Source organism: Hyperoodon ampullatus, assembly GCF_949752795.1.
Source record: "Hyperoodon ampullatus genome assembly, chromosome: 5".
Lineage (NCBI taxonomy): Eukaryota > Metazoa > Chordata > Mammalia > Artiodactyla > Ziphiidae > Hyperoodon > Hyperoodon ampullatus.
This window is the reverse complement of record NC_136918.1, coordinates 15,561,652-15,705,830: the sequence shown is the minus strand read 5'-3', so window position 1 is coordinate 15,705,830 and position 144,179 is coordinate 15,561,652. Positions and strand designations below refer to the sequence as shown.

General features: G+C 42.2%; 2 protein-coding genes across 2 annotated transcripts; one reads left to right on the top strand and one right to left on the bottom strand.

The window, feature by feature from the left end:
- The first annotated feature begins 47,704 nt into the window (after window positions 1-47,704).
- Window positions 47,705-97,270, top strand: WWTR1 (WW domain containing transcription regulator 1). Its single transcript, XM_079704452.1, has 5 exons — window positions 47,705-47,835; window positions 75,132-75,334; window positions 89,664-89,797; window positions 91,481-91,593; window positions 96,887-97,270. The coding sequence occupies exons 1-5, from the start codon at window positions 47,742-47,744 to the stop codon at window positions 97,069-97,071; spliced, it is 729 nt and encodes a 242-aa protein (XP_079560578.1). The 5' UTR covers window positions 47,705-47,741; the 3' UTR covers window positions 97,072-97,270.
- A 17,143-nt stretch (window positions 97,271-114,413) lies between these two features.
- On the bottom strand, window positions 114,414-138,452 carry TM4SF4 (transmembrane 4 L six family member 4; the record flags this gene model as incomplete). The annotated part of the gene is made up of 5 exons (XM_079704287.1): window positions 114,414-114,431; window positions 115,689-115,878; window positions 124,911-125,050; window positions 137,423-137,512; window positions 138,279-138,452. 5 exons carry the CDS (start codon window positions 138,450-138,452, stop codon window positions 114,414-114,416), a joined length of 612 nt encoding a protein of 203 aa, XP_079560413.1.
- Window positions 138,453-144,179: the final 5,727 nt, after the last annotated feature.

Below are 144,179 nucleotides of genomic sequence, written 5' to 3'. Positions count from 1 at the left end.
TAGGTAAAGGCTGTGGTCTCCGCAGCCTGGAGATATGGTTCAATCCTGGATGCGTGTGGGGCAGAGGTAGTTGTAACTTTTAACAACGGAAATGCTGTTAATGGAATTGGACAGATTGGATTTGAGCTGGATCTTGAGGTGTAGACAGATGCGATCTAGATAAAAATGATCTAGACATTCGTTTCAGCTCCTATAGAAACATTCTCTGTCTTGAGTAGATAAGTTACTCTGTGTTGTTGAAATGAAGTCTTTTACAAAGGTAGATGTTAGTGGGGGGGTGTGCAGGAGGGGTGAAGGAGAACATGAAATTCAGTTGTGTGAGATTTAGCTCCTCAAAGGGTCTTCCTTAAGGCACTTGGAACTGAACTTCAAGGCAACCGATCCCTGAATACTGTCCTTCATCCAGACTTGTCAGCCCAGCTGGGTTCTGCGGTCAGACTTACTATCATCTTGGAAGGTGAATTCTGTTGCTTCAGTGTGAGGACTGACCAAACAGGTTCAAAGGAGATCCAGTTACATCCTTGGGTCTCATACCACTGAGGTTAGGATGTCCACACATGACCTTGAGCCTGTTTATGTTCCACGTGCCCTGCTTCCATTTGTGAGTACCTCATCTAAAGCAGAAAGAAACCAAGGTACCCTAAACCCTCTTTAGAGGAGGTGGTCTAGGGTAGGGATTGAGAATACAGGTTCTGCAGTCAAAGTGTTGGAGTTCGGGGCTTCCCTGGTGGTGCAGTGGTTGAGAGTCCGCCTGCCAATGCGGGGACGTGGGTTCGTGCCCCGGTCCGGGAAGGTCCCACATGCCGCGGAGCGGCTGGGCCCGTGAGCCATGGCCGCTGAGCCTGCGCGTCCGGAGCCTGTGCTCCGCAACGGGAGAGGCCACAGCAGTGAGAGGCCCGCGTACCGCCAAAAAAAAAAAAGTGTTGGAGTTGAATTCTCAATTCTGCCTCTCTCTGCCACATTACATAATTTCTCTGTGTCTCAGTTTCTTCATCTCTAAACAGGGATGATAACAAAAGCACCTATTAAACAAGGCTGTTTCCAGGATTAAGAGAGTCAGTCTATATAAAGTACTTAGGTAAGTGCTTAAGAGTGTTGTATGCTAGAACCCAGGACCAAAAATAAATTTAAAAATCAAAGTGTGTAGATGTTAAGGGGAACCAAGTCTATAATGGGGCACCTAAAGGAAGGTGCAATGGTGGAATTCTAGGTGCTTCCAAAGGACCACCATTTGGAAAACAAAATTTAGAAACCGGTTCCCTGAGATCTTGAGAGAACCAGGCCATTGGTGTAATAAGATCCCCAGATTCAGCCTGTTTTTAGGATTAACTGGCAACCCAAGTGGGCAGTATTGCTGGGCCATCCCATCTTTGGGCAATAAAGGTATATTTGTGAGCCTCCTCTTGGCAGTCAATTAAAGCCTAAAGTAAGAAGCTTGAACAAAAATACCTTTGTTGTGCTCCAGTGAAAAGAGCGTGGAGATGGAAGAAATTGTCAACTGTATACCTGATTTCTCTTTCAATAATACAGCTGACAAACACCGACTCATAGGAACTCCTGTCAGGTAGTGTGAAGAGTTTGAGGGGAGGCCGTGCTATTTTTCATCTCTTGAGAAGTTGCGGGGGCCCATTGGATTGCCTTCAGGAGAGTCCCGGCTCCCTGCCTCAGCACGTGGTACAGCCTCAGTTGGGTGGGACTGATGGTGAGTTTCATCTCTTCCTGAAAGGTGCCATGAAAACATAGCAGGGCTGTTCCTCTTTGCCATTGTCTCTGCCTGTCTGGCAGCAGGATGAGGTCATGACAGAATGGCAGGTTTATCTTGGATTTCCTTGTTTGGCCAGCAGCCTAAACATTAAACATCTCTGGGTTGAACGTCTCTGGGTATCATACAGATGTCAATGGCTTGGAGGTGGCGTTGGCTCCCGCATTGCCTCTTTCTGGAGCCCAGGTGGTACCTGGGGAGGCGGGAGAAGGAGAGGGGACAGGTTTGCACTTGTGATGTCGCTGTCTTCTCAGTGGGCACCTCCTCTGCCTTCCCAGCCTCCTGAAGCTTGGAGAGGCAGCCTACTGCAGTGCAGAGCCCAAAGACTTTAGGTCTAGACAGAACTGGGTTCAAATTTCACCTCTAGGGCTTCCCTGGTGGCGCAGTGGTTGAGAGTCCACCTGCCGATGCAGGGGACACGGGTTCGTGCCCCGGTCCGGGAGGATCCTGCATGCCGCGGAGCGGCTGGGCCCGTGAGCCATGGCCGTTGAGCCTGTGCGTCCAGAGCCTGTGCTCTGCAACGGGAGAGGCCACAACAGTGAGAGGCCCGCGTACAGCAAAAAAAAACAAAAACAAAAACAAAACAACAAAACAAATTTCACCTCTACCCTTTATAAGGTTTCCCCGCTCTGCATTCCCTGCCCCTAACCCTTCACTGGTATTTCTCACACCTGACATTGCGTAGCGCTCACTTTTTTCTCCATCAGTCTGCAAGCTCCAGGTGCGTGGGGACCCCATCTTTGTATTCCATTGGTTCAGAGCACTTTCTGGAACCTGACTGACCCGGCTTCCCACTCTGGCTCTGCCACCTTCTGTCTGTGTAACCTTGGGTAAGTTGGCTAGCTGCTTGCCTGCCTTGGGTGTCGTTATGAGGATTAGAGATAAACACAGGTGGGGCATCCGGCACCGAGGCCGGCACAGATGGATGATCAGAGATGTTGGTCCACCCACCCCCAGCTTGGTACTAGCGCCTCGGTGTCTGCCTACACCCCCCAGCCGCCCGGACATATCTGTTAGCTGCCTGACATTGTAGCACCGGCTTGTGGCCAACTTGGGCAGGCAGCCTGTTGGCTCAGGGAGCCCCTCATACCATTCTTCAGTGTCCAAAAGAACATGCCTGCAGAGGGCACAGACTTATCTTTGGCATCTCTTGTTTCAGTCCATCCCTGAGAACTTGAGAGTAGCCTTGAAAAAGTAATTCTTAAAAATTATTTCAAAAGTAGATTTTTTGCTGATGGCCCTTGTGACTGGTGTGAGATGATACCTCATTGTAGTTTTGATTTGCATTTCTCTAATGATTAGTAATGTTGTATCCATAATTCTTTGTTAAATAAAAGGGAGGGGGAATCTCCCATAATTCACCATTTGAATACCCAGTGTCCACTGTGGTATCTATCTTTCCAGGTTTCTCTGTGTGTGTGTGTACTTGAACAGTTATTTTCTTTTATCCAGTGGTAGAATATTCTACGTTTTAATTTTGTATTCGTGGGAGAGATTTTTAGAGTTCATGAGTAATATTGATATGCTATATGGGATTTTAAAGGGCTCCAAATAAACCCTTTGTTAGAGTGAGGTCAGCTAGAGATAATGAAAGCAGCTAATCCTTGGAAACCCATACGCCTCCAGTAGTCGTGAACTTGAGGATGCACAGTGGAGTTACATTGGGTGTGATTGGATGCACCCATGTGAGCTCGGAGAGAGCGGGGGCCAGAGAGAAAGTGAAGATGGATTACATAATGCTCTAGCCCTCGGAGGGTATGCCCTGCAGGGAGTGTGAAATGAGAGGTGAGTCTGTTTTTCCTTCTGTGCCTCTGGTTCCAAGGAGACCCTCAGGGTATGACTACAGTATGACACCTAAGTGAAAACCAGTATCTCCCCAGCTGTCTGTCCTGAAGCTGGAGGGAAAACTGGGTATGCTGGTTTTATTAAGAGAGAGGATGTCTACAAATGGTACAGCAAGTTTAATGTTCCGTTAGATTTTCAAGAGCAATTTTCCTGAATCAGTTTTGTCTTCACTTGATGACTTTAGATCCTAACTCCCTTATTAGACTTATCTCTGGCCTGTTCATATAAAGCAGCATTTTCCTTTCTCCCTCCTTCTTTCTTCTCCTTCCACACTGAGCTTCTACTATGTGCTGGGACTGTGGGTTGTAATAATGAATGAATGGCCTTTGTGCTAAATAATCGCAATGAGTTTTCGAGAGAAATATGAAAATGGCTTATCATAATACACAGCGATGCAAGGAAATTTATTAAAGGAGACCACAGCCATTCTATTAGGAAAGTACAGAGAAAGAAACACTTAGTTCCAGCCGGGGGTGGGGGTTACATGGGGTCACAGAGGAGACTGCTCCCTGAGCTGGGTTTTTAAGGATAGGGTAGTTTCGAGAGGCAGAAAAGAGGGTGGGAGAGGCCTTCTCAGTTAAGGGGAAAAATAAGACACATGAAAGTTTAAAGCTGGAGGCGTTTGAGGGAATAGGGTTCATGGAATGCATCCGAGATGAGACGGGAAAAGCCTCCACAAAGCAGTCAAAATTCCGGTTGGTGAGTACAGTGTAGCTTCCACTGAACGGTGTGGATGTTTATGCTTATTTGAGCCCCGTTGGAATATTCCTGGTTTGTTTTATGAAGGGATGTCTCTCACTGAGGATATTGACTCAGGGACGTTTCCTTTTACAGTCAGGATGAACTCCATCAGACCAATATTGTTCTCGGGGCTTTTTTGTTTTGTTTTGTTATCTTGGATAAACAGAGAGGGGCTGATTCATTTTTCTAGAAAAACAGGATGCACTAAAATACTGCAAGTGACAATGAAACAGACATGCTCACGTACAATAATATTTAGAAAGGGACCAAACAATATGTGTAGCAGACACCTCCATGGTGTGGCTGTTCTCCTTCCCCCATCTCCATCGCCTTGAGTCCTTGGCCAAGTTGTTTGTTTCTTTGGCTCTCAGTTTCTTCACATACCAAATCGGGACCAGTAACACCCACCCAGCAGGCAGGTCGTGAGGAATGGATGAATACAACATGCTGGGGCCAGCCCTGGGCATACCCCATACTGAAGCCACTCCAGTGAAGCTTAGTAATCTTTACCCTGGGTGTGAAGGATTTGTTCACAACAGGAGCAATATACTCACAGTGATTAAAAACAAAACTAAACTAAACTTCATATTATGGAAATGTTCAGATATACATAAAAGCAGAGAGCATAGTATAATAAATTCCCATGTGCCCATCATTACCCAGTTCAACATTCATCATTGATCCATTCTCTCTTTTAAAAATGTCTTAAGGGAATTCCCTGGTGGTCCAGTGGTTAGGACTTCATGCTTTCACTGCTGAGGGCATGGGTTCAATCCCTGGTCAGGGAACTGAGATCCCGCAAGCCACGTGATGTGGCCAAAAGACCCAGAAAACCTGGGGCTAAAAAATGTTTTAAAATTTGTAATGATTAATTGCTAGCTAAATTATTTTAAAGCAGATTCCACATGGCATGGAATTTTGTACACAGTTTTTCAGTCTGAAAAATCAGTTGGCCAAAGGAGAAACTCTCTTAAAAATGGCAGAAACCAATATTTTGAGCCCAATTTTCACAGCTGAGTTTTAGCTGTTTCTGCATTAAATCAGAAGATGTTTGCAAATATTTTATTCAAGAGTAGCACTTTGAAAGTACAAAGTATTGTTTATTTTATTTAGTGAGTACTTCACATGTTGGTTTGCACGTAAATTAATACTGAGGTGCATGTGCAAAGCATTTTTTATAATGGCAGATTTCAAACATATCCCAATACTAGTAGAGTAGTATGATGATCCCCCACTGTACTCATGACCTGAGCTGTCACTCCAAAGTCACTTTTTGAAAGGTGTTCATGTTGTTCATAAAAGACTTCCTGGGTTCAAATGGCATTAATACTTTGGAAAAAGATATAGGATCAAACATTTATACTAGATGGAAAGAAATCCTTAATCATCATGCCTTTGAGAAGTGTGTCAGTAATAGCTTCCCAGAGGAACTGATTTTTTTCCAGATGGAATAAAAGTAAAATCTGTTTGTTTGAAAGCAGTTCAGGAAAAGACCCCCTCAAAAGACATGTAAGCAAGAACAAGTTTGGAAGGCAATACCAAAATGTTAGCAATAGATTCTCTGGGTGGAGAAATTATGGATTTTCTTCTTTTCTTTTTTCCACCCATGCATCTTTATGTTTCATTTTTGTTTATATGTATTTTATATTTTTTCCTCACCATGAACCTAGATTATTTGCTTGTTAAAAAAGTAATAAAAGAATGTAAGTCACCAAAATAAAAGAGGGCATGAGGGAGTAGAGATTGGCTATATTGAGGTGACCATGGCAGTGCAAGGCAGATACCTTTTCTTAACTACCAAGTTTTTACCTTTACTCTTGCTGCTTCTCTTCAGCCCTGTACTTGGTCCCTGGCTCTTGCCTCTGTTTCCTCGGTGCTGATGCTGGGGAGTGATGCTCACCTTCATGACATCATTTCATTAGGCCAGGTTGGGCGACCCATTGACCATACTTCCTAGGCCAGGCCCGTAAGCTGTATTTAGGTTTCATACTTGATTCTGTTCTGTCCTCTGCCTTTACATGTCCTGATTTACCTTCTGAGGATGCCCTGGCTTCAAGAGGTGGGTATTGGGGAAAAGCTAGGAGATGATAGATGCTGGGAGATGATAGATGCTGGGAGACAGGACATTGGCAGGATGACTGGGACAGGGACCTCAGAGAGCAGGTGTAGTCTCTCCTCTGATCCTGAAAACATAGAAATGCCTCTGTGCTCTGCTGCCAGCCTGCCCACCTCTACTTTGAAAGAAGACTTATTCTATTTTTCAAAATGGTTTTCAGACCTGCTTTGGAACCATTGTCTGTTCTGAAGTTAACTATAATGAAAATAGCTTAGTTATACAGGCCTCTAGATGGGCTTATGTTAAAGGAACACAAATTAAAAATTGTGCAGGGGGACTTCCCTGGTGGTGCAGTGGTTAAGACTCCACGCTCCTAATGCAGGGGGCCTGGGTTCGATCCCTGGTCAGGGAACTAGATCCCACATGCATGGCACAACTAAGAGTTCGCATGCCACAACTAAGGAGCCCGCCTGCCGCAACAAAGACCCAGCACAACCAAATAAATAAATAAATAAATAAATAAATAAATAAATAAATAGAAGATATCACAATAAAGCAAGTCAGACAAATCTTTTAAAAAAATAAATAAAATAAAAAATAAAAATTGTGCAGGAAGAGATGTTTTGAGGGATTAGTGGAGGTGAGTTGTGAGTGGAGAGACAAGGGGAAGGGGTTGAGAAGAAACAGCTTCCATGATTAAAGAAGCCATTTATGCCAACTTGGTGCTTATGGAAAGTCTGACCTATGGAATGACAAATGCTGAGAGCAACTCCTGTTTTCCTTGCTAATTTGCTCATCATGCGAATATCCTGCTGGTGGAGAAATTCAGCGCTGAAGCCTCATGTCCTGTTGCATAGGAAATACTTAGCGACCCAAGGTTTTAGAATCTCTTTCATGGCCCTTCCCTGAAAAGAAGATATTACTCAGTCGGCAGGCAACTGGGGTTTCTAAGGGACTCATTCAAATCCTGTTTATTGTGTACTTGGCAGTACAGAGGGACAGGGGAATTACTTATTAATGATGCCTTTCTTTTAAGGACTGTGAGTTTTCCAATGCAGAATAAAGTGATCCAACTGCCAAGATATATATTAGTAGGTGAGTTTTGTTTTCATCTCTAATGGATTCAAGTTAATCCATGTGAAGTTTGATGTAGTGCCCGTTGTAACAAAATGTGCATGTTGACCAGAGATGTTGAAGCACAGAATGAACTTACCTCCAGCTCTTGGTCTTTGGTCTAGATTTTAAGTAGCACCAAGCTCTAGCTAATGCAGGCCACAGTTCAAGTTTGGCAAGGATGTGTCCGCAAAAATCATTTCCCTTTGATTATTTGGTATTTGATTATTGGAATTTCCAGTCTTGAATGTAGTCCATGTGGCAAGCCTTCCAACAGGAGTGTTTTCCTAAAGTAAGACGTGGGATGGAATGGGGAATCCAGGGTTCCAGGCCAGTCTCTTGGCCCCTGACTCCATATGGGACATGCAGTAAGTCCAAGTTTTCCTCAGTTGCCAAATGGAAGTAATAATGTCTGCCATGATTGAGGTTTAAGCACAAATCTAAAATTCTGTAGTAACCTATATGGGAAAAGAATCTAAAAAGGAATGGATATATGTATATGTATAACTAATTCACTTTGCTGTACGCCTGAAACTAACACAACACTGGAAATCAACTATACACCAATAAAAAAAATACAAAAAAGGTATGAAGTCTTAAATAAAATAAAATAATCAGAAAGGCAAAAATGTATACAAGTGTTTTTGAAATTAAACTCACATGCAAATGTATGATTGGATAAAATAATAATTCAGCAAACAAACATTTTTTGGAACTTTCGTAATGCACTTTGGCTTCTACTAGGTTCTGATGAGGGTTGCCATAAAAGTCAAGGAAGCTAGAGGAAAGGGGAAAAACATTGCCAGTGAGTTAGCAAACCTGACGGAACTGCATTGTTAAAGGTTACACCGTGTAGTCTAGGTGAGTACAGTTGGCCATGGTGACACAACGCCCGGCTCATATTCTGTACCACGTTCAGGTTGGGTCCTTTGCTTGCTCAAGACTCGTCTCATCTTGGCTGTTCTGTCCCTCACTCTATTCCTTTCCCATTTCTTTGGAAACTCTCCGTATTCTTCAAGGCTCAGACCAAATACCAGCTCTTTCGTGTGGTCTCCTCTGATTACCCTCACTGGATGCCAGCTCTCAGGGGCTGGCAAACTTTTTCTGAAAAGGATCAGATAGGAAGTATTTCGACTTTGTGGGCTACATGGTCTCTGTTGCATTCACTCAGCCCTGCCGTTATAGCATCAGAACAGCCGTGGATAATAAATGAGTGGGTGTAGCCATATGCCAATAAAATTTTATTTACGAAAACAGACTGTCAGCTGGATTGGGCCTGCAGGCTGCATTTAGCCAACGCCTGGCATATGTCACTGTCCTCCGGGTAGCTTTATTGGTTCTAGGCTATTCTCTCTTACCTGCATGTCAGTAGGCTCTCAAGGGCAGAGTACTAGGCCTTTTTTGCCTTTGAATCCCCTGGATTTTGGATAAGTAGGAGGCTCTTCAGTTGATGTTCAGCCAATGAGTGAACAGTGACTGAATGGCAGCTGGTTTCAGGTGTTGACAACTTCAGTGCCCCTCTGGGTGGCCAAGCTCTCCCAGCGTCTGATGTCCTGTGCTCACTCCTTGCCCTGCTGGAAAGGGGGTTGAGGGGAGGCCCTGTGAACTTTGTGTCCATCTCTTGTTTCTATATTTCTCAGCTTGCTTTCCACTACTTTGAGCAACTACTATTTACATCTCAAAGAATTCTTTATTTATACAGTGTCGGAGACTGTTTACCCGTGTTGAACTAACATTAGGTTTCTTTAAATGTGCTCTTAAAATGAAGAGTGGCCATTTGTAACTTTAGGAACATAACAGCTGGGATCATGATGTAAGTGAACACAGACACCTTTAAAGTTATTTCCAAAGGCCCCAGGAATGGGATTTTCCTAGTTGATGTGTTTGTTACAAGGCAGTACTTTGTACACTGGTAGAGGAAAGTAACATGGAACAAAATCAAACAAAAAACTTCTTGACATCTTAAAAGTCATTTTGCAACACTGAGCAGGTATGAATTCGGTACTGTTTTCATCTGGAAAACCGGCAAATTAAAAATTTTAGTGTGGATATTATAATTTTCAATTTTTAGAAGATGGATAGTACATAAGGCTAGTTTGCACATTTTGATATTAAAATAATAGCATATCAAAGGAAGAGAAAACTGCTTTCAGTTCCAGATGATAAATGTTCTTTTTTTTCCCCTGTGGGATAAATAAGTTCATTTTCACTAACCTGGCTATTGTTTTTTCTGCCTGAGCTCTTCATTTTAAAAGTGAATTGTTGGGGGTCTTCTGAATTCACTTGGGGAAAATGACACAGACCAACTTGTGAGTGAAGCATTGCTTTTTAATTTCACTGCAAGTGAGGCAGATGAGGACCTTGGAAAAGGAAGGTTATTATTTCCTCTGTGGAAACTTTTATCTTTGTTTTCTGAGTGACTGGTAAAAACAATAGTTTGCTGTGGAGTTTCAATAATCAAAGAAGAGGAAATAGCATGTGAGTGACTACAGCTGGTTGGCGGGGACAGGGCTGGCTCTTTCTGAAGGTGAAATTTACTGAAGTCCTGTTAACTGTCTCCTGGTGCAAGGGTCGCAGACATTTTCTGTTAACAGGCCAGATGATAAATATTTTAGACTCTGTGGGCCCTGTGGTCTCTGACGCAACTATTCAGCTCAGCCACAGACAATACCTAGGCAAATGAGTGTGGCTGTGTTCCAATAAAACTTTGTTTGTGGACACAGAAATCTGAATTTTCATGTGTCACCAATATTATCATACTTTTAGTTTGTTAAAATTGAATATTTAAAAATGTAAAAACCATGCCTAGCTTGCTGGCTGTAGCAAAACAGGTGGTGGGTGGGATTTGGCTGCAGGGCATCATTTGCCGTCCCCTATCTATCCTAATGAATTGGCATGACAATTTCTTGAAGAGGGGAAGGGTGTGGTGGTCTTTGGTATTCAGTACCTTTTAGTAGATAATCTGATTATGATTAGTTAATACGAATTTGAGGAAGAAAATCCCTAGTGGAATTTGGATGACTCTTTAGGATCTGGTGCTTTTGTCCTTGCCCCATTAATACGACGTTGAGTGGCGCTTTGGATCTTTTTACCCATCTGGTGTATGATAGGGTCAGACTAGATGACTTCTAAGGCTTCATGTAGCTCTTCATGTTTTAGACCCTTTATCACTTATGCTTCCGTTCTTTTTCTGATGATCATTCTTGCAATTTACCTTCCTAAAAATTATTTCGATATTTATTGGGAAACAAATATACCCTAACTGTACAGGGCTTGGTGGTGCGGTTGTGTGTGAATGTGATGGTGGGGTAGTCATAATACAGAAAGGTACCTTTCAGTATTCCAAATGAAATTGTTCTCCACATTGTGAAAAACAGTCTTTCTTTTATAAAAACAGTATGGTAATTATACATCTAAAATATATTTGTTAAAAAAATTATATGAATAATTCAAAATTTTCAATATCAGATTTCAATATTTGCATTGTTACTGTGGTTCCTCATTTGTTTATTTTTGTGTTCATCCAACACATCCAACACCTGCTATGTGCCAAGCACTTGTCTAGACACTGAAGACCAAACTGTTTGCCCTTATAAAGCTTGTATTCGAAATGGGAATCTTTTGTTGAAGGTGATGGGTGGGTAGTTTTATTTGTACTTTTCAGAAGAGGTCTGCTTACTCACTACTTGTTTTTCACACATGTATTTTTTGTTTCAGTTATCTTTTGGCAAATCTCTGAGTAATGTGTTTGAATTATTAGAGGAAATTTTATAGTCACACAGTTCTTTGTTGACTTTCCCAGTCTCCTAAAGTTGTTAATCATTGAAGATGACTCTGATTCTTCCCTGATGGAGAATGAATTCACTCTTTTTAATTATATCGGCTAATTTGGAACGCATTTGATTCAGAGCTTTAGAGAAGGTCAGTCAAATAGGTCCTTTAGAAAATTACTATGTCAAGTTCTCAAAGGACATTTAAGTTAATTTGTACTATCAGCCTTCTAAGCAATAATAGTGGATTTATATTTGCATTACACAGTACTTCCTTTTTTTTTTTTTTAAAGAAGATGTTGGGGGTAGGAGTTTATTAATTAATTTATTTATTTTTGCTGTGTTGGGTCTTCGTTTCTGTGTGAGGGCTTCCCCTAGTTGTGGCAAGCGGGGACCACTCTTCAACGCGGTGCGTGGGCCTCTCACTATCGCAGCCTCTCTTGTTGCGGAGCACAAGCTCCAGACGCGCAGGCTCAGTAGTTGTGGCTCACGGGCCTAGTTGCTCCGCGGCATGTGGGATCTTCCCAGACCAGGGCTCGAACCCGTGTCGCCTTCATTGGCAGGCAGATTCTCAACCACTGCGCCACCAGGGAAGCCCTACACAGTACTTCTTATAAAAATATTCCACAGGCATTTATAAACGAGTACTAAAAAAAAATCATAGGCAAAATAAAAGGAACTGAAATACTTAACAATACCTATTAAAGCTGTCACATAGCTTTGCCTTGATGTCACAAATTTTATTTTTGTAAAAGGGTGGCGTTCTTGGCCTTTACAGCTAGAAAAATACCATGATGATAATAGTTTTATAACAATGACAGTAATAAATAATCCGACACTAGTGAAAGCTGTTGTTCTTTATCACTCCCCTCCAACCAATCCCACCTCCGCTCCACTTTTATTCAGAGTGGTCACCTCACAGTTTTTCTGAGAAAATAAAGTTATATCTGGCCTCAGACACTTTTTTAAAATTTTTATTTATTTATTTATGGTTGCGTTGGGTCTTCATTGCTGCGCGCGGGCTTTCTCTAGTTGCGGCGAGCGGGGGCTACTCTTCGTTGCAGCGCATGGGCTTCTCATTGCGGTGGCTTCTCTTGTTGTGGAGCACGGGCTCTAGACACACAGGCTTCAGTAATTGTGGCTCGCAGGCTCAGTAGTTGTGGCTCACGGGCTTAGTTGCTCCGCGGCATGTGGGATCTTCCCGGACCAGGGCTCGAACCCGTGTCCCCTGCATTGGCAGGCAGATTCTTAAACTGCGCCACCAGGGAAGTCCCTGGCCTCAGACATTTTTGTTTTTTATTTTTTTGTTCTTTTTAAAAAAATTTCATTTATTTTGGCCACAGACTTTTCACTCTTGCATTTGCCGCTCCTTGGGATTCCCCTTACTTTAACCCTATCATCTAGTTAATTCCTCTTGTCTTGCTTTAAAAGGTCCCCCTCTTCATTGAAGCTTTCCCTGACCTTCCTGGGAACAGAAGATTCCCCTTGTTATAAGCCCTATAGCATCTTCTACTTCTTCAGAGCAGCTGTAATTAATTATTTCTGTCATTATCTGACAGTAAGCTGGATGAACGTGGAGTCCGTGTTGGCCTGTCTATACCCAGCTTGGTATGAATGAACCTATTAGTTATGTATTTCCATCTTTCCTTCACAAAGGAGGCTTTTAAGGCACAGAGAGGTTAAGTAATTTGCCCAAGGTTACATCCCTATCCGCGGTGGAGCTTCAGTGCTAACCCAGGTTTGTGTGACCCCAGAGTCGGCCTCTCACGGGCACTTCAGAATTATCAGTATTAGCTATTAACGCAATTTAGTGAGAAATCTTACTGTTTCCTCATCCTGTGGGTCTGTGTGTCTTTTTGTGGTCCTCAATCTTTCATGACCTATATATTTAATTATAACGTTTGCTGAAAAATTTGTTCATTTACTGTTTGAGGAAATGTTGGAGTTTTAAAAGAAAATTTAATGCCACAGGAATGCATAGGGCCAGGCCATTTGGAACCAAGACTACGTTGGAAAACCCAGAGCCTATACCAGACACATCTTTGTCTTTAAAGAGCTTAAAGTTGGGTGGGGCAGGAAAATACATATGCATAAATTATTAGTGGACTTTCCTGGCTGTCCAGTGGTTAGGACTCCTCGCTTTCACTGCAGGCGGCACGGGTTCAGTCCCTGGTCAGGGAACTAAGATCCCGTAAAGATGTGTGGCATGGCCCCCTGCCAAAAAAAAAAAAATTAAACTATAAATAAATAAATAAATAGTATGCAACCAGTGACAACGGCTGTCTGTCTGTACACGTGTCTAGTCTTTTTCTGCCAGTATCTCAGTGATATTGTACAAGCTATTAAGTTCAGGACAGGAGTTCAGAACATGAACGGGTGATAAGAAAGCAGCTTCATGGAGTGGTTGTGGCTTGAGGGGGTCTGTAAGGCATGGCCACTTTTCGGTAACTAGAGAAAAGGTTCCAGCACCTGTACTTGGCAAGTCCCTAGTCTAAACCTGCAGCTTAAATCTCTCTTTTGAGTTCCAGACCCTTGTGTCCACTTGTCCATTAGACACATCCATTTGTGTGTACCACAGTCACCTCAAAGACAACATGTCCAAAGTGAATTCATGATCTCACTCCCAGACTTGCTTCTCCTCCATTGTTTGGAACTCAGTAAATGTTGCTCAGGCTGGCACCTCACCCATCATTTCGTCCTCACCTATCACATCCAATCTTTGTCACAGTCCCACCTCATCAGTGTCCCCATAGCCTCCCTTCTCTATGTTCCCCGGTCTAGGTCACCATCACCTCTTGCTTGGGCATCTGCAGTAGTCTTCTAACTGATCTCCCTCCTTGAGATGGTCTTACTCTCCTCTGATTGGTTGCCATGCTGTGGCCAGAGTGATTTTCTGAAAAGACAAAAGTATTAGTGTCATAGCATCTGTTTTAAACCTCCTCATTTGGCTTTAGGGTAAAGTTCAAGTGTGTTAACTGAGCTTACAAGGCCCTTGTGACCCAACCCCTACTCTCTGGCCATATGAACTTCTTATAGTTCCTCCTAAATATTGCATTCTTGGGCTTCCCTGGTGGTGCAGTGGTTAGGAATCCACCTGCCAATGCAGGGGACACGGGTTTGAGCCCTGGTCCGGGAAGATCCCACATGCCACAGAGCAACTAAGCCCGTGTGCCACAACTACTGAGCCTGCGCTCTAGAGCCCGCGAACCACAACTACTGAAGCCCGCGCGCCTAGAGCCCATGCTCTGCAACAAGAGAAGCCACCGCAGTGAGAAGCCTGCGCACCACAGCAAAGAGTAGCCCCTGCTCGCCGCAACTAGAGAAAGCCCGTGCTCAGCAATGAAGACCCAACGCAGCCAAAAATAAATAAATAAAATAAATTAAAAAAATATATAGAAATATCTCATAAACAGTCACAACAAATAAACTTAAAAAAATATATATTGCATTTCTGCTAGCCTCTGGACCTTCACAGTGCTCTTCCCTTTGTCTGAATTGCTTGTCCCTTCAATTAGTGATCATTCCTTCCTGCAGGGGCACCGGCCTGAAAGCCTTGCCATGAACATTGACACCCTGAAATCCAGGGGGATAAGGTGACTATTGCACTTCAGTAACTCAAGCCTTCCATTGACACTTCCCCCTCTTTGCCTAGTGGGGGAAGAATGCAGAACTTATGGCTTCAGTTTCTGTGTGAGCTTTTCTCTGTGCCTGGTTTCTCCAGGCACCTGTCATCGCACCTGCTTCCTGGCCTGCCCTCAAGTCTGATCTGGGGGCCTGGAGGAGGGTGTGAGGGTGGGTCAGGAGGAAGGGTAGTGCTTGGAGGGCCAGGAGCCTTGGACTTGCCTGACATTTGCCCCCCACGCTCCCCGCACAGAAGCACTGAGCAGCTGGTCAGCATGTGGGCTGGGAGGAATGGGGCTGGGCGAGGCACCAGGGATTAAGGCAGCCCTTGTAGCAGCAACTGTGACACAGGGAGCACCTGGCCCTCCCGGAAGTCCCCGGAGCTCTTTCTTTGACCTCCTTGCTTCACTTCCTGCATTTTCTGAATTACAGCTAGAAGAGGAGGAGCCAGAGCCCTAGGAGTAAACCAGACCCTGCTAGCATTGATTTCCCAAGATTGGCTTCTCTTCCAGCTCCTCTTTTGGATGATGAATAGATGTCAAAGCCAACTCGGTTGCTCGGGTGCTCTTGCAAAAAAGCCTGTGGTGACCCCTTCTCGGGTGCCCTGGGACTTGCACACTGTGAGCTGTGATGAGGGCGTTCATCCCAGGGGACTGAGTCTCAGCCATTCTTCTAGCAGCATGACTTCAGGCAAATTATTTAGCTTTCTGTTTCTTCACCTATAAAGTAGGGATGATAATACTTCTCTTCCAGGGTTAGAGAATGAAATAAATATCGGGAGAATCAAAAGCAAAAATGCTTTGCATATTATGAAATGTGAAAATACTGTGCATAAACTACTTATTTATAGTGTATTACTGCTAGTAATATTATTATTGCTGCTTATAAAGTTAAAAAATTTCCCGTCCTTTGAATAGATTTCATGAATTCACTGTCTTTCTAATTATCTCCGTGTGTCTTGATTGCAATGTAAAATCCATGACTGTGGCAAAATACCATCGCTGACCTTGGATGTGGGAAATGTGCTCCTTATGAGATCTGCATGGCTTCACATGCTGCTTTTTTGTGTGACATTTACATAGCACCAGTTAAGCATTTTACGGTGACAGCATTTTTCTTTTCCATTGACATTCTCTCATAATCCAATCATTATTAGGAGAAAATGTCAGTTGACTTTCTGCATTACTAAGAACATGAACAAAGAAAACTGTGTAACAAAACTTTCTGTGTGGAGTAGAGAAATCTAATCACTCTCATGATTTCATCAGTGGGGCAGTTCACAGCTTTAGGGCAAGCTGATGAGCTATCCCACTTCAGAGTTAACCAAAGAAGAAAGAAGGAACAGACAAGTGTAATGGGGGTGGGGGAGTGTGATTAGAGAACAGGAAAAAAAAAACCCTTGCGGTTCAATTACTAGGATTATTATGAAGGAACTGTCTTTTGGATTGTTTTTAAGCTAAAGAAATCATAAACCCGTATTTTTATGTGACCACTTCTCCTTGCATTGGAGGTTTATTTGCCAAAAATTCTTCATAAATCTTCATTAAGATATCAGAATTCCTTGCGAAGCCTGACTTCATTTGCATTCCCTTGTACAGTGATTAACAAAAGACCCTTTATGTCTCCACCCAGCTTGATTTCAGTCATGAACTCCATTTTCCTTTTATTATTTCATAGAATCTGGTTACTCGACTGAACTTAGAAAATCATCTCTTGAGGACTTGGTGGGAAGCCAGAGAGCAGTAGAGATGAAGGCAGTTTGTGGGCCCAGGGTGGGTGGGGACAGAGAGGGGCAACTCAGCAGTGACACTGGCCCCTCACAGTAAGAGGAACGAAACTATTACCTCAGAGTCTCTTCTTGTCAGATTAAAAAATTGTTACCCTAAGTTAATATTTTTTGCAGTTTGAAAATAGATTTCTACAGTTGAAGCCTAGAGTTGGATGAAGCCTGGTTATTATTATTATTTGGCTTTAAAATTAGGCTTTTATCGTAAGTTATTTGAACATCAGCATGGTCAATTTAAACAATGATGAAAAGATGAGCTATTTAAGGGGTTTACTGAACACTTAAAAGTTGGGTCACAGTAATGATCAACCACTGGAGTTTAAGCTCCTGAGATCTTGTGCTTTGAACCTTTGACGTCTGCGAGATTGAGTCAGGTTGTTCCCAAGCGTCGAGGATCCTGTGACTGCTGGGATTTCAGGGCTGTTCAGGGCTCAGGGTGAAATGGAGGGAGGATCGTTGCTACCAGAAACGTCTTCTCATCTCGGGTGGCCTCCATTCACATCCTTTCCTTCTTCTTTAATCCAAATCCTCAGCTCATTCCAAAATAGCTGTTGGCAAAAATAGATGCAAATTCCCATTCAAGAATATAAAAGATTTTCAAATACCCTTTTACACTGTGACTTCGAGAATGAAAAATTCAAACTGAACTTTGCCTTGAGTTTTCTTAACATTTCTTCTGAACCCTACATAGATACATTTCTCTCCTGTGGGAAAACTTCTTTATTGTTTACCCATTTCCCCCCAGCACTATTCAGTGCCTACAAAATGCATATTGATAGTTTTTCTAGTGGGGTCTGGTTTGTGGTCATTAGTGGTGAATATGAAGATTAGAAGTGGTCCAAGCTCAAAAGGAGTTTAAAATCTGTTAGAAATAAGACCTACCACAACTGCTAGTGTAAATCTCTTTGAATAAATGTAACTGAAGTCTAGTGCACCTCAACTCTCGTATCTTGCTTACATTGAATTTCTTTCTGTATTGAGGCAGTCATTGCATACCATATGATTACAAGGCTGATTACTTGCTCTATGACCTTTAGGATTGTTTGCTAGGTGTTATAAACATGAACAAATTTCTCAAGTAGTTTAGAGGATTCTTACAAGGTATGCAAGGAACAGGACCTTGTTTAAAAAAAGATCGACAAAAAGTTTGTTTTCATATCCTAGTTCATACTGCTTTGTTTAAATGATAGTATAGGGGCTTCCCTGGTGGCGCACTGGTTGAGTCCGCCTGCCGATGCAGGGGACACGGGTTCGTGCCCTGGTCCGGGAAGATCCCACGTGCCGCGGAGCGGCTGGGCCCATGAGCCATGGCCGCTGAGCCTGCGCCAGTGAGAGGCCCGCATACAGCAAAAAAAAAAAAAAGATAGTATAGAATGAGGAATCGGGGCATATATTGGTTTGCGGGTATTTGGGCTGGTTGTTAACTGGAAAAGTATTAGATATGAACTAAGGAAATTTCTCAGGGGAGAACTGACCTTATGGTTTCAAGAAAAGGAGAAGTAGTCATGCCTGGTGATTTTTTGGTTGCTTGTTTTAAAATATGCACCCATCTCTTAAAATTTATATATTTTTGAGTTCAGGAATGTTGATTAATTAGAACCTGAGCATAGCTCTATGTTTTACTGAGATAATGTGGTTTTTGGGGGGTGGTGGGGAAGGGGAGGCTTAAAACATCAGTCATTAATTTTGCTCCCAAATCTGCAATTTGAACAGATGTGGCAGGAACAGCTTATCTTTGCTCCACAGAGTGTCCACTAGAGTGGCTTGAGGGTTAGGAATCCTCTGCAAGGCAGCTCACCCTAGCAAGTTGGTTTTGGCCGTCAGCTGGGTGCATCAGTTTCTCTCCATGAGGGACTCTCTATTGACTGCTTGAGCTTCCTTATGACATGGAGCCTGGGTGCTAAGCATGAGCATTTCAAGAGACAGAAAGTGGAAGTTGCGAGTTTTCGAAGACTTGAGCCTGGAAACTGACACTATATTCTATTGGTCAAGCAGTTGGTAATGTGAATTTTAAATAGGCAATTTCATGACTTATGGAAACATTTTATTTGAACTTCATTTAACATATCAAATGGGTATCCCCAGGTTGATTCTTTTTTTTTTTTTTTTTTGCTGTATGTGGGCCTCTCACTGTTGTGGCCTCTCCCGTTGCGGAGCACGGGCTCCGGACGCGCAGGCTCAGCGGCCATGGCTCACGGGCCCAGCCGCTCTGCGGCATGTGGGATCCTCCCGGACCTGGGCACGAACCCGTGTCCCCTGCATCGGCAGGCGGACTCTCAACCACTGCACCACCAGGGAAGCCCCAGGTTGATTCTTATCTTGGGGAGGTGGCCTCCTTCCTACCAAGGGTAAAGGAAGGTACGTGAGGTATGGTTAGTGCTTGTCTTGACGTCTGTTTTCCTATTTCCGTCCAGGTGAACAGTGTGTCAGGAACAGAGGACTGGATATCAGCTTGAGTTTCTTGGAGGGGTGAGGAAGGCACACTGTGTTAGGATTGGATGAGGAAGTGGTCAGGCTTCTCTTTCCCCTTTTGGCCCTGTGACTTTATTAGCTCAGCTAATACTTACATAATGCTTCCGATGTACCAGGTACTTTACATCTGTTAACTCAATTATATTTCCATAGGAGATTATGTTACAGGAAGAATGTTAGAGTACTGCTATGGACTCTGAATAATGACATTACTTTTTGAAAAGATTATTATTAAGAATCCCTTGCCCTGTTTAATTACTCTGTATAATATATACCTTGTTGCTCTTTAAAGAGAGCGTAGAGGTATTTGGAAAATTCTTGGAATTTCGATGTTTTTGAACACATATCTAAATCCTTTCTCGTGTTATTGTAGTTTCTCTTAACACTAGAGTGTAGATATTATCTTGGTATAGTTTACTTTTAAGTTTAAAAAAGATGTGATGTAATGAGAACCTGCGTATTTTAGTTGGGGATATTACCGCGCTGTCAGAGCTGGCAGGGTCTTCCCTTGATTGAGTCTTATTTCCACTCAACACCATTTAACAGTATTGAGGGTGAGTATAATGAACACCAGTGCGGGACCGTCCCTTCTTTTCAGCCGAGGTCAGTTGGCAGCCAGCATACACTGTTTCTTTATTTTGGAAAGGTTTTGCTTGGGCAAAGACTCACTCTTTTAACCAAATCCTGCTTTTCATCTGTTTTTGATGGCAGTGGACCATATTTCCCAGCCATTTGCAAACAGTGCCTGTCTGGCGGGATTTCCTGGACCCAGAGCCCTTGATGACCATGACTGGCCAACTTTTTTTGAACTTCAGTGATTAACCTGGTTATTTGTTCTGCATTTTCTGCCATGGGAACCAATAAGCTTATCCTTTTGAAATGAGCACAGGGCCTAAGAATAATCTATTTGCTAATTAGACCCATTGTTTTCCCCAGCCTACTACCTTTGATGAATCAAATCTTCCTTCCAGTATCCAGCTGTTCCATCTACAAATCAGTACTCTGCAGAGTGATGTCAATTACTGAACAAGGTTCCCATGATAGACCTCGGTCATTGCAGTTTTAGAATCCTCACTTTATAGGCTGACATAATTCAAACATGGCGGGAATGGAACATCAGTGGCATATGATTAAAAATGGGTTGGTCAATCAAAGATAATTTTGTAGTGTAAATATCATTAAACTGCTCTTGTACACAAATAATAATTTTAAAAGTCCACATGTAATGAGTGGACTTTCAAACAATCATTGGGGCTCCCCTGGTGGCGCGGTGGTTAAGAATCCACCTGCCAATGCAGGGGACACGGGTTCGAGTCCTGGTCCTGGGAGATTTCCACATGCCTCGAGCAACTAAGCCCGTGCACCGCAACTACCGAGCCTGCGCTCTAGAGCCCGTGAGCTACAACTGCTGAGGCCGCAAACCACAACTACTGAAGCCAGTGCGCCTAGAGCCCGTGCTCCGCAACAAGAGAAGCCACCACAGTGAGAAGCCCGCGCACCGCAACGAAGGTAGCCCCCGCTCGTTGCAACTAGAGAAAGCCCGCGCACAGCAACAAAGACCCAACGCAGCCCAAAATAAATAAATCAAATAAAACAATCATTTTTTCACTCTGTAAAACAATCATTTTTTCACTCTGTAAAAATAAGCAGATGATAAAACTTGGTTGCTGCCACTGGTCAACTGTTGATCGTTCCAGTCTTCAGAGTGGGGAACAAAGCCCTCTAATAATGGAAGACTGGGGAGGTCCCCTGGGCTTGCACCAAGAGAAAAGTAATACTCATGTCTAAGTCACATTCTCTCTCCTCTGTGAAGTGGGTTGAGATGGTCTGGGAGATGTGTGTGACTCTAGTGCTTTTTGCTGTCACTTACGAATGTGGCACAGTGAAGAAAAGACAGATTAACAAGGAAGTTAGATTCCATGGTCTCTAAGGTTTTTTCCATTTCTTAACATCTGAGGTGTGCATGGAACTATGTGTACATTTTTGTCTCCTAGGAGTAAGCTCTGATCATATGCAAGTGAAAGAAAAAAGGGACTCTGATTTAAAAAGATCTATTTGATCACAGCTTTTCAGAAGCACAGCCCTTCCCATAAGCGATGAATGTATACATGTTGCTGGATACTATTAGTAATAAGACCATTTATTTAGTGGGGTGAGCTTGACTTGAAGATATCTGCCTATCTGATCTTCTCTGTAGGCTACTTGTGGGCTTTATGTAACACAAAGAGCTCGAGGAACAAAAGAGTTCTGTTGGGAAAAGTTACACATTGTGGTAGATGCTGTATGATTTATGGTGCTGTAATAAGTGACTAGACCATTGCTAGAGATGTCTGGGGTGGATTCTGGATGAGTATTAAAGAATCCTGGTATTTTAATTATCAGTCTACTTACTCAGGTACACAGAGTTTGATGGGAATGGGGCCTGGTGATCTATATTTGGAACATCTTTGCAAGGCTCTTTTTTGAAAACGATAACCCTGTGATCTGCATTTGGAAGTATAACTGTTAGTCCTTATAGAAAAGTCTGTTTAAATGTGCTTTTCTCCTAAGGGCTCAAACATAAAATATAATTTTAAGTATAAAAATGCTAAGACCCCAGGCTTTGATGCTTGTGTCACCAGAATAGCAAGAAACATCAAAATTTATTCATTTTTGTTTAATTTGGAAAAAACCTAAACAAGTTAGCCAACTTTTTTAAAATTGAAGTATAGTTGATTTACAATGTTGTGTTAGTTTCAGGTGTAAAGTGATTCAGTTATATATATATATATAGATTCTTTTCCATTATAGGTTATTACAAAATATTGATTTTCAGTTCCCTGTGCTATACAGTAGGACCCTGTTGTTTACCTATTTTATATATAGTAGTGTGTATATGTTAATCCCAAACTCCTAATTGACCCCCTCTGCCTTTCCCTTTTGGTAAGGTAAGCTTGTTTTCTACGTCTGTGAGTCTGTTTCTGTTTTGTAAATAAGTTCATTTTTATCATTTTTTAAATTAGACATTTAAGTGATATCATATGATATTTGTGTTTCTCTGACTGACTTCACTTAGTATGATCATCTCTAGGTCCATCCATGTTGCTGCAAATGAATAAGCTACCTTCTTTTTTTAAAAATTAATTAATTTATTTATTTTTGGCTGTGTTGGGTCTTCGTTTCTGTGCGAGGGCTTTCTCTAGTTGCGGCGAGTGGGGGCCACTCTTCATCGCGGTGCGCGGGCCTCTCACTGTTGTGGCCTCTCCCGTTGCGGAGCACAGGCTCCAGACACGCAGGCTCAGTAGTGGCTCACGGGCCCAGTTGTTCCGCGGCATGTGGGATCTTCCTGGACCAGGGCTCAAACCCGTGTCCCCTGCATTGGCAGGCAGATTCTCAACCACTGCGCCACCAGGGAAGCCCTAAGCTACCTTCTTGAATGTAGAAAACACGGGGACAGTGTAGGCAAAAAGTGTCATGAAGCTTCACCCCTTTCACCGCCTCACTGAGAGGTTGGACCTACCACTGCAGGTTACAGTGATTAAAAACACCACCTATATTTATTTTGCTCAAAAAAAAAATCCTGAAATATGCTGCTCTTAGCAGTTTTCCCCTTTCAGTTGAGTTTTATATCTCCTTGAAGAGGTTTGGGAAGAAAGCCTGCCAACTGGAAGGGAAAAAAGAGTAAAAATGTGGAAAACATAAAATTTATCTAAATGTAGCTCTGTAGCACAGAGGCAGTAGCTAAAAGCAAGTGTTACTTTTCTTGAACTGAAGCCCAATTGCAGATGCTAGAATGGCTGTCAACTGCTTTTCTCCCCCTTGTTGCTCAGCAACGGACTCACATTCTTTAGCGAGAAGGGAGTGCTAGTTCTTACCCGCTTTCTATTTTTCTTCTCCCCCACCTTCTCTGTGCCTCTCTGTCTCTGTTTCTCTTTTAATACCTCATCAACTTCCCCAGCTGTGATTGGACCTGTAAAAGTTAATCTCTGAGCTGTGTGCTGGCCCAGGACAGCTAGTAGAAGACCAGGGACCCTGGTCAGCGTTGTGGCCACTTTGAACCAAGCAGGGGGCGACACGCTCTGGGTGGGACACCTAGCAGGCTGCGTTTGTTTGGAAAGTGATGCCTTGCTCTGCCCAGAGCCCATGGGGGAATTCTTGGACTCGACTGGGCTTAATTCTTTAAAATATTTATTTTCTTTTAATTTTGGATTCAGATTCTTAAGATTCTGAGTATCTTCTTTTTTTCTTCCAAAGGACACTAACAAGATTACAGAAAATTTCAGGAGTGCTTGGCTTTGGTGCCAAGCAGACCTGGGTTTAAATTCCTACACTATTTATGAGCTGTGGAGCTTCAGGCAAGTCTCATATCTTACACGTTTTGAACCTCAGTTTCCTCATTCATAATATGGGGATAATAATTTATCTTTGTTGTATTAAATGAGATAATGATGCAAGGAAAATTCTTGAGATTCTGTAGGAGACCAACAGCTGGGTGGTAGCTAGTACTAATAGCTTCAAGAGGGTACTCTCGGTTGTATTCTTGACTTTGGCATTGTGCTGTGATTTTTGCGTTGTTAGTGCTAACCTAACATGCTGCTGAGAAGCAGATGATGCAAGGCATCTATTGGGAGAATTTGCCTTTATAGTTGGCTTTTTCTAGTCCACTATAGATCAGGTAGGGACCATCACTCTCTACCTAAGATGGACCAACACCCACCTGAAGGCATGCACTCTCTTGAATACAGATGCTGATTACAGAAAAATCTGTATCTATAATAACTTGATAAAGGGGGCGGGAGCTTAATTCTTCAGGAAAAATAATCACTCACTTTCCAGAAAGGTTTGTAACAAAATTATTTTTCAGAAGGAGCTCTCTCTGCATTTCAAATGTGATTAAAATAAACCAAACGAAAAAGGATTTTAGCAGGAGCTTTCAGTGGCACAAAGTAAAGTACAGTTGTGTCCAGGGTTGCCTTGATTCCAAGCATCTTTCTCAGGGCAGTCCACAATTGTTCCCATCACTTACTATTTTATCTTTTAAACTTAGCTTCAGAATACTTATGCTGACGTTCATGAGTACATCTTCAAATGCTATTTTAGTTTTTCTGTCTCCTTCCTAGTGGATCCTTGAGGCGTGGAGAATTTTAGAAAGTGGCATGGATAGTAGTCATTGTTGTCAGCATGCAAGGGAAGGTCATTGAGTCTTTTTGATCCTTTGTTTCCTCATCAGCAAAATGCTAATATTGCTGTTGCTTACCTAACAGAGCTATTGTGAAGTCCAATAATAATAGCAAACTTAGGGCTTCCCTGGTGGCGCAGTGGTTGAGAGTCCGCCTGCTGATGCAGGGGACACGGGTTCGTGCCCCGGTCCGGGAAGATCCCACATGCCGCGGAGCGGCTGGGCCCGTGAGCCATGGCCGCTGAGCCTGCGCGTCCGGAGCCTGTGCTCCGCAACGGGAGAGGCCACAACAGTGAGAGGCCCGCGTACCGCAAAGAATAAATAAATAAATAAATTAATTTTAAAAAAAATAGCAAACTTTTTTTTCTTTCTCCAATCCGTGAATCCCCCCCAAACACCTTTCCTGCCATTTATGCCTCCAGACATATAGCAAACATTTATAAACAATTATGATGTGCTGGGCGCTATGCTAAGAGCTTTAGGTATCCTAGTAACTTTAATTTCAAGATAATGGGGTGGGTCCTTTAGTCCTGATAATAATAATGGTAGCTAATGCTTACTGATGGCTTTCTACCTGCCAGGCTTTGTTTTAAGGTCTTTTTGTGTCATAGATATTGGTGGGAAACTGAGGTGCAGAGTGATTAAGTCATTTGCCCAAGTTTATACAAGTAATAATTGTAGGAGCTAGAAATGGAATACAGCCTGACTCCAGACCTCTTTTTTCTGTAACACTGAAAAATGTTGGGGCTTCCCTGGTGGCACAGTGGTTAAGAATCCGCCTGCCAATGCGAGGGACACGGGTTCAAGCCTTGGTCCAGGAAGATCCCACATGCCGTGGAGCAACTAAGCCCATGCGCCACAACTACTGAGCCCACGAGCCACAACTACTGAGCCCACAAGCCACAACTACTGAAGTCTGCGTGCCTAGAGCCCATGCTCTGCAACAAGAGAAGCCACCACAATGAGAAGCCCGCGCACCGCAATGAAGAGTAGCTCTGGCTCACTGCAACTGGAGAAAGCCCACACACAGCAGCAGAGACCCAACACAGCCAAAAATAAAAAATAAAATAAAATAAATAAAAAAATAAAATGAAAAAAAATGTTATTGCCATGGACAATATATGAATGAATGGGTGTGGCTGGATTTAGCCAGTAGGTTGTAGTTTCTATTCTCACAATGATATCAGTCTGCGGCTTTCTTTTCTTATAATGTCTTTGTCATGATTATGTAAGAGGGATATATTGCCTCATGAAACTGGAAAATATTTCCTCTTCCTCATTTTTCTGAAGAATGTTGTTCATTAGGTAATGTCTTCTTTAAAGTTTGAATACGTTCAAAAGTGAAATTATCTGGGACTAGAATGTTCTTTATGAGAAAGTTTTATAATTAGAAATTTAATTACTTTAATCAATAAAAAGATTAGCAAAAAAAAAAAAAATTGGGGGGTGGGTGGATGGAATTCCCTGGTGGTCCGGTGGTTAGAACTCTGCACTATCACTGCTGTGGCCGGGGTTCAATCCCTGGTCAGGGAACTAAGATCCCACAAAGTTTGCGGTGCAGCCAAACACAATTTAATTAAACATTTTTTCCCCAGTTTCATAGAGATATATTATAACTGACATATACCATTGTATAAGTCTAACATAATGATTTGCTATATGTGTATATTTCGAAATGATTAGATGACATCCATCGCCCCACATAGTTACAGATGTTTTTCTGGTGATGAGAACGTTTAAGATCTACTCTCAGCAACTTTCAGATACACAATACGGTTCTTGTTAACTATAGTCCTCCTGTACGTCACATCACTAGAACTTAATTATCTTATAACTGGAGGTCATACGTTTTGACCCTCCTCACCCGTTCCCCACCTCCCCTTCCCCCAACCTGGTGGCTACTATTTGCGATATCTCCACTGTACAGAGAAAGAGACCAAGAAATGGAGGCTGGGGAACTCCTCCAAGGTCACACAGCTAGTAAGTGGCAGATGTGGACCTCAAACCATGTTTCTTCGGACTCCACCGCCCACACCCTTGCGTGTTGTGCAATATGGTCTCCGGAGTCCGAGGCTAGGGGATTAGGTGCTGCTCTGAGGGCTTTTGGCCCTCTGCTGTCCTTACAGCAGAGAAAATGCACATCCGGGGCCCCGCCAAAGGCCCACTGCAGCAGAGCTGTTGCCTTGTGGATTAAAAGCTACAGTTTCTTGCTCCCTGAGGTCAGAGGGCCACAGAGAAGTGGGCTCTCCTTTTCTAAGTTAATCGGTGCACGGACTTGGTGGCAGGTTACAGAGGGGTTTTGCCGGGAGAGCTGTGGTGCCAGGGCTGGCTTGGGGTCCAGCAAGGGCTTTAGAAGTGCCAGAGCTAATTCCCCAATGGAGAATGGCCCAGAAGAAAAAGATGAATTCCTGAAGGCCGTTGTGTTATCAGTGGCAGCGTCTGAGAGAGCAGGACAGGAATATGATGGCTTGTCTTTGGAAGATGGCCAGACAACATTTAAGTTTCAGAACAGACTGAAGTATTTCTCTTAGGACCTTTACCATCCCTTCTCCTCATTATTGTTATAACTGGACTTGAGAGGGAAGTGTGTCGTCTGACTTTATTTACAAAGAGTCAGAATTCTAGCTACAGTGAACTCATGGTGTCTCTCCAAGCTCTACCAATTTATGGAGAACTTTGAAAATTAATTGGGGAAGACTGCTACTGAAATTTATTTTGGTAACTTGAGACCAAAAAAACTTGGGAAGGATTTTATTGGTATATATATATATATGTGTGTGTATATATATATATATATATATATTCCTTACCTAGATTTAAGAATGGTTAACATTTGCCATATTTGTTTCATATTTTTTAATGAAAGTATAATATTTTCAAGCAAATAATAGATATGATATTTTAACCCTAAATACTTGAATAGTTATCTCTAAAAATTAAAGACATTTTCCTACATAACGAAATTGCCATTTTCAGACCTAACAAAATTAACCATGATTTTAAAAAAAATTTTTGAATATTTTCAAACCCAAAGAGGCACTGAAGAAGAGCGTATTCTTCCTTCATTTGGATTCAGCAATTCTTAACGTTTCACCACGTCTCTCTGTGTGTATACTTTTCTTCTTTCACGAAACTATTTGAAAGCAAAACTATTTGAAGGCAACATGAGATTTCACTGCTGCATACTTCAGCATGCAGCTCCTAAGAACATCCTTTTACACAATAGTAAGTAGCATGACTACCCAAGAAAATTAGCCTTAGTTAAATAATGTAACTTAATATACAGGCCTTATTCTCCCAGTTGTAAAATATCTTTAGCAGCCGTGTGTGTGTGTGTGTGTGTGTGTGTGTGTGTGTGTGTGTGTGTGTATGTGTGTTCACATATTGCATTTAGTTTTATGCCTCTGTTTTGATTCAGAAATGTGTCCCTCTCTTATCATTTTGTTTCTTTTTCCAAACATTAACTTAAAAAAAAAAACATTTTAGACCAATATTCCACATGTGTTTCTTATAATTAAATTAGGTCAAACATTTTGACAAAAATAAAACATAGGTCATTCTGTGAATTTCTTATTGCGTGACATCAAGATACAAACAGTACTTTCTTTTTTTTTTTATTCTTTTTTTTTTTAAGACCATACTTCATTCAGATTTCTTTTGCTTTTTTTAAAAATTTTTATTTATTTATTTATGGCTGTGTTGGGTCTTCGTTTCTGTGCGAGGGCTTTCTCTAGTTGCGGCAAGTGGGGGCCACTCCTCATCGCGGTGCGCGGGCCTCTCATTATCGCGGCCTCTCCTGTTGCGGAGCACAGGCTCCAGACGCGCAGGCTCAGTAATTGTGGCTCACGGGGCTAGCCGCTCCGCGGCATGTGGGATCCTCCCAGACCAGGGCTCGAACCCATGTCCCCTGCATTGGCAGGTAGATTCTCAACCACTGCACCACCAGGGAAGCCCAGTACTTTCTTAATATCACCTAATATCCAGTGCATATTCAGACTTTCCCAATTGCCTCAGATTTTTTTTAACATCGATTTGTCAAAGTATATATTGTGCATCATTTTTAAAAAATTTATTTAATTAATTTATTTTATTTTTGGCTGCGTTGGGTCTTTGTTGCTGTGCGTGGGCTTTCTCTAGTTGCGGCGAGTGGGGGCTACTCTTCTTTGCAGTACGTGGGCTTATTGCGGTGGCTTCTCTTATTGCAGAGCACGGGCTCTAGGTGCGCGGGGTTCGGTAGTTGTGGCATGTGGGCTCAGTTATTGTGGCGCAAGGGCTTAGTTGCTCCACGGCATGTGGGCTCTTCCCAGAGCAGGGCTCGAACCCGTGTCCCCTGCATTGGCAGGCAGATTCTTAACCACTGCACCACCAGGGAAGCCCTGTGTATCATTTTTTTTTAAAACAAAGTAGAAAAAGAGACCAGTCTTAATTCTGTTCCTCGTAAACACTTTAGGATAATGCTTATGTTTCTGCTAGATGGCAACTACATCCTTTTTCTTTTATAGAAATTACTTTTAATACTGAAATAATTAAAAAATTGAAATAACTTCTCTTAATTACTTTAAAAATGAACTATAATTTTTGTAGAAAAGTAGACAAATCTTAAGTATGTTGCTTGATGAATTTTCACAAATTGGACACACCCACCTAAGCAGCTTTCAAGAAACAGGACCTTCCTAGCTCCAATAAGTACCCCAATCTACCCCTTCTAGACCCCCACATTCTCCAGGGTTTCCACTATGTCCGGTGTCATGGGATCATTTGCCTGCTCAAAATTACTTCTATTTCCCTAAAACAGGGAGCACAAATTAGAGAAGCCATAAAAGATATGTATATTGTAGTTAGGAATTATGAAAACCCACCGTCAATCAAAGACATTTTAGATGATACACTGTATATATTTTCACACAAAATAATTCCCACAACAATGTGTTACATAATGGTTTCATTCAGTGGCTCCCCCTGCTCCCCGAGAAATGGGATTTAATCCAAAACGCTAAAGGTTAAGTTATCAATAGAACTCAAAGGGCATTTTGTTTCCATTTGTGTAAGTCGCTTAATGTTTTTTAAGCCCGCGCATATGTTAACAATGGAAGCCGTCAGTTACAGGGGAGCTTAGCAAGGCATTCCTGGAGTTTTCCTCAGGGGTGAGCATCCCGAAGCGAGTTCAGGAAAAGAGCAACTCTTTTCACTGAAGGAAAGTATTTTAATTAGTAACTCTCAAAGGATAATAAACAGTCAAATAATTCTGAAATCACTTGGCTTTGGGACAAGTCATTACAATGAGCGTGCAGTTAAAAAAAGAAAGAAAACAAGGCTGGGGGCACGTATAATCAATTAAATGCAAGTAATTACATTATGAGGTCTTCATGACAATTTTATGGTACATTAACAATGTGGAAAGGCATGCACCCTGCATTCTAGTAGGAAAGCCGATAGACAGCACAGTGTATGTGCAAGTATCTTGACCCAAGGTTCGTTTTCATGGACTTCTAGGCTGTTGGGCTCTGCAGCTGCTAACAGGTATCCTTCTAATGGGCTGAACTGGGTAGAGAGGTGTCCAGTGAAGCCTTCTTAGATGACCCACATAAATCAGGTCAGGTGGGTCCTGTATTTGCATCTGGGTAGTATTGCTGTAGGTACCTGAGTGTGACTTTGATCCGTGTGCCTGTTTTTTTTTTCTGGGGGGCAGGGGGAAGAATCTACCTTCTCTGGTGTGGTTTTCAATGTGGCATGCCCTAATGACATTAGTTCTGAAGTGACTTGCTAAAGTTAGAAAGTGAGATTGAACAGCTGGGTTGATGGCCTAGTGCTGGGTTCCCACCAGTTGTTTCAAGGGGATGGAGAGGAGCCACCCAGAGTGCTTTGCAGCAGCTGTGACCCCAGCCAAGGGAAGCTACATTTTGAAAGCACACTAAGAATAGACAGATACTTATAGGCTCCCGATTTTAAAGTAAGGAAGAAGGTTAAAAGCTTCTGGGTGCTACCATTGTAAAGCAATTATACTCCAATAAGGATGTTTAAAAAAAAGAAAAAAAAGCTTCTGGGTGCAAACACTTCAGTTCACTTTTTTAAACACACACACACACACACACACACGCTTATATATGCCCCTCTCTGTCTCTCTCTCTCTAATCTACATGAACTCTACTTTGAATAAACTCTGTCATTAGGATGCTTTGGAATCATGGCTTCATAGCATCACACCCACATTTGCCCACCGACTCTGGATGGGAACTGCCTATAGTTTTTTAGTTCTGGTCAGTTGGTAGCCAACAAGAAAAATATTACCACAGCAATAAAAATATTGCTATAATATCTGAAGTATATTGTGTGTTCAGACAATGCTGCTGGATTTAATCTGAAGCTATGCTTGGCATAAATACCACAAATGGTATATTCTAATTCCTAAAATGTATTCTACAGCATATTAATAAAGTGAAAAAAAGATTACACCTAAAATAAATTAGAGAAATGTTAGGTAAGCTAATTTAAACACAGAGCCTTTTATAATAATGCATATATACTGTATAAATTTTAGGGGGGAAATATAACATTCAGTGTTTCCCAAACTAACTTGATAACAAAACTTTTTTGGGTGCAATCTTGGGGGATTATCTTCTAGGGCTAATATCCCATAGAACATACTTGAGGTTACCCTGCCCATAACTGCCTCTCCTCACAAGCAGTGTGACTGAGCCCAAAAGCTTTTGTCACCTGAGAAGTTGATTTTAGGTTGAAATGTCAGATGAGGTCCACCCACGCAGTGATGCTGTTGGCAGACTCAGAAGTGTCTTTCCCCCTAATTACCTCACAGTGACTTAGTATTAATTACCGCCCCCCGGTCCCCCCCCACCATGCTCCCACCTTAGGGCACACTTTCATTTTCATCTTTTTGTCAAAATAGTTGTTATCAGGATTGCAGCAATTTTCCAGACCAAAGCTCGATTGCATGGCTTATCTTCACCTCTTTTTGTATGAACATGTTGACAAAAATTTGTTCAAGGAACATTTTGGAGCAAAATAAGAAAATACAGAGAGTTTATCTAGATAGACATGTAAAGTCGTGTTTCTGTCATTTGCCTCTTGATTTCATTTCCATGCAATAATAGACGTTTCTTTTCTCATGTTAGAGAACATATGATAATATGTCTACATATTCCTGCACTTTGTATTAAAATCATATTTATTATGTGTGAGTATGCAAACGTGAACGTTTTCTCAAAAAGTCACTTAAAATGAACACAAATCATCACAGTTCTGGGCTGTTTCTTCTAATATTTTCATTTCAGAGCACATTACAAAAACGTACTTTGTGTAAGTGTTAAAAATGTAAAATATTATGAAAAGCTAAAAGGGAGTAGCTTAGGAAAATGAGAATTATCTCCAATATTTCTTTTTTCCCCCATATAAAGATTAAGTAGGAAAGATTCATCTACATGTTGAATTTCACTTAAGTAATTATAGTCAGTTATAAAAGCCAGTAACCTAAAGTATTCTAGAATGAACACATTTATGGAACATCAACCCTATTTGAATATTTTCCCTAGTAATCGACATTAATGAAGACCAAAGACAAATCAGGCTGAAGCTGTTCTTGTCAGAGTTTCTGAAGGAACAAACCTTACAGGACGCGGGACCTTTAACAGCCCCAGCTCTGGCTTGGAGCCCTGCTCAAGGCAGGCGTGCTCGGTTGCTACCTTTGCGTCTCCAAATCCATCTTCAGAGTCCTTTTACCTCTTCCTTTTAAGTGATAGCAGGGAGTCTGGCTTTGTGTTTGGTTTACATTTCTAAAGTAGTACTTGTATTTCTTCCTCTCCTTCCTCCCTAGCACCAGCTACAGGATCACATGGAGCTAATTCGTTTTACTGTCACGGGAGTCCCTTTTCTTGACAGGGTGGGCCTGATTAAAACCAGGCCAGTTAGGGCTTCCCTGGTGGCGCAGTGGTTGAGGGTCCGCCTGCCGATGCAGGGGACGCGGGTTCATCCTCCGGTCCGGGAAGATCCCACATGCCGCGGAGCGGCTGGGCCCGTGAGCCATGGCCTCTGAGCCTGTGTGTCCGGAGCCTGTGCTCTGCAGCAGGAGAGGCCACAACAGTGAGAGGCCCGCGTACCGCAAAAACAACAACAACAACAACAAAACCCAGGCCAGTTAAAAGGTCAACCTTGCAGGCAAGTGTACACGCTCCATGACTCAAGGGCTTCAGGAGGGATGAGGAGGGATGGTGGTGTGTTATTGAAGCAGGATGGGGGGCGGGGTGGGGTATCAATGTTGTGGGGTCCTTTCCTCCGAAGGATTGAGCTTGTAGGGAGCTGTTGTTCCAGGACTAAGGCAGAGTATCAGCAGCACCGATTGTCCATACCCTCTTTTCCTTCCTTCCTAAGGGTCCAGGTTATTTGCGTCACCTCTTTGGGTTCACAGGGCAGTATCATGTCATGGAAAAATGTCCCAGATGTGACTCTGAGAGCAAGACTGGGCTCTCTGCTGGGTCACATAGAACCTCAGGAAATTTTCTAAGCCATTTAAGTTTTCCCAACTCAGTTTCTGGATCTTAAAAGTGGAAGTTAGTAAATCTGCTGTGTGAGGATCAAATTAAGATAATTTTTTTTTTTTTTTTTTTTTTTGCGGTACGCGGGCCTCTCACTGCTGTGGCCTCTCCCGTTGCGGAGCACAAGCTCCGGACGTGCAGCCTCAGCGGCCATGGCTCACGGGCCCAGCAGCTCCGCAGCATGTGGGATCTTCCTAGACCGGGGCACGAACCCGTGTCCCCTGCATCGGCAGGCGGACTCTCAACCACTGCGCCAACAGGGAAGCCCAAATTAAGATAATTTTTGAAGCTATAAAATGCTATATACATGCCAGCTGTTGCTCTCAGACATTATTATTACCATCATTATTGTGAATATTATGATGTATGACTAATAATGAATCATTATTATCATGACTGTCATTACTAATGAATATTAGTGCCACTTCATTCATTCGTTTGTTCACTTATTCATTCATTTGACAAACATTTATTTATTGGGAATTCCCTGGTGGTCTAGTGGTTAGGATTCAGCGCTTTCACTGCTGTAGCCCAGGTTCAATCCCTGGCTGGGGAGCTGAGATCCCACAAGCCACATGGCACGGCCAAATAACAACAACAACAAAAAGCATTTATTTATTAAGTGTCTGCTATATGCCCGAGGCGGTGCACTTTCAGGGTCCATGGTGGGTGGCACTCAGTGGTGGTTCAGTTGACTACCTTGCTGAATCAAACAAGAATGAACTGAGAGTGATTTCATTTGTTTTAGAGGATGCTGCAGCATCCTCTAGATTTCATCTCCTTCCAGGGACCAGTAAAGAACACATATTCCTGGCTGAGTTTTCTGAGCACTTGATACGTAAGGATATATAAGATACGCGTAAGATTCATTTGATACAGACAGTGAGAAGCAAAACGATTTGTTAAAGGAAACTCATTAAATGCTTTCCTTCCTTCCTTTTTTTAGTCATTTATTCCATGAGTAGTTTTTGATTATCTGCTGTGGGTCTTCCATACTCAATCCAATATTGGAACTACTGAGAACTTGAAAGCTTATTTAAAGTCTCCTTCAATTTCAACACCCTTTAAAAAAAAGTCTCATGGGAAGGAAAAATCTAAACACATCCTGTAGAGAAAATATTCCATACCATTTCCTCTGACCATTATTACGATCTTTATCCTGCTTCATTCTTTACACACAGTTCCTCTGCAAGTCAGTGGGAACTGCGTAGCAGGGCTGAAGGCAGGATGTGCCTCAGAGCGGGAGGAGAAAGAGCCCTGTGGTTGGTCATCAGACTAAATTTAAACCGTTATTTGGAGCGACTATATAATTAACGTGGGGTTAAAAAATGAAAAATACAGCTGCAAGCATAGGTTTATTCCTTTAATAAGAAAAGAAAAAAGTCAGGAGGGATGAGAAGAAAACAAACACAGTGACATGAGGCATGCATTCTCTTTCATAAGAAGAATCAAAGATAGTTTCAACCTAATCTTTTGAGAGACAGTAAATGCCTCTCCCTTCTGGATTAGGCAGATGACAGGAGTAACAGCACCGCAGCTGGGAGTCTCCAAAGCTGACAGGTGCTGGATATAAGATGCCCCAGATTGTCCCGTGAAGTGTAGACAGTGCTCGGGATGACAGGCCCCGCTTGATCTGTCCGAGGACAGAGCTGCTCCGTCTGTTGACGCCTCGTTCAGGGTCCCCCCACCTCGCTCAAACAGTTGCCAGAGGCAGCCATGAAATATTGCTTAATTATAGAATTTCCCTTGATCCTCTTTATCCCTTCCTTCTACTGCTCCCCCCACCCCCCGGCCCCCTTGTGCCCCTCCGTGGTTCACAGCACCTTTAGGCTAAGCACTCAGAGGGGTATTATGGTGGTGCCTTTTCCAGCTCACAGTTGAGGGACTCACAGATGTTCAACCCTACACTCTAGCTGTGGAATTATTCTCGGAGGCTGTAATTAGCAGTTTTAGGTTCAAAAGTGGAATGCAACATTATTTTTTAAGCAGGAAGTGAGTTTACTTGGAGTGAGGGAGGATAGCTTTTCTCATTCTTTCTCTCCTTTTTTCTGATTGAGAAATAATGCTTATTGTACAAAATGGAGGAAGTATCAAAAAATCTAAAGATATGAATGAAACCTGCTTTCCCCTTATTCATATGTATGTATATTAACCAAAATAGGATCATGTTCACTTAGCAATATATTGTGAACATCTTTCCAGTTTAACAAATATAGATCTGTGTCATTTATAATGTCTGTTCAGTCTTCCATTGTCTGGCTGGACCATAATTTATTTAACCATTTGACACATTTAAGATATAAACAAAACTGCAATGGACATCCCTGCACATACATTTTGCATACTTGTTGTATTGGTTTGGAATTATGTTTATGATTAACAGGGATGTGAAATGAGATTATTTATTTATCTCTAATGTTAAGGTAAGGTGATCAAGGGCTGATGTGATGGCTGCACAGGTACTTGTCTTTTTCTACTTTGTTGTTCTTAATGAGCGGCTTTCATTCCTCATGATTTAAGAGGGCTGCTGTAGCTCTGGCCATCACGTCCACATTCCAAGCTGGAAGAAAGAAGGGTGGAAAGCAGAAAAGCTTATGTATCCCTTCCATTTAAAGAACTTCCCCAGAATTTCACACAGCACTCTGTTTAGCGTCTAGAACTTAGTCTCTTGGCCACACTTAGCACTTAGGGAGAGCAGATATTCAGAAGCAGCTGGCCATCTCTGCCGTATCTCTCTGACCGTGTCCTTGGTATAAGCTTTGTGGAAGTGGAGTTTCTGGTTCAAAGCTTTTTAAAGGGTTTTCTAATGTGCTGACAAACTACTCTCCAGAAAGAGGTTACCGAGTTAAGTTTAGTAATATGAAAGTGTGACCCTTAGTGAGGCTGTGGGTTCTTGGGTGAGCATTTTTAAAGCTATTTTCCTGAAGCTGTGTTCTTTATTTTGTTTAAATCACACATTCTGCAGAGGGTTGATGTGGCGGGTGTTGATATATTTACAGCTTTTTCTTCAAAATTGATGTCTGTACAAGTAGAACATTCCTTCCAGATATTGGAAGGACATTTGGCTGAGAATTCAAACGCTGTTCACACATGTTTCCTCCACTTCTAAGAAAACTTATTTGGAGATTGAATTAATAAACGAACCGAAGTAAGGTGGCTCCCTCCCAGTCTGAAAGATTTCCCTGCCAGTTAAGTAAAAAGGCACAGTGAAGAAGCTGTTCAGCCCTCGTCTGTTCAGATATATAGATGTTTGATTTCTGTCACACTGTGGCATGGCCATCAGTAGCTCCAAAAATAAAGGAATCTTCTGCTTGGGGTTCCCTCCTCTTGGGTGGGGTCTGTTTTCCCCTTCCGTGAAAGGATATTAAGGGTCATCATTATTGCCAAATTTTTATTGCTTTTGTTTACATATTAACAAACTTGGTGTCACTCTGTTTCTTAATTTGGTTATTCAGATATCTTAGCCTTTTTCCCCCTATCTTTCTATAACTTGCATAGGTTATATAATAAAATTCACCTCTTTTCAAAGTTAGAAAAGTGACCCGCCAAAGTATTACTAAGGGATCATATCAAAACAGGTGATCATTCTAGTGCTACTTTTCAGTCAGAACTAACTTTGAAAAAAATATGATAGTTGGTCAATCAGTAGGTGACAGTACCTTGTATATTCTTACAAGTTTCCTATAAGCTTAAAGTCTTATCAAAATTAAAATTACATACACAGAAATAGATGTTTTTTAATATAAGAATTAATACCAGCCACTTTAGTGAAGAACAGTGGGGTTTGGATGGGGAAATAAGTCATAAAAAATGGAAACAGATCCATATTTCTGTTCTTTGTTAAATACAAAAGATTAAAGCCATAGTATATTTTTGATTAACATCCACCTGTGGGTACAAAGCTAACTCTCTCTGGAGTTTGCATTAACATGCTTTGTATAAAACTATAGTACTTTTTAGGCTAAATTTGTTTTCCATTTTGTTGAGTCACAGAAACTTCAAGTCTTCATGCGTTTCTGTACCTAATCTGTACCCCTACATTTTGGGGTGAGCTATGGGGGTGAACTCTTGTCACCCTGTAAGTGATTAAAAAACTAAATTAGTGTAAAACTTCGTGAACATTTCTGTTAGGAAGGATGGAAAGCCATTAGATACTCTTTTTCTAGTATTCAGTCTTTTGCTTTTCACTTCAAGCTGAAATCCTTTCTACTTTATACATGAGGCTGAAAGCCTCGTGCTGACATGGGATGCTCATCACCGCTAAAAGTGCCTAATGAGGGCACTAGAAGAATCTCAGCTTTGGCCTTTTCTTACACTGGATCTGAGAGTTGTTATTATTAGAATGCAGGGTGGGAGGAGGGGTGGTAGTGAAGGAGCCACTGAGGCTGGTGGTTTGCTAGTTCTTTTGTGTTTTGAGAATGTTTTTGTCTCTAGATCAATTATTAACTAGCTACTCTATGTGAAATCAAATAAATCTGTAGGTTTTGCAGTGAATGGATGTCCACTCTTATTTTCCCCCATTTTCTTGGGTTCATTGTACCCTAGGGTGTTTGCTGATTTTTTTTTTGCATTTGAATTCCCCAGATCTTTGTAAAAAGTTGGGATACATTTTCATGGGAGAAAGAAGAAGAATTAATATTTATAGAGTGTCATGTGTGTCTGGCACTCACGGGTGGGTGTTTTACTTTTGTTATTGGATGAAATATTCAAAACAACCTCATGAAAGGCTGCCTGTTTTACAGTGGAGGAAACTGAGGCTTGGAGATGCTAAGTAAAGTTTCAGTGGTCTCTTAACTGGTTAATTGCAGAGGCAAAGTTCAAAGCTACTGCAGTACTGCCTCATTTGGGTGATGCTTTCAACCAGAGATGCCAAGAAATACATGTAAAGAGACATTGTGGGCTGAGTTGACAGGAAACATAAGCAGTGTTGCCCGGTGATTATCTTCAGGGCCTGCAGTGTCCCTCTCCCCTCTCTGCCTGGGAAGCCTAACTCAACCCCCCTTCTTTTGTCTTCCATCCTCCAAATCGTTTCTTGCGAAATGAGATGCGGGCTGTGAAAAGCACCTCCAGGCTTTCTCCAGACTGGGGTTGGGGTTCGTGCCAGTCTTTTCTCTAGTTCCATGTGTCCTGTCTTTCAAACATGTGCAGAAAGTGACTGACAGCCAGAGCCCAGGGTGGTTCACCCTCTTCCCAGAATTAAAAAAAACCCACAAACTAACAAAAAGGAATTGACTCCCCCCACATGAATAGAGGAGAAACTAGACTAACCCAAAAGAATTTTTGGTTTTTAGGACGTTTTGCCCTGTTTCTTTGGGCAAGTGACATTTAGTTCATTTGGCCCCATTAGAACAAGCTGTGTGTCAATGTGCCATTTAAAACAACTGGAAAAACAGCACGTTGAAACACGTGTTGGGCACAGAAAGCCTGGAAAAACAACTTTCAAAGTATTTGAGCACTTAAAGTAGCTCGGTGGTTTAAAAAAAATTCTTTAAAATACTGATCGCGAGATTAAAGCTGCTTCCCAGATGTCAGATGCAGCTGATATGGGGAGCGTATCTAACATGCAGCTATCAAGACAGAATGTCAGGCTCTGGACCATTTATAATAACAATAAAAATAGAGGCTGTGCTCTGTTAACCTCCACACCACCCTTTATTTCATTGCCACTACCCACCTGATTGCCAGCTCCTAGGGCCCACGCTAGATCATCTTCTGTTCCGTCCATCCCAGAGGAAAGGACACTGCAGGCATTCAGGACCATATGCCTATTTAAGTGGCATGAATTCAACTCTCCATACCTACCAAATCCCAACATAAGTATTTGGGGACAGCATCACTTCATCTGGAGCTTGGCTGTAGAAACAGTACCATGTCCTAACTCTGGAAGGATCCATCTGTGTTGGACTTATTGAAAGACCTTATAATATACACAAAGCTTAGCAGACTGTACATTATGGGCCATTTAAAGGATTTTCAGTGGTAATTTTCACCACACTCCACATTTGCCAAAACTGATTTTGGAACTGAATCCTCATGGAAGATACAGTGCCAGTGTAAATGCATCTTGTCGAACGAACTGAATGAACGGATGAGTGCCTTTCACTTCCTTTGATAATTCTAGAATTTGCCATTCACTAGGAACCTCATCTTTTCTTCACTTCTCCTCATTCCCATCCCATATTTTTGTTTGTGAAAAAGGAAAAAGTGGGAAAAGAGGTACCAAGTACATATTTTATACTTGATACCTGGAAATAATAAAATAATAAAGAGCGGTAAAATAAACTCTTACATTGTTGTTCGGTTTCAACACAAGAAACAACGTGATTTATAAATCTTTTAATATCATTATTGATCCTCACATGAAAAGCGAAAAAATAGGCTAAGCGTTGATGATACAATTGCAATACAGCCGAAGTTCTTTAATCGGGTGCTTGGCCAAAGGCAAACCAGCAAACAGAAACGCAGTCCTTTTTCTTCTTGCTCTTTTTGGGAATAGGAAAAATGAGGTGAAGCAAGAGCTGGCCCAGTTTGCAGAGACCAAGTCAGCTTTGACCCGGTCGGGTGGCGTCGGAGACCTCCGCGGGGATGACGGGGTGCCTCACACAATAGCTCAACCTCCGAGGCGAGGTCAGTGAGTCACACCTTGGGGCTGTGTCCATGAGTCACCCGCTTCCCAAAGAGGCTTTCTCCAGAAGTGGTGTATTCATAGTGTCCCCTACTTTCCCGCCCCAGGGACAAAACGCTGGTAAATAAACCCCTGCAGGAAGGAACTACGTATATTACAGCGTCACGTGGGCTCACTCTGCACTTCGGGGCTGACAGCAGCTCTGCCTGACTCAGCTTCTGCCCGGACGGAGCAGGTTCAGGAATGAACTTGCAGAAAAGCTGGTGATGCTCTGTGGAAAGGATTCACGTAGATGGATGCCCACAGCTGGCCGCGGCGGAAGTGCCCGCCGACCTTTCACACTGCTGCGGCTCCTACTGCTGCTAATTTCATCAAGTAGAGACTTCTTGGCACTGCTGGGATGGAAGTCGAGGATTAGAGCCTGGTAGTTAAAAATACAATCCCTGCCATTCATTCGGAATTCCAGAGAACTCTGAAATTTTTTGAATTGGCCAGTGAATGGTAGAGACCGGAAGCGTGCACCAAAATAATGCTTCTGGTCTGGTATCATCTTTTATGAGAGGATCCTAAAACATCCCCTACTTACATATGAGTTATTAGTCCTGTGTCACAGACTACAGCTATGTTTGATGAGCTGCCGAAGTGAAAATCTGACCGGAACCTTTTAACTATAAATTACTTGTGGTTTCAAAGAGGGATGAACTTTCTCAGCCAACGCACTTCTGTCGTGTGAACAGCCACCTTTATTGTACGACATGAGAGAGTCCTTCTTTATAGCTTTAGGACTTAATCTGTGAACGATATGAACGTTTTGCTAATGGATGTGTCCTCTAGGTACATTTGCAGCCTGACTTTGACCTCTTTGTATCTTCTATTCTTATGAATCGGACTAGCAAGAGGTGGTGATGTTTAGGATTTGGGCAGAACAGAATTAGAATTGTAACTAATTGTAGGGCTATGAAAGCTGCTTTGGGACAAAGAATCATCAGTTGGGGTGACAGTAGGAAGGATGGTAACTTGGGAGGGAGAGTGGTGGCTTTAGAAAGAAAAGAAAACATGAGCTATGGATCTGTACAGCCAGGTGGAGAGCCAGCACTTTATTTCCGATTGTCAATGTATTCAGAAGCCAAATTCCCATTAACCAGCTGGGCTGATAGGGTTAAACTCAGAGGGGAACCATTTACTCATGGCTACTAATCAGATCGGGTTGCCGGTTTAAACGTGGGCTTTGAGCTACCACTGCCGTGGGGCTCCCACTTCTCTCTGGGTTTGGTGACAGCAGAGGAACTGAGAAAGAGTGTGCCTCTGGGGCTGGGAGAATTAGTAAGTGTGTATTCCAGCTGTCTTTGTTCTTGTGGTTAAGACCCACCTCTGGTGTCAGTCGGAAGAGCTAAGTATCACTGGCAGAAAGCAAAGCACAACAAAAGGCGCCACTCAGAGAAATGCAAGGTCTGAGTAAGATATGACGTGTCATTTCCTAGGTCTTGAAATTTAAATCAGAGCACACTGCCTACATGTTTAATGTGATTGAAACACAGGCAGCATTTATCCCTGAAATACAATATAAAAGTAAACCAGCTTTTAGTGTTTGTATTTTAATTCTAATTGCAGAAAATTTTCAAAACTTTAATGTGAGTCTTGGGCAAGTCTTCTTGCCATCTGGTATAGGATTAAACATTGGCCTAGTGTTTGTTGTCTGCTGACAGTGGTTCCAGTTTACTTGGCGAGCCCTGTCTGGGAAATTACCAACCTCATGCAAATCTGTGTCAGTTTTCATTTTTAACACTGATGAGTTTAATTGAACTGGTTCACAACAAGCAAGCTGCAAAGCTATTGCAGTTAGCAGTTTTTAAGCACATAATCTTCAGTGTATATATACTTTTGTTAGAACATTAAGAGGGTGGTGAATTGGCCTAGTGAGTCAAAAAAAAATTTAATGTCTGATTTTTAAAAATAAGATAATTTACTTTTGCCCTCGACTGGTCTTGTGAATATTATGGGGGGTTGCAGGAGTATTGTTTTTCAAGTGCCTACAATGTGCAGGACACCTTGCTCCGCCCCTAGGGTCCTATCTATCACCAAAAGAGCTTATGTTCCATTGGAAGAGAAATATTAACACCCCCCAAACAAGAAAGAATGAAGGGAGAGGTTAAAGAGAAACTGGGATTGGCCAGGGGATGAAGCCAAGCAGCACTGAGTGTGAACTGAGTTTTGAGCCAGTCAACCTTGGTTTTATGACCCCAGGTTGCCTTTAAGTTCCCATCTCTTTGGTGTGGTTCTCTTTAACCACCTAGCTGGGCCCGGGTGGTAGAAAAGAGGACGCTGCTTCTGAGTCCTGCCCTAATATCTCTGTTGAGTGTAGGGAACCCTGAGTAATTTCTGACACTAACTAATGTGAAACTCTAATATATTAAGAGAGGAGGAGGAGTAAAAAGGCCAAACACTTATATTTGGAAATGAAATCTTTGCCCGTAGAAATGAGCAAGCAGCTTATTATGTTGCTACGAACTCTAAATTCTTGCAAAATTAAGCACTTATAATCATTCCTATTTTTATATCTTTGTATGCTTCCAGCAATACAAAATGTATTGCATAGGCCTTCTCTATTTCAGAAAGTCTTTGTTGTGTGGCTTCCTTCCATAAAGTGAGTGTAATAGGTCATGAACTGGAGGGTCAATTCGTCCAAAAACACCAGGCCTTTTCCTGGGCTATAAGAAGTCGGTGGATTTTATTTTTACAGATAAGATTTTATCTTTGCCTTTCATGGTTCTGCTGCCAGTCAGGATTTTATATTTACAAAATGCTTTTCATTTTTATGCCTACCAAGCGCACGTGCACAATAGATACACAATCCACACTTGTTGAATAAACTTGAACCAGAGGTTGCCACCCTTGGGCTGGAGGCTGGAGCTGCCTTCTGTGGATTTATTTGCTGAGGAAGTGAGCAGGGGAAGCCCAGTGAACTGGTCATGAAATTGGCAGGTGGCTTTGGCGGTTACAGGTTTCCTAGAGCAGACCTTTTTCACCCTTGCAAGAAGGAACCGGAGCATTTGTTGGCTTTTTTACCCGTCTCATGGATATGGGTGCTGAGACTAGGATGGGTTAAATGGCTTGTCCATGTAGGTCACACAGGGTCAGAGCTACATGAAAACTCAGGTATGTGTGACTCCAAGCCTGTGGTCTTTCCAGAGGCCATAGTGCCTCATGCTGTCTCCCAGTAGGCTGTCAATGGCCGGGGTGGGGTGGGGGGGGTGGGGACTAAGGATCCAGGGGTGACTTGGATCCCAGCTGTCCTTGGGATGACTCTGGAGGTGGGTTAAAGAAGGGATTGTCAGGGCTTCCCTGGTGGCGCCGTGGTTGAGAGTCCTCCTGCCGATGCAGGGGATACGGGTTCGTGCCCCGGTCCGGGAAGATCCCACATGCCGCGGAGCGGCTGGGCCCGTGAGCCATGGCCGCTGAGCCTGCGCATCCAGAGCCTGTGCTCCGCAGCGGGAGAGGCCACAACAGTGAGAGGCCAAAAAAAAAAAAAAAAAAAGAAGGGATTGTCAGATAGAGAGGGTGGGGAAGGGATGGAGGGCAAGAGGAAAACAAGCCTGGAGGCCATTGCCCTCATCACGGTGAGAGGTCACGTAGGGGGCTGGAAGGGTGGAAATGGGAGCTAAATTAACAATCCCCTGGAGGCTGATGGGAGAGGCCAGGCTGATAGGAGAGGGTGGTAATGCTGCCCCCTCCCCACTGATTTCCATGACATTCTAACCCCCAACATAGAATTTTCCTAATACATAAAATGACTTTCTCAACTTGTGTCTTTATTGAAGAACACATTAATTCTAGAAGGAAAAATTATTTAACACAGCACAGTTTTCCATAAGCTACCATTTCCAGCCAAATATCTTCTCAGAGAAATGCTGACCTTTGTTGCCCCTGGGCAAAATGCAGGTCCTCAGAGCTGAGGCTCTTTGCCGACCTGGGCATCACAGACCCTGATGTGGTTGGAGGTTTGTCCTTTATGAGACTGTGAAGAAAGGCGGTATGCGAAGTAGTGGCCAACGGGGCCCCCAAAGGAAGAGGGGGCCTGATTATCTTTCTTTCAGGTACCGTTTCCACTGCACACCACCCCAGGCCTCCATGTGAAACCCTTGCAGACTTTTTTTGTTTTGTTTTGCGGTGCGCGGGCCTCTCACTGCTGTGGCCTCTCCCGTTGCGGAGCACAGGCTCCGGACGCTCAGGCTCAGCGGCCATGGCTCACGGGCCCAGCCACTCCGCGGCATGTGGGATCTTCCTGGACCGGGGCACGAACCCGTGTCCCCTGCATCGGCAGGCGGACTCTCAACCACTGCGCCACCAGGGAAGCCCCAGACATTTTTTAAGTCCAGGAAAATTGTGTGTGTGTGTGTGTGTGTGTGTGTGTGTCAAGAAGAGTTTTTCTTTCTCTTAGAAACTGTCATTCATTTTTCTTTATAAAAAGCATGGGGCCATGTAATTGAATCCATTTCCCTTCGTACTTTGGCCACTCAAAAATAGGAGCCCCATCTGTAGTTTATCTCCAATAACTTTTTAGTACCTATGACCTGCATAACCATGCATCATTTTCCTTTTTGTCTTTTTGCACCTTGATGAGTGTTTTTGTTTTTGCTTGTTATGAAAACAATACATTATCACTGTTAAAAACTGGGAAGTACAGAAGAGTTTAGGTAAGGGGGAAAAAAGCTCCAGTGAACATATTACTTGCATATATCACCATAAATACTTGGTATTTATTTTCTTTTTTTGTTCCATTTTCATATGAAAACTGTATAGAATGTGTGATCATAGAATACACACTAATAGGCAGATTGAATATACATATGTAAGTATAGATAAATCTATAAATTTTTAAGAGAAACTAGACTTTTAAAATAGCAGAGACTTTTTCTTCCTTCCTTCCCTCCCTCCTTCCTTTCTTTCTATCGATTTTTTTTTCCCCTTAGACATTTTCTTGAAGTGGACTCTTTAAGGGAGTGACCTCAGGGAGGGGTGGGAGTAGTAGGTTAGTGGGGATTAATCCAGCTAAACTGTGGGTCCTGGCAAACAGTAAGGCTGCACTGAGAAATACAGGAAAGGAAGTGACTCAGTAGCTCAGAGAAGGAGCAGAGATGAGACACCAGTATGGAATAGCGGGTGGTTTATCCGACGTTTGGGAATGGGGTGAAGGGAGCTAAGTGATTTGAACAATAAGAGAATTTAGTTTTCAAATCAAATCATGAGCAGTGGATTAAGTTCTTGTGAGCAGTGCCCTTGCTGTTGGCATTCAGACCAGGAGCCGCCCTGGGCATCACATAGACTGAGCTTTAGAGCAAAGCTGCCGCGGGGTCGATGGATGTGCAGAGGCTGGGAGTTGGAGTGGTTTTCTTCTCAGAGTTGTTTCAGAGCAATGAGAACTGCTCATGTATGAAAGGCTCCCTCTTGTACTCAAGTCTTTGGGGAATACAGTGAGTGACACTTTTAATTAACAAATCCGCTGGGAACAAAACTCCTTTAAAAGCGCTGGCTGGGTGTGAAGTTTGAAGGGTGGGCTGCGGAGACTCCCACGGTCCTGGGGGAGTTCTGGGGCTTGAAGCCGCGGCTGAGGTGTGCATCTTTGGGGTGGGATCTATCGGGATGAGGGCCAGAGTGTCCCCCCAGAAAGCCCTCACCTCTGTCCCAGGGGATGGAGGCTCGCCAGCCGTGGTGGCAGTCCTCAGGCAAGCTGGGCTCCTCTACCACTTTGGGTGCGGGCCTTTCTGCTCTCCCCAGATTTGGGAATCCCAGCCCGCTTGTTCAGAATGGGAGGGAGGGTGGGGGACTGGCATTTGGGAATGCATCATTGCGGTTCCTGTATAATTCCGACCACTGACAGATAGCTGAACGTCTGTACACAGCAGCGTCCTTAAATGTCTTCCACACCGTACGGTGTATGTCGCTGCGTCTCACCGGGGCTGCGCTCATGCTGCTTCTACCACAGTATCAATATCCATGGTGCCAGAGGTTCTAAGAAAGGCTCACGAAAGAGGGAAGGATACTTCCCCTCCTGGTACCACAGTGGAAAGTATTTCTGTAGGACGCGCCTACCTTGGGAAACCACGTTTTAGTAGTAAGAGTCCTGAAGGAATAGTTAGTCAAAGGGTTTCTTAACTCTAATTACTTTGCTAAAGGGAGCTTACTTAATTTTGACATCCTCATCAATTGTTTCCTCACTTGGAAGGCCTGTGACAGACCCCCTGAGGCTGGCTATGAGTCTTCACAAGACCAAAAGTTGACAAAGGATTTTATGCAAGCTTTGAACAGAATTACAATTATTAAACTTGAAGGTGTAACTAAGACTGTTGTTTCTTCCTTTAGGCTTGGGTAATTGACTTTCATCTCTGTAGTTCAGCCCCCTACCCATCCCCCGCCCCGTTTGTGTTTTTCTTAACAAAATCGTCTTGGTTTTTAATTTTTATTCCCCCCAGTTTATTTTTGATTATTTTTTAAAGACCACTGATGGCTCCTATAGTATGAAACTCAACAGTTAAACTTAATTTTGCCTCCTTTATGGAAGCTGACTTTTTTTTTTTTTTTTTTTCTAAATCATACTCATTTTAAAGGCCTTCTTGGGAAAACATCCAAGTTTTCACTCAAGGCAATGAATGAGCTCCCCATGGCAATAACTTCCAGTCTGGGATGAAGAAATCTGAAGAAGAATTTTAGCAGTGGCAGTATTCAGATGTGAGGAAACAGAAGCAAAATAAAAGATAAATACAACTCCAGTGCAGGAGATTGCACTGATTTAGGATTTAGCCTAATGATACTAATAGTGGTTTCCTAAGCTAAGGGTTCAAAGGAAGCCATTGTTATTCAAAAGCAAGGTGTGTTTGAAAGGAGCAATCTCTCTCCTTTTCACGTGGATCCAGAAAGGTCTATAGTGTGTGGGGTTGACATTGCCCTTTGGTTTGGGAGAGACAACCTAGTTACAAGGCTTGGGACAAAGGACTGACATTCAGCTTCTGCTATCAAAGTTCGTTGTCCTTGATAAATACAGAAAGATCTCTGATACAGTTCATAAAACAAGAATTGTGGCACCAAATGAATATGCTTATCTTTAAAAGAAAAATGTAATAAACTCTCAAAAAGAGTTTATGGAGTGGCACAGGGTCTTTAAGGCACCAGAAGTGACTTAAGATGTGGTCTGGAGAGAGGCAGACAAAGCTAGATGTCCCATCCATCTTTTTTTTTTTTTTCTTTTTGGTTGCTCCGCGAGGCATGTGGGATCGTAGTCCCCCGACCAGGGATCGAACCCGTGCCCCCTGCAGTGGAAGCGCAGAGTCGTAACCACTGGACCACCAGGGAAGTCCCCCATCCATCTTTCTAAGGACACATTGGAAAGTCTGGGTAGAAGCTGATGTCATGCTAGTTTCTCTGAGATTAAGTTGTAATAACAAACCCTGGAAACTGTATATGACCAAAAGGCTAATCACGTCTCCTCCCTCAGAAACCTTTATGCCTCAGTATCTGGGTTTCTCCATAATCTGGCACTTCCTACACTTATTTCCTACCCTGTTCTCCAGCTACACAGTTGGTACCTTGCATGGTAGAACATAAACTTCTTGGGGTTTTATGTATGACCTATGTGGACCTCACAGTGTCTTACCCTTTGTAAGAGCTCAGCAATGTGATGTTTATGAGTTTGGTTTCAAGGTCCCTGTCTTTGGCTGAGGACAGGTGGAGCCATCCTCATTATGTCAGTTACATGAGCTGGGAGAGTGTGGGAGGGCTGGCGGGCAGGAGCGCAGGGTCCAGCTTTGGGAGAGGAGTTTGCACTGGGGTATCCCAGTGCTTGGATGGCAGTGAGCACAGGGCGTTGGAGAACGTAGGCTCCTTGGGCCGTGGGGAGGAACGCTGGGGCTTGTCCATCCCTGGAAAGGCAGAAAATCCTTAAGAGGGTGTTTGCACATAGGGGCAGCTGGTCAGCTAAGTCATGGACTTATGTTCAGAGAGTCCCCTGCAAAATCCCCAACGTGGCCCAACTTGAATGGAGGGTAAGTGGGCAAGCCTGACCTTGGCTGAAAACAAACAATGTGTCAACCTCGTATAAGCAGATCCTAAGGGAAGAAGAGCCAGCATCATTTAACTGTTGTGTTGTGACTGGTGATGATGATACTGATAACGCTAACAATGAAAGAGATAATTGTTTTCCTTCTTTTAGTCACATAGAAAAAATCACCACATGGCAAGACCCTAGGAAGGCGATGAATCAGCCCCTGAATCATATGAACCTCCACCCAGCTGCCACTTCCACACCAGCGCCCCAGAGGTCCATGGCCGTGTCTCAGCCGAATCTCGGTAAGCTTTGACCGGAGCTGGATAAACAAGCATTCAACCGAGGGCCTCTAGAGCTCAGAAGCAGCTCTGGTTGCCTCAGTGCCTACTCACGCGCCCAGACAGTATCTTCTCCTCCCTCTCGGCTGCATTACCCTTTCACTGCCCTTGCCTTCTTTTTTTTTTTTTTTTTTTTTTGCTGTACATGGGCCTCTCACTGTTGTGGCCTCTCCCGTGGCGGAGCACAGGCTCTGGACGTGCAGGCTCAGCGGCCATGGCTCATGGGCCTATACACTCCGCGGCATGTGGGATCCTCCCGGACCGGGGCACGAACCCACGTCCCCTGCATCGGCAGGCGGACTCTCAACCACTGCGCCACCAGGGAAGCCCATGCCCTTGCTTTCTTTTCTTGGCCTCTTGGCTACACAGTTCATGACACTGCTACCAGGGTTTACACTACAGCTCCAGCATCCCCTCCAGTTGCATTTATTGAAGCTCTTTGAAAACTCACTTAGGCCTCCTGTCTTCATCCAGACCAAGGCAAGAAGGGCCCTTAGCCCCTTTCTGTGAATCTGGTCCCTGAAGACTGCCAGAGTGTACAGTTCTGGCCTCAAATCTCTTTGCTCCGCCCCGCCCCCCAACAATGTGTGATTAACACCAGACTAGGTGTTTTCTTGCCTTATCTCATTCAATCCTCACAACAACCCTACAAGAAGTGACAGTATTCCCATTTTATAGATGCAGAAACGTTCCCAAGTCCGAGCGTGTGGGCTAGTAGAGCCAGAGTTGGAACTGAGGTTGGGGAATGCATTCAACCCTTACGTAATCTGCAGGTGGCTTCTCCCCACACCTGCCCTAGGATAGGACGGCTCACATTTCACTTCATTTGAATAAGTGTGATTTTAAACTTGAGATTCGTTTCTGCTAATTGCCTTTACTTCAGAAGAAATACAATTCTGCCCACTGGAGAGAATCAGATGTGAATGAACACACTCCTGCAGCAGAACCAATCAGCTTTTGTTGTTAGTCATTCTCTCCCACCCACAAAGGCTAAACATAAGAGGGCCAACTTTGAAGTTTTTAAAAAGATGGTGCCATTTTCAGGTAATGTTTCCATTGAAGATCAGATATCCAGATACTGCTTTATACACAGAACAGAATTTTAGAGAATGAAAAGAATCTCCTGTTGGATTTTCAGGAATGAACAGGATAAAAATGGAAGCAGTTTCCTGGACACCCTTCCTTTATAACTGTGGCTTAGCCATGGTGAGTGTGGACTCAAGGAGACCTGAGTCAGTATATTCAAGTAAATATATTGTCCCTTCTTCCAGGAAGTCTGGATCTACCATTTTAAAGCTTGCAGATGTAAAGTATATACAAAAAGCAAACGACTCAGAACAACCTCTGTTGTGTTTCGTATCTAAAGCGTAGATCAAGGAAAATGGTGCCACTGCTTCTACGAGCAGTGGTAAACCAAAGCTTCCCGTGAGTCACTTGTCCCCAGTATATAAGAGCTCGAGTAGAAAGCAGATGCGAGTGTAGCAAAGAAACCACAAGTTAGGTAGCATTAGACTCGTTTCTTTAGCCATTTAATTTTTATTAATTTATTTAATTTTTAGGTAGCATTAGACTAGGGTTTCTTTAGCCATTTAATTTTTATTAAGAGTTCTAAAAGCTGATTATTAAATTATTCATGTTAACTTTATAATCGATTATAATTGGAAAGGATCTTTCATGGACCTGCTTAAAAAACGTCAAACACTTTTTTCAAAGGGGTGTTCAAAAAGTAAGTCTTCCTCTGATACCCATGCCTCAGTCCCTTGTATGTTGCCTGGAGTCAATCAGAGTTTCCAGTTACATGTATGTTTCTTCACATAAATTGCTAGCACGTTATACCCACTGTTCTACACCTTGCCTTTTTTTGTTTTTTGCTCATAATATATATATTTATTTATTTATTAACATCTTTATTGGAGTATAATTGCTTTACAATGGTGTGTTAGTTTCTGCTGTATAACAAAGTGAATCAGCTATATGTATACATATATCCCCATATGCCCTCCCTCTTGCGTCTCCCTCCCATCCTGCACCTTGCTTTTTTCCTACTTCTATATCCGTATACACAAAGCTGCCTCATTTTTTTTTTAATTGCCCAGTAGTCCAACATGTTGATATGCTATAATTATTTAACTAGCCTCCATCTGATGGGTATTTGGGTTTAGTGTGTTGTTAGTGCACCCAGTATCAGAGTGAAGATCCTTGTTTGTGCTCTTTCATGTACTTTCCTTAATTTTACAAAATTGCACAACGAGTAGGAAGTGGACTAAATTTGAAGGACCTTGAATGCTAAAAGCTTAATACTGAAGGCACATGTGAGTCTGCCCTCCCCATCCCCCCACGCACTAAAAGCCCCATTGCTGGTAAAGTTTATCTAAAGAAATTGTAATCTGAATGTCTGAAACTAGTTTACCTGTGGCTGAATAAAATACCTTTTTCCAGATTTCTAATAAATCGGGGCAGTAAATTTCTCAAGACACACATTCTGGGGTTTTTCCAATAATATTTGAATATTTGCCCATTACAAAATGTGTTGCTAGCCTCTCGAGAATCACAGATGTGTCCCAAGTTTTGAAATATAACGGGGAATGCAAAGTAAGCTCCAAAGACTGGGGGTAATTTAGAGAGTCACAATATGGTCCTAATAATAAATGATTTACTCAGAGTATTTTATTTTAAGCTATAGCTCTGCCTGTAGTTTATACTCTTAATTATCAACCTTTAAAAATAGAAAGAGCAGATCTTTCTACTTTTTTTCTTTTGAGGTTTAGTATGTGGTATTTTATTTTCATTATTTTAGAAATAATAGGTGTACATCTGTGTTTACATATATTATACCTACGTCATACATTAGCATATATATGTAAACATATATATATAAAGTCAGTATTTGGAATATGATTCAAAACTTCTATGTCGGTTTTACATCAACTGCATTTTTTTTCTTTTTACCTTTTAACCAGAGAAGATCCTTCTCCTCCTCCCACTTCTTCTTAAATCTAGAATTTTGGTCTTTTCAATGGCATACATCTGACAAATAAAGTGAACTTAAGTGATGTGTCCCCTTCACTGATAGGTATTTATGTACAAGTGAAAATGATGTCAAAATGCAATGCACATTACTGTCAGGTGATAGAATTAGTAACAAGCTAATTTTATGTATTTCTGGAACTATGATATAATCAGTGACATAGCAAAACACATTCAGCAATAAATCTCCTTATATTGTGATTCCGTGTTTTTCTGTGTGTTAGTGATGGACTTGGGAGTCGGACTGTCAGACTTTGAATCTCAGCTCTGCCTATTGGTGACTGTTAAGTCACTTAATTGTGCCTCAGTTTCTCCATATGTAAAATGAGGATTATATTTATAGTGTGAGGAGGTTGTATAAGTTTATAAGTAAAGTGCACAGATCCATGCCTGGCACGTAATGAAATGTTATGTCATCATTGTTCTTTGTGGAAAGCAAAGTTTTATGTTTTACTTAACTATAGAATGTTAGATTTGAAGACAATTTCATTGTTCATCTTAAAAGCTCTCAAAAAAATATTTATTTTAGGCTGGTTAGTGTGCAAAGCGCTTTAAATTAGGAACTCTGTATTTTTTACTTTCAGTGAGGATAGCGCCCCCTGGTGGAAATGTTTCAGTCCCCCCTGCCCAGAAACTTCTTGTCAGTGGATATCTTATTTTTTCAGTAGCTCTATTCCTGAAATGTGGGTTGTAAGGCAACCCATATTTTAATTGGGAGAGAAGAGATCCATCACTCAAAGGCATCCTGGAGTGAGTGACTTTGTGAAAGTCATTTTGTGAGTGACTTTGTGAGCATACTTTTGTCAGGCTGCCTCAGAATCCGGTGAAAAGGCATCTGTCTCTTGGTAGGATGGCAGATTGGCTGTGTATCTAAACTCACTCTCTTTTCAAATGCTGAAGTAAAACGAAACAGACTCTCAAGGGGTTATTTCAAATAGCCCTCTCCAGCTTGGTGTGATTTTTAACTGAAATTTTTGTTTTTGTATTTACCAAATCAGGCTGTCTGTCAGGTTTTATCCAATTTGATTCTGTTTGAGCAGATTGGTCCCCTTTGCGTCTGAGTCCCCAGAGATACCCAGTGAATGGAAGAAGAAAGGAAGGCTTTGGAGAACTTTAGATAGCGAAGAGGAGAGATTACCACTGGGTGGAGGCCATATCACTTGGGGGCTGACCACTTGTTTGAAATCCTCACTGTTATGTAACACGGTGAAGGGGGGAAACTACTATATGTGTGAAAGTTGATTTTTTTTCATGACACAAACCAGGGAGGATCTCCTATCTTTTAAGTGGGTTGTTGGTATGATTAATTACTTTTAATAGCCACTAAATTTTATTGAAGGAGGGGGGAAAAATGAAACAAACAGGAAAAAAAAAAGGACTCTACACAGGCCATATTATAATATATAAAACAATGGGCTCGGGGCAAATGGAACCTGCTAAGGAAACCAGTTAGGTTGTTAGGGCGGTAATGCGGGTGATGTGGAGGGCAGGGACCTCTTTGTGTAGTGGTTAATGGGAAGACTTGGAGTCAGAACTGAGTTTCTCTTGGGTTAGACATTTACTAGTGTCGTTTGTTATCTAACCTGAGTCTCCTTTTCCTTATCTGTAATATGGTGATAATGATAGGCTCTTCCCCATAAAAGTTTTGAGTATTTAGATATTCCATGCCTTGGTACCTGGCATAGAGAAAGCTCCCCAATAAATATGTTGCTGTAACAATTATTATGAGCTAGTAGCCTGTTTTTTCCTCACTTTTCTGGCCCGTGTAGCCAGAGGAAGAGCCTGTGGTGTGTGCGATAGAAAGCCATCCTCTTCCTTCTCCCTCAGGAAAAGCCACCCTCAGTTCCTGCAGCTTTGATCTTTTGGACACTTTTGCTTACACGTTGCGAAACTAATCTTGAACCCCAGGCAGCGACTGTGAGAAACACGCTGGAGCCCGGGCTCGTTCATGAGCAGAGGCAGTTTGGGAAGGGCCGGTTCCCTTCGAGCCCCATATGAAGAACCTTCTCCCTCTGCAAGTGTGATGGTGTCAAGGTCTTCCTATCTCTCAGCACACGAGGACTGAACTCGTACAGTAACTTAAAATCTCCCCGTATTTTAAAATGTCTTTGCAGAGAGAAAGTGACAGGCAGTTTTGCCTTTTTTGGTGATAACCCTAGTGATCATCAACCATGGTGTGCTGGCCTCCTGTCACACATTGATGGACCTCCTTGTTGGAAGGAGGCCCTGACCTGGGGTGCCAGTATCCTCCCAGACAGGACAGGAAAAATAAAGACTGTATAACAACTTCACCAGACTGCCAGCCCTAGCCAGTTCAGAAACCACTGGTAAAGTGCAGCCAGAGTGTATTTTTAATGCTATAGGAATTTTTAAAATATCACACACTCCCCCTTTGAAGATGTGCCATCCACCAGGCCAGAGTCTGTCCTCCAGGTCTATCTTGATCTGTATTTCAAATTGTAAACACATGTGTGGTTTTCTTGCTTGCTTTCTTTTTTTTTTTTTTGCAGGGTATGCTTTTCAAGACAAGATGGAAAATCTAGTCTCTGCTCAGTTTGCAAAGTTGGCTCCTTTGTCCCTCTAGGAAGTGTACAAAGGCACTTGAAGACATTTTATCAAAAGCAAATAAAATAGCTAAGGGACACCGCAGCCTAGTGTTGCTGAAAGCATGTAGAGAGGTATCCTGAAAGTTTGCTGAAAGTTAGATTTATACCTAGGCTATCTTATTTTTGTCTTTTTCCAGTAGTTTTCTTCTAATCAAATTTATGTCATGAGTTTATGGCAGACACATCTGGCTACTGTGATTTTTCCAGTTCTGATGTTCTCACTACTTTTTGAACTTTGCGGTTTCCGCAGCATGAATTAGCCTAACGCACACAAGCACATACACACACAAACCCAAAGACAACTGAAAAACCTCCACCCTTAAGGGGGAGGGTGGCGGTGATGGGGCGCTGGTAAGAGTGCTGTGGTGGGAAGTGGGTCTTTACGGAAGGGAAGGAAGACTGGTGGGCACAGGGAAAGGGGAAGAGGTTCTGGTTACAATGTTTTTTGTTTTTTCTTGATTAAAAAATGAGAGAGCAGTTTTCTAAATGCTGTAGAAAATCAATATTATTTTCTTAGAGAGATTTGGAGGAATCCATCAATTGTCAGAATTTAGTCTGTCGGCATTATTGAAGACCACTCTTCAGCGTTTCCTAAAGGAGATTCATTACAGTTCCTACCTTTTAAGGTTTTTAAAGATTATGTGAAATGGGGACCAAACACAAATAATTAAGTCAACTGATTCAATTCTTCTTGTGCAATAAAGTGGTACGTAATAGTCGATAAAGAAATGAACCTTGTGTTTTCTTGAATCTCTCATCTATATCAGTATTCGTTCATCTGCATATGCATTAAGATTACATGATGAAGACTTATAGATTTTATTACACAAAATTTAGAAATTTAGGTAGCAAATCTCCTCTTTGATAAGAAGTTTTAAGAGCCATGAAAAATGTTTGATGCCAAAATTTTCCAAAGAAAATATCCCCCAAGGTAAAATTCCCAAGTAGTTGCTAGATGAACACTTTGGAAAACTGTACACAAAGATGCTTCCCCCCCATTAAATGCCTGCAATATGAAAATAAATATATTTGTAACTAATAATAGTTATAGGACTATATGGCACATGGAAAACTTTATTGTATCAGTCTGATTTGCTAAAGCAGGCAAAATTGTTTATACTATGATTATAATTTTGTCTTTTAAAAAAGACTTTGTTTAGATTTTCTTTTCCCACAAGACAATGCGCTCCACCTGTGTATTTCTAGCCCATGGCCAAGTGCATCACAGGTGCACCACTTAGTAGAATAAATGTATTGAGTAAATCAATTATGTACTTTTAGATGTTCATAGTGATTATAGTAAGGCTTTTGAATTGGGGGTGATCCCCTTAATTTTCTCTGTAATATGGTGATATTCATTTTATAATAGCCAAAAGAAAAAAAAAAAAAGAAGAACCATTTGGTTGGTGTCTTGAGCTTTTTATGGTGGGAGAGGAGGATGGGGTGTAGGGAAGAAGGCTCTAGACCCCGGTGTGCAATAGAGACAGAACCATGAATCGTAAAGCTTCTGCAGCCGAGTCTACCTGTGGCAAACAAGTCACTCCCTGGTCTCTAAGATCCGTGTCTCTTCAAGTGGAGGCCCAGGTCTAGCACAGGTCAGATTCCTTGGGACATTTGTTACACATACATCTTCAGAGTCCAGTTGGAGCCTGATTGCTCCCCAAAGAACAGTCACGGGCAGCTGCTGGGAGAAATACTGCCTAGACCCCACCCCTGCGAAATCCTGTCTCAGACCATGTAGGGTGGAGTCTAGGAATGGGCCCTGTTTTCAAGTGCTCAGATACCTCTGGTCACCAGCCAAGGGCAGGAACAACCATGGAACTCTGTGCCTTAGCACAGAGATTGGAAACTGCCATCAGAACAACTGGCAAAAACACACTCAGAGATCCAGTCTTTAACTTGAGTTACCTGAAAAGAACGCCGAGTGTGCTCACCAACTTCTTTTTTTTAAATTGAGGTGTAGTTGATGTATAATATTGTCTAAGTTTCAGGTGTACAACATAGTTATTCACAATTTTTAAAGATTATACTCCATTTATAGTTATTTTAAAATATTGGCTCTATTCCCTGTGTTGTACAGTACATCTTTGTTGCTTATATATTGTATACATAGTCGTTTGTACTTTTTAATCCCCTACCCCTATCTTGCCCGTACCCGCTTCCCTCTCCCCACTGTTTGTTCTCTGTATCTGCGAGTCCTGTTTCTGTTTTGTTATATACATTCATTTGTTTTATTTTGTAGATTCCACGTATAAGTGATAACATATAATATTTATCTTTCTCTGTCTGACTTATTTCACCAACTTTTAACTGTGATTTTTGCCTGAAATAGACATTTATGGTGACATTGGCATTTGTCACTTTGGCACTTGGTGTCAGTGCACACATGAGCTTTGGGTATATGAATGCTGAAGCCACTTTCCAGACCCCAGTCATACCAAGTAAACTTCAAAAACTAGGGGAGACGTTGCAGTTTGGCATCTAGATTATTGAAGTGTGCTTGTCTAAATTCATAGGGTCAGTGTATAAGCCCATCTTGAACTTTGCTAGCTGAGAGCTGACCAAAGAATCAGGCCTCTGCAAGCTTAAAGCCCTGAAAAATTCTGGAGGGGCACCCCATACCCCAAAGAAGCACAGAGTCTCTTAGGAAAGAGGTAAAGGTCAGGTCAAGCTTTTCCTTAGTCCCTTCTTTGTGGGCACGACCTTCATTTACTTATTTATTTTTAATGGAGTCTAATCTCTTCACTAAGTTGCGGGCCTCTGTTTCGAGAGTTTTAAAAATAATTGGGACAGTTTTAGTACTATCTGCTGGCTGACTTCCAGTAGTTTGTCCCCAGGAACTTCCTTGCTGTGGAGAGAATGTTGCCCAGTTATAGTTTTAGGCAGAGGGATTCTGGGATGGCTTGTCATTCGGCCACTTGTTCCAAATTGGTAAGTGTTGAGTGACATTTGGACACTTTTCTTTGATCTCCTCTTTGGGGCCCCTGGTGATGTTGTCCCCACCTGATCATCACCTCTCCCACCCTGTATCAACTGCAAGATTGATTTCTTCTTCCTTTCTGGAAGTCTAAATTTATTCCCGGGGTGTTTTGCAGTTGCTGGTGGTCAGGAACAGCTGTTCTGCCACGCTTGACTCTGGATAATTCTCTGTGATGAAGTCAGCAAAATAATACCATAAGAGAAGCCAGGAAAACAAAAGCCTTCATGGTCTTTTCTCATTAAGTGCACTGAAGAGAGGAAGATCAGCCATCTCCCTGGTTTTTTAAAAAAAACAAAATGCAGGAAAAATTAAGATTCGAAAACATATTTGAGGCAGCAAGATTCAAGAATGTTATTTTCCTCCCATGTTATATAATTACTACTTGGTCATTGTAGACAATACTGATCAGCAAAAAATGAGAAAATAAAAAACACTGTAATCTGACCATTCAAAATCACACTAACATTGTCTCCTATTTGTCTTTTTTCAATACAAATGTAAACAAAAGAGGTTGGAGAATCCTCTACGTTCTTTTTTGTAGCCTGCTTTTTTCACTTAATGTATCATGAGCATCTTTCTGTTTCAATAGATATTTTTTGATTAGCTGTTTTTATTGGAAAAGTAACACAAACGTGGTGAAATATTCAAACAGTCCTAAAGAACATTCAAGAGAAGTAAGTCTCCTTCACACCAGGACCCCCTGCCCTTCTCTTCTCCCCAGGGAAACCACTACTACCAGCTTCCTCAGTACAGTCTTCCCTCTTCCCCTGGTTACCACGGGGGAAAATCCAAAATCTGAGGATGCTCAAGTCCCTTGCATAAAATGGCGCAGTGCAGTCTGCCGTCCGTATCCGTGGTTCCGCTTCTGCAGATTCAGTTTCTATCCACAGTTGGTTGCATCCGTGGATGTGGAACCCGCAGATACAGAGGCCCATCTGTATTCCAGAAATACTCTACATACATACGTGTGGTTGGATGTATGTGCCTTTTTAAAACTTAACATATCTTAGAGAGCTTCCTAAATTAGCACTTATAGATGTATTTATTCTCTTTTAGCAGTAAATAATATTCCATTCTACTGATGAACCGTAATTATTCAACCGTCCCCTAGGCTGGATATTTAGGTTCTTTGCTGATTGTTTGCTATTATTAAACAATGCCACAATGTGCGTCCCTGTATGTAAATCCTTGTGCCGTATGCTGTTTATGTATAGGATAATTTTGCAGAGGTGGAATTCCTGGGTCAAAGGTTATGTGCATTTAAAGTTGTAATAGATGTTCCATTTCCCTCCAAAAACGTTATACCAATTTACACTCCTGCCAACAGTGTATTAAAGTGTTTCTTTCTCCCTGGCCAATATTATTCTTACTCTGGCCAATAATGTTCATTATCAAACATTTTAGTCTTTATAATTCTGATAGGTACAAGCTAGATTCTCATTGTTTAGTTTATACATGTATTTAAGTTATGAATGGATTTGGGCATATTTCTTTCTATATACCATTACGTCATGTTAATGACTGTACAGTATGCCATTGTGTGACTCTACCATAATTTATTTAACCAGTTCTTTTATTGAGGGACATATAGATTGGTTCTATTTTTTATTATTATAAGTGATATTGCAGTAAATATTCTTGTACATAAATTTTTGTGCCTTCCTTAATTTCCTCATTTTTTCCAGTTTCTTCGGAATGTTAATTTGTTAGGAAAGTATGAGAATTCCTTTCAAAAAGTACAATTTTGACCTGGTTTACTTTCATTGAACTAAGTAAGTAATTGTCTGCAGGTCCACTGTGTGTGTTGGGGAGGATTTGTTTGGGCTGCTACTTTCTTTTACAAAAAAATGATTTAAGGTTGCCACAAAAAGTGTATTTTTAGCCAGGCACCTAGCTTTCCCACTAGCTCTGGTTTTCAGCTTGCATCTCCATATGTTTTTGACTAAGCCATAAATGGAAGTTTCATTTGAAGTTTGCTTCCCAGTACATGTCATGCATTTCATTCCATATTATTTTCGTCCTTTTCCTTTCCAGTGTTATATTTCTCAGGCACCAGTGAAGAGTGAGTTTTCAGTTTTGCCAAGAGTTAAATATTTGCAGAGACGGAAAAAAAATAAAGTAAAAAAAAAAAGAAAAATTAATGTGGCTGATTTAGTCCTGGCTCACAAGTCTTTCATATAGCTGCTTCAAAGCTTACATTTTAAATATCAAGAAAAATATTCTATTTTCACTCTTATCAGTTGCCATAATGCCTGAATTAATTAGAATGGAACTATCATTTCTCCCCAGATGGAATTGGATCATCCCATCCTAGCAAAATGAATGCTCAGGGCAGCTGCAAAGGGAAGTTCCTTCTCCAGCCTCCACTCTGCCCTTCTTAGCGTGTCCAGTTTTCCTTTTATCGAGAAGGCCAACATGGAACAGTTTCTTCACCTCTGATCCTGGGAAGTGAGGGCCTTTCATCCCGGGGCGTCAAGCTTTATAGTCAGCTAACTCTTGGAGCTCAGGTTCTACCCAAGAAAACTTGTAATTCTTTAGTTCAGCGTCTTGTTGTTAGGTACAGTTTTCCAGAGCTGTTTCTTCTGAAAGACCAGTCCCGTAGGGCACCTCTTTGTCCTGTCTTTCCAGGCTCTCTATTTTTTAAAAATGAGATGTTTTTTCTCTTTAAAAAAAAATTGAGATGTAATTGACATAAACATTGTATTAGTTTCAGGTGTACAGCACAGTGATTTGATATGTGTATATGTTGTACAGTAGTCATGACAATAAATCCTTTTTTTTGACCATGTCACACGGCATGTGGGATCTTAGTTCCCCTACCAGGGATTGAACCCGCACCCCTTGCATTGGAAACGCGGAGTCTTAACCACTGGACCGCCAGGGAGGTTCCGCAACAGTAAATCTAATTAACATCCATCACCACACATAGTTTTTTCTTTTTCTTGTGATGTGTCGACTGAAAAAAAGTCGCACAACCTAAAAGCTGAGAATTGTTTTATTCGGGGACCTTACTGAGGACTGTAGCCCAGGAGACAGCCCCTCAGGTAGCTCTGAGGGGCTGTTCTGAAGAGGTAAGGGAGGTGCCGTGATATATAGGAGTTTTTGCTGAGAAAAAAAAAAAGTCACACATCAAAAGATTACTACTAATCATAAAAAACAGACATCTCAAGTTAATGATTTTAATGCTTTTCTATGTATGGGAAGATGCAGGAGTCTGGACTCATTGAAATTATTCCTTTGATTTACATGTTGATTATCTAGGGCCAGCATCCTTTTTTTCTCCATCCTGAGTGCTCCTCAGGACTCACCACTGGGGTCGGCTGCTGGCTTGATGGCGGGCACCACTCTTTGTTTACTGAAACAGCAGCCAAAAGTATTTTTGTCCACAAATAACAGTTGGGGTCGGGGATGGAGGAGGCGAGGCTGGGAGAAATGGTGAGTGTGAGGTATCAGGATCATGTAGCACCTGTTACAATTAGGGTTCTCTCCCTCCAAACCCCAGTCAGTTCTCAAAACCACTGAGCAGTAGCAGTTTCCTCGAAGAGAAATAACATCACAGCACATCGGCCCGTATACCACACGGTTCGTCTGGACTCTGCCAGGCTGAGAATTTTCAATCTCCAGGGAGTTTAGGGTGTGTTTAGGGAAATCTTTTCTTTGCTGTAATATGTCACCTTTTATTTTGAAATAATCTAAAACTTACAGAAGAGTTTCAAATATAGTACAAGGCACTCCCACATACCCTTTGCCCAGATTTGCCTTTGTTAATTGTTTATGATTTGCCTCATTTGCTTATCTCTCTTTTTCCGTATGAAGATGTATTATATATATATATATTTTTTCTGAACTCTTCAGGACTAAGTTGGAGATGTTATGCCCTTTTCCCTGTAAATACTTCAGATCATATTTTCTAAAAGGATGTGTTCTTACTCAAGCACAATACAGGAAGACCTCATATTAACTGGGCTTCACTTTTGTGCTTCACTGGTACTGAATTTTTTACAAATTGAAGGTTTGTGGCAACCTTGCATCACACAAATCTATCAGCACCATTTTCCCAGCAGCATTTGTTCACTCTGTGTCTCTGTGTCACATTTTGGTAATTCTTGCAATATTTCAAACATTTTCATTATTATTATATTTGTTATCGTGATCTGTGATCAGTGTACTTTGATTACTAATGCAAAGAGATTGACTCACTAAAGGCTCAGATGAGGGTTAGCATTTTTTAACAATAAAGTACCTTTTAATTAAGGTATGTACTTTTTTTTAGACACAGTGCCATTGCATTATATATATTGTCTATGTGTGTGTGTATATATATGTATATATATATAATAAACTTAATAGCCTACAGTATAGTATAAGCATAACTTTTATATGCACTGTGAAACCAAAAAATTTGTATGCCTTGCTTTTTTGTAGTGGTCTGGAACCGAACCCTCAGTATCTCTGAGGTATGCCTGTATGGTATGAAAATCACGAAATTTAACATTGGTACAATACTGTTGTCTAATCCACAGTCAATATTTGAAATTTCATTTGCCACAGTAGTGTCCTTCCCCCCCACAAATATTTATTTATTTATTTATTTGGTTGCATCAGGTCTTAGTTGCAACAGGTGGGCTCCTTAGTTGCAGCTCACCGGCTCCTTAGTTGTGGCATGCATGTGAGATCTAGTTCCCAGACCAGGGATCGAACCCAGGCCCCCTGCATTGGGAGCGTGGAGTCTTAACCACTGCGCCACCAGGAAAGTCCCCACAGTAATGTCCTTTATGGCCTTTTTGGTTTCTGGTCCAGGATCTATTGAAGGTCATGCATTGCATTTAATTGTCCTGTCTCCCTAATCTCTTTTTACCTAGAATGATTCCTCAGCCCTCGTGTTTCTGGACCTTGACATTTTTGAAGAGTACGGACCAGTTATTTTGAAGATTGATTTTAATTTGGCTTTGTCTGGTGTTTCCTCCTGGTTTAGATTTAGGTTATACATTTTGGGCAGGAGTACCGCAGAAGTGATGTTGTATTCTTCTCCCTGCATCCTGTCAGGAGGCATGTGATGTCAGTTTGTCCTAGAATGGGTGATATGGGAGGAGTTTCTTGGGTCAGCTGGCTCCTCTCATGAGTGTGTTCATAAAGACAGTGCAATAAGAGGAAAAACTTTTTGGTCCACCAGGACTCTGTAAGATGTGGCCTCAGGTCATGTAAACTCTTTTCCTTCCTCTGGATGATGAGCAAATGCCATATCTAGCATGCTTACTTAGGCTTCACAGACCACTATTTAATTCATAAATAATACTATATTGGTGTAGAAACAGACTCCCAGACTTAGAGAACGAACTTATGGTTACTAGGGGGGCAGGGTAGGGGGAGGGATAGATTAGGAGTTTGGGATTGACACACTGCTGTATTTAAAATGGATCACCGATCAGGGCCTACTGTATAGCACAGGGAGCTCTGCTCAATATTATGTAACAACCTAAATGGGAAAAGAATTTGAAAAAGAATAGATACATGTATATGTATAACTGACTCACTTTGCTGTACACCTGAAACTAATACAACGTTGTTAATCAAATATACTCCAATATAAAATTTAAAAAATGCTATATTGGTGTAGCTGTATATAGAGAGATAGAGCTTTGAAATGAAACTGTGATGCTTCCATCCATTGATTCTATTCTTGCCTCTTCCAGCACACTTAATTCAGAAGTATACATATAGGGACTTCCCTGGTGGGCCAGCGGTTGACTCTGCGCTTCCAGTGCACGGGGCGTGGGTTTGATCCCTGGTTGGGGAACTAAGATCCCACATGCCGCGTGATGTGGCAAAAAAAAAAAAAAAAAAAAAAAGTATACATATAAATAATTGACTTAAGTTGGGATAGAAGATTGTGGCTGAGAAAATAATAAAGCCAGGGAGAAAAATGCATACTGCAGGCCTCATGTGGTTGCTAGAGGTGCCTGCAGTTTTGATTCTGAGACTTGGGGGGCTCGTGCTCGGAGGACGAGACATGTTCAGTTACAGGATTCAAAGCATCCATCAGGGAAAGGCTTGCCTGGTGTGGAGGAGAAGCAAAGCTTTTCCAGGTACAGAGGACAAAGGGGGAGTTCTCCTGCTAATTCCCCATAAATGATCTAGACACTGCCACCTAGCAGTCCCCAAAAAGTCTCCCAACTGTGAATACCCGGAGTTCTAGAGAGAGGTTTTCTCTACCCTTCCTTGACCCTAGGTGGTGGCATCATCTCAGAGAACCAGCCAGGAACGGCTGCAGACCGCAAGGCTACCCCGCGTACCCAGCTGGACTCAGGCATACAATTTAGAAAATCCGGAGTTGTAGCTTTTTGTTGTTGGTGTGTGTTTTGTTTCGTTTCCGTTTTTAAGAACAGGGCCCCCTTGGCACATCCTGACAAATGAAATTTAGAGGCGTAGGTTTTTGTTTTGTTTGGCTTGGGACCAGAATCTCCTTTTGAAAGTGTTTAAAGAGCAGAGGTGTTTTGGTTCCTACCTCTCCTTACCTCCACCGCAGAGCTTATTCTTTTCTTTTTCTTTCTTTTTTTTTTTTTTTTTTTGTGGTACGCGGGCCTCTCACTGTTGTGGCCTCTCCCGTTGCGGAGCACAGGCTCCGGACATGCAGCCTCAGCGGCCATGGCTCACGGGCCCAGCCACTCCGTGGCATGTGGGATCCTCCCGGACCGGGGCACAAACCCGTGTCCCCTGCATCGGCAGGCGGACTCTCAACCACTGCGCCACCAGGGAAGCTCGAGCTTATTCTTTTCTTGCCCAAAGATGACTCTGAACTACCTCACAGGGCTGAGAGACAACAGCCCAGAGACACAGATCCCTAACTTCTCCATCTGTTGATTTCTTCAGAATTTTTTATTTCACCATAGTGTATGAAATACTCTGGCAGTTTCTCATGTAGTTCGAGCAGTAGCCCGAAGGAGATTTCTATCACTTTGGAGCAGAGGTAACTGTAGTGCTCACCACAGCCATGATGTCCCATAGGCCCTGGTCCCTGCCTCTCCCCCTGTGCCCCTCAGCCACATGGGCCACCCTGTTTTGCTCAAGTACTCCAAGCCTACAGGTCAGGCCCCTTCCCACCTCAGGACCTTTGCACTTGTTCTCCCTCAGCCTGGTATGCCCTCCACCCTGATTTCTGCACTTCATCCAGATGTTTTTAGATCACACATTACCTCCTCAGGCACAGAAGGAATGCCTGTCTCAAATAGTTCTGCATTTGTTTGTCCAAAGCCCTTATCGTTAGAATTATACTATATATTTGCTGTTGTGTCTCCTCACTAGACTATAATCTCCTGAAGGGCCAGGGCCTTTCTGTCTTGTTCATCAGTATCTCTAGCACCTAGAAACAGGGCCTTGCACCTGCATGGGGCTCAGCAGATATTTGGTGAGTGAATATTTAAATGAAACTTGGAACACTGGAAAGAAAAAAATCATCCATAGGCTTACCATCCGAGCACCACCACTATTAGTATTTTGATACATTTTCATTTCAAAGGTAATTAGCCTTTTGGGCGTCACTAGAAATCCTATAAGATCTAGGGGTAGATGCATATAAATAAGCACAAAGTCCCAAAAGTTGACAAATAATTTTAGCACATTCTTAATCCTGCTACCCCTGGTTAAATTCTTGTTTTGTTTTTTTTCCTGAATATTCATGGCTGGATGCAAAACACCCACATCACCTTACTGTATTATTTCTGCTAATTTGATTGCTGAAGAATGGCTCTTTAATTTGCATTTCTATGATTCCTTGTGAAGCTGATAATTTTTCCATGTTTGATTTGAAAATACATGTTCTCTTTCATAAATCGTTGAAATCCTTTGACTTATCTCTTGGAGTGTCTGTTGTATGAGCTCTTTTAATAATAAAGATGTTTACTAAAATGGCACATAATAAAAAGAAAACAGATGAAGAACCAGCAGCCCACACTGGCAACTTCTTCTTGCTTCTTGTGGAACGCGGCTGTGGATTCATATTCTGTTATTGAGCTTGGGTTGCCACACTTTGCACCTGGAGTAGTTTTAAAATCATTCAGGAAAGCTAACCAATAAAAAGCTGCAATAAACTCTCTCCTGACTAATGAAAATAAATGCATGAATCAGAGTTTCCATTTCCTGCTGGGATAAAAGTATACCTATTGTCTGAAGATAATAAAACAAGAAAAGTTTTGGTTTTGCTGCTGTTGCCAGGCCATGGAATTAAATTCAAAGACACAAAGATAACTTTGTGAAGCAGCACAGTGAAGCACCCAATTTCCTCTTTTTTCCGAGTTAGGTCATTATTTGCCTAAATTCACTGCCTTCATAGATGTGCTTCCTTCCTGGCCACTTTTGATAAATCTTGAGATATCCCAGAAATCAGATGGAATCTGAGTAGCACATTCTGGTGCTGCTTTAGGTAGAAGAAATATGGTTTCTTTACAGCAGAAGGACCCAGATAAATGAACATGCCAGGAAGATGTGATTTTTTTTTTTTCTAGCTTGTCCTGGATCTGTCAAAACCATGAAAACTGATGTTGAAATCCTTTAAATGCCAATAAAATATACATTGTAGATGATGCATTTGCTAGGAAAACATAAAAACCTAGGTTACAGGCATTTCCATCTTTATACCTAAGAGAGCAGAGTTGCCCGAGTACTTGCACCCTGCTTCGTTGACTAGATTACTGTTTGGATGGGCAGACAGGATAGCAAGTAGGAAAATCGTGTGCTGGTGCTAAAAATTCAGGGTTTCTTGTGAAGTAAATGCAGCTTGGGTTACAAGTCTAAAACCAGACCAGCTGGGGGCATCTGGAAAACGTAAGGTCCACCTGTTCAGTTTTGGGGGCACTGGAAGTGATTTTAAGGTTTGAAGCCGAGAAAGTGTGGCTGAATGCACAGGGGTCCCAGAACTCTGTGCCTTATCTACTGAGCCAGCTGAGAAATTTCCTTATAGCTATTCTCACCCAGAATTGGAATAAAGGGCTCAGTGTGAAGTTGGGATAGTGCAGCTTCTTGGTTTAATACTTTACAGATTTTTGGAACCGAATGCACCCTGAAGTGAAAGGCTGCCTTTTTTTTTTTTTTTTTTTTTTTGCTGACCTTGTTGGACGGCTAATACTGTTTCTGGGAAATAAGAGAAACAAGCGACTCATTGTTAGCAGGAGCTGAGAGAGGCACAAGAAGGGCGAGAGACGTGTCTGCAGCCCTTTTTCCCCCTTCATTGTATCGTGACTGAGTCCAGGCTGGACTGAGCCTGGGCTTTTCTTTTCTACCTCCGTAGACATGTGTTTTCCATCAGACAGGGCTGCGTGACACCTGACATTGGCCAGTTCACATGAGTTAAGCCGTGTATGGCCCATAAACAGAGAGGAAAAGACCCGCAGCTGCACCCAGACACTCTTGCTGCTGAAATATTTTTGAAGCTTGGTGTGGCTGGGTCTGCCTATATGTCAGATACGATTTACACCTGTAGGTTTTGGCTTCTATCTGTTGCATATTATTACTTCCCCAAAGCCGCTGTGGCCAGAAGGGCTAGTATTGCCTGGTGGTGGCACCTCTTCTACTTGAAACCTTCCTGAATTATGAAATGTAACTCTTCAAAGTTACCTGATTTTGTCTTTTGTTTTTTAAGGACTGAAGAAGAAAGCCCTGTACCATTTTTTTTTTTTTTTTTTTTTTTTGCGGTACGCAGGCCTCTCACTGTTGTGGCCTCTCCCGTTGTGGAGCACAGTCTCCGGACGCGCAGGCTCAGTGACCATGGCTCACGGGCCCAGCCGCTCCGCGGCATGTGGGATCTTCCTGGACTGGGGCATGAACCTGTGTCCCCTGCATCGGCAGGCGGACTCCCAACCACTGCACCACCAGGGAAGCCCCCCTGTACCATTTTCTGTAAAACCAGATCGCACAGGGTGTCATTGTAGCATGTGATCCGTGTTGATGTCATCATTTTATAAGTAAATATGTTAATTAAATTAGTCTGCGTTAGACCTTTTCATGAAATAGGGAAAAGGAAACTCCTCAATCCTTGTCACCAAATTTCACTCAGTAAATATTTTTTGATTGCAGGACAGGGCAGTGATTGGTGGTCAATGCAGCTGATGCCAGCCATGCATTCCAGCATATTCCCTGGGCTTCCTAGGTTTGTCACAGTCTATGCCTGTGATTTGTGCTGAGTCACTTAACCTTCCAAGTTTCTTCATTTCAAAAATGAGTGAACTGGCTTAAAGTCAGTGGTTTTAAATTGTGTCCCAAGGCCCCATGCCAGGGTTTCAGGGGCATGTGAGCAGAAGCTAAGCTTAGTTAGTATTCAGTCTCCAAGAGCTGTGTCTGTTCAACATATTTTAAAACTTTGTTTAATATTTTGAAACAAGAGTTGGGAAACGCCTGTAGGGAAAGCACAGTGAAAGCCAGACCAAGAAAATTTAGAGAAGAGAGTCAAAAGGGCTGCCATGTAAGTGCTCACTGGCCCCAGCACAGGCCCCAGGCGTGTTGTGAATGAGCCCCTGCACATGTGGGGTGTCTCTGCCTCATGCCATGTATCAGGCTCTGGAGAAAGATCCTGCTGCTAAAAAGAAGAATTGAGAACCCTGGTCGAAATGGACTAAGCCCCTTCCAGCATGAACTTCTATGTTGATGCTTCAAAGTAGTGTAAATACATGGCCCCAGCTGTGATGAACGTGGTGGGGTTTGTAAACCACTAATGATAAAACAGAGCAAAATGCAATAGGTCCTGAACGGGGAACTATGTTCTGGAAGTAAAGAGAAAGCAGCAACAAAAGTCTAGTATTCATTAAATATTCACTTATAAGATTAGGGGAGTAATGATTAAAATGCATCCTCAAGAGAAAGAGTTGTGTGTGTGTGTGTGTGTGTGTGGTGGGGAGAGATTTCCAGTTTATTCTGAGTTTTCTTCTTTATTATGTTTCTTTTAAATTAGAAAAAAGTCTATGCTGATCATCTTCTTACAAATGAACTGATATTGGTGTAAACCAATTTCTGACCCATAAACCCTGAAGTTTAGTTCAGGGAGAATGTATTTAGTGCCTACTGTATGCATCAGCAAGTTAGGTTTGAAATGCACTAAATTATTTGTGTTCTATGTTTATAAGGAACATCCGTATCATTGGGGTTGGTTCCAAGGGGCAGGGGGAGACTTGGCTCCTTCTTAGGTCTTATTTATAAAGAGCACAAATCCAGCCCCCAGGAAAGTGAGAGTTCAAATCACAGGAAGAAAACACTTCAGTGTTTCTTAAAAGAGCTTCTGTTCTGTGTGTATAGCCCAACCCAGAATCCAACAGGAAAGATTTCCTGACTTTCAGCCTTAACCAAGTACATGTTTACACGTGATGCAATGCAATGTCATAACTAGTGCTTGATTTCCTTAAAAAGTTACAGAGTAAGTGCAGGAGTCATATTCCCTCTCCAGTTACCAAGTTGTATGGGTACAAAAGGAAGCCAGCTAGTTGTAGCCCATGGGCGACACACTGAGAGCTCATCTGGGCAGCCTGACTGTCATTCTAAATATCAAATGGTTATTTCATACGGGCGCTGGTTCTCTTTGTAAGGAAACACATTAGCGTGGAAATAGGAAACTTGGATTCTACTGCCATGAGTTAGCTCTGGGGACACGGGCATTCACAGGCTTAGGGTGACCAACCATCCCATTTGCCTGGGACTCTCCTGGATTTAGCCCTGAAAGTCCTGTGTCCCAGGAAACCCATTAGTCAAACTAGGACAACTGGTCACTCACTGTGACAGACCCGTTTCAGCATTTGTAGAGCAGGGACAGAGAATGGAGTGATCGTCAAGCTTCCCGTTGTTAACAGTCCATGATGCAGGAGAGCTTGTGTTGCCCTCTCATGGGTGTTTAGGTTTCTGGAATGTGTTTCTGATGCAACGTATATAAACGTATTAGCCCAAACGTCAAACTGAATTAAACACCTGTTCCAAATGGGAGGAGGAAGTTTCCCACATCCCAGATCAAGTGTATTACCCAAGGTGTGTACAGTATTCGAATGTTGCATATTCATCTACTTTGAGGAAACTGCAACCAGGTTTTCACAAAGAGTCAGCCTCTTCAAAGCTCTTCCCACGCTCAAGGGATGATGTTAAAGGGTTCTTTGGAATGTTTGATGTTTTATCACAGAAGCTTGTAAAAAAAAAAAAAAAGAAAGAAACCCCAAAACTAAACTAAAAGGTTACTTTGAATATGTGGAACTGAAGTTCATTTAGCAAGATTCTGTTTACCACCTGTGAAAACTGAAGTACAAATTAAACCATCTTTGAGATTTTCCTGTTAAATCAACATTTGCTGATGGAGAACTTCAGCAGATATTCTGGCAGTCTCTTATAACCCTTGCTTTCCCTGCATTTTGTTTTGTTTTGTTTTTCTGTTACTTTGTATCTTGAACAACAGCGGGTAACTAGCAAAAGGTATTCCTCTCTGCCCTCCCTAGATTCACATGTGCATCAGGGAGAAGGATTTGAAGGGAATAAAGTAATTTCTGTGTCTTTCTAGGGCTTAGGTGTGGCTTCTAGCCATTGGCAAGCTGGTTGTCCTTTCCATGATCTGCTCAGAGCCAGCCCCATGCAGGCCCGTGACAGGTTTTGTAGTTGAGCCTAATCTTGTGGTTTTGTTTTCTTCATTTGGCATTTTGTGTGTGTGTGTGTGTGTGTGTGTGTGTGTGTGTGTGTGTGTAACCATAGCCTATTTTAAAAACAAGGGAAGCAAGCCCAGGACACAGAAAAGCAAGCCACTGAACCTCTCTGAGGCCAGAAAGACATTTGTCAAACATTCCAGGAGGCCCGCTGGACAACCTGATTCCCTGGCCTCCCTCCTCGTCTGCAGCTCCTGGCTTGGGGAAGCTGCCCAAACACTTTGTCTGTGAGCTGTCGCTCTCTGTGTCTGCTGCTGCAAAAGGCAAAAGTTCAGGAGTGAAGCCTTTACCTTTTCCATGTCTGCTTCTTATACAACAAATGACGTGTAGGCTTAGAACTGAGTCCAGGGACCTTCCTGGCATCAAGCGTACTTGTGGGGCTTTGTAGACGTGACCAAGTGTGTTTGCTGGAGCAGGTCAGAGGGTGCATCAGTGTCCTGGGCAGCATTAAACAGAGAGTCTGGGTAGTCACCCCCTCTGCACACCCCATTCCCATGTTGACCGTTTACTTCACCAAGGATACAATCATTAAATCAAAAGAGTGTTCATATCTCAGATGCTGTGGAGTTTTGTTTTTCTTGGTGTTTTCTTTTATATTGAATAATAGCAGTGAAATGTTTCTGGTTACATATCTGCAGAGCTTGGTTATGTTCGATTGCCAAACACAGAAGAGAAAGCCAATTATCAAGGAAGAAAGAAAAAAAAGAGAGAAAGGAAAAGGAGAGGAAAAGAATGAAAAAGATAAATGTGGATTTCAATTTAAATTCTGACTCTCTTGGAAGGAAAAAAAAAGAAGGCTCTGCTTTAGGTTTTCTTTTTTTTTTTTTTTTTTTCTCCTGCTTTAGTTTTGATGCATTCCTGCTTCAATGGAGAAATCTTCTGTTTGGGTTATTCCTTTCTGTGGGGACTGGCAAAAGTCTAGAACTTGACTAGGTCTTTAGCCTTTTTGAGGCATTTAGTGGCAGTCTGCCCTTAACTGGTTTGGCCTCAGATACTGCATTTGAGATACTCTGCTTGTTTTCTTTTTTTTTTTTTTAACTGAACTATTCTCTCCCTAAAATGTTATGGAATATTATCCCAAGGAGTATTTTGTTCATTGCAAGTCTACATGTTTTCCTTCCTGTGCTCTCCTGAGGACCTCCTCTCTGTTTATCTCTGTCTTGGGCCTCTCTTGCCTCTTTGTCTTTGAGTAGCTAGAACCTCAACCATCGGTGAAGTTCATGAGATTCAACCTAAGAAAAGATTCAAAAACAGTCTGAAATGAAACGACTAGAGGGAACAGAGCGACAGGTTGGATCATGGGCACCTGGACTGAGTCAGGCAGGACACCTGGCTTCCAGGCCCTGGACCATTTTATGGTCTTGACCAAATTCACTGTTTCTCTGGGTATTGTTACCTCACCTTCACAAGGAGAAGTTGCACCAGGTAGGCTCTTAGTTTTGAGGATCTTGACTATATTTAAAGCCTTATTCGTTGTTTTTCAAATAATTTGGGGGTTACCTCCTTTCACTCCACCAAGAAAATATTTTGCATATTTGATGCATACATGACCGTGCTTTTTTTTTATTTTTTATTTTTTGGTGGTACGCGGGCCTCTCACTGCTGTGGCCTCTCCCATTGCAGAGCACAGGCTCTGGACGTGCAAGCTCAGTGGCCGTGGCTCACGGGCCCAGCCACTCCGTGGCATGTGGGATCTTCCCAGACCGGGGCACGAACCCGTGTCCCCTGCATCGGCAGGCGGACTCTCAACCACTGCGCCACCAGGGAAGCCATGACCGTGCTTTTGTTTTCTGTTTTTTACTTTCACATTTTTATGTTTTGCATAAATAATAAATGCACACAGAAAAACTTCAAACAGTGCAGAAGAGGAAAAGGAAGATCTCCTCCCATCCTTGACACCCCGTTTCCTCTCCAGAGGTACCCACTGTTGTGTATTTTTCTAGAGAGATTTGCTGTATATGTATTGATATAATATGAATGCCCACTGCCTCCATTTTTCTAGTTACAAATAGTGGCATGCTCTTACATGCATTTCTTTTCCTTGTTTTTTTTTTTTTTTCCCTCTTCTAAACATTGTTTCTTAGAGATTGTTCCATAGAAGGACCTACAGAGCTTCTTTATTCTTCAGAATAGCCACATAGAATTCCTCTGAATGAATGGATCATGACCTCTTATTGGTGGACACAGTTTTTGGTCTTTTGCTGTTATGGACAATGCTATGGTGAATATTCTCATATAGACTTCTCTGTTGGTGGGTGTGCTTTATTTTGAAAACAAAGCCACTGGCTAAGTTCTACTCTTTTCCAGTCACTACAGTTAATAGCTGGAGATGTTTAGTCTGAGTGTAGTCTGAATGGTCAAATCTAAATTAAATGGATGAAAGCAGCATGTCCACCATGCCTCCCCAATGGATGGTCGCTGTAAGGGCTGGTGTTTCAAAGGCTCGCAAGGGTGTGGTTTTGGAAGAGATCTTCTCCAAGTCTTAGACTCCCCCAGATAAGGATGCAGATGTCAATAAAACCTGCCAAGCAGTATCTGGACAGTGTGTGGAGTGGAGTCACAGGATCCTGTGTGAGTAGACTGACAATGCTGTCTTCCCAAGTTACGGCAGATAGTTCTGATCCAATTGATTTGTCATGTCAGTAAGTACCAGACCTGAGCCAGTTTTAATATTTTTCAAAGAATCTGAGTTATAAAAAATTAACATAACCTCTGAACTGCTAACAAAAAAACTTTAACATTTTTAAGCTTTTTCCTAACCTGGGGATTTCTGATATTGGAAATATTCAATTTACACATTTCTCTTATAGACACAATTGGGTTTTTTTTTTTTTTTTTTTTTTTTTGTCTATAGTAGTTACATCAGAAAAGTAGGAGCATACTTTTTCAGAAGGTTCAGAAATGACTGTGCCTGGAGATAATCACTATTCTTCCATCTAAGCTTCCATCTTCTGGCCTGAAAGAGGTCTTATGAATTAAACCCTTCTGGATATCTGGACTTTGTCTTACTTGAATTGGTATTTAAGAGAACTTTTCCCTGATGACACAGTGTGTGCCCCATCCCTGACCCTCCCACCCAGGCCTTCAAATAGAGATTGTGATTATGCTCCAACGAGCTGTAGAAATGAAGTACTTATTTCAGTTATTTTGGCATTGATCACAACTGTGCTTTTTTTCTGTTCTCAAACTGAGAACATAAGGAATGCCCAGCTGGTTTCAGTCATTCATCCCATCGTTTACTGAGTTTCCCTGTGTGCCAGGGATGGTGCCAAGAAATGAGAGTTCTTGGTGGTGGGCTTGATTCAGGAAGTGAAGCCCAAACTGTTTGGGCAGAATACTCCAGTACCTTACGTTGCCTTGAGTGACTTCCCTGGGAGTGAGCAGAGTTGTGCATCTGTCCAAACCTGCCTTGAGCCCTTCCTAACTGTAACCTGAGCAGCCTTTGTCCCAGGGCCCTGTTTTGAGTGCTTTGAGGGTCTGCTGTTTAAGTGGCACTTCCTTGCGATCAACTGAAGGGAAACTGTGTGTAGAGGGGTTGCCTCAGTTTCAGTGATCGTTCCTGGTCTTCAGTTTCAGGTGTGGCAGAGGGCGGCCAAGGACAGTTGAAAGGGCAGGTGGACGCAGTGTTGGGGGTCCCTGGTTTCACCTGATTCTAAGCAGAGCACGCCCCTCACCTCCCTGGGTTTCACAAAATAAAAAGCTGGACTAGATGCTTTCCAGGAATCCTTACAAAGCCTAACATTCTAGCGCTCCACAGCCAAGCATAAAACCCCACCTCATTTCTTCACACGTTCCTTGTGAGTTCCTGTGAAGGCAGGAGCTGTTGATCCAACTACAAACCCAGTGCCCAGCACACAGTGGGAATGTGATAAAGACTTGAGTGAGTTATAAGTAAATTTCAAAAAAAAAAAAAGTATTTTTACCCCACTTCTACTCCCATCCAGAGGAAGTTCCTGTCATGGAATTAATTCTTCCTGAAGGAAACCAGAAAATCTTCAGTGTTGGTATTTCCTTTTCTTTTTAAAAATTTTACTGGCGTAGAGTTGATTTACAATGTTGTGTTGGTTTCAGGTGTACAGCATAGTGATTCAGTTATACATATACATATATTCATTCTTTTTCAGATTCTTTTCCCATATAGGTCATTACAGAATATTGAGTAGAGTTCCCTGTGTTACACAGTAGGTCCTTGTTGATTCTCTATTTTATATATAGTAGTGTGTGTATGTTAATCCCAAACTCCCCCAGGTTTCGCCTTTCGTAACCATAAGTTTGTTTTCTAAGTCTGTGAGTCTGTTTCTGTTTTGTAACTGAGTTCATTTATATCATTTTTTAAATTAGATTCCACATATGAGTGATATTATATGATATTTGTCTTTGTCTGACTTACTTCACTTAGTATGATCATCTCTAGGTCCATCCATATTGCTGCAAATGGCATTATTTCATTCTTTTTTATGGCTGAGTAATAGTCCATTGTATATATGTACCACATCTTCTTTATCTGTTCCTCTGTCCACGGACATTTAGGTTGCTTCCCTGTCTTGGCTATTGTAAATAGTGCTGCAGTGAACATTGGTGTGCACATATCTTTTCGAGTTATGGTTTTCTCCAGATATATGGCCAGGGGTGGGATTGCTGGATGATATGGTAGTTCTATTTTTAGTTTTTTAAGGAACCTCCGTACTGTTCTGCATAGTGGTTGTACCAATTTACATTCCTACCAACAGTGTAGGAGGGTTCCCTGGTACTTTCTTTTCAATGTGTGTGTGTGTGTGTGTGTTTTCTACACATTCATTTAACACATAGTTGATTAGGCTAATTTAAAATTCATCTAAGAAAATTTAGTTATAAAATATGTTCCCTCATAATATCCATAACAAACTGAAGATCTGAAATGTTTTACTTCGAACTTTAACTAAAGTATGCCAATAATTTTATCTTTTAAAGGTAGTGATACCAAATATAGCAAAAATTGAGCGTTTTTTCCTCAGAAATGAAGTAAGTATATAAAATTACACATTGTTGCCTTTGGCCCTGACCTAAGAGCAAATAGACTGAAAAGCATGGTTTTCTTTATAGTAGGATATTACCCAGGCAGAAGTTAAGGAAATTTGACTGGTAAACTGTTTGGAGGAAAGCGAGCGCTTTTTAAGATGCATTTTTTGGCGGGAGGGTGTGGGAAGACACCAATTATAGAATTTATTAAAGGATTACAGATTTTTTTTTCTAAAGTGAAGTACTGCATGCCAAAATTTTAAATGTTGGTAAATGCAGACAAATAGAAAATCCGTAAAAGGTTTCAAACACTTCTTGTGGCTTTATCCAATCACAAACACTGTTAGCATTTTTATATAATTTCTTTCTCACAATAATTCTCACTAAATGATTCTCTAATTATTCACTAATAATTTCTCACTAAATAATTTCTTTGGGGCACCCTCTTTTAACAAAGCATGAATGGCGTCCTGCTTTTGTGTACATCCCTGATCTAGGTACTATGTTTTACATGTCACTCGTCAATTCACTCATCCATCCTAAATATTATTTTCTACCCACCATGTATCAACGATCACATGCCCTCCTTAGCCCTGCCATAAGCATGCAGGTTATCTGAGACCGTGCATACACACCCCCAGATGTCCTGGTGAAATGAGCTTTTAGGCTGTGTCAACTTGTGTGGAATTTACTTACGACCACTATGTTCTATGAAAGGTTTAAAATGTACTCTAGAACACAGGCAAGGTGTGAAATCAGGTTTTTAACCGGGCGCAAAAGCCATGACTAGGTGAGTCAGGAGAGGGGCCAGTATCTGAGCCTCCATGAATTGAATTAAGGTAATAATTACTTCAGTAATGATTAACAGGAAAGTGCTTTGGAAGGAATCTCAGGAATCTGTAGTGTAAAGCGCAAAGCATTCTGATGATCTCTTTTTGATAAGGTGCTGTGGTCCCTGGTCATTAACCCGCCTGTTCTTCCCTCCTGTAGTGATGAATCACCAGCACCAGCAGCAGATGGCACCCAGTTCCCTGAGCCAGCAGAGTCACCCTCCTCAGAACCCACCAGCAGGGCTCATGAGTATGCCCAATGCGCTGACCACGCAACAGCAGCAGCAGCAGAAACTTCGGCTTCAGAGGATCCAGATGGAGAGAGAGAGGATTAGGATGCGTCAAGAGGAGCTCATGAGGCAGGTACGGCCTTCGGTGGGACCTGGTGGAGGCTTTGTGGCCTTTGGTGGCAAGGCTAGTGGGTAGGTATCTACTTGCCATCAGAGTAAATACATCTTTCTCCAGAAGCATTAAAAGCCCAAAGCGCTGCTTCAAACTTCCAACATCTATTTGCACTGTCTTGAGAGCCAAACGTATATGAGTACAAGGACCAGCTGTATCAGCATGGCTGCCTTTGGCTTTCACTGCCAGTCACTAGAAAGAGAGAAAGAATATGTTCCAGTTATTTATTACTGTGTAATACATTATCGCAAAACTCAGTGGCTTAAAACAATAGCCATTGTATTATATCACGCCATGTCGTGGGCAGGAATTGCGGCAGGGCTCAGCTGGACTGTTCTTGTGCTGTGCGTGATTTTGGCTGAGGTCCCTTAGCGGTGGTCGACCGGTGGGTGGGCTGGCCTGGAGGGTCCAAGGTGGGTTTACTCAAGTGTGTGGCACCGTGGAAAGGGCTGCTGGAAGACTGAGCATAGCTAGGACTAAAAGCTGGAGGATTTGCCCACGGCATCTCTAGCTTGGCAATCTCAGAGCAGTGGGACGTATTACATAGCAGCTTGGGTCTCCCCAAGAGAATGTTCTGCGAGACAGGAATTGAAAGCTGCCAGGGTCTTGGGGCCTGGCTCTGGAAGCTGCCACAGAGTCGGTTCTTCCATATTCTCTTGGACAGAGCAGTCACAGCACACCCCTCAACCCCCAGTTAGAGCAGATAGCAGAGGGGATGTTCCACGGAAGAAATGACAAAGAATCTGCAGCCATCTTTGATCCATCGTGGAGCATGAGAAAAAGAAAATTGAGGGAGCATGAGAAAGGAAAATGTTTGCATACAGACTCTGATAGAGTGATCTGCAAACCCCCTGGGCTTTGATCAGGCACCTTTGTGCCATTTCCTCATTCAGTCAGTCAGTCAACAGACTGTGTGTCCTCTGTGAGTCGGGCTCAGGGCCTCACTTCAAAAAATAAAGAAAAGAAAATCCCTGAAGGAGCCCACAGCTTTCTCCCTGCTTCAGTGGCTTGGTCTGTACAAGAGCAGAATTCTCTTCTGTGTTGCTAAACTAATGTAGCACATGCTTTCAGGTCTCATAAATTTTGCTGGCTGCATTTTGGGGAGGAAGGCTTCAGTTTATTGTTTTAATTCTTCAGACGTTGCTTTATGACTCACATGAAGCAAGATACATGGGTAGCTTCCTTTCCATGTGGACGGAAATGAATAGTTTTAACTGTTCCAGAAAGCTTTCTTACAGGGGGCTGGGGCTATTAGGGTAAACACTAGTTTTTCTTTTAGTTATATCTGATACTTTCAAAAATATACATTGACTGCCACAGGTAAATAATGTATTTCTCATCAAATAAATTCTAAAATATAAAGTATCTACACTGTGTGAAGTTTAAAAAACATGATGAATTAAAAGAATTCCTTATACATAGCCTTTGAAAATGTGGGAAATGAATATAAATTGTGCTTTGTTGTTCTGTTGATCTATCCTCTAAATTTGAGGAATACAACTTTGTAATATAACCATCGTTGTGCTTTTTTTACCCTGAGGATTTATGTCTGAACTTTCACGGTTATTTCAGGGTAGCATTTGTTTATACTGTTTTTAGATATACAGTATCATGTTTCTTAGCAGGAAATGATTGTATTATGGTTTTCTGTCTTTGGGTAATAATTCTATTTGGAATAATTTATCTATTTTCTAATATAGAGTAATATAAATAGTATTATAGTAGCATTTATAAGTTTTAATGTTTTTTCTTCCCCCGCAAAGAATGACTTGTGTCTCAGTCTCTGCCTCGGTCTGTGTTTCTCTTTCTCCTACCCAACCTCCTCCTTTCCCACAGAAAGTATTTCTGAAAAGGGGTGGAGAAAAGTGCCCCAAATTGTTTCCTTTATTCCAACCATAGGTGCCTTTGAACCAGAACGTTAGTATTGATGGTTCATATTACAGAAATACCAACCAAGTTCCTTAAATGCTGATCCCTAGAGGCTGTGGAACTTGGAGTATTTTGCTGCATGACAGTGTCGACTCCACTGTACAGGACCTCGGGGAGGAACGCTGTCCAGATTTGCTCCCAGAGGCTCCTGTAGTTCAGCTTTGAACGTGCGAGCGTGTACGTGTGTGTGTGTGTGTGTGTGTGTGTGGTCAGAGGAGGAGAAGATGGAATGGATTGTTCTGATGTCTTTTTATCTTTATTATGGATACAGGAAAAAAGGTCTAAAGAGACTTTTTAAAGTCGTGGCAGACGTGTTCCCCATCCAGAAGCAGCCTGATCCTCAGGGTCCAAGATATTATTTCAGGCCATACAGTAAATGGTGTTGGAGTGTTTGATGACAGTGGCATTTGCCAAGAGGTCTGATTGTTCAGGTGTGGATTAGTGGATTATGTGTATCACCTTTGTGGGGTTTTTTTTTTTTTTACCTCTTTCTTTTGGTGCTTTGCACTTAAGCCTCACTATTTGCACTTAAGCCAGGGTGGGGCAGGGAAATGGACTGGAAGTAAAAGTGATATTTGGCTTACCTGTTTAGCTGCCTTCCAGCACCTGGTAGGAAGGTAGAGGAATGGAGGCAGGGGTGGTCCTGATGAGCTCTGAAGATTGTCTGTTCCATTTGTTCTTTCTGTCCCACTCCCTGTTCTACGTAATCAACAACTTCCTGAATATCCTTTGCTTTCTGGGCACTTTGTAATTCCCCTGGCCTTCCTCTAGTTTGCAGGAGGGCCCTAGCTGTCCAGCCTGTCTTCTTGAAGTCCCTGCCCAGCAGGCAGGCCCTGACCTTTCTATCAGGGGAGAATTTCTGGGAGAGAGAGGCCCCTTCCTAGGCTCCATCTCTATGATAGGAAAGGAGGTTGGTAAATTTTAATAAGTAGAATGAATTTGTTCCTAATTCTTGGGAAGTCATCAGTACTCTGTATATTTTTATCATGGTTCAATATATGATAAATGTGAAAGGTCCTTATAAGTTATAGGCCATGTAAATATTGTTTTACTTTTCCTTTTTCCTCTTCTTCTTTTTTCTGTTTCTGTGCCATTGTTCCTCTAGGCATGTAGTCTGATGTTGTGCTGTGGAGAAAACAATTCCTCGGTTCTTGTTCCACAGTCTGACGTACACCTCACAATGCCAAGGGCTCAGATGTTAACTTGTCCCTGAAATCATGCCAGAGGTATTAACAAATGAAGTTGAGGAAAGTCTGATTACAGATCTGAAGGGAACTTCCATTCTTTCAGGATGGAAAATTATTCTTTTTCCATTCCTTCTTTTATCTCTTCATTTGTTTGTTCACCTAACATTTATGTTGTGGGAAATAAGAAAAAGATAAGTGCGACATGGCTGCCTTCAGATAACTTACATTTTAGCAAAGGAGACAAAATGATGAACTCTAATCCAGATTGGTGGCCAGAAGGATAAATTCAAACCATTCCCTACTTCGTGGGGTCCCAGCGGCTGCCATCTTACACTTTCATAGCTGGAGCAGGGACCAGATGCACCAGAGCCCAGAGTTCTGTGAAAATGAGCATAAAATGCTTCTTTCTTTCTTTTCCTTGTTCCTACAGGCCCACAGGTTGTGGAATAGCTACAGAACTCGGATCAAAGGGCCGGTGAGGTTTGGTATCTCCCCTGATTAGGAATCTTTTGAAGTAGGAGAGTTTTGTTAAAAATGATCCCTACAATTTAGCATTGGCTGCTGTAGCAACAGAGTTGAACTGCTTGTATCTGATAATTGATGAATTATCTCAGAATGTGGCAGGTGCTCCAAGGGCAGGGGTGCCACGAGCCCAAAGGGATCCCAGCCAGGTCTGCAGTACATGGCCTTATTAGGAAAGTGGAACTTTCTTTGCTTTCAGCGTCTATCGCAGACATTATGGAGGGTGAATTCTCATGAAAGACATTCTCCAATGTCTGTGATAATGAGTTTTATTTTTGCTAAGTTTTCCAAAAAGCCGTGAAGCAGTTTCAGGCTCATCTAAGAAACGGCAACCCTAGAAAAGAAAGCAATTCTCAGTTGTAGATGTACTTCCTGCTACCTTCATATTAAAAAAAAATTTAGAATTCAGTTTATGAAGTTTTTTTAAGTAAAAAAATAGTTTTTAACTTTAAAAAGTATAATTTAGTAGTTTTTTTTGTTTGTTTTCTCTGACTGAGATGAGAGAAAGCATTTTACCAACTGAAAGAATCCAGACTCAAAAGACTTCGTAATGGGACTTCCCTGGCGGTCCAGTGGTTACACTCTGTGCTTCCACTTCAGGGGGCACCGTTTCGATCCCTGGTCGGGGGACTAAGATCCCGCATGCCTCGCACTGCAGCCAAAAAGAAAAAGGAAAAAGAAAAAAGACTTCACAATGTATGATTCCATTTATATGACATTCTGGAAAGGTCAAAACTATAGGGACAGAGAACAGATGAGTGGTTGCTACAGTTAAGGATCGGGGAGGGGCTGCTTCCACAGGAGAGGCACAGGAGGGGGTTTGGGGGGGATGGCACAGTTCTGTGTCTTGCTTGCAGGCTGTTTCACAACTGTATTATGTATTTGTCAAAACTTAGAACTGTACAGTTTCACAGAGTGAATTCGACTCTAAATAAAGATAATAATAAAGTAAAAGTGTCGCACAGAAAAGACAAAACACATTCATTGTAGTAAATGTTTAAAATAATCAAAACCAAGAAAGAACGTAACCATCACTTTATACTCTTACCTAAAGAGAGCAGCTATGATGTTGGTGATTTCTCTCCAGTCTTTGTATGTATCCATGTGTATTTTGTTTTTTAAAACAAAATTGGTAGTAGAGAATACTACTGTATGTTATCTCTTTTTCTTAATATATTGGGAAGTCATTTATTTATTCTGTATCAGCCATGGAAGTTGTGCTGTGAGTTTGGACATATCTATTCTAAGCTGCCTGGTATCCTTTCTACAACGGTTCTGGACATAAATTTTTAAAATACTATGAGCCACACATGCCCACAAGAGTATAGACTATTCTGCTGTTACAGCTTAAAAACCAACACAATATTTGCTCAGTATCATAAAGGGCATGTTTACAACTTTACCGGAGGAAATGGAAAATTTGAGTAACTCGTAAGAAATTGAGAAACAGGCTTCGCAGTCCCTATTTACCCCTCTGAAAGAACAATTCCTTGACATAAAAACAGACTCTTGGCTTTATCTGAGGAGAGTATTTTGTTGTATTATTCATTTAAATATGAAGCTGGGGGACCTTCTGCCTCAAAGAGGATTTTAACCTCGAGGACTTCCCGTCAGCCCCCAGGGCCTGGAAGAGTCTTAAGTGAAGAAGTCTTCGCTCCCTCTGCGTTGTTGGGAAATGGTTATTATTCCCAGGCAGACTCAGCACTGCTTTTACCTCCATCCTTCCCTTAATTGAGGCTCAGTGGACAGGAGAAAGCAGCTTGTCAAACAAAAATGCTGACTAAGCCCGGCCTCTGGTTGCCAGGGCAACAGGGACGAGGGGAGAGGGCTTGGGCAGGAGGCCTCAGAATTCTTTTGGCAGGTCGCACAGATTTTTGTTGGGCTTGACAGCCACTACCGGGTCTGGCTGGCCAGCTGGCCGGCCTCTGGCAGCCATTCCTGACCGAGGGCCCGGGGGAGGGACACACCCGGCTGTGAGCAGCACTGGTCCAGGGAAGGTTCTGAGGTCTGTTTTTTGTCATGTGAAGAATAGCTATTTAGAGACGTTAAAAAGTGTCATATCATAGCCTAAGTAGTGGCTGCTTCATAGAGTCTTGCCTTCAGCACATGGGGCTATAATTTCTTTTTAGAAAAGCATTTCAGAGAATTAGGTTTCAGGATTGACTGCAACATCAGAGGTTATGTTGTCCACCCAGGGTGTGATCCCTGTAGAGTAACCTGGCTGTCTACGTTCATTCATTCATTTGTCCAACATGCTCTAGGCACTAAATGCACAGCAGTGAACGAATAGGCTTGGTCCCTACCCTCAAAGGGCTTCCATTCTAACTGCTGTCAGTGTTCTATTTGCCTACAAGTCCCAGAAATAATCCATTTTCTGAAAAATACCAATTCTTTTAAAAGGGACCCTTTTGAAAGATATTATAAATCAAACACATTTAAATTATTTATTTATTTATTTATTTTTAAATATTTATTTTTTATACAGTTTTAAAAAATTTTTTATTGAAATACAGTTGATTTACAATGTTGTGTTAGTTTCAGGTATACAGCAAAGTGTTCAGTTATACATATATATATATATATATTCTTTTTTAGATTCTTTTCTATTATAGGTTATTACAATTTTTAAATTCATTTTGAAAGGTTTCTTCATTTACAGTTATTACAGAATACTGGCTATATTCCCCATGTTGTACGATCCATCCTTGAGCCTCTCTTATTCCCAATAGCTTGTACCTCCCACTCCTCATCCGTGTATTCCCCCAACCTCTGTACTGGTAACCATTACTTTGTTCTCTATACCTGTGAGTCTGCCTCTCTTTTGCTGTATTCACTATTTGTTGTATTTTTTTTGCGGTACGAGGGCCTCTCACTGTTGTGGCCTCTCCCGTTGCGGAGCACAGGCTCCGGATGCGCAGGCTCAGCAGCCATGGCTCACGGGCCCAGCCACTCCGTGGCATGTGGGATCTTCCCACACCGGGGCACAAACCCGTGTCCCCTGCATCGGCAGGCGGACTCTCAACCACTGCGCCACCAGGGAAGCCCTGTTGTATTTTTTTTAGATTCCACATGTAAGTGATATTGTACATTATTTGTCTTTCTCTGTCTTATTTCACTTAGCATAACACCCTCCAAGTCCATCCATGCTGCTGCAAATGGCAAAATTTTGTTCTTTTTTGTGGCTGAGTAGTACAAACACATTTTTTTTAAATGGAGGCTCACCAGGTTTGCACAAATGCAAAGCAGTTTCATAGTTCGGATCTTGATAAGATCAGAGGTACGAAGAAATATTCCATCTCGAAATCCATTCAGCTATTTTTCTTAAGTAAAGAGGAGACTATCTAAATTATATAATGTTTTCCTTAATTCGATTCTAAAGGATAACAGAGATTATGGAGCAACACAAGATTGCTATATACATCCTGAATTAAAAGAGCATCAAACAGGCCATGGATAATAATTATGGACTCAACAAATGTCTTCCCCGAAGTGTCAGAGTTTCGACAGTCTGAGTCTGGCAGCTGAGCTTGTGTGATGAGGTATTTCCAAAAGGGAGGCTCCAGGAAATGTGACAGTGAATTTCTAGAATCCCTTAGCACAGAGTTAAAAAGAAATTTACACTGGGCATTTTTTTTTTTTTTCCTTATGAAGACGGTAAATAATTCAGTATTCTGCCTCTGAAGTCCAGGGAGGTTTCGGCAGAGAGAGAAACTTCTCTGCACCAGAATAACTGTTTTAATGTTAAGATGTCAAAATATTGTCTTTTTTTTTTTTTGTCTTTCATTTGTTTCTACTCACCCCACCCTTTCTAATTAAAACAATACAATCTTCCATTTTTGTAGTATCCCTGGCCACACACACCTAAATCAAGCAGGCACCCTCAGAAGAGGTTATTGTCTTTCCTTTCTCTTTGAAATACATTCCAAGGAGGGCCAGGGCTGGCTGGCGGGAGGCGCTCCCTTAGCCCGGGATGGACAGGGCTGCAGGATGCTTTCAACTGCTGTTGACTTTCTCACCTCCTCTCTTGATTTATTCCACAGGCAGGCTGCAGGCCAGTGGGGAGCTGGAAGGAAAGGAGGTTTGAAGTTTGCTTCCAGGGACACCTTCCTCTTACAGATGGGCCTTTGTCTTTCACACCCCTCCAGCTATTTGACACACCACCCGCTCCCCCAGCCAGTAGGAGAGGGTACTTTTAAACCCGCATGTAGTTATTCGTTTTAGGGAGCTAGATGGAAGACCACAAACTCTGAAAGAGATTCTCAAGCCTTTATTTTGCAACAGTCTTTCCCCCCCCAGCTTGGATGTAGAGAAAAAATAAAGTTGTGGTGGAGCAGGGTAGGGGTGAGGTTACCAGGGGCAGCTTTCCAGATCTTTCTGAAATTGGCCTTTAAAATCTGAACTTATAACTTTGCTGGATGTGCTTGTGAATTCCCAGGACACTAGCTCCACCCTTATACGTTGAAAAGGATCACAGACTATGTCCAGTTCCATCTCTTTTCCAATTCAGAGAGGGAAACTGTGTTCAGGACAGTGAAACAGGCCACTTCATTAAATCCTCTAAACTGCCTGAAGGAGGGGGGTTGGTATTTCTGTTTTATAGCTGGGAAAACAAGCTCAGAGAAATGAAATAACATGCCCAAGTCCCATAGCCAGTAGGTGAAAGGGCTGAAAATTTGAGGTCTGCCGACCTCAATCTTTGGCTTTCCTCTCTTTGCCACTGTCTGTGTAGTGGCTATGACAACAGACTCTGGGGCCAGATCCTGGGAAAGTGGCTTAGTCTCTCTGTGCCTCAGTGTCCTCATCCATAAAATGGAGACAGTTGGGTTGTCATGAGGATGAAATGAGATATAGTATGTTAAAGCACTTAGGACAGTGCTTCACAAGTAGTAAGTGATACGCAAGTATTAGCTAACATCTCCACCTCCTAAAACCTTTAACGCCATGAGTAAGTAGCTCATTCTAGTGACTGCCTCACTGTGCCAGGTTCTTGATAATATGTTTTTTAACCTTTATAACAGCCCAGCAAGATAAATCTTATGTCTTTTTTTTTTTCGTTTTCTTCAGATGAACAAACTGAAAGGTTAAAAATGTACTCCGAAATGTTATAGCTAGGGAGTAGCTCAGCTAGGATTTGAGCTTTCATCATTATGAATCCAAGGACACTTTTTCTCCTGTGCCAAGCCCTGGTCATATCCAGTAGTATTTAACCCTCAACAACTGCTTGAAAATTCCAGTGGCCAGTAGCCCAGAGAATTGAGAAGCAGCCAGTTCTATCACTGAACGAACTACTAACTACAAAACCCTCCATCAGATCTGCCTCCAGTCTGGGGTAGAAGGAATCTTCCTTCTTCCATGTGGCAGTCAATAATAGTTTGAGAGCCATGGTGTGTCACAAGTCTCTCTTAAACAGTCCCCTTGCTTCTTCGTAGGACATGACACTCTAACCGCTCCCTATCCTGATTTTTCTCCTCTGGTCACTCTTTGTAAAGATCGTGACAAAGTGTAGAACAGCCTTGCACGTGGAGATTGGTAGGTCTAGAGAAGGAGTGCAGGTGACTTGAGTTGGAAAGAAGGTTTGGAGCATGTAGATATCGGGGAGATGGACCCCACGAGGCTTGGCCCTTCTGCATCACTTGCTGTTGGAGTCTGTCTCCCCCTCTAGAATCCTTGAAGAGGCAGGACACTGTCTGTATTTTTCATTGCTGTATCCCTGTTGCCGAGAACAGTACCTGGCACCTGGTAGTCTCCATAGTATTTTTAAAAAATAAATACAGGAGCAAATGAATGGATTGTTGTGGGGACTGAGGGAGACAGTTGACTGAGATTTGGAGCTGGGAGAAGGGGTGACGGCATTCGGAGAAAGCTTGACGTCAGCAGGAAGAGCTGCTTTGGGGCCGGGTGGGGAGTGTACTGTGAGACATGGAGTTTCAGACCCCAGCTGGATGCGTTGTTTTGGACTTCAGGGGTGGAAAGGGGCAGGCAGTGGTTTGCTGTGGTTGTGGTTGTCAGGGAAGGCATCCTGGGAAAGGTGATGTAACAGAACCCCTAAGGGTGGGGGGGTATGTCTTGATGAAGAGGGACCCAAAGTACCGAGGACTTCAGGAAACTGAAGACTTGTTTGGGAGGATAAGGTGGGTGGGAAGGGAAGGGACACTGGGACAGGATCTTGCTGAACTGGAGTGGAGGTGGGAGATGAGACAGACCAAGGGGCTCAGGTGTGCCTCCAGCTTAGCATTTGTTATCCTGCCTGCATTGGGGGGAGCTGGGGAGGAAGCACAGGGTTAGGGCAGCTGCACTGCCAGCTCTGAGTTGGAAACCTGAGTCTTGTCCTAGACCAGCCTTGTTCAACTGTCCCCCTGTTTCCACGTCAGTTCAGGGGGTGCAGGGTCCATCCCTGGTTGGGGAAGTTCCGCATGCCACGCAGTGTGGCAAAAAAAAAAAAAAAAAAATTAAATATGGAACTATTATATTATAAAATATAATTGAGTGAAATGAAACTTCTCACCATTCTCCACTTATATTAAAAATCAATTTTATGGGGCTTCCCTGGTGGCGCAGTGGTTGAGAGTCTGCCTGCTGATGCAGGGGACACGAGTTCATGCCCCGGTCCGGGGAGATCCCACATGCCGCGGAGCGGCTGGGCCCGTGAGCCATGGCTGCTGAGCCTGCGCGTCCGGAGCCTGTGCTCCGGGAGAGGCCACAGCAGTGAGAGGCCCGCGAACTGCAAAAAAAAAAAAAAAAAAAAAAATCAATTTTATGCTATACAGAAAGGTTTACAAACCTCTCCTTGGTAAAATAAAAAAAAAGTTATATTCTTAGCCTTGCAGACTCATGATGAATTTCACATTTGGTGTAATCCTTCCAAGTTGAAAGTTGACCAGGAAAGGGTGTCAGACCACTCAAAGTGGATCAGTTCCATGTGGTAGTGTGACTTTTAAGATTGTTTATTTTTGTTTTTGCTTTTGTTTTGTTTTCTGGGATTGGAATGCAGAACATAAGACGATAATAATACTTAGTTAACATTTATTAAGTGATCTCGTGTGCCAGCACTGCTCTAAGTACCCTATATGTGTTACCTCATTTTATCACCACAGCTGCCCTGTTGGGTGGATGCTATTATTATCCTCACTTTACCAATGAGGAACAAAGAAACTAGATAACTGGCTGGGAGATGGCATGGCCAGGGTTCCAATCCAAGCATCTGGCCCTGGAATCCCTGCTCCTGACCACTCTGCCCGCCTGCTCATCTTCTGTGGTGGGAGCAGGAAAAACACCATGGGGTCATTTCATTAGGATGGAGTTTGAGCCTGGCTAGTTGGGACCTATACAGTAGACTGTTGTTTTACTCATGCTTGTGGTTGAAGAAGAGAATTGAATGATCTTAGTTAATTTTTCCTTTTATTATTAATTATACTTTAAAATATTTCCATTTGAATTCCAGCAATATTTTTCATTTCTTCATTGAGTGAATATTTATTCAAGTGCCCACTATATGCCTGGGTTGTTATACACAGTGGGGATACAGAAGTGAACATGACAAATAAGATCCCTTTCCTCTCTTTACATTCTGAAGAGAAAGACAGTACATATATAAGTTGCCATCAAGAACACTGAATGGAATCTCTGACGAGATGGCATCTGTTGAGACAGACATCAATGTGGGAGTGAACTTCAGGAAGATGTGAGGAGAGTGTTCCAAGCAGAACGGAACAATGGAGCAGATGCCGGAAGTGGGAGGAGCAGGTGCCGGAAATGGGAGGAGCAGTGGGAAGGGAGTGAAGGAGTGAGGGCGTCCTGTCCGAGACAATGGAGGAGACATGGACAGGGCTGTCAGGCAGGCTTTGTGGGCCACCGTCCAGGTGGGATAGGGAGCAGGTGGGTTTAGAGCCGGGGCCAACATAACCTTCACAGTAGCTGCTGTGACTTAAGAATAATCTTAGAATAATCTCGAAGAAAGTGTTGCCCCCTCGGAAAACTTTCTGACTCAGACTGGCCTAATTTATATTGCAAAGTTAGTTTTCAGGTATATTCAACACCTTTTCTGTATTCTCTCTCCCAAGTTAGTCATTCCGAGGCGAAAATGATAGTGCGAGCCCCCTACAGGCAGAACAGAGCATTGCCTCTTATGATGCCGTGGGGGTCAAGTCCTCAAAGTAGTTAGGGAAACATCGATGCTGAGGAATGGAACTAAAGTTATCTCTCATTTTAAATAGAGGGGACAGATGTGAAATAGCACCATGAAACATTTTCCCTGATATATAATAGTATAGGTTCTTCCAGCTTTGGTTATTATAAATAGTTCTTTTGAATTTCATGTATATATTTAGCCACACACAAGCATTCTTTTAAAATGCATATTGTATCTATTTGACCTATTCCGAGAGTAATTTAAATGAAGAGGGAAGCTTAAAATATCAGAAACTAGATATTTTTCTTATAATTTAAACATTTTATTTTCATATGATATATCATTAGAGATGACAAATAATTCATATATCATTGTAGCTATATATTTTTTCCCCAGTGAAGTTCCAGCAATGATTCTTATTATATTTAAATGCAGACCACCTGGAAACTGCAAATTCAACTAGTGTTCTTAAGATATATGGTGATAAAATTGTGTCACATGTAAAGAAATGCGGCAGTCTCTTCAAGCTGTATGTTTAAATGGGTATCCATTTAGGGGTACACTCCACATTTATTCAGAAAGTTTGGAGAATTGGAATATTCTAGTTACAGTTGATTTTTTGGATAATGAAGGTTATTGCCCAAAGGATCTTTGCATTTACAGTTTATAAAGGACTAGAAATTACATCATTGACTAGCTGTTTTCAGACTGTGGTTTGTGTGTATGAGTCTGTTTGAAAGGTTGGTGGCCTCTGTGCTCTTCACACCAGGTCCAATCCCTGTTATTCTTGTGTGTGAGGCCTCCAGGTAAGCTTTGGTTGGAAGATAAGATTTCTAATGCACACTGCCTACCACATAAAAACAACTATAGGAAATAATTCAGTTTTTCTAGATTTAGACAGAAGGTACTTCCAAGATTGAGATGAAAATCCCCCTTAAAAAAAAAAAACAACTCCATTTTTTGGTTTGCTTTTTACAGATTACTGAATAAAATTTGTTAGTTAAGTATTTGATTATTTGCAATCCAAATGAACAGAGGTGAACCAAGAGCCCTGTCTAGACAGGGTATTTATTTCAGTATAAGTTAACAATACAGTTTCTTATCAATCAGGTCTTCATGGTTTATAAGAGTTATGCTACCATAACTCTTCGGAACAGTATAATGAACTCTAGTAACCGAAAGTTTTTATGGCCGATGATTTCACTAGACTTGTCTAGACAGCAGTTACTCTCTAAAATCATTGTGTGTCGGGGCTGGAAAGGATCTAACACAGACACTGTAACTTAGATGGTCTAAATATTCTGTTTGCCATTGTAGCCATGGTTTTGGGGTTTGAGGGATGGTGAGACCAGTGATTCAGCCTGAGTAGTGGGAAACCGGTAGGCATAAATATGCGACGGGCCTAACTTTGGTTTTGGATGCATGTATAAATATATAAAAGTATTATTCTCTGGAAACAGCAGCAAATTTGAAAGGAATTTGATGTCTGGTCATGTTTGTCAAAATGGGAGAGACTCCCTAGAGGTTATATCTAGAGAAAGTAATTGCAGTCAGATTTGTAACCTTTTGAATTGACTCTCCTTGGCAAAGTAATGCTAGCTTAAAAAAATGCTAGTGTTTTAATTTTTGCTAATGAAATCCATGTGCTATCGAGTAGTTAATCGTCAGTGGGATTTGGATTGGATCTGCATGGTTCCCCAAACTTCAGCCATTTTAGTCAACAAAATAATTAGTAAAATAGAAAAACTGATTGACTAACAAGCTTTTAAACTGGTTGTTCTGCTCTCCTGGTTATTGATATAAAACTGCCAGATGTGACTTAATGCAGAGCCAGAACTCTGTAATCCCACTGCTTTACTGGCCTATAAGTGGCAAAGACTAGAATGTACCTGCTAGTCCAGAGTACAACTGCTTTGATTGACTTAGATTTGGTCTGAGCACCTGGGGTAAAAATAGCCTTGTCTCTGAGAACATGTCTTGAGAGGCCCTTATATGATTTGGTTTTTTGTATTTGTTTTTTTTTTTTTTGGCAGGGGGGTACGTGGGCCTCTCACTGTTGTGGCCTCTCCTGTTGCGGAGCACAGGCTCCGGATGCGCAGGCTCAGCGGCCATGGCTCACGGGCCCAGCCGCTCCGCGGCATGTGGGATCTTCCCGGACTGGGGCACGAACCCGTGTCCCCTGCATTGGCAGGCAGACTCTCAACCACTGCGCCACCAGGGAAGCCCTGATTTGGGTATTTTAAGCAATTGGATGGGTTAGATAGTTGTTATGTAAGTGCCTTGAGGGCAAATATTACATGAGCTTCTCATTAACTTTGTGAATGTGAGAAAGTGACTTACACCTATAAGATTTCTTCAGAGAAAGAACACTAATGATTTCCTGATGATTTTGATGTATGAGGAATAAACGTAAAGTGCTTTTGTGTTTGGTGAAAAGTTTTTATGCGAAGCATCCTTTGCCCTGATCCTTATGACAATGAATGAATCACTGTTGCCTCTCCCTCGGACTGTCACGTCTCTGTAGGAAGCCGCCCTCTGTAGACAGCTCCCCATGGAAGCCGAGACTCTAGCCACGGTTCAGGCTGCTGTCAACCCACCCGCCATGACTCCAGACATGAGATCCATCACTAATAATAGCTCGGATCCTTTCCTCAATGGGTAAGTCAACATTTTAGGGCCACTTATTTTTGCTTTCTTTATTATGTGGTTTACAGTATAACAGATCTTTGTTTATGTTGGGAAAAGCTGGGGAGCTTGGAGGATGGGGTTAGGATAGAGGGAGGATGTGGAGGGAGGTGGCAGAAAAAAAAAAGTGGAGGAAGAAGTCATCTACCTTTTTAAAAAAAAATCTCAAATTAAAAAATTGGTGCTATGGCATGGAGTAAACCCCTAGTCAATAATTTGAAAATGGGGATGAACTTAACAATTTCAATGGGATGGTGTTGTATAGTAATTATTTAGAAGAATCTTGTGGTTTTACGTAGCCAACAGGGGATAAAAGCATGTCATATGGCAAATAAGGGAGCAAAACAATTAAGAGGTGATGTTTGTGGCGAAATGTGAATAAGGTCTATAGTTTAATTAATAGTATTATACATTGTCAATTCCTGGTGTTGATCACTGTACTATGGTTGTGTACCATGTCCTTGGGGAAGCTGGGTACAGGATGCACAGGAACTCTGTACTCTTTTTACATCTTCTGTGTGAGTCTAAAATTATTTCACACTTTAAAATTTTAATTAAAACAAAGAGGTGTTGTTTTAAAATATGAAATATATGAGCAGAAGGAAAAGGTGATTGAACCAGAAATATCTTCATGAGTAGAAGTAGTCAAGCTTAATTGTAGCCTTTTAAACCCAAATAAAAGGCAGTTTTCTATTTCCTGTGTCTTTTATGCCCTTGCAGAGGCTTCTGGCAAACAAGCAAATACAGTTATGAAAGTTATTAAAAATAGAGAGAGAGATGAAAACAAACAGTAAGGGAAATAATGAAAGAAAGGCGTTTTTAAGTGATTGATTTAAAACTACTTCAAACGTACAGAAGAGTATAAAGAATAACTTAAGATTTACCCGTGTACCCAACTCCCACATTTTGCATATTTCCATAGATCTTTTTTTTTTTTTTGAGTATTACAATTAATACTTAAACCCTTCCCCACCACCACTGAAATTCATTTCTTTCCCGTCTTCCCTCCCTAGTGGTAGCCACTATTTGGAAATTGATGTGTATCCATCACACACATTTATTTTTTCTTTTTTCATCACACATATTTTTATATTTCTTATTGCCTGTTAATGTCTGTATCCAGAAACAATATTCAACATCGTTTTCGGTTTTGAAAAAATGTACATACATGGTATCATTCTCTGTATGTAGAACGGTGTTCAAACTGTTATTTTGAGATGAAAAGGGAATCAGTGTCAACTGAGTATGAATGGCCAGTTTATTTTTTGCTTACAATTTATTAATTTCATTGACACAGGGATATATGTTTCAAAATTAAAAGGAAGTGCAAAGTCCACCTCCCTTGGTTATCTGAAGATCGGGCAGGTTGACAGAGCCACACTAGTTGAGGGTCTTCATGACTGTAATTTTTTTTTTTTTTCGCGGTACGCGGGCCTCTCACTGCTGTGGCCTCTCCCGTTGCGGAGCACAGGCTCCGGACGCGCAGGCTCAGCGGCCATGGCTCACGGGCCCAGCCGCTCCGCGGCACGCGGGATCCTCCCGGACCAGGGCACGAACCCACGTCCCCTGCATCGGCAGGCGGACTCCCAACCACTGCGCCACCAGGGAAGCCCCATGACTGTATTTTAAGTTTGAAATCCGACTTGTGCTCTGCAGGGGGCCGTATCATTCCAGGGAGCAGAGTACCGACAGCGGCCTGGGGCTCGGCTGCTACAGCGTCCCAACGACCCCCGAGGACTTCCTCAGCAACGTGGAGGAGATGGACACAGGTAGGAGCCAAGCCTGCGAGGCCTTGCAGTGGGTTTGCACTTTTTTTTTTTTTTTTTGCGGTACGCGGGCTTCTCACGGTTGCGGCCTCTCCCGTTGCGGAGCACAGGCTCCAGATGCGCAGGCTCAGCGGCCACGGCTCACGGGCCCAGCCGCTCCGCGGCATGTGGGATCTTCCCCGGACCGGGGCACGAACCCGTGTGCCCTGCATCGGCAGGCGGGCTCTCAACCACTGCGCCACCAGGGAAGCCCGGGTTTGCCCTTTTAAATTGTCTCTTTAGTCTTCTCGATTCGTTTCTTGTTTTCTTGGTTTTTTTTTTTTTTTTTTGGGCTACACCGCTCAGCATGCGGGATCTTAATTCCCTGACCAGGGATGCAGCCTGTGCCCCCTGCATTGGAAGAGCGGAGTCTTAACCAGTGGACCGCCAAGGAAGTTCCCTAGTCCTCTCAATTCTAAAATACAACGAGAGACACTTAACCTCAACAACATAAACTGACAGCTGAAAAGCCACTGGAACCCAGGCACTATTAATAAACTCTAGCCCCTTCCCCATAGTTTATACAAATATAGTTTTATATATGGGCACAGGATTTTAATTTCTGCTTTTTTCCTCTCCCTCCCTCCCTTCCTTCCTTTTGCTTGTCCTTGCTTCATATTAGCCCTTTCCTCACAATTGCATTAACATACCACTGTCTGCTTTGCCATTCTTCCACAATGGAATATTTATGCTTTTCTAGCTTTTGGTTGTAATGTACAGGCCACCAGTATGCAAATTTTTTCATGTCATTAACTGCATTTGGGAAGTAATTGGCAGTGGGCATTTGGAAAGTTAAGCAACTCAGAGGATTCTAAATGTCAGCTCCAAATCCTAACATGGTAACAGTGTCCTCCCTCAGCAGTTAAATTTAACATAGTTCCCGGCGTGCCCTGCCTTCAGGCTAGGCCTCAGCTGGCTTCCCGGTTACCTCCTTTTCACCATTTCTCTAGGAGCGATGCCTCCAAATTTGGTCTAGACTTAATTACCAAAGTCCTAAACTCCCAGAAGATATTCTGAAACCAAAATTAAATGACAGCTAACAACAAGGACCTACTGTATAGCACAGGGAACTATATTCAATATCTTGAAATAACCTATAAGAGAAAAAAAATCTGAAAAAGACTATATAAATATCTATATCTATATAAATATCTGTATCGATACCTATATCTATATCTACATCTATAGATGTACAACTGAATCACTTTGCTGCACACCTGAAACCAACACAACATTGTAAATCAACTATACTTCAATTTAAAAAAAACCCTGAAAAGGGACTTAAAAGAAATTAAATAATAGCTGATGTATCCCCTCTTTGGAGCTATTCATGCTAGTTTCTCCTCCATCCTCACTGTTGAAAGAAAATCGTTCTGGGAAGAAATGATTGCTTTCCCCAGTGCCGTTGTCCAGAGCGCCCGTGTTGTTACCCTCCGCTCCTCAATGACTGCACTTTGTGCTCTAAAACTACAAAAGTCAAACTTCAGACAAAACTACAAAAGTCAAAGTCAGACAAAAGTCAAACTCAGCCAGAAGGTTGGAGCAGCTGTTCCGGGCTCTCCGTGCAGCCCGTCATCTACTTGTTGAGAGAATTGCACAGACTGTCTTGTGAGGAGTCACACAGGAATAGTTTGAACTGTTTGTTTTGTTATTCTTCAATTTATTACTTCAGGCTTCTCCCTCCCTTCCTGCTTCCCTCCCTCCCTCTCTTCATCCCTCTCTTTATTTTGCGGTGTGAGATTTATCTTGCCCTCTTCGGACCTGCCTGGTGAAGTGGCTCCTTCCTATGTTTAATAATTGTTTGCTTTCATCTTTTAAACACTGGGAAGCCAGTAAAGATAAAAAGCAAAGTTAAATAAGAAATGACTCAGGAGATCTCAATCCAAGCTTGACATTTAAAAATAAAAGAAGATGGAATCTATTCTATGGCTTTTTAAAATGACATTGAGTGGAGAAGTAGGGAATGTTTTTGAAGCCAAAATGTAGAATTAAGTGGTGTCCTGAAAAGAACATAGTCTCTGCAGTCAGGCAACCTGAGTTGGATCTTTGCTTCTCTACTTCTTAGTAATGACTTTGGGTAAGTGACATAACCTCCCAGGGGCCTCAGATTTCTCACCTATAAAGTAGGAGTAATGTGCTTACCTTGTAGAGTTGTGAGGGTTCATGAGGTCACAGAGCTTGGCACAAAGTTGTCTTCTCCTTCTAAGAAGGATGAAGTAATGTACAAATTGGTCTTGTTAAATGTTAGGGCTCCAGGTCAATCTGGTGTAGTGAGTGTCAGCCTGTTGGGTTTAGGGTCACATCTGTGAAGCCTTTATAGGGAGTGGGCATAAACCCCCTCAAGGGGAGAAATGTAATTACTTTTTCAGGAACAAGTTGAGGAAAAGCTGAGCTCAAGCGTGGCTGGCAAAGATCTAGTAGACCCACTGATCACATGCTAAATGGGAACAAGCCAGCTGAACACTCCCTTTGCAAAATACACATGGAAACAACAGCTGGACATAGTGTGAGGATAGAGTAGAGGGAATAACAGGAGCAAAGGCTGGAAGTCATCCACCTTCCAGAATATTCTGCAATAATCACACCCTTTTAAGAATTGCTTGGTTTTTTTTTTGTCTGGCCCACTTTTCACTCATTCATTCATTCATTTTTATTATCTATGCAGATATGCATCCTTTATATTTTAATTGAAGAATAGTTTCCGTATAATATTATATAAGTTACAGGTGTACAATACATTGATTCACAATTTTTAAAGGTTATACTCTATTTATACTTATTGTAAAATATTGGCTATATTCCCCATGTTGTACAATATGTCCCACTTTTTAAATGGATAAAACTGCAAAGACCCAAAAAATTACTATGAGTTTGCGGAGTTGCTCCAAAGAGAGAGATTTTAAGATAGTTAACCTTATTGAAGAGCCTTAACTAGTCTCCTCATGCTTTCCATGCCCGAGGAGAAAGGATAAGAGGAATTCTTTAAAACAGAGAGACTTTATTTGGTTAAAAAATGAATTCTTTTTTTTTTTTTTTTTTTTTTGCGGTACGCAGGCCACTCACTGCTGTGGCCTCTCCCGTTGCGGAGCACAGGCTCCAGACGCGCAGGCTCAGCGGCCGTGGCTCACGGGCCCAGCCGCTCCACGGCATGTGGGATCCTCCCGGACCAGGGCACGAACCCGTGTCCGCTGCATCGGCAGGCGGACTCTCAACCACTGCGCCACCAGGGAAGCCCAAAAAATGAATTCTTGACTTATTAAAAAGTTAAAATGGGAAATCAGTAGAGATGAATAATTCTAACTGGAGATGAAGAAAAAAAGACATCCAGCACTTTATTTTTTATTTTTTTATTTTTTGCTGTACGCAGGCCTCTCACTGTTGTGGCCTCTCGCGTTGCAGAGCACAGGCTCCGGACACACAGGCTCAGCGGCCATGGCTCACGGGCCCAGCTGCTCCGCGGCATGTGGGATCTTCCTGGACCAGGGCATAAACCCGTGTCCCCGGCAGGCGGACTCTCAACCACTGCGCCACCAGGGAAGCCCCATCCAGAACTTTAGATCAGCTGATTTTTCAGGGCAAATAATTTTTTTAAGCCTCATTTCCATTTGTTACACTCCAGTGGATAGAAAAAAGTTATTTTGGATTTTCTTTTCTAAACTAATGTTGTTTTTCAAGTCAGTAACACAACAGCATTGAGGTCATGTTGAACTCGATTTAACTTTTAAAATACTGCCTTTTGCAATGAAAATCCTATAAAATAGTCCTAAGAGTCATTGATATTTTATGAGTTATAGAAAAGCCATCAAGTTTTACTGTCACCAAAATGCAAGTTTGAGTATTTTTCCCTCATCACTCAGAAAAATGTAATTTTTCTCCTTGGAAAATGCATATGGTTAAAATGAGTTTTCTCCTGTTTTGCTCAGAATAGTGAAATTCCTAAGCAGGCTTTTCAGGAAGGCTACCGTACTTGTAGGACACAAAAGCTAATTTAATAAGTTTCTTAAAAGTGATTCCATGGTGAAAGCTGGCCATAGTTTTCAATGTACCTCAGACTGTGAGGTGTATTTTATCCCTTCAGAAAATTGGTTGGGGTTCTTGGAATAAGCCAGTTGCTCTGATTTATGTAATTAAATGTGATTGAGTTCCCGGGTTTTTCTTTCTCTCAGCACAATCAACAAGCAACGTGTTTTTGTATTTTCCTAAGTGTGTATGTATGAAAGAAGCCCAGAGCCATGGATGTGTGGCAGATATTATATGGCACCTAACTCCAATTTGTGAAGGTGCTATAATCCCAATTTCAGACAAGTGAAGTATGTCTAAGTTTACACAGCTAAAAAGCTCCATCTCCTGGCACAATTGTCCATACGTTTTCTCCTATACTATCATTCATGAAGAACATGTATTCCACATGTCATATCCCAGACACTTAACTTTCCTCTGGAACAGCATTCTCTCAACTAGGTTCTATAGACTCTAGTTCTATTAGGATATAAATTCTGCCAAAATTGCATTCGATGATAAAATGGCTTTAGGTCATAGTGGCTTAAGCAAAATATATCAGACTTCCTTATTACAAAACTTCTCAGAACCTTAGTAAGCTCCCATGCGCTGTGACTCATACGCATTGTGAGAAGGGTAGATATTTGTGGGCTGTATGTGTGTGTGGAGTGTGGGGGGGTGAACTGCAGCACCCACTCTCTAAAATACTTTGAAAATTATCCCTAGAGTCCTCCATGAAGATAGCTTTTTAAACACGTGGTTAAAAGAAACTCCTCACTACTGTCTTTGAACATAAAGATGGATGATATGGGCAAATTTGAGCTTACAGTTAAATCATTGGATTATAGCTCTGTGATAAGGTTTTTATGACAGGCAGGGCCTCTCTGCTCAAACCAGCTCTTCATGCCATTGTCATGAGAAGTCATTGATTGTAGGTCAGATCCACAGCACCCTCTCATTTGCTCCTTTCCTGTTTCCCTGGATTTACCCATTCTGGACAATGTCTACCCAGAACAATGAAAGGTTCACCTGGCATCTCTGCATCTCTTAGGAGTGAGCATCGCCAATCCCGTTTCAATAATGTGGTAGCTGAAATTTTGCACAGAGATGAAATATTTTATACCTGCAGGAATAAAATCTTCTGGTGGAATGTAGACACAGGGGAAAGGAAGATGAGAGTCATGTTGACACTTGAATTCGTCCCTCTTTCAAGAGCTCTAAAAAAGAATTAAAATGGTTTCATTTCATTCTGTTATAGGAGAAAATGCAGGACAGGCACCCATGAACATCAACCCTCAGCAGACCCGTTTCCCTGATTTTCTTGACTGTCTTCCGGGAACAAATGTTGATCTAGGAACTTTGGAATCTGAAGATCTGATCCCCCTCTTCAATGATGTCGAATCTGCTCTGAACAAAAGTGAGCCTTTTCTAACCTGGCTGTAATCAGTACCATTGTAGCTTGGATGCAGCTGTGACCTGACATTTCCTGGGCCTCTTGGAAAACGCGATGGGGCAGAGTACGTCTGCAGGTGTGCCGCTTGCTGCCTCCGTGACGCATGCTCCCTCCTTTCCTCGTGGCCAGTTTAATCATTGCCTGGAGTTGATTGACCGTAACGTAAGTGAAACATAAATAAACATTCTATTTTCACTTTCTGCAAGCCTGTCTTCCTGTGATGGGTTATGCAGAATTGTTTCAGCAGAATTGATTACGCAGAATTGCTTCTCTGCTTTCCTTTCTGCTGCCCCATGACTCAGCTTTATGGGTGTTAGCTGAAATTTATACATCAATTGATTATAAACCATGTAAAGCTGACCACAGGCAGTGACTTCTGACAGGCGGCTCGGTCCAGGAAATGTATACAAAATTCAACCTGATTTACAGTTTCAAAAACTGTATTGATGACATTAGTACCAAATGCTTTAAAAAAATATTTAACTTGAGCTTTAAAAATCATTGTACAGATAGTAAAATTCTGCTGTTTGGAATACAGTGTAGTCTGGGATCCATGCTGGTTCTGTTGGTTCTTATTACCCTGTATTCACAAAGGCACACACAGTCCTATTGTAGTTTATCCTTTAGCATTTTACTGCACAGCATCTAGCCAGCTAGCCCTTCCACTAGGAGAGCAACAGCAGCATTAGTCACAGCTCCTACACTAAGATCTTATGAAAGAGACCAGTTTGGTACTAATTATGAACATCTATAAAACAAAGGTTTTTAAAATTACAAGTTGGATTTTATTTTTAAACTGCAGCTTAGAACTCAGTGTTTATTTTATGAAGCACTATCATTTTGTAGCTGATGACAAAGGGCAGTCAAATATTTTTGATAAATCAGTGACAACTGTATTTTTGTCTTTTGAAACCGTTCTGAAAACATCAGGACCACATAGCTTTCAACCTGATGGCACGCACAGTAAGCTGTTGCTTTTAAAATTCCAAAGCCTTGTCGGTTTTGCTTCTTTCAAGATTTCAAGGATTTAAAATAATCTTATCTATGAAACTGTTTGAAGGATGAAGCAGATCTCTGACATGTAAAAAAATGCCCCCTGAGGGTGTATGGTGGAGACATGTTTCTGAAGTCACTAATGTTGATTCCTGAGTATATTATCCTAACCTTGTTTGCTACAGTTGGTATAAAAAGGCATGAAATATGTACTCAATACCTCTTATGTAACCAAAACCATTTTTTATTAGCTTTTAAGGACTGAGAGAGAGCATTGGGTTTGCCTGGCATGCACCCTGCCTGCATTGCCAATGAAGTCCTCAACTGTTTAATATTTTGAACGGACATTATTTATAATCTATGAATTTAATATCTTTTTTTGAGAGACATTAATAATGCAGGTCTCTGAGAGGAACCTTTCCATTCCCAAGGGGCTTATTTGCTGGGGATCTGAGATCCTTTTCGATCTACCAAAAGATAGATGGCAGAATACATCTTATCTTGTTGGAAAGAAAGCAAGTGTAAAGGTCAGAGATGAAGTAGTAAAGTTAGGGAATATAGTGGAAAGGCTGTTAGGTGTGAAATGGAAATAGACAAGCTATAGTACCCCAAAAGCAAGACGGGCAGGAGGTATGAGGTGCCCCCAAAGAGCAAAGCAACAATTTTCTCCTACAGTCTTTGTACCAAAAGACTGTTGTAGAAGAAAAGAAGGCTTCGGTGCACTTTATGTGGGAGAAGGAGGGTCAGGGCTAGTGTCGCCCTGTCTACGCTGATGTGAAGTGTGTAGGCAGACAAGACCATAAACCTACCATTGCTTCCAACACAATGAAGTGACTTTTTTCCCCTGAAGGACCCATGGTTTCTGTTCCTCTGATTCCTTCTCTCTCTCTCTCTCTCTCTCTCTCTTTCTCTCTCAGCGCTCTGAGAGAGATGGGGGTAGATGTTTCTTTTGCTACTAAATTGAAGGGAGCACTATTTCTTTTCCTCTTGTGTTAGCAATAATTGCAAAAAGCATTGTACATTCTTTCTAAGAAAAAGCAAAAAAAAAAAGTCAAAAACAAGGGACCTAGTAAAACTGAGCAGTGTTACTGTATTTTTAAAAAATATTTTTATAGACTCATTTTCAGGTTATTAAACATAAAAGAAACAGATACCCCTCTCTTTTTAAAGCAGTTAAAACATTGATGATTTGTATTATCAATTTTTAGAAGTAATTTCCTAGTAAGCTTGTGGCATTAGAAAATACTAGAAGAATTTTTTTAGTGAAATTAGTTGGAACATTTATTAGTGAACATAACAATTATTTTTCCAGAATTAAATACGGACCCTGACTACGTGTTTACTAATAAATGAAGCCAGATATAATTTTTGTTGTTATTTTTTGGCCTTTGTTAAAGAACACTAAAGCTAGAAATCTAAAGAACAACTTTTAAAAGGCTCTTTCCTATTATTGTAAGTGTTAAAACCCCTGCAGAATTCATGATAAGGTGCTATTTATACTATATTTCTTACTATAAAAGAACTGCCACAATATCTCATCTTTTTAGTCCTAAATCAATCAATCACTTTCAACATTTCATCCAATAATTTTGCCAGAGAAAAGGGAGATTAAAAATTGAAATTGAAGAATAATTTCAGAGATCTTTCAAGGTTTTTTTTTTCCCCCGATAAAACACATTTTCTTGAAGTAAATACATTGTCAAAACCTATTTGCAATTCTGTGAAATCTTAGTAATTGTTAGTGTTTCACCATAGAATTTAGGATGTGAAATGCCATTTCTTTTCACTGATTATACAATATACATGAAAACAGAGTAAAACATTTAGCTTGCTGGGATACTGCTGACTCCAGCTTGGGAGAAAAGCTCTCTGTAGAAGAAGGTGATCTGGAGTGAGTTCTGTTAGTGACAAGTTGTGTTCTCATGACATAATTCGAAAGTAACTTCCGAAAGTGCAACTTTTATGAAAAATAAAAGCTGTTAAAAGGAAACTGTAGATTAATTTAATTGGGAAAATGGGTGATTGACAGAGACCGTTTCCCTAACACACTACATCATTTATGTGTTAGTATTTTAACTTTTTTAAAAATTATTTCTACATTTTGTAATATGACATATGTGTGTTTATTTTTAATTTAGATTGCTATACATACAGAAAGTATGCAGAAAAATCAGTCAGATCAAACCATTTTAACTGGAGTTTGGTACTGGTTTTTACTTCTCTGATTCTGTATAAGAAAAATAAATACAGTTGAATTTCCACCTGGAGCCTTTATCTCGTCATTATTTGTGTGTGTTCCTTTTACTGAAGGCTTTGGGTGGTACTGAAGAAAGGCTTATGTAACCCTCCTGGCAGACAATGAAAGAAATAAAATTTTGTAGGCAAACATTTTTTTGGCTCAAATGCCTGGTCTTCAGTATTCTAAATATCCACAGAATTCTGGTTTCTACTTTATTTGAAGTAACTCACTGAGACTTTAAAAGATATATATATATATATATGTATAATTTTTTTTTTCTAAATCACACAGTCCTTCCAACACCCTCACAGATTTGACTGAGACATCAGAACTATAGGATTCTTAGGCGTTCCTCTGTTATTAACAATAAGCTGTGGCTTCTCGTCAAAACTAAAAAACAGCTCATCATTCATTCTGAGTGTAGGCTTGTGACAGTGTATTTTCTCTGTCTGTTGAGTCCCTTGACTCTTGCTGTGGTGATACCTTATGAGGTGAGGGCACTCTTAATAGCAGAGTGTTTTTAAGCAGAAGCATTCAGCTAAACAACAGAAAGAAGAGATCCTGGTGGAAACAACTTAGCCACAGTCCAGAGTCTAAGTCTCAGGCATCGTTTTAAAAGCTGTATTTCATCATCACTTTTTTTTTAAAATTTAGTTTTGGCTGCGTTGGGTCTTCGTTGCTGCGCGCAGGCTTTCTCAAGTTGCGGCGAGCGGGGGCTACTCTTCGTTGTGGTGCGCCGGCTTCTCATTGCAGTGGCTTCTCTTGTTGTGGAGCACGAGCTCTAGGCACACAGGCTTCAGTAGTTGTGGCTCCTGGGTCTAGGGCGCAGGCTCAGTAGTTGTTGCTCTGCGGCATGTGGGGTCTTCCTGGACCAGGGATCAAACCCGTGTCCCCTGCATGGGCAGGCAGATTCTTTTTTTTTTTTTTTTGCTTTCAAAATATAATCTAATTAAATATTGAACAATACAATGTTAAAAAAGACAATTTATTATGGAAAGAGAATCACACAAAGCATTCATTTTGTATATGTCCTTAACACTGTTGATAGTATTTCTGGCCCAGAGTCATTGAGTTTCAAATATATGTCCTGCTTCCAATACATTTCAGTCAATTCTGAGTTTTCTTTTTCTTTTTGTTTTTTAACCTCTTTATTGGAATATAATTGCTTTACAATGGTGTGTTAGTTTCTGCTTTATAGGCAGGCAGATTCTTAAACACTGCACCACCAGGGAAGTCCCACCTCATCACTTTTAAGGTACCGGGGGCTCATTGTTGAAAGTGTTATAAATACCAACATGTATAAAGTAAAAAGTGAAAGTTCTCTATCTTTCAAATCTCATAGGAGATCGATGGATTTGTGTCGTGCACACAAAGACACGCTCTTTTCTTATAGCATTTTCAAGAGTTCAATACTTATAACAGACAGGAAGATGAGAAACTGATATTTTAATATGACTCTAATCCCCATAAATAACACCATTTCAACAAGCATGTTCGTTTCTGCTCAACCAGAGGGCCTGATATTTCCACTATTAAGATTACAGACTGTTTCCAGAAAAAGGGCCCCCTCAAATATCTTACCTGGGTAATGACGATATGACTAGTTAGGCTATAAATGGAGAAAATGATGGGATTAGCAGACATTAACAGTCACTAAACACCTGCACCCTAGGAGAATCCATTTATGGAATTATCATAGAGTAAAATAAGAGCTTCAGAGAATGAGAACAAGGGAAAGGTTAATGGGGAACAGTGAGTCCAGCACATTCCATGCAGCACTGAAGGTCCTGGAGAAGGGTGGGTGTGGGCAGTCTCCTTTACAAATTTGCCCTGGGCTTCACTTCCTACAACCAGTTAAGAAGGTCAGTACCATGTCGCTATGAATTAACATCTTGGCCTTAGCCAAGTTTCTAGGGTTGTGCAACTTCAGTTTCTTTACATGTAAATTGGCTATAACAGTTTAAAAAAGGGGGTTACAATGAGAGGGTGGTGAAGATCAAGAGAAGTGACTTATGTAGAATTCTCAGTAATTCAAAAATGGTCAATAAGTTTTCATTTCCTTCTTTTTTGGGTGAGCTTTTCCCTCTCTTCTTCCCAGGCCACATTTTTCTCAACAGCATTTACCACCATCTAACAGTAAGATGTCACTGTCTCCCCCCATTAACCTGTCAGTGCTGTGAGAGCAGAGATTTTTTTTTTCTTTAGCATCTAGCACCTTGAACCATAGCTGGTACACTGTTCAAAAATATTTTCAGAACATCTGTTGGATGAAGGAATATGTTTGTGAGAATTTGCCTTTCACACTGCAACCCTTCCTGTGGACGGCACTATCTTTGGTTGACTTGTTTGCTCGCACTTCTATGTCTTGAATGAAAGAGGCTTCTGGAACATGTTCCTCAACGGGGAAATATTAGAAAAAATTGGATTCTTTGGAAAGATGGCCAAGCCTGCCTGCTGAGAAATTATTTGCTGAGTGATCAACTGGGCCGAGTTGCCATTAGAGGGCAGCAGATGACTGTGTCATATGTGGTGACCAACGCCAGGAGAGGCTGGGGAAGGAGTGGGGACATCACGGGAGCAGGAAATAGCAGGACATACAGAATACTGATATTTTTGTTAACCTTCTTTGCACTTGCCTATATATCCCTTGCCAGGAAGAGCTATAGCTTTTGAGTGAGAATAAAGTTATTTTTAAGTGCATAGGAAAAAAAAGAAGGAAAAAATCAGGCATTCTCACAGCAAGGTTTCTAGTGGAGTCAATGGATCACCTGCCTCAGATTATCCTAAGATATCAGCGTAGAATGTGACTTTCCCTGACTTCCCGAATCTGACCGAGGCTGAGGGCTGGGAATCTGCATTTATTTAGCAAACTTCCAGGTGATTCTAGTGGACTCTCAAGTTTGAGGACCACCACACCTGATGAGTAGTCTCTAAACTTTTCTATCATGGAACCCCAAGGTATGTATGTTTGCCTGCTCATTTCTCTATTTGTAAGTTATAGACATAGATGTTGTCCTAATGTATCTTGTACATTATAAAACATTTCACAAAAATGGAAATTTTGAAAGGTTGAAAAAACATCTATGTTAAATTTTGTATATGAACTTCCCACCCCACATTTTGGATGAGAGGATAAGGATAATTCATGCTGATGAAATGTTGTTTATCTGATCTGCAGGCTGATTGTGATGGCACAGTATTCGTTTTCTCAACATCAACAGGCATGAGGCAACATGATTATCCATAGAGGTTTTATTTCTGCTCCAAGGAGTCACTGGGAATTCTCTCTCTCCTTCTCCTTCTCCCCAGAATTCACATTGGGTGCTGGGGAAAGTTGTCATGTTCACCCTCTTCCCCAACCTGATGCCCTGAGTGCAACTTCTGGGTGGGAAACTGAGTGTGGATTGGTTGGTGTGTTGGCATCATAGAGCCCAGCAATGCCCAGGTACTTATACACACACACACACACACACACACACACCTCTGGGACTACTTCAAGATGGAACAAGTTGCAAAATCATCTGCTATGAAACTCTGCCTACAAAAGGCTTTAACTTTGTGATTAAATTTGGCTCTTCACTTTCTCAGGTCAGAGGTCTCTTTGAGAACATAATGAAACCTATGAATTTTCTCTCCAGGATGGGGGCTAAAAATTACTCCTCTGACTGCATACACCATTTCAGAGGGTGTGAAAATGTCTGGAGTTCTCAAAGTGGGGACTCTGAGCCAGCAGCATCAGTGTTTTCTGGGAACTTACTAGAAATACTTCACCCTCAAAGCCTACTGAATCAGAAACTTTGCGGTGGGAAGAAGCCCTCCAGGTAGTTTTGGTGAATATTCAAGTTTGGAAACACTCCAGAGCAATGGTTCTCAAAACTGCCTCCTTATTAGAATCACCTGGTGAGTTTAAGGAAAAAAAGCCCTGATGCCTGGGCTTCAATCTCCTTTAATTAAATCAGTATCTCTGGAGGTGAGGCCTGGACATTGGGATTTTTTAAAATTAATTTTTATTGGAGTATAGTTGATTTACAATGCTGTGTTAGTTTCTGCTGGACAGCAAAGTGAATCAGTTATACATAGACATATATCCACACTTTTTTAGATTCTTTTCCCATATAGGCCATTTCAGAGTGTTGAGTAGCATTCCCTGTGCTATACTGTAGGTCCTTTAGATTAGTTATCTATTTATATAGATAGTAGTGTGTACATGTCAATCCAAATCTCCCAATTCATCCCTCCTCCCCCCTTCTTCCCTTGGTAACCATAAGTTTGTTTTCTACATCTGTGACTCTTATTTCTGTGTTGTAAATAAGTTCACTGTACCATTTTTTTAGATTCTACATATAAGTGACATCATATTTGTCTTTCTCTGATTTACTTCACTCAGTATGACAATCTCTAGGCCCATCCATGTTGCTGCAAATGGCATTATTTTGTTCTTTTTTATGGCTGAGTAATATTCCATTGTATATATGTACCATTTAGGTTGCTTCCGTGTCCTAGATATTGTATTTTAAATAGTGCTGCAACGAACATTGGGGTGCATGTATCTTTTCAGATTATGCTTTCCTTTGGATATATGCCCCGGAGTGGGATTGCTGGATCATATGGTAGCTCTATTTTTAGTTTTTTAAAGGAACCTCCATACTGTTCTCCATAGTGTCTGCACCAACTTACATTCCCACCAACAGTGTAGGAGGGTTCCCTTCTCTCCACACTGACTCCAGCATTTATTGTTTGCAGATATTTTGGTGATGGCCATTTTGACTGGTGTGAGGGGACACTGGGATTTTAAAAAGCTCTCCAAGGAGTTAAGCTCTGTGGACCCAGATTTTAATAAGCTAGGCTCTTCAGAGCAAACTAGTTCCTCCTACAGAGGAACTTTGAATGGCCTGACTCATCTCTCTCATTTACCGGCGAGGAAACTGAGGCCTGGAGCTTTCCCCAAGGCCACACAGGTACTGACTGTCTCGGGCAGCATCCAGCTCTCTACCGTTCCCTGTTCCAGGAGGGGCCACACACTGAAACGGAGAACCGGTCACGTTCCTGAGGAAGTCTGGACAGGGAAGACGTGCGTGTTCAGCAGTAGCCGAGATCTCTGCATTTGCTGAAGCAGATCATTGACATCAACTCCCAGATGTTTTTATTCTTTAGTCCACTGTCTGCAGTACCTGCTGCCCATTTGCACTGAACTCAGCTCCTGGCGCTTTCTTGAAAATGAGCTTAACCTGTGCCTGGCTGGTGGAAAGCAGCGGAGCTGGAGTGCGGGGAGGGGGCAGTCTTGGTGTTGACACTTGTGGGTGTCAACTACCATATGACCCAGCAATCCCACTACTGGGCATATACCCTGAGAAAACCATAATTCAAAGAGAGTCATGTACCACAATGTTCATTGCAGCTCTATTTACAATAGCCAGAACATGGAAGCAACCTAAGTGTCCATTGACAGACGAATGGATAAAGAAGATGTGGCACATATACAATGGAATATTACTCAGCCATAAAAAGAAAGGAAATTGAGTTATATGTAGTGAGGTGGATGGACCTAGAGTCTGTCATACAGAGTGAAGTAAGTCAGAAAGAGAAAGACAAATACCGTATGCTAACACGTATATATGGAATTTAAGAAAAAAAATGTCATGAAGAACCTAGGGGTAAGATGGGAATAAAGACACAGACCTACTAGAGAATGGACTTGAGGATATGGGGAGGGGGAAGGGTAAGCTGTGACAAAGTGAGAGAGTGGCATGGACATATATACACTACCAAACGTAAAATAGATAGCTAGTGGGAAGCAGCTGCATAGCACAGGGAGATCAGCTCAGTGCTTTGTGACCACATAGAGGGGTGGGATAGGGAGGGTGGGAAGGAGGGAGACGCAAGAGGGAAGAGATATGGGGACATATGTATATGTATAACTGATTCACTTTGTTATAAAGCAGAAACTAACACACCATTGTAAAGCAATTATACTCCAATAAAGATGTTAAAAAAATAACAAGATTTTGATATTTCAGTTTTACAATGGAATTTTAAGTTAGCATAAGAAAGCATCCCTTCCTAGGTGCTTTTAGAAGAATTAGGGAGGTAGGGAGCACAGGGCTGAGAGTGTGGACTCTCACCCTCAAATAGTCCGACTCTCTGGGTTTATTTTATTCTTTATTTATTTATTTGTTGGCCGTGCCTCGAGGCATGTGGGATCTTAGTTCCTGAACCAGGGATCAAACTGTGCCCCCTGCAGTGAAGCGCTGAGACCTAACCACTGGACCGCCAGGGAAGTCCCTTTTATTTACTTATTTTTCACCTTTTTTTTCCGACTCTCTGGATTTAGATCCTGGACTTCCCACTTGCTTTTTATGAGGTCCTGGGGAATTTATTTTTTCTAAGCTTCACTTTAGTCTTATACAAAATGGGCTAATCGCAGTTTCTTCTTCTTAGAGTTGTATCAAATAAAAACAAACGTAGGCTTAGAAAGGGGGAAACTTTTCTCAAAAGGACTATTGCAATGGGAAAATCACCAATCTCAGGAACCTGCAGGCATCTCAAAAACAAATCAAAAAGGCTTCCTTTTATGGGAGGGATAAGCAGACCTTCGCAGCAATGGGAAGTTGGGTGAGCAAGGGGGCTTGATGGTCAGGAGTCTGACAGGAACGGTGTCTCGCTGTGGTCAGCCCATTCCCCGGATAAGCTGATAAAGGGACAGTTGAGTGCTTGCCCAGGCTTAGGAGCAAGCAGAGTTCAGCGTCCTGTGAGGAGGAGAGGAGGGTCACTAAAGCTTGGTCAAGACAAAGAAGCAGGGAAGATATGGGCCGTTGTGGACACTTGGCTGGTTGTTTTGAGGATGAAGTGAAATTCTCCACGCATATCACTTACCAAGATTTCTGGGTATATACAGTGAATGCCGAGGTTTTTTTTTTTTTTATTACAAATGCTTGATTCTAAAATGTGTGAGAGTAGCTTTTTCTTTCTCTTGAGCGGAATAATTTATTCATGGCGCCACAACAAGGATAACAGTCTATTCAGTGAGCATTTACTATGTTCCAGGCCCAATGGTGGGAAGAGGTACAAACACTGATGAGTCAGAGTTTCCAAGCACAAGGAAGTTCTCAGTCCAGAGGGAAAGAAGGAAGTGTTATGTGATGTAACTTGCAAAGGGCAACCATTGTGACATATACAGGATGTCACGGGAGAATGTGGAGGGGTTGTCAATTAGCCGGGGATACTGTGATGAAGGAAGAACAAGATGAGAAGTGAGCGGAGTCTTAAAGGAGAAGAAGGGCTTCCCTGGTGGTGCAGTGGTTAAGAACCTGCCTGCCAATGCAGGGGACACGGGCTCGAGCCCTGGTCCGGGAAGATCCCACATGCTGCGGAGCAACTAAGCCCATGTGCCACAACTACTGAGCCTGCGCTCTACAGCCCACGAGCCACAACTACTGAAGCCTGCATGCCTAGAGCCCGTGCTCCGCAACAAGAGAAGCCACCGTAACGAGAAGCCCCCACACCGCAATGAAGAGTAGCTCCCGCTCGCTGCAACTAGAGAAAGCCTGTGCGCAGCAACAAAGACACCCCCCCAAATTTAAAAAATAAAGGAGAAGCAGCAGTTACCCTAATGAATAAGAGGGAAAGAGTGTTCCCAGGCAGACAGAACAGCACATGCACAGCCAGGATTTCAAAGAGTGTATGGGGTGCCAATGACAACAGGTAGTTACTGGATCCCTGAGTTCCAGGCAGAGAAAGGGCAGAGGCCAGTGGGGGCTAGGTGATGGAAGCCATCGAGAGGACAGGAGCATGCTAAGTTGTGTGTTTAGGACACATCTTGGCTCACTCCTGCATTTCTAGGTCTACCTAATACAGATAATGACATTCCCTAAGACAAGGATTTCAGGACAAGCAGGTATGGAGGGACTGGGAGAGTTCAGCTTAGAAATGTTGCTTTGAGGTGCCAGTGAGGAATTCAAAAACAGACATTGAGCAAGCAAGGCAGTGGTCTGGGCTGGAGATACAGACATGGGGGTCATGAACATAGTCATGAAACCACAGCAGTGAAGACCATCTGGGAGTGTATTTAGACCAAGAAAAGCAGTGCTCTGAAGTCAGAACATTTGAGGAACAGAGTACCTTCTTTTCAAGGTATGTATGTCACTTTGGTGATGGGCAGATATTTGTTTATGCACATATTTGGGCATTCAACCAATTACTGAGCACTTTCTGTGTGTAAACACTGTCGGTTTCCAGGGTAAAGAACTATGGCTCTTCTCCTCAAGCAGTACACATTCTAGACGAGTGATTCTCAACAATGGGTGACTTTGCCCCCCAGGGGACATTTGCAACATCTGGAGATATTTTTGGTTCTCACAACTGAGAAGGACAGGTTGATACTAGTATCTAGGTGGTAGAAGCCAGGGCTGGGGCTAGACATCCTACAGTGCACTGGGCAGCTCTTCTCACACCTGACAAAGGATTACCTCACCCAGATGTCAGCTATGAGGAGGCTGAGAAGCCCTGATCTACACTAAGAAACAGGAGGTGTACACAGTCAAGGAAGTAAAAAAACCCATTCCCTTCTCCAAACTGAGTATGGTGGCTTTGTAACATGTTGACTTGGCTAGGTCAAACTGCATTTCCCAAAGTCATGCTTCCCGTGAGGGTGCACCACAAGAGCGATTCGTGCCAGCTCTGGAGGACAGACGGGAAGCAGTAGCACCTTGTAACTCCTGCACACTGTCGTTGACATAAAGCAGCGGCTGGATCTACAACTGCTCACCTTCCCCAGGATCTTCAGCTTCTCTGACCCCGGGGTCCTCCACACCCAGTGTGTGTTTAGGTCCGTGGTAAAGGGTTCTACCTTCTGCAGGACACCCGTACCATTGAAGTCAGAGGCAACGAGAACTGACACGGGTTTCAGTCCATCCTCCTGGTCTTCAGCTCGTGTTGTGGATTCCAGTTTGTTCATGCTCTCTCACCCTTTACAACCATCTTCCCTTGCTGATTGCCTGCCCTGTGGACTTCCAGCCCCAGCATCAGACACAGAGACAACAGTCTCTCAGAGACTGCTTAACTAGCTCTCACCATTAGTAAGGGAAAATCCTTGTAATTTTTACACACATGGATCTTTAATCTCTGACTGAACCATGACTGATATGCTGGCCTGAGGTCAGTGTCAGTCTGTTCGTATTTCTAACACAGGACAAAGTAATTTTGTAGAAAGGCAGATTTTTTCCTCCCTGGGGCCAATCTCAGTGGTCCTCTCCCATGAATTATTCTAAACCCTGGACCTATTCTTTTCTTTTTTCTCCTTCTCCTCCTCTTCTCTCTTCTCTCTTTTTTTATTTGTCCTATTTCCCCTTTTGGATGAATGTACTCCATAGATGAGCACCCATAGTTATTCCATAGTTTGTTGGCTAAATAGGAATGTACTTCATGTACCCTTTCCATGCGATCATCCAAAGTCATCAGTCATATCCTGTTGCTACCTGGGTCTTTGTCGATTGAAGGATTATGACCCCTGTCTTGCGATGTTCCATCTGACCATTTGTTTTTTGTTGTTGTTGCTTTTTTCTCCATCTGGAGATCCTCCAGAGCCCTTGTGTCTTCCTGAAGCTGCTCAGAGGAGAGCTGTCCTCAGTTCCTGGGCAGACTTCTCCTAGGGCTTGAACAGTGGGAGGAGAAGCTGGGTGCTACTTACATGTAATTGTTCAGCACTTCATTATAACTTCTTGCCTACAACTGTATTTGTGACTGGAATGTTTGGGTAAAACCTGGAATTCCTTTTTCTCTCTTTTCCTCCATCACCACTAAGAGCTCAGGCTCATCAGCGTGTTATGTGTATGTAGCTGGGTAACATCTTCACAAAATAATTTAGGTTTTATTTTGCTCTTCCTAGCACCCCACTTTTCCTTTCCCCCATTCAAGTGGGGCTTTGTGCTCATGGGCCCAGTAGAATGCTGACACAGAAGGGAAAACCCCAAGAACAACCCAAGTTAAACCCTGGCTCAGCGGCACTCAGAGTCAGAAACCAAACGCAGTTATAGAAAATACAATTTTAACTTTTATACTCATGGATCACTCCAGCCCCTTGCTCAGTTTGTAACACAGACGCCCACTTCCTACTTTTTTTGGGTGCTCATTTTTGAAATCTTCCTACAGTTTATTTCAGGATGAGGGGCACTACTTCACTCAGTGTGAGGCTATAGGAGAAAGAAAAATGGGCCCTGGGCACCTTCATTGACACAACAAATTTATCGATTGCCTATTATGTGCTAGGTCCCCTGTTAGGCATGGGGATGTAGACTTGAATTCAGATACTGTCCTTGCCTCAAAGAATTTGTAGTCCAAAGTGTAGAGATATGTCATGTACTCCAGAAAGCAACACAAGGTTGGTAACTCCCATAAAAGAAGTTTCTGCAGGGAGATGACCAAGAAGGCAGAGTAGGAAGACCCTGAGCTCACCTCCACCCACAGCACAGCAAAATTACAACTATTTACAGAGCAACTATCTGTGAGGAGGACTTGAAGACTAGCAAAAAGATTTTCCACAACTAAATACATAAAGAGGAATCACAACAAGATCAGTGGGAGGAGGGGAGACACGTTATAATCAGGACCCACACCCCTGGGTTGGCAGTCTACAAACAGGAAGAATATCACAGTTGTAGAGGTCCTCTTCAAGGAGTGAGGGGTCTAAGCCCCACATTGGGTTCCCCAGCCTAGGGATCCTATACTAGGAAGATGAACTCCCAAATGTCTGGCTTTGAAAACCAGCAGGGCTTATGTTTGGGAGAGCTGGGGAGTTATAGGAAGCAGAGACTCTACTCTTAAAGGGCACATGCAAAATCTCACATGCTCTGAGACCCAGTCCAGAGGTGGTAGTTTTAAAGGAGACCGAATCACACCCACTTGCTGATCTTAGAGTGCATCCTGGAGACTCAGGAGGCAACTGGGACCACCCCCACCCTCCGAGAATGGGGATGGTGGTCCTTTTGGGGAGCTCATTCTTCTTTTTTTAAAAAAATATTTATTTATTTGGCTGCATCAGGTCTTAGTTGTGGCACGCAGGATCTTCGTTGTGGCATGCGAGATCTAGTTCCCTGACCAGGGGTCAAACCCAGGCCCCCTGCATTGGGAGCACAGAATCTTAACAGCTGGACCAGCAGGGAAGTCGGGGGATCTCATTCTATTGGGATAACATCAGCAATGGCAAGTGCCCTTTTCAAATCCTCCCTCCAGCCTATTAGCACCATGGACCTGGGAGAATTAATATTGTTAAAATGTCCATGCTACCCAAAGTAATGTACAGATGTAATGCAATCCCTATCAAAATACCCATGACATTTTTCACAGAACTAGAACAAATAATCCTAAAATTTGTATGGAACAACAAAAGACCCCAAATAGCCAAACAATCTTGAGAAAAAAAAGCAAAGCTGGAGGTATCATGCTCCCTGACTTCAGACTTTACTACAAAGCTACAGTAATCAAAACAGTATGGTACTGGCACATAGATCAATGAAATAGAATAGAGAGCCCAGCAATAAACCCATGCGCTTGTGGTCAATTAATCTATGACAGAGGAGCCAAGAATATACAATGGGGAAAAGATAGTCTCTTCAACAAGCGGTGCTGGGAAAACTGGACAGCTACGTGTAAAAGAATGAAATTAGAACATTTTCTCACACCATATACAAAAATAAACTGAAAATGGATTAAAGACCTAAATGTAAGACTGGAAACCATAAAACTCCTAGAAGAAAACATAAGCAGAACACTTTTTAACATAAATCATTGTAATATTGTTTTTGGACCTGTCTCCTAAGGCAAAGGAAACAAAAGCAATAATATTGTAATAACTTTGTGTGGGGACAGATGGTTGCTAGACTTATTGTGATGATCATTTCATAATGTATGTAAATGTTGAATCACTATGTAGTACAACTGAACCTGACATAATATTGTAGGTCAACTATATTTCAATAAAAACTAAATTTTCTGGACAGTTGGATGACCAACCTTGAGAGATATGTGTATTTATAGGAGGATGTACCAAGGGAGGGGCCCATTCATCTTTACTGTTTGTTTCCTGTCTCTTCTTTTTAAGTCCTCTTATCCATGGTAAGCTATTTTCCCTAACTTCATAACAATTAGATTTGAAACCTTTTGTGTGAAAACGTGTCAAAGACTTGTTTTAGTTCTTTATCTGTAAAATAATGAGACTAGAGTTGATGATGACTACAATCCCTTCATTTCTAAAGTTCTGAGTCAATGAAAACTCCTGAAAAAAGAATTGATGTGTCTTCCCCACATTCTTATTTCCTCATCAAAGAACTTTGGTAGTGAATCAGTCCCTAATGCCCTGACAACTCTGAATCTCTGGAACACCATTACCTGTGTCACCTTTAGGGTTTAGCATGTACTACATTGATTAATATTAATCAGTAGAGTGTGAGCTCCCAATGGACTGTTATGGGGTCTGACTCGTCATTGTTGGTGCATGCCAGTCTGTGGTCTAAATCAACGGTTACTCATAGTGGCTGGATTAGCATCACCTGGTGAGCTTTCAACACTACATAATGGAAAAAAGACAAACTTTCATGCCTCACGCCTAGATTTTCAGATGCAGTAGGTCTAAGCTGGGGTTCAGGAATCATAACTTTAGAACATTTCCTTGGTGATTCTAATGATCAGCCATGTTGGAGAACCAATGGTCTAAACTGAATTGAAACACGTTGTGTGTAAGTGTGTGAGTGTATGTGTATGTGTGTGTTTGTATTTATAGTTCTGCCAATGAGATCTTAATTGCCTACCTGCCTGCCTTTCTTCTTTCCACTTAAGCAAGTGCCAGACGCACTTTCTGACCTCAGAGTTCTCATTATAGTGAGGGAAGAATTACAGCATGTAACTCTTTGTGTCTTCAGTGCCCAGCCCCCAGTGGCCAGCACTATGATTAGTAATTGCTTTCTTGGTGACTGTGAGAAAACCAGTTTTTGGTGTGCTTAATTTACATAGTGCAGCCAATCAGCTTGGCAGGAGCAGAAGTGAAACTCTAGCTTGTAACACCCTCTAAGACCCTCCGTATTATACATCAGTCATATAGACAATCCCACAGGCCTCTTTGTTTCACCCTTGGGGGATTCCAAAATCTCTTGATGATTGATTGCCTTTCAGTAGTCCTTTTACAGATGGGGAAACTGAGACTTAGAAAGCAACTTTCCCAGGATCCCCAAGCTGATATGTGGGTAGTTGGGGTTTGAGCTGAAATCAACAGAATGCATTTGACTCCATATTAGTGCCTGACTCATAAAACCAAAGCTAATGTCTTAACATAACACGTAGAACTGATTAACACTTATTATCTTAATCCTGGGCCATACATAGGCTGACAAAATTATTACCCAAATCAACTTTTTAAAAACATTGTTTTTTGTTTGAGCAAAGGAACATTTGTAGAAAAGATGAAAAGAGGGTGTTATTCATTCAATCTTTTGCCCCTACCTCCCCAAAAGCACACAATCTTTATTACCTCTGAATTCTGATTTTAATTTAATATACATAAGGAAACCCTAGCAAATGATGGCAGGCCCAGAAGATTAGTTACAAGTAATTCAAACATGTTAGCACAAAAGAAAACAAAAATTATTTATGATCTATCAGTCATTCTTTTTTCCCACAGATCTTAAAAATAAAAATTGGTCTTAGCTTCTCATTTTCAATGTGCTTTCTTCCTTTGACTTCTGTAAAACTTCCAATGATATTAACACCTCTATATACAAAGAAGCAGTGTGGCAGTACATGTGACCTTATACATTTTTCACTCTTAAAGAAAAAATTATGAAATATTTGCTTTGAACCTGCTCTTTGATTCTAAGAGGAAGCTAATTTGAAAGATTCATAAATATTACTGAAGTGGCCAAACTATTTTTTATTTGAAACTAACATAAAATTCTAAGGTGAGCTGACCTGGTTGGAAAGGAGAAGGAATAACTCTGGCCTCCCTAAGCTTTGTCAGTTAGGAAGCACATAGGAATTGGCAACCCCAAGAAGAGAAGAATAAGTTAAATGTATCTTCTCACACACCATTAAGTTAGAGCAGCTCATCATGGAGGTTTAGACTGGTCCATCTCCCTAGAAGGTAGAAAAAGTTAATTAATTACAACATCATTTTTTTTTCTTTGCTTTCTCCTCCCCTCCCTTTCCCTACCCCATCACCCCTCTTATTCCTGATTACTCCTACCCCTTATTGGTTACCTACTGAATGTTTTCTGTACTTTTCTGACTTTGTTTCAGAGTTTTAATGTTACTTAACTTGTGCTTAGGCTATAGGTGTGGAAGCTTCATTTTATTTTCCATCATTTTATTATTAAAATTAATTTTGATAAGTGACACATGGGGCTCAAGTGATGTATCTGAAGCCACAGTTAATAAGCAGAGGAGCCAGGACTTCATAAGTAGAGACCCTGGGGAGGTGGAACCCAGAGACTGTGTTCTTTTCCTTGAAGATATGCTGTCACACGGATTTCCATCCTCTTAAGGAAATAACAGTCAGTACGATGTACTGAGCCTTCTGTTATTAACGTGGATGCTTTTTTTTTTTTTTTTTTTTTTTTTTTTTTGCTGAACTGCTTGGCATGTGGGATCTTAGTTCCCTGACCAGGGATCAAACCCGTGCCCCCTGCAGTGGAAGCACGGAGTCTTAACCACTGGACCACCAGGGAAGTCCCCAACTCTCAAGTTCTATTTAATTTTTTTCCTCATACTTCAATCTGTGCTCTAAAATAACTTTATGTGTATGAATAATTGACTGATCTGGCTTGTTCAGTAGTTGAAATAATCACCTTGTCCTACTGTCCATAGGTTTATTTTTATTTTTCATATTGTTGATAATTTACAGTCTTATTTGGAGAGCAAATCTCAAAATGATTTCGTTTTATTTTTTGCACTTAAGAATGATTATTCTCTTCTATATCTTTTCCAAGGGAAAGAAAATACCCTTCCATATATTACTCGACAACTTTAACCCACTTCTAGATCTATTTAGGAAATAAAACATTTGGGGACAGACCGTGATGCGTATTCCTGACAATATGTGCCTATAACAGATGTCCACTTCCTGTGGGGATCTTCATGTAAACATCATCATAAACTTCTATATGTATATGGAGTAGGGTAAGACTGAAAACTTTGGTCAGCTTCAGCCTGGGTACGTTAGCATCACCGAGAGCAGAACTTCCCTCCGCTGCTAGAGGGGCTGCCTGGACTTTCCAGCCTGGCTCTGGTTTCCTGCTGTCACCGTCACCCTTTCCACCCCCTCATCCCGTTAGCGCTGGTGGCCTGACATGGCCTCCTGCGTGCCGAGAAGGAAGGACAAAGACCCCAACTCACCCGACAGCAGCCACAGCACTGGCAGTCTCCACACAGGGTCCCCAGGAGGCCGTTGATCACCTGGATGGCACAGATAAGTATCTGAACCGCTCCTATGATCAGCAGGATGGAGAAGAGGGTCAGATGCCAGGGAATCACGTTGTCAGGCTTTTGGCACTGGCTCCATAAGTCACTGTCCCTGAGGTAATCTCTGTCGGGGACATGGGGGAGAAAGGAGATGTTGGTAAAAAGTGTGCAATACCCTAGGCTAGAAAGTCACCATAACGGTTTTTCTTTTGCAATACTATCTATCCAAGATATAAGCTCCATGAGAAAAAAATCCCATAATAACAACACTTTTAAAAACAATACCTAACAAGTTTATTGAGTATAGACTATAGTGCCAGACCCTGTTCTGAACATTGAACACATATTCACTCCTTTATTTCTCATAGAAACTTTATGGTTCTTTTCTTCCATTTCACAAATGAGAACATTGAGGCACAGAGTGGTTAAGTGACTTACACCAGCTCACACAGCTACTGAGTGACAGAGTGATTTTTATGAGCTGACCAGGAGGATGGGTAAGTTTAATATCTATTAAGGGGCAAGGAAAATGAAGACACTCCAGGAGCAGATCTCACAAATGTTCACGGCCTTTATCCTACTATTGTCCTTAAGGACCTTTTGGACTTCTGATAAATTATCTGTCACGTCTAGTGGCCGTGTGAAGCCATGTAAAGTACAGTTGTGTCATATAGTTAAAGGGAAGAGCTTGATTCTTTTAAGGGCTACTTCTAGCCAAATTGTGAACTGACTCAGCTATATTTTTGTGAAGATGTAGGGATTCCACCTGCAAAAAGAGTTAATTAACTAAAAGGAAGAAATAATCTGCTGCCTTAATACACATTTTATAAAAACTTTGAAATAGGAGAAACTGCAATATATTTATAAAATATATACATTAGGAGTCCACTGCAATATCAAGGGCATTGTGCCTTAGAGGAGAAATGTGAAGTGCGGAATCTTTAAGACAACAATGAGGGTAAAGCGGGTAAAATCTCTTCATATTTATATTCCTTCTCACATTCTTAAAGCCGCAAATTGGTCTCTCCCTCTTCCTTTACTGTCCTCTCTCCTTTCAAGGCCTCAATAGGAAACTCTCCAACTGACTACTAAAGTAATATCCACCTCATTGTTTTTAGATCATTTTGACGATCTGTGTCTGATGATTTCCAATGCATCAGCACACATTTATTTGAGATACATTCTGTATTAAGATTCTGAAAAATCTTTGAAATGATGGAAGATGCCCCAGAGTTTAGTAGAGCAGAAGGGATAAAGGAAATAATGAGACTTTCGCTCTTGATTTAAAAATAAAACATTGTTTATCACATTGATTCACCTTCCCATGAGAATACAGGTTCTAGCAGCTCACTGGCTGTGTGACTTGTGTATCCCTCTGTAAAATGGGAATAACAATATCAAATCATAGGGTTAAATAAGGATTAAATTAAAGTGAGGATTAAATGAGTTAACACGAGTAAAGCACTTAGAACAGTGCCTAGCATATAGTAAGTTTTCAATAAACCCTAATATTGTTATTATTTTACTTAAGCCGAGCAGTCTGGTCTAAAGGAAAAAGGCTGGTATTTTGGATTCAGATGGACCTGGGTTTGAATCCAAACATTCCTCTCACTGGCTGTGTATTCCTCACACAAGTCACCTACCACCCCCCACTCCCTGGCCTTCACATCAGTTTCTTCATCTATAAAATGGGCTGAGAACAACCTCACAATTGTGAAATTTCACTGAGATAATATACCTATGTATTGCTGTATAAGACTTCTTTTCATTATGTTACTATTATTTTTAAAATTTATTTTTGGCTGCGTTGGGTCTTCATTGCTGTGCGTGGTCTTTCTCTAGTTGCGGTGAGCGGGGGCTACTCTTCGTTGCGGTGCGCGGGCTTCTCACTGCGGTGGCTTCTCTTGTTGCGGAGCACAGGATCTAGGCGCGCGGGCTTCAGTAGTTGTGGCACATGGGCTCAGTAGTTGTGGTGCACGGGCTTAGTTGCTCTGCGGCATATGGGGTCTTCCCGGACCAGGGCTCCAACCCGTGTCCAGGAAGATTGGCAGGCGGATTCTTAACCACTGCACCACCAGGGAAGCCCCCATTATGTTATTTTTAAAACACTAATTTTTCCATTCTGTTTTTTTTCCATGTAGTCCTTCCTATCTTTACAATTTTTCAACTTGATGATTATAAGAGGTTATAAAAAGACAATATTTTCCAGGCACATTTTATAAAGAAAAGATCCTAAGGTGAAGTAATTGGCAGTCCCCAGTTTGGATCCTCGGCTGGAGAGTTTGTCCAGTGGTGGGACAACACCACCCCCTGGTGGTAATATTGTTGAACCGCTCACGGGGGAATTTGAAAGCAAGGATTGAGTTTGGGTGGAGAAATCCTCTCAGTTTCACTCCAGCTGCTGCCTCACCCCTTACAAACCCTCACGGATAGCTGTTCCACAGGCCCTTCTTCTTTTCCCCCGAACTCTCAGGTTCTGAGAGTCTCAGATCCCGGGAAATGATTGCTGCGTCCAACCCTCCAACCCCAGGTGAGAGAGGGCCCTAATTTTCCATGGATCTGGAGGCTAAATCATGCTTCCACATTCTGTGACATGAGGCGAGCTGAGGCAGTTTAAACCCACTGAATCTCAGCATTGTGAAAGGCGGCCCCACCTGAGATGCAGGAATTCCATCAGCCTCAGAGTAGAACCCCATGGATTTCATACAACTCACTTCTTGCCAGCAGCAAAGGCAGCTGAAGGACGGAGCAGGGGAACCCGAGGGCTTTGCCCGGGTAACTCGGGCGCCACCTCCTCCTCTGAGACAGACCCCTTGGTGCTCCTGCCCTCAGCTGGCTGTGGTACCCCTTCTGTGCTTCCCAGCCCTCTGGTTCCTTCTGGTACACAGTGCCCAGGACCCTGAGCCGTCCTCATCTGTCCATTTGTCTGTCTTCTCTTTGTGACTAGACATCCACAAGGGTGGAGAGCATGTCCCCATCTCTGTCCCCAGTTTCAGCACAGGGAGTGTTCAGTAAATGAGCAGCTTTCACGTACGGGGTCCTGCCCGTGTTCTGGGTGCTGGGCTAGCTGCGTTCCATCATCCCTCCCAACCTACGAGGAGGTGCTACTTTTCTTGAACAATGCCCCAGGAAATATTCACTGAATGAATGAACATATACACAGATTAAGAAGTTGAGGGGGGAGGGGCAACATGGGGGAGGGGATTAAGAGGTACAAACAATTAGGTATAAAATAAGCTACGGGATATATTGGACAACACGGAGAATATAGCCAATATTTTATAATAACTATAAATGGAGTATAACCGTTAAAAATTGTGAATCACTACATTGTGCACCTGTAACTTATGTAATATTGTACATCAACTCTACTTCAATTATAAGAAATGTACTGCTAAAAAAAAGACATTAAGTATTTAGAAAGTGTTAAAAAAAAAAAGCTGAGGCTAGAGAATGTAAGTGCCTGGATTTGATCTTCCTTCTCTCTGACTCCAAAGCTGGTGCTCTTAATCATTACACACATTCCCTGTATTTGAGTAATTTTATCCCTTTAGAATAATTAAAATATGATGAATTTATGAAATTTGATTTACACAATACATCTCTAATAGTGTGTATAGTTATCTCTAATAGTATGTCAATCAAAGTTTTCCTTTACCATAATAAAGAAATTATTCTCTTTGAACCTTCATGCGACTAGTTGAAACTATTGAAATTAATCACAAAATTATCATAAAAGCATAACATTTTAGGAAGTTCTAATGCATCATAATAAATTCCATTCACAGCAATGCTATATTCATAAAAATGAATCATAACGTTGAATGTTTCGCGAGTGCTGCGTGGCAGTAATGGTACATTACGTCCATCACGTTATTTCATTCTTGCCTGAACCTGTGAGGTAGATCTTGCTGCCACCCCATTTCACAGAGAAAGAGCTGAAAGGTGAATGCATCACCCAAGATCACACCACTGGTATGTGGCAGAGGTGGAACTGGACCCTAAGTCAAGTCGGGCCAAGGGCAAAGCCGGATCTTAACATCTCTGGGGGTTTCCTGCTACATGAAAGCTGGGAACAGGTTGGTGCAATGCCATCTCACCCCATCCCTGTGGCTTTCAGCTCCAGGGAGTGTGTTCGCAGCAGTGTATGGGGTTTCTTGCTAATAAGTAATCACTGAAGAGCAGCTGCAAATGTCTTAACTGAAAGTCCAGGCAGAACACCGAATGGTGTCGGTTCTGTGCTTAATGAGAGAGTCCTCTCCTCACCCCTGAATTCCTTCCCCAGGGAGCAGGGAGGGTTGCAGCCTGACCGGGCCGTGCTGTGCTTGGCTGTGTTGCTTGTCTCTCTCCCACTGCTGATTGTCTTTGGCCTTGCCTCCTGCATTCCCTCCCGCAGCTGTCCCCATGCCCTCGCAAGCTGCTTCCCTTTTAGCAGCTCAGGGTCAAGGTAGAGGTAGCCAATTGTCTCAGAAAGGAAGACCTTGTTTGGGAGGAGGTCCTACTTCAAAGGAAGCCAAGAGGGTGTATCTCCAAATGTCCCAGATTTCTTCTCCCTTCTAGGATGCCTCTTTAGTATGGTTCCCATGACAGAAAAAGTTAACTGTCTTTGTTCCTTTGAAATGACCGCCAACAAACATTTTTAAGGAAAATAGAACTAAATTCTACGGACTTGAAGAGTCCTGATTTTTGTGTCCCAAGCTGGAAACCTCAGAATCCACCTTGATAACCTTCCCTCTTTCTCCTCATACCTAATCCTGATGATTCCATCTCAGACAGTCTCTGACATTTCTCTCCTTTTGAGCCCCAATTCCGCTGCCTTGGAGATGGTCAGGATTTTATCTGGTTGTTACTCTAATCTCCTACCTTGCTCCCTCCTTCAGTTACTGAGACCTTCCATTCATCCTCCACGTCGCTACCATCATGATCATACTAAAACTCCCAAGTGGTCGTGACTTATCCTGCTCGAAGTCCTCTGCTGTTCCCCGATGTCTTGAAGGTCTACCTGCCTCTCAATCACCCGCATCCTGTGGGTCCCTTTTCACCAGCCCCAACATTCACCCTGAGCTTCTGGTCACTCATAGAGCTGACATTCTCTGAGCACGTGGGCCCTTTTCGAAGTTGCCTCAGGACTTTCTCTTCTCTCTGCCTGAAATGTGCTTCCCATCCTCTCTGGAAGGCACACTTCTGTGCATCTTCCAAAACCAGCCCATGTCACCTCCTCCCAGAAGTTTCCCTTGCACGCCTCCATTTCCCCCTTTCGGCAATGAGGGTCTGTTCCCTGTCGTCACCCTAACTTACCACGTACTCACTGGGGCAGGGACCAGGTCTGTCCTTCTGTGCTCCATGTATAGGACAGGCTTCAGCACAAAGTAAGTTCCTGTCAAGTGCTTTTGTTTTTTTTAATTCTCCTACTAATCATTAGCTGTGAAGCCCTGGGCAAATTAACTTTTTGAACTGTATTTTTCTACTGTAGGGATAAGAGATCTTCTGAGATTTATTAGGAATATTAGGTGAGATAATGCATGCAAAAACACTCAGCCATTAATCATTAGAAGGAGGAGGAGGAGAAAAACGAGGAGGAGGTGGTGGAGGAGAAGGGAAAGGAGGAAGAGGAGGAGAAGGGAGAGACACTGCCACTGCCATTTGGTGATAAGGGAAACTGTCCTGAGTCCTCTTCTTTGATCTCATACAAGTGATTATTTCTTTTCACTCACTAAGTAGCTGTGTATGAATGTTACACTTGCAGCTGCAACAACAACTCCTGTGATGCTTACACACTGGGATCCAATAGATAAGAAGAGTCCATGGGATAGTAAAAAAGATTGGAGACAGAGGCCACTGAGCTTTTCAAGAGGGACTCTACAAAAATCAGATAGTGCAAGTCAATATAAACTGTGCTCTAGAAAAAACATTGTGACTTGAAGTCAGAAAACTTGGATTTGAGCTTCCATCATTAAGAACAGTATTCCTTTGGGCAAGTCAGTTCTCCTCTCCGGGCCTCAGCTGAATTACCTCTGAAGGAGTGCTTTTTGTGAGGATCAGATGAAACATTGTGGATGAAGGCATGTTGTTAACTGAAAACACCAAGCAACACAAGGTGCAAGGATTGTTGTAAGAAACTCAAGATGAGCTTCTGCAGTTGGAGGGGAGGTTTGGAGCTGGCAGTAGGAGATAAGATCATAAAGGAAGACAGGACATGGGATGTAGGGAGAATGGCAAGCTGAGGAAAGCCCGCCAGGTGACAGGGGTGCAGTGAGACACCCTGCCTGGACCCATCCTCCTGAAAGCCCTTCCTGTAACAATCGTGGCCTATTTCACACCAAGAGTGGACTTGCATTTTATGTGGGATTAAATTCTAGAGTCAGGGCATGATGGGAAAGAGCACGAATAGTCAAAATCATTCTTATCTTATGAATCACCTGGAAAGTATAATATATATGATTTTGTAATAAACCCCTATGCAGCCATTTTTGATCATACTGTGGTTTGAAGCCACTCTGCAGATGTCCAGGTATGCAAACCTTTCCCCTTCAGATAAATATCAAAGCCCTACAGTGAACAGAGGATGGGCGGAGAATTCTGAAATGTTCCTGCTTTCCTGCACAGTTTATTCTGTGTTTGTTATTAAAGCGCTCTAATCTGATACCTGTTAATGGATGGGTTAGTTGCTGTTGTGAGGAGTAGATAAAACAACACATATGAAAGCGTCTATCACATAGTAACGTGTGATACATGGGTCTGATGTGAATGCAAACTTGCTTCAGCAGGAGGATAGATGCAGAGGGCTTTGAAAAGTGGTTTCCTCAACCTAAATGTCCATCAACAGATGAATATAAAGATGTGGTACATATATACGATGGAATATTAGCCATAAAAAAGGATGAAATGATGCCATTTTCAGCAACATGGATGGATCTAGAGATGATCATACTAAGTGAACTAAGTCAGAAAGAGAAAGACTAATATCATATATCACTTATATGTGGAATCAAAAATATGACACAAATGACCATATCTATGAAACAGAAACAGATTCACAGATATAAAGAACAACTTGTGGTTGCCAAGGGGGGGTGGGCCAGGGGAGGGATGGATTGGGTGTTTGGGGTTAGCAGATGAAACTATTATATAGAGAAGGGGTAAATAACAAGGTCCTACTGTATAGCACAGGGAGCTATATTCAATATCCTGTAATAAACCATAATGGAAAAGAAAATGAAAAAGAATGTATATGTATGTATAACTGAATTGCTTTGCTGTATACCAGAAGTTAATACAACATTGTAAATCAATGATACTTCAACTAACAAAAAAAAAAAATTAAAAAAAAAAAAAGAAAAGTGGTTTCCTCTCCTCCCCCAAGGTGGCAATTCCCATGGTGGCCCACAGAAGAGCTGTCACTGTCCTGACCTGGGGCATTGGTCCCAGCCCACCCTAAGCAGGTGTGAGTGTGCCAGGGGAGGGTGTGAGGTCCTCATGTCAGAACAATATAAGACCATTGTCCTGCCTTGGGGTGTTACTTGGCATGCCTTGTGTTTCTCTCTCCTTTGTTTTGGACATAGATTTATTCAAATTGATTTTAAGTCCATCAAGGGGAGTAGCGTTCACATTACAGAATAAATAGAAAACAGGTTTAACACTGCACTGACGCTGTGGATAGAAATACTAGCAGAAGGGTCGTTGAAAGGAGACATAATATGTAGCTTCACAGTCACACCCCTGGGTGGGGGAGAGGGAGCCATTGGGGGAGGGACCTCAGGAGGTGGCTCAACCTTATGCTGTCTGAATGCTGTGCTCAAGCAAGCCAAGTCCACAGCAGTCCTCTGTAAGAGGAGGGGGCTTTCCACAGTAAAATAAACACCGATGGCAATCACTGCATGTGATATGAGGACATTAGAGGGCTTGTACTCCTGTTTCTCTACAGAGAAGGGTAGGGATGATATTTTAGGCAAAACACTTGTGGACAAACTGAGACCTGTTGTCATACAGAACCAGCCTCCTCCATCTCCTCCATTTGAAGCCTGCTGTCGAGGTTCTGTAGCCTCTCACTATACATTAATAAATAGGGGTCTGACTTAAATAATCGGTGTCAGATTTTTTTAGGCATGGCCTCATCCTCTGTGTACAGGAGGACACATCAACTCTAATTCCCGACCACCTAGACATGTCACTCCCTGTGTTATTGTCCATAATGATGAACAAAACAGAGATTGTCCCAGCCCCCTTGGAAGTTAGCGTCTAGTGCAGCCCTATCTAATCATGCTGAGTGTTGTCCCTAATAGCTGTGTGCAGCTACTGAGTGCTTGAAATATGGCTAGTGTGACTGAGGAATTTTAAGCTTTATTTCATTTACGTGAATTTAAGTTTAAGTAGACACGTATGGCAACTGTCTACTGCCTTGAGCAGTGCGGTCTAGGGGCAGCAGGATGTGTAATATAAAAAGACTAATAATACTCGAAGTTAGAAGACGTGAGTTTGCTCCCTGTCTCTGCTGCCCACTAATTGCGAGACTTGGAGCACATCACACTTAGTCAGCCTGTCTCGGTGGGGAGTTACTACCTCTTGACGTTGCTGTGGAGATTAAATTATAAATTTATTTTTTAAAAAGTTCTTTATAAACTACAAAGTACCATGAAAATATGAAGTGTTACTTTAATGAGTTCTATTAACAATAACTCTCATGAAGAACCTACAGTGTTTTCAAGGTCGTTTTCCATAAATCTGCACCTTAAGAGATTGTTTAGTTATCCATCATTTGGGGTATTAGTGAAAGCCTTTGAGCTCTGTTAATGAGTAATCATTCTCGTTTTCTATTATAAGATTTTCCATGGAAGGCACTGTTCTCTGTTTATTAATATTATTAGTTGCCTCATGTTGATGCTAATAAATGTTTGAATGCAAGTGGTGACACCACCAACCTCCTTCCCTCAGGCCAACTGAGGTGCCCTCTTCCATTATTTCTCCTGGTGTCTGTCAAAAGAGCACCTAGAGGTGAGATCTGGTGTAACTTCACCCCACAACTCCAGCTCTGCCTCGAAGGAGCAACTTGCCTGAGCCTTGTAAACTGAAGATGGCGGACCTTGAGCAGTCCCCTGTGGGCCTTTACCTGCTGGTGCCCCCAGTGGTGACATGTGAGCATTGAAGGGTGTACCTTACCCGTCCAGGAAGGGGTATCCCCACGTGCTATTATTGACCATGAGGCATTTTGGACCCTTGTGGATTGAGACAGCTGAGATGATAAATGAGTAGCCGGCACCCAAGACTCCAACCACAGCAAATATTGTGGAGATGAACATCTGAAAGAGAAGGAGAGAGACCGCCAGGTTCTTAAGGTGTCCAGAGATTACACACAGCACGCCTAACTGGCCTGTCATTGAGCATGGTGAATATGAGGAAGTTATGGGGTATGCAGCCAGTTTTTATTGGAAATGGGGCCTGTGGGGTCTCCTAGAATGAATTTTGGTGTCTCATGTCCCTTTCTCCAACCCCATCCCCATCTTTTCACCTATTCATTGATGACTTAAATGCTAGTTATGGTTTGATAGCTTTGAACCAGGATTTTTAACCTTGTTAAGAACAGATTGTCCTTCACAGGCCTAATATGGAAGACCAGTCTATTACAGAATCAAAGAATCTTAGCATGGGAAGTGATCTTCAGTTCTGTGGTCCAATCATCTCACTGAGGCTAAGTCACAGTGGGGCCTCATGGGGCAGGAAGATTCTGCTTATGAGAAAGGGTAGAAGTGTAGAATTTCTCCTCATCAGTCCTAGTTACATTCCTTGAGTTCAAAAAGATTAAGTCTAACCTCTCTTCCATGAGGTAGCAACATTTAAAATATCTGAAGATATTTTATATCTTACACAACAATATTTTCTATATGACATCTCTCCACCCCTTCCACCCTCTGTAAGTTTTCTCTTCTTTGGGTTACACAAGCCCAACGATTCCATTCTTTTAAATATTTTTATATGACAGAGATTAATTAGTGAAAATTAGATTGTACTACATCTTTTTTTAAAATTATAAAATCAAGATAGAATATAGAATATAAAAGACAGAAACAATCCTGGAGCCTATCCAGGCTAACTCCCTCTTAGAGATGAAAAAAAAAAAGGGCCTAGAGAGGCAATGTCCATTCTAAACAGTCATTAGAGAGTAGTGTGGAAACATTAATAATTCTGTAAATAGAGGTGGAAAATGATCACTTCTATTGCTTTGGGACATGAAGGTGTAGTGCAAAGTACAAGAGTTTAAAAGTCAGCAGAACCCAGTGTGATGACTGGCTCTTAGTTTCTCATCTATAAAATGGGCATGATAAAGCCTACCTAAATTAGATGTGATAACCCAAGTTAAATGTCAGATACTTCCTCTTTCCCCTTCCCTGTATTACTATCAATCTTTTTACAGTATATATTTGAGGGTTTGAGGGTGGGGTTAGAGTGTAGAGAGGACCTACCTGTGCCTGGGCAACTGGAATCTGTGTAATCTATTTAGCTGGGGTTCATATTTATATCATATGTCTTATCATATATAAATGTATTTTTAAAATTTATTTATTTATCTATTTATTTTGGGCTACGTTGGGTCCTCGTTGCTGTGTGCGCACTTTCTCTCTAGTTGCAGCCAGCAGGGGCTACTCTTCGTTGAGGTGCACGGGCTTCTCATTGTGGTGGCTTTTCTTTGTTGTCAAGCATGGGCTCTAGGCACATGGACTTCAGTAGTTGTGGCACACAGGCTCAGTAGTTGTGGCACATGGGCTTAGTTGCTCCGTGGCATGTGGGATCTTCCTGGACCAGGGCTCGAACCTGTTTCCCCTGCATTGGCAGGCGGATTCTTAACCACTGCACCACCAGGGAAGTCCCTATAAATGTATTTTTGATGCAACTTTCCAAGACTGAGCTCTGGCTCCATGCACCGTGTCTGACTTCCCAAGTAGAACTGACCATTCCCTTCTTCATATTGAGAGAGAACAAGACCCTGTGGAGTTCCTGGGCATGGAAGCCTTTCCATGTCCCTGTTTCTTGTTTGTAGGGAACAGACTCTAGCCTCCATGACCTTCCCAGAATCCCAAAGAGCAGATTTGAACAGTTGCTAATCAGGGAATGGAGAGGATGCAGAGACAAGGGAGGAACAGCCAAGAAACAATAATTCAGCCTTGGGGCAGGGTCCTGGTTCCATCTCAAGGGATACACATAATAATATCTTTGAGCTCTTTATAGAACTAAAACCCCCAACAAATGGAAGATGTTAGCTTTCTTCATTCCAGAGAAGGTCAGAGTTTGATAACCTTGAGAAGCTCATCAGGAGACCACCTGAGACCAGATTAAAGAAGTTCAGGTCCTGCGCACACCCTGATCCTTATCAGCAAAGCTGCCCTTGAACCATTGCTATAAAACTCCTCACCAGATCCTCCTGGGTTGGGACACAGTTTTTCAGGGCATAAGCCTGCTGTGTCGCCCTTTGCCAGACAAAGCAATAAAGCTATTCTTTTCTACTTCACCCAAAACTCTGTCTCAGAGATTCAATTTGGCACTGGTGTACACAGGCCAAGTTTTCAGCATCCATATCTCCCACCTCCAGCACTCTAGAATGTATCAACTCCCATCATAGCACAGTATATGTAACACATTACTGCATAGCTGTTTATGTCTGTCTTCCCCAACCAGAGGACAAACTCCGTGAAGCCATGGACAGTGGGTTATTTGAAGGTAGTTAGGACATTGCTCCACCCCTACCACCAACAGTTTGGTTTTTTCTTTTTTTTCCTCCCCAGCTTATCAAAGGCACTGGATAACTACTTATTGGATATTTTCAATGACTAAAGTTCATATACTCATTATTTAGATTTTTCCTCTTAATTTTTATGCCTAGGATATCCTAAACCCATTCCTACCATCAAGAACATTGTGAATATAATCTAGGTCAGAAGTAAATAAAAATTGGGGTCAGTTTATCATGTTAGAACAGGCAATCTCTTTTCCAAAGGATGTCTTGTTGAATAATTTTGGAAATTGCTGAATTGTATAAAGTTAAATAGGTTTCATTCCTGTTGTACTTCTAAGAATCTTTGTGATATGCTAATATGTATGAAGCTTCAAGAAGGGGATATACTATGTATACTGGAATGTAAGGAAAATGATTAGCTCTCAAATTATCCCTCCAAAGTGAGGGACTTGCTTTAGAACTGTGTCCTTATTTCATCCATCAGGTAATAGGACATTTCCTCAAATTTGTACAAACAAGTATTGTGTGGGAAAGACATTAGTCAGAAACAACTCAATTACTGTTGGATGACAGAATTATTTAAACATTTCCTTCTTAACACAGATTTGCTAATTATTCTAGGAAAGTTGATCTCACAATTCCTAGTTCCAGATATTATAGTTAACAAGCCTTTTAAAGGGCGTTCTAGGGCTTCTGTGGTGGCGCAGTGGTTGAGAGTCCACCTGCCGATGCAGGGGACACAGGTTTGTGCCCTGGTCCAGGAAGATCCCACATGCTGTGGAGCAGCTGGGCTCGTGAGCCATGCCCGCTTAGCCTGCGCATCTGGAGCCTGTGCTCCGCAACGGGAGAGGCCACAACGGTGAGAGGCCCGCGTACCACACACACAAAAAATAATAAATAAAAAATAAAGGGCATTCTAATATAAGTATGTTTAGTGTTTAAAATTGTGGGGATCATTAATATAAACTTGCAAGAGGGATGTCTGAATACTATCTTCATCTTATCTGAATTGATATTTATGACTGAGTGAAATTTCCGCTGACAGCATCATACATGGATACAAAAATGTCATTAAATGGAAAAAAAAGATGTGCTGTGGGAAACTTTTGATGGCTCCAATGGTGTCTTTAGTGGGAGCAAAGATATTAAGGTCAAAAAACATGAAAACATTTTAAAATAAATGAGAGGAGAGGAGTAATATTTCAAAATCAATATATTAAAATTATTTTATATTTTATACATGTGATTTAAAATATGCATATATCACAGAACGCTTATGTATATATTCACGTTAGTCAAAGAACTTTTTTTGAAACTGCTTTCTGGGAAAATAAGAGGTGGTTTCATACCAAGTTTCACCTTATATTTGGGTATGTATTGTAATTTGCAGGGTTTTCTGATCTCATAGGAGCCTATAGCTTCTTCCCTTGAGCCCTTGCAATGGCACAATTTGGGAGATGCTGCTCCAATTTAACGAGAGCTTATCTAGCTACTTCTCTGTCTCTGAGCTACCTCCATGCTCCAATCAACTTGCTGTTTAGTTAGACACAGCTGGTATTAATCTAGGAATGGTCGGAACGTTCCAGTAGACCAATTGAAAGCTTATGCTCAGGTCAGTTTTTCCTAATGTTTTACCTCTTGTCCTTTCAGAGTGAGGCTCTGAGTGGTCTGGAAACATTTTTGACATGTGGTCCTTGGGATGGATTGGATTGTCTCAATTAAAAAAGAAGATTCTATGAAGGAAGGGTCTCTCATCTTAAAATTGCTTAAAAGTCTTCAAAAGCCAGAATTTCCACTAAATAAATGGTTAAATATTCTTATAATTATGTTTTCACAAAAATGATGATCTCAAAAACCTTCTAGTGCAATCATCTCACTTTCTAGATAATGCAAAGAGATTCATTCTGTGACAGCCTTAGATGTATTATCTCATTTAATCTTCTCAACAAACCTGTGAGGTGGGTGTGATTATCTACACTTTCCAGACAGGAAACTGATACTACTAGAAATTAAGATAATTGCTCTAAGTCAAACAAAGAGTAAAGTGGTGGGACTAGGATCAGTCCAGGGCCACTTGTTTCCAAAGCCCATGCTTTTGTGACTTTCTCAAATCACACATCTAGAAGGTGGCTGAGCTAGATTAAGAACTGAGGTCTCTTGGGCTTCCCTGGTGGCGCAGTGGTTGAGAGTTTGCCTGCCAATGCAGGGGACACGGGTTCGAGCCCTGGTCTGGGAGGATCCCATATGCCGCGGAGCAACTAGGCCTGTGAGCCACAACTACTGAGCCTGTGCGTCTGGAGCCTGTGCTCCTCAACAAGAGAGGCCGCAGCGGTGAGAGGCCCGCGCACTGCGATGAAGAGTGGCCCCTGCTTGCCGCAACTAGAGAAAGCCCTAGCACAGAAACGAAGACCCAACGCAGCAAAAGTAAATAAATAAATAAATAAATAAATAATTAAAAAAAAAAAAAAAGAACTGGGGTCTCAGGGGAAGTGGCAACATAGGGGTAGAGGACAAGAAGTACAAATTATTAGGTATAAAACATGCTACAAGGATATATTGGACAACACGGAGAATATAGCCAAAATTGTATAGTAACTATAAATGGAGTATAACCTTTAAAAATTGTGAATCACTGTATTGTACACCTGTAACATATAATATTGTACAGCAACTATACTTCAAAAAAAACAAAAACAAAAAAAAGAACTGGGTCTCCCTCCCAGTCTAGTATCCTGTACCTACCACCTCTTCAAATACACACACACACAAAACACACTGCCACTAGCACCAGATATTCTGTTATTTGCAAATTTCTCTGTGAATGACATTGGTTCTCTCACAGAAATAAAACGACAGATAAGGAAAAAATATCTTTTTGTTTATTTGACCTTCTGATCTTGAGTTCTAATTATTAGTCAGGAATCATGAAACTATTGATTATTAAGAATGGAAGAGTATCTAAAATTGCTGTAATAGAAAAGACAGGTCACTTTTCCAGGAAGGCAGTTTGGAAGTCTGCGGAAACCAGGGTTCCGGCCTCCTCAGTCACCCAGGCCCCCGCCTCCCTGGCCTCAGCTTCTGGTGGCAAACAGAACAAAAGGGTGGGTGGTTCCAGAAGGTCCCTTCGACTAAAACAACTCCGGATTTCATCATCCACTGGCTGGTAATGAGAGGAGAAATCTGTCTTGTGCTATTCCTGTTGTGTGAGATGAGTGGAGGGTTTTAGATATCATTCCTGGAACATTTCAACAGGCAAATGTTTGCAGACACAAAAAGTGAGTACAAATGCAAACAGTCCTCATTTTAGGCAAGTCTGAGTAAATGAAAAACCAGGTTAATATAAAATAGCAATGAGATAATTTTCCCCTTTATCAGAGTCCCCCTTGTAAGCACCTCTATCCCAACACTGTCCAACTGAAATATAATGCGAGCCATATACATAATTTAAAATTTTCTAGTAACACTTCTTAAAAGGTTTAAAAAAATGAGATTAATTTTGATAATATATTTCCCTTAACTCAGCATATCAAACATATTATCATTTCAACAGGTAATCAATATAAAAACTACTAATGAGATATTTTACATTCTTCTTTTTACCAATTCTTTGAAATCTGGTATGTGTTTTATACTTATGGTACATCTCAATTTTTCTTTTTTTTTGTGTGTGGCCAAGCCTCGCAGCATTCAGGATGTTTGTTCCTTGACCAGAGATAGAACCCGCACCCCCTGCAGTGGAAGCGCAGAATCTTAACCACTGGACCGCTAGGGAAGTCCCAGGTACATCTCAATTTTTAAAAAAAATTATTATCTTTATTTATTTATTTATAACATCTTTATAGCAGTATAATTGCTTCACAATGGTGTGCTAGTTTCTGCTTTACAACATAGTGGATCAGCCACACACACACATATATCCCCACATCTCCTCCCTCTTGCGTCTCCCTCCCACCCTCCCTATCCCACCCCTCTAGGTGGTCACAAAAGCTGATCTCCCTGTGCTATGCGGCTGCTTCCCACTAGCTATCTATTTTACATTTGGTAGTGTATATATGTCCATGCCACTCTCTCACTTTGTCCCAGCTTACCCTTACCCCTCCCCGTGTCCTCAAGTCCATTCTGTAGTAGGTCTGCACCTTTATTCCCGTCCTGCCCCTAGCTACATGTAAAAGAACAAAATTAGTTCATCTCAATTTTGATTGGCCACATTCCATATGCTCAATAGCCACATGTGGATAGTGGCTCCTGTATTGGACAGTACAGTCTAGAACATTTGGAAGATTGATTTTTGGTAGTAAAATTTTAAAAAATGGATGGATATGGTCTGTACTGATTCCCTGATTATGGTTACTCGCAGGAGGGAGGGATGTATAACAGAGGAGGGCAAGACAGTGACCCTCAATTGAAGCAATAAGGTTTTATTTCTTTACAAAACTTTCTGAAGAAAATATGGCATCAGGTTACAATTTCATAAAGCTACAGGTAGTATGTTTTGCTTTTGTATTCACATTTGAAATATCTCACCTTGAAATAAAAAAATAATACTCCGAATAATTTTTCATAACTTTTCCAGAATGGATGACCTACATGAAGCAAGGTACACTTTATGTCCCTTGTTTTAAGTCATTTCGTGTTCAGAAGTCTTTAAAAAATTACTAAATTTACTACTCTGAGATATTATCAATCTTAAAATCAGATGAAGTACATTCCATGTATCATGGGTTTCATGATACACAATGTTTCATGTTAAAAGAGAAGTTATTGAAATCAAGTTGAATATGTCAGGGAGCAGATGCTTCAAGTTGGTGTTTTTTAAACTAAACAGGCAAAAGGCCTGGAATATTTCTGGAAGGAGACACAATAATTGGAAACACTGGTAACTTCTGGGGAAGGGCGTTGCCAGACTTTGGAGTCAGGAATGTGTGGCTTCCGTTGTCGTTTTTGTACTGTGGACATGTTTTCCCTATTCTAGATGAATAAATAGTAAAGGGGGACACTGCTGTGTAGTGTAGTGGTCAAGGGCATGGGATACAGGCAGACAGATCTGGGTTTGAGTCCTGGTTCCTCCCTCATGAATTTGGGAAGGTCATCTTTCTAAGATCTCCATTTCTTCTTCTGTGAAATAAGCCTCGATAATAACTACCTGTCTCCCAGAGATCATAATATGTAAGATAACTAATCAAAAATAGGAAATAGGGAATCAAATGTACACATTGTCTAGCAAATCAGATAACCCCCAGGTGGGGTAGGCTCTTAGATAATGCCTGGTACCTCACTGTGGGGATACCCAGAAATCTCTTTTGCCTATTTCCAAGATTTGGATAATTTCCCATGACATTAACAAGCCCTTGATAAGTGTCATTATTATATTATAATGTTTTAATAATCATAGTCTCACATACTTTAACTTTCCAGAAATACAGAGGGTATAGCTCTGGGGAGAAAAATAAAAGTAAACAGGCTGACTGTCTTATGGTTGCTCAACACACATGTTCAGTTTGTATTTCTAAAGAAATATGTGTAATGTATACACTTCCCTTGAAACGGAAGAAGATGCTCTTGAATTCACCATGTGTCAGCTTTAAAGCCTCCCCCTCTACTGGGCTCTGGAGGCAGACAATGTGGGATGAGATTCCAGCTCTTCCCTGGTCCGTGGTGTGTACTCATGTCAGTTGAAGCAAATGGAGGGGGGGCGGGGGTCTGAGAAGTGGGGAAGGGTGGGTGGTTCGGAGACATGGTATTTTGAGGCTTGGGTAGTGGCAACATGTTGGGGAAACATCTCTGGTGGGCACGAAGGTTCCTCTCAGCACGTTTTCTAAGAGGTACATAGATATTACTTGAAGTGTTTTCTCGCTTAAATGTGAATGTCCTCCTGTATTTCCTGCCTCAGCCTTGGGAAGCCTGCAAGACAGACAGGGGCATGGTGGGTGTGGTGGTCAGAAACTCAGCTTGCAAGAGCTTCAGTTTCCTTATTTATAAAATGAGAAGTTTAATGCCTAACTCATTAGGGGCTATTGTGAGAATTGAGCCTGATAAAGTACGGAAATCACCTGAAATCCTCCCAGAGCGTTCATTTTCTTCATTCATCCAACAAGCATTTATCGAGGACCTATGTGTCCTCAGTTCCCCAGGCACTTGGTACTTCTCTCCCCTGCCCTGCACGCTGAGGCTTGCAACCTCTTCCCGCATTCTTGCAATGTCCTTACGAAAGGTAGCAACTGCCACGGTCCATTTTACAGCAGAGGATTTTGAAGCAGAGAAAACATTTACGGAAGAAATAGGGTTTCATACTTTTAAGATAATCTGTGATTTCAAAAGAAGTGTCTTTCTTAAATCCCCCTCAAACGGGCTGTAATTCCAAGGAATGCAGAGGCGGCTGTCAGCGCCAGGGCTCTTGGCCTCAGGAAGTACTGACAGCAGAAGTGCTTACACAGAAGGCATCCCTAAGGGGCACTGGCGAGCCGAGCTGGTCATGGGGAGAAGTGCTGACTCTACAGTGAATAGAATGATTTATGACCTAACCAAGATCTTCCTTCAGAACAGGTCTGTCAACCATCTGGCCCTGCCTATGGGTTGGGGTGGGGGGGCTTTATCTGCCTGATATACTTTCAGGATGCTGAAATGCCAGCCTACCCCTAAATATCTCCTTTATCAGGCCCATTATTAGAGACACTCTTCTGAGTCAAGGTCAAGGTCTTCTCAAGGCTCTTATTAAAGAACATACTTAACACAAAAGAGTTGATAAAATTAATCAGCTGTCCCATTGGACCCTGAGATGTCAATTTTTTTTTTTTTTTTTAAGGATTAGAGGGCAGGAGACCTTGACCAACCACAGATCAGCAGCTAGGGCATCTCCAGTTTCGGAGAATGAGGTTGAGACCTAACTACAAACCCAGGCCAGGGTTTCCAAAGCCCACCTTGGAAGTCACCCTCCTCTCATAGCTTTTGCCCCAGGGCTCCCTTTTCTCAACTCTCATTTACCCTAATTTATTTAAAAGATTGCAGATCCCTGGGACTGGGTTTCAGTCTTGCTATGCCTCAGAGGAGAGTTTGCCTCTATTTTTTAGTTCCACTATGAAACGATCAATTAAGTGACCTCAAGATTTTTTTTTTTTCCAGCTCATTGTCTTGCTTTATCTCTACAGCCGTCACATCCTGCTTCCACTATTGATTCATATGTCCTGGTTTTACTACCCAAGGGAAGGGAAGAGAATGATGCAACTGACTTCTAGGGAATATTCCAGAAAGATGCAGCAAAGAAGAGAGGAGAGAGAGAGGCCAGGAAACAAATGATGGAGAGCAAAGCTGTGAAGACAGCCGCAGGATTTAGCTCAGCAGCCCTTGGCCTAGTCTGTTCCTGCCTCACAGACCTTTCTACCCAACAGGATTTCTTACACCACGTTCCTCAGAAGCCCAGTGTTCCTTAAACACCTGGAGGGGAAGGCTGTGAGCCTTTGGAAAACTAATTCAAACCTTTAGCATTACAGTACCAATCAAATTATGCTACAGCTTTTTTTCTTTTTGTCTGACAAAATGTTTGTAAATACCTTTCTTCAGAAACTGATGATTGCTCCAGAACCTCAGAACCTTAAGGAAACTTGGCTCTAAAGCAGGGGCATGAACCCAGTGGCCCTTAGGGGTGGGTGAAGAGCTCAGTCACGCCCAGTACAGGCCGTTTCTGTGTCAAAATGGAGGCCCAGGAGTAACAGCTTATTTTTTTGTTTTTTGAAAAAGAAGTAAGATATCTAGATATTTTTTGTGAAATCTCTCTACTTTTAAAAGTTGGCAGCTGACTAACAAACAAATGAACCCCAAACAAGAAATCCTTCTGCTGGCCACCTAGAGTGTGGTGCCCCTGGTACAGGGCAGCTCTGGCTGTGTCTTGGTTTCCAGCTGGCAGAGCTGGTCCTTTGACGGGCACTACCCTTGTGGACAGTCAGCCAGTGGCTGGGAGGGGTCATCCTCAACCCACACCAAGGGCAGATGCCCCCCGTGGGGTGAAGAAACCCAATCAGACAACTTGAATTGGGCAGACCAAATGTTTCAGATTGTATTGACTCAACGGTGCTTGTAAAAATGTGACTTTTCTGCCTTCCTCTTGGACTTCACATAAATCTAATTTAAAAACACTCTTTGCACAATACTTTGAATATTGTTTCGCATCTCACTTTGGTTATGTATAAACCTAAAAACAAAGGAAATAAACAAACAAAAACCCTGGCTTTATACTGGCTAATTTTCAGACTTCTACTCAGCACCAGGGAATGACCTGTTAGATTTCTAAGCAATTCATCCAACTTTCTTAATTGCTAATTTTTTTCAAATTCTTGTTTCCAATTTATTGCCCCCAAATCCATAAGGTATAGTGGGATTACATTTCAAAGAGAAAATGAGTTATATATTTATTCCTTTCCTTTATAATTAAGTATAGTAAAATATCATTATATATAGCACATGTTACATAATTGTAGCAAATGAATTGTGGTTGATTTTTGCATCTCTTTGTAAATGATGATTTTAAATGTTGCTATAATAACCAATGCTTGATGGTGTTAAAAAGGTGAGAACATTCTCTTTGAATGATCCTCGATCTCACATGGAAAAGCATCATTGTATTTGCAGTGCACCAGCCTCAGCGCTTCATATGTAGTCAACAGATATTTTTTAATTGACTGAGCAAATAGTGATGAGAAGGAAATGTTAGAGATGATTCTGTTTCAGGACAAATTGCTACACCTTTCCCTTTAAGAGGTTAAGGTAAGAGTGTGTAATTCATCATTGGGGTTCTCTTAGATGGACAATTGAATCTCAGGAAATTAGAGCAGGAGCTGGCCTTACTCATCATCCAGCCAGTAATTCCAGTTCAGCCTACTTCATTTTTGCCATATCAATGTACCTGAACTCAATAGTTTTCTTTAAGTCAACTCTCTATTTTATTCATTTATATCACCTCTATGAATGAAAAACTGGAATCATTAACACACATAAACAAAATATTATTGAATTTCTAGTTAATGTTTCTTGCATTCCTAGAGCTGGAGACTTGGTAGAAAGGGAGATTACAAAGGATTAGAAATAGTAAAGACATTTCCATCAAAATAAGAGTTTTCTTGATAGACTCGAGAGGACTGGAGGAGAATCAAAATTAACTTTCTATGTTATTGAAAGATAGAGCACATCTGGTACTAGCAGAGCTTGTCTGTACTTGGGACATTATGATCTAGTCCAACTTCCTCATCTTATAGATGAACAGAGGAGGGCAGAGAGCACCCCAGCTGCAGAAATGGAGCCCAACCCCACTCCCAGGCTTCTTCCCACTCCAGCTTGGAATGGTGAAGCCTAGTTTCTCTAGCTTGCCCACTAAAGATGGACGGCTGCAGGAAACAAGAAAGGAAACAGAAGGCCCGAGGCAAAATCCAGGTAGAGGTAGGAAGTGCTGAGCCTCTGAAGCAGTGAAGCTGGCAGTGGTGTGGATGGAGAGTTTAGGGGGCTATCGGGGAGAGGAGGTTACCATCTGTTATCCTGTCCCAGCTCCCCTTTACAGATGAGGCAATGCAGAGCCAGAGAAGGGAAATGACTTGCCCAAGGTCTCAGGGCTTCGAAGTGGCAAAGGGAGAGTCACAGCCCCCATCTCTGCCTTCCGAGCATGCATTCCTTATACAGCATCACTGCAGTTCTCCAACTCTGCTATCCCTGCCTGTTTGTAACATTTTAAATGGTACTCATACCCTATAAGTAGGAGGGCTATGGTTTTAAATTTTTATGATTATTGTTATTTTGCACCAGCAAGAATCCCACCTTCATCCCTGTACCAGCTGCCCCCAGAGTCCTGCCTGGGGCCGGTAACTCAACCCCACGATGCCCAGCGTGAGGAGGCAGTGCGCCGCGGAGCAGTTCGGGTGGCTGCCCCTCCCCCTCCCCTCCCCCTCCCCCGCCAACTCACCGCAAAGCGCTTCCCACAGCTCTCGTTGCCACAGCACCTGCAGCAGTCCTTGTTCTTCAGGCCCAAGAACACCAGCGCAGGGAAGATCATCTACCGGCAAAAGAAGCACCTCAGAGTGGGTCTGGTCTGGCATGTGAAGCGGGGGGCCCGAGCCTGCCTGCCTGTGTGAGGAACTACATCCGCAACGTGGGACTCGGTGACCAAAGAGGGTGGAAGAGCTAACGGAGCCTGGCTGGTGGGTAGACGAGTATGATGGAGGCTTTAGGTTCTATCTGGCCTGACTGCAGCTCCAAGGCAAGATGTCAAGACATGACACCCTGAGTTTCCATTTACATGGTGGGTTAGGATAGGGATAAGAAACTTGTCCTCAGCTGGCATGAAACATGAATCTCTCTCTCTCTCTCTAAACCAGAGGTCCCCAACTGCTATTGGAAACAAGGGGTAAAGAAATCATTAGCACAAGAGTGGAAGAGGAACCCACAAACACCTCCTTCTCTTGGTGGGTTTTAGTCAATCGATTAACTAGAAAATGTGCGCTCCTTCCCCAACCTCTTCAACCCGGCACCGCAGCATTATCTTGTTAAAGATATTCTACGGCTCTCAGTTTGGTTCAGGGAAGTCAACTGACCCATGGGAGCCGCCAGCCTAAGCTTGGGGATTTCATTACTTAGTCCATTTCGTGCACATGCCTCTGGCAAGTCCCAACGGGGAGGAAAAGATGAAAGTGCTGACATTTCATCATGGGATGCTTGGGCTTTCGTTAGCAACTAAATCTCTTCCTGTTCAGTAAGTACCCAATTTTAAAAGGATGGAGCGAAAATCTCCTCTGGGGAGATGTTAAGGCTTCCTTACTCACCAAGACCCCGCTTCCTAATATTCCTCCAAAATACCAGACCTCGTCAGAAAGGTGGTCATTGTTGTCTATCACTTTTCCTCCAGGGAAAAATAGCAGGAGGTGAGCCAGGAAGGCAGACACAGCGAGGGGAATGAGGGTGCTGCCCAGGCACTTGGCACACCTCTCAGTGCACATGCCGGGGATGTAGGATGCAGGCCTCGATATAAGCCCCCTCGATGCCTCCTTCACAGGCTCTCTTCTGAGTTATCCGCTGCAGAGGCGTAATAATTGTCCCCAGATCAATCCGAACTTTGGAGCTGAGAAGCAAGATCAGCCTGTGAACTGTGTCCTTGGAGTCGCTTCAGCTTCTCAAATATGGCAGAACCTCGATGGCGTTGGACATTTATACATTCTCCCTGACCCGAAGTCTTTGTTTTTTCTGCACCCTCATAAATAAGATTACGTTCATTGCGATTTTGCCATGGAGACCAATAACCTCTGTTAATAATCCACCAGCACAGACAAGACACTCAACCTTGCTGCAATTGAACTTAGGGCTGGAACAAACAGCATCTGGGACTACTGCACTTTTAAGCTGACAATGGCCCTGCACAAATCAAGAAATATTTCCCCCAGGCTCTTTATAAATCACTGTAAAATTGAGTTACATCCTAGCTGAAATCATGTCTCCTGGGTACTTAATGGTCTACAGTGCGTGTCTTTGTCTTTTCCACTGAAAGCCTAGCATGCAAAAGAGTTATTTGAAAGAGCTTCTGTTTTCCTCAATAGGAAAATAACAATCTGATGGTCTTGTTGGGTATTGCTGAGCTCAGGCCTACAGGAATTTTTTAAAGGACAAAATCAGAATAACTATTTGTTTTATTGCCTGATTACTCTATTTCTATACTCGCTACTCCATTAAGTTCTATCTCTTTCCCAACCTGGCGTGATAGAAATAGCAAAAACTGTTTTCCCAATCACCTTGTTCACCTACAGCTTCCATGCAGGAATAAAAAGCTCCAGCTTTACAAAGGATAAGGGGAAAGGGAGGTCGGTGTTGGGTGGAGAAGAAAGATACTGACGAGTGGATTGGAGGTAGAGCAGTCAGGCAGCGTAAGAGGAGGTAAGACGGGACCTCTACTGGAAATTCTGCCAACTGCCCAGGGCAGGATTCGGTTACTAATTTGCTTTGTGTCACTTTAAGAAAGTCTCTGCCATGCCTAGCCCAAGCCCTATCTTATGCAATGACCCTGCTCAGTACTGGTGCTATGTAACAGCTGAAGGACTATGGGGTGGAAACGGAGCCTGCTAGCTCTTTGTTGAGAGGCTAGAGGTTAGAATAAGACAGTAGGTAGGATTTCATAGTCATACTGTAGCTAAATAAAAAGCAAGTCACATCATTATCATGGTGAGACCTGTCCTTCAATGCAGTTGGCCACCTGTTTCCAGGGAAGCAGTGGGCAGTGTTCTGCCAGGGCTCAGGGACCCTTGACCAGGGAAGCTGTGGACAGGATTCCAGAGAAGTCAGGTAGGATGGACGCTGAGTTTCTGTCTGAAGATTCTGTGAAATGTGCATTGTTTGCTCTATAAAGATACTTTCTGAGGTCTCAGGGTTGGGGCCAGAAGAAAAACAGCAAATGTTTATTGAGCATGCATAATGTACTAAGCACAAACCACGAAGATATCATGTCCCTTCTACAGGGGAAGGCACTAGGGCTCAGAGAGGTTAAGTACATTTTGCAAGTTCATCCCAGCATAATAAGGCGAGGAGTTAAGATTTTAAAACAAGATTCTTTGTCACCAAAACCCAGGCTATTGTCTCCCTAATAGATTTTCTCTTTTAGAAATTAACAAAATATTATCTTTTCGATATAAACAATAGAATGACGCCATGTGTGAAGTATATGGGTACAGTGGGACATACTTCCTTCTGAACAACGACAAACAATTGTGATTTTTTTTTTCTTATTACAAAGTAATATGGGATTTTTTTTGGTGGGGTGGGGGTTAGAAAAGTCACATAAACAGATAAGCAGAAGGAAGAAAAGGAAAACCAGCTGTATTCCTACCACCAGCAGGTAAGGACTGTTATCACTTTTCCTTGCAGTTGTTTTCCAACACTCTGAGCACGTGCAACTGAGCTTTCTTTGTAACCCACCAGCTTTGACAGGGAGTTCTGAGAATAGTGCCAGGATGAAGACAAAAGTTCTCAGGATGTGAGTGTTGAGTTCATCTTTGTAGATGCCACCTTGGAGCTAGGCAGTTCTCCTTTGGGGACTGGGCAGTTTTTTCTTTCTTCAGAGACTTTTGCCCCTAGAAGTTACCCAAGGCATTTGAATAACACTGGGCAACACAGCCCTGATGTCCTAGACTTTTCAGACTAGTAACTGGAGTTACCAATCACTAAGTGAACAGGTGAAAGTAAAAGATACTGTGGACCACAGTTCAGTTTTCTTCCACGAATTTTGAGAAGATGTGGTACATGAGTAAGTATGAGGGAGAGGCCTGAGGTCATTTATTTCCTGTGTGGAGAAAGGGAAACACTGACAGTCACCCTTCTGGAATGCCCTGACTTCAGATACTTGGAGGGTGATTAATTCATTTATTGTTCAGCTATTCATTGTGCCTTTAGACCTGCAAGCAGGAAGTGGAACACCTAATCTGGGGGAAGGGGATGGGGAGGGGAGGGAGGCTTGGTGAAATTCACCCTCAGGAAGGGTGGAGTCATTGTTCTCGGCACTCATGAGATTCTGGCAACTGATCTTGTGACACCCATGCTCGATGTTTGCTGTTCCCTCTGTTTAGCAGTGAAGCCCTTGAACCGCAAGGGCTAGAGCCCTCCTTTTCAGAGACAGCTAGGAGGAGGTGGCTGAGACTGAGCTCCACTTTGGATCCTGTCCTGCAGGAAGAAGACCTCAGAAGTGAGAGCAGATGGCAGCTCTGGAAGGGAGAGAAAGTGATCCCTGAAGAAAGAAAAGAAGAAGAACATGAGCCTGGTGGCTCTCCTCCTGGACCACACCCTCTGGGAGTTTGATGGCAGGGGATTAAGCAGCAGAAAGTCCGGGGGTTCCTGGCAGTGATGCAGGCACTCCATCCCTAAGCCAACGAGCAGTGCACTTGGAGATGTTTTCCAGGTAATTCTGACCACCTGCGGGAGGCATGCACAATACTTGGGTGATGCTTTCTCAGCCTGCTAAACTCTTCGCCTGGCAGTAGATGAAGAATCATCAATTCAGTGCAATCAATAAGTGTGTTTGAAGCACCCACAACGTGTTCACCAGTGTGCAAGTGCTGTCCTAGTGAACAAAATAAATCTGACTTACTTTCTGCCCTCAGCAGTATTACAATCTCTTACTTGGGACAAGAGATCAAAAAAAAAAAAAAAAATCACACGCAGAGGTTAAATGAATTAACTGCTCCTGAGCAGAAGAAGTAGACTAGGTTCTTCTGCTCGTCTTAAAGTAAATCAGGTAATTCTTCAGCTCTACATGTTGTCATTGGGGTTACTCGCTCTCGATCAGCTAGGGGCTGCGTTGCACTGTTTTTTTTTTTTTTTTTTTTTTGTGGTACGCAGGCCTCTCACTGTCGTGGCCTCTCCAGTTGCGGAGCACAGGCTCCAGACGCACAGGCTCAGTGGCCATGGCTCACGGGCCCAGCCGCTCCGCGGCATGTGGGATCTTCCCGGACCGGGGCACGAACCCGTGTCCCCTGCATCGGCAGGCGGACTCTCAACCACTGCGCCACCAGGGAAGCCCCTGCACTGGTTTTTAGGGTCCAAGACGGCTTCACTCACATGCCACGTGGCTTGATGGGAAGGGTGGTAAGATTGGGCTAGGTAGGGTCCCTCTCTCCCCGCTGTAATCTTAGAGGTCCACACATGGTCTCTGCAGTAAGGTAGTGAGATTTTACGTGGTGGTTCAAGAGATAAGAAATAGAAGCTGCCAGTTTCTTAAGGTCTGAGTCAGAAACTGGGACAGGACCACTTTTATCATATCCTCTTGGTCAGAGTCATCTAAGATTCAGGAGAGGGGCATAGGCCTCACCTCTGCGTGAAAAGAGTGTCAAAGTATTTGTGGCCATCTTTAACCCGCCACAGTGGTAGAGGTAGGATTTGAACCCAGGGAATCTGACTCCAGAGGCTGAGCTCTTAACTACCACAATGTAATGCCTCAATACACTGTGCTTCAATCAACCCGGGGAGGGCTGCCTGTGGGCATTTAGCTTCACATCCAGGGCGCTTCTCAGCTACAGGCTGACTAATCTGGATAATTCTCTCCATTTTAGATGGGTGGACACAGCTTGATTAGGATTTGGACTTAGGGATTTTGCAAGCACCATGGACACCTGGACGTCAGTATCTCCAGTTGTTTTCAAAATCAGAATGAGCAAGCACACCCTGCCTCATGACTCAGAGGGGTGTGCTGTGGCCCTCCCTAACCCAGGTCTCAGTACAAAAGGGCACAGCTTGACCCCTCAGAGAGGAATGAACTCTGGCTGATGAATCTCTTCTGAGAGATCTGCTCAAATATCGATTGGTTTTTGCGTTCTTTCTTTTTAGCCTTATGCTGCTGTGGTTGTAGGTGGTAAGTTAGCTTTCGATAGGAACTCAGCCACCACCCACTCTCCGTAAAGTGGAACATCACTAATTGAGACGCCTCATCCTCTTTTTAAAATTAAATATACTCACAGGTTCTAAAGTAGACTAAGTTTAGAAATTCATGTCTTGGTTTTAAAAGGCAGAGAAATGTGAACACTACATTTATTTTTTTATGTTTATAGAGCTGACTTTATGAAATTATATATATATTTTTGGTCTATGCCTCTGCACAGGTATTTCCCCAGTCATACTTACTTTCTAAAATTTCACAAATATGCTAGAAAACAGTAAAAAGAATAAATAAATAAAACAAGCAAAATTCAGAAAATATTGAGGCTTCTCTGAGAACATAATGTACTTTTGAAACTTTATTGCCAAGGAAAAAATTTTAACAAAATTGTATAGTTAATATTTATTGTGTGCTTGTTACTTGCTAGGTATGGCTTTAATGTTTTTCATTATTAGCTCACTTAATCGTGACAGTGTCCCTCTGCAGTGGGTACTGTAACTCACTCTTTCCTACCTGGGAGGAAACTGAGACTCAGAGGGGTAAGGAGCTTGCTGAGGACCATGCAGTAGAAAACATCAAGTCAGCATTTGAACCCAAGCCCACACACTGCTTGTCTTAATAACAGGAGAAGGCAGTGCTCGGGGAGATAGGAGGGCTCACGCTGGCCCGCTGCCCAAAGATGTTCACATTAACTTTAGGGACTGATTCCCAGCTGCAAAAGAACTGAGCAGGGCTTCCCTGGTGGCGCAGTGGTTGGGAGTCCGCCTGCCGATGCAGGGGACGCAGGTTCGTGCCCCGGTCCGGGAGGATCCCACATGCCGCAGAGCGGGTGGTTCCGTGAGCCATGGCCGCTGAGCCTGCGTGTCCGGAGCCTGTGCTCCGCAACGGGAGAGGCCCCAACAGTGAGAGGCCCGCGTACCGCAAAAAAAAAACAAAAAAAAAGAACTGAGCAAAGAGAGCAAAAATTATGGGTAAGACTGAATACTAGGGTGGTGAAAATATTAAAACCAAAATTTAAAAGGCAGGCCTTGTTATAGGGAGCTGGTATGATAAGGATTTACTTACTCTGTGGCTGACGTGGGCTCTGCCCTTCCACTGCTGCTGGTGGTGTTCAGAAGCCCGCGCTGAACGATAAGCATCACTCACTTGAAATCGAATGACCAGCTGCAAATCACAGAAAGTCAAAGTTAAAATAAACTGCTTTCCTTTGGAGACTGAAGTAAAATTGCAAAAAAAAAAATCCTCCCAGTAATAACGATGTTGATTAAACTTAGAGGGTATAGAATGCATCCTAGAGGTCTTTGGTGGTCTTCAC

Bases quoted from the DNA above. Each gene is read 5' to 3' on its own strand.
- WWTR1 (XM_079704452.1), top strand. From the start codon at position 47,742: ATGAATCAGCCCCTGAATCATATGAACCTCCACCCAGCTGCCACTTCC. The intron at 47,836-75,131 runs GTAAGCTTTGAC...TCCCTCCTGTAG, and splicing joins CGTGTCTCAGCCGAATCTCG to TGATGAATCACCAGCACCAG. The intron at 75,335-89,663 runs GTACGGCCTTCG...ACGTCTCTGTAG, and splicing joins AAGAGGAGCTCATGAGGCAG to GAAGCCGCCCTCTGTAGACA.